Source organism: Anastrepha ludens, chromosome 6 (genome assembly GCF_028408465.1).
Source record: "Anastrepha ludens isolate Willacy chromosome 6, idAnaLude1.1, whole genome shotgun sequence".
NCBI lineage: Eukaryota > Metazoa > Arthropoda > Insecta > Diptera > Tephritidae > Anastrepha > Anastrepha ludens.
In genome coordinates this window covers 101,031,524-101,175,702 of record NC_071502.1, presented here as the reverse complement: position 1 = coordinate 101,175,702, position 144,179 = coordinate 101,031,524, and the positions used below count along the sequence as shown (strand labels likewise).

Below are 144,179 nucleotides of genomic sequence, written 5' to 3'. Positions count from 1 at the left end.
TTAGCAAAGGTAACTTTATTTTGTTTTAATTGGACGAAAATATATATTTCTTTATTTAAAGATAGCTGCTTGAACTCCGCCGCAACTTAAAGAAAAATGGGAATTGTTTTACAGAATATTACAAAATTTTAAAGAGTTATGACGACCTATTTGACCAGGCTCTTGTATAAATGGTACACGTTTTCTAATTTTTTTTCGCATTTTTTCAAAATAATAACATTAATAATATACAATTTATAAAACTACAAGGGATATGCTTTCGAATGATAAAAACTAATGCAAAATATTCGAAAAATTAAGGAAACTACAAAAATTTGAGGGATGGTCATTTGGGTGACGATAGAATTTAGTTGTTTGGCGTTTCGTGAAAAAATTTTTGATCATATTTTTAGGATATTTCCACGCTGAAAAATTAGAGGTCTTCATCTAAATGCTTAATGTAAATCCGTGAAACTCGTGAGCTTTAAGCTTGTAAAAAACAGTAAAAATTTATGTGAGAAGGGCTTAACACAAATTGCGTAGTTTAAGCGACGATTTCAGTGCATGAATTTAAGCGAAGGCCGCAAGTTCCGAACGAAAAGTTCAGAATCAGCCCGTGAGGCAATGCGTGATGTGGGACTGTAAGTATCAAACTGATGTATTTATTTAAGGCTTTTAGCTATTTTATGTTGACTTTAACCTCGCATTTGCTGAAAGTACTAACGTACAGGGAGACCACGAGTTAGAACATTTGCAGTTGGGGTTGCAAGTGCGTACAATTTGTTATGGAACTTTCAGTACAATGCCGATAATGTCAGACAAAAAGTGCTAACGTATAAAATCATAAGACTCATTTTGTACGAAATTCAACTGTAAGCTTTACCTGAAAAGCGTAGGGTGTTTTGATGGTAGCCAACTCATAGTAGGTATCCTTAAAATCTGCTGGCGTTGATATTTCCACGTTCAAAGTTTCCACAAGGTGTTGATAATTACCACCTTGATCAATGTTATTTACAACAGCACCATTTTGCGAGCCAGACGATTCCAAATCACCATTTTCCGATATTATATTTAGGTTGGGATTGCCGGCAAAAGGGTCCACAGATTTGGTGGTATTGCCCTCCGCATTCTTGCGTATTGACACTCTCGGTTTTGGTGTTGTTGTGTACTGCCAACGACCAGGCGTACGGTTCAACTTGAACATATATACACTCGTCGAAGCTTGAGCTTCCACATTTGAGGGTCTCACTTTGGAGCGGAAGGTTTTGCGTGTCGGTTCGGCAGATGATGCCAAAATTACCGCACTGCTTTTATGCGCAGCTGATGATCTGTTGTTCTTGCTCTTCCTGTAAATATAAATGCATAATTTGAATGCGCTAAATAATTTAAATTTGACCTACCGTTTCGGTTTACTACGTGGCGAACTCTTTTTATGACCATGATTAACTTGTGACGATTCAACCACTGATTCAGTTATAGACACGTGTTCTTTTTCGTTTCCATTGCTACGATTGCCTTTGCCATTCTGTCTATTCGAACCAGATAGACGATTACTCTTTTGTTCCTGTGGACTATTACCAGGTTTGGGCAAAGTAGGCGTTGTAGTCTTTAGGATACGCAGTGGTGCGGTTGATCTTATTTTCGGTTTCTTGCCTTTGGGACCAGTAGGCGAGTGTGGCTTGATATCTGGCGCCTGACTGGTCTTCAATCTGCTCGTTGTTGTTTCATGTGTTACACTAGCTGCGGAGGAAATGTCGTAAGTTCGCCGCTGATTGAGTCTATTTCGTGGTTTGTCTGAAGCCTTGTTGTTAATAACGCGATACGTTTCTTCCGCATATTCGGCTGGTTGGCGTGAGAGCAAATCATATTCATAGACATTGTTTTCGATTTGTAGAGTTGGCGGCTCATCGACAGGCTCAGCTGGAGCCTGTGCAGCGACAACTACCGAGTTACTTATTGTTACTTTGCTATTACTATTATTGTTGTTTTCTTTTGTGTTCTTTTGAGCCTCAACAATATTAGATTTTAAGTTCTTTTTCTCCAAAGGTTTGCTAGTCGGTAACTTAACGGAGTTCGTTGATTTGGTAGGCTTAATACTTTCGTCTTCCGATGGCTTTTCAACGAATGGCTTCGTTTCAATTATATTCGTGGGTATATCAATTTTCTCTGTAAGAGAATGTTTATGTTGTTAGTATGAATTAGATTCATTTGATAGCAAGGGCATTCAAATATCTTCTTACAAAATTTCAGGTGGAATACAAAAAAATCATAAAACTACCTTTCAATATGTAGCTGGTGATTCTAAGAGATGGGTTTAAACTTTATTATTTTGGTATTTTTGTTGCGACATTAGCTTAAGATTGTTTTTTTGGTTCAGGGGAAATTCAAAAATTAAAACTATGTGATATATCTTCTTATAACATTTCAAGCTGAAGACTTTAAAGTGTAAAGAGTTGTAGGTTAGTGATTTTTCGAAGAATTTCACCAAAGTTTCAAAGCTTTACATTTTCAGAGATATTTTCGTACCAGAACAACTTGAATTACAAATTTACATACTACTAATTTTCCAATAAAAAAAATTTATTATCATAATATACAAGACTGAGCTAAAATATAAACTATAAGAGCTTTGTTCTGATTTTCGAGTTTATTTATTCAAAATAGTCTCCTCTGGCCTCGATACACTGTTTTGCGCGATTGAAAAGCTTTTTGAAAAACTGTTTCAGGTCATTGACCGGAATATTCTTCAGGATGTCGGTACAAGCCTTTTGGATGCCTCTACGGACGCAAAACGTTTTCCTTTCACGGCTAAATGCAATTTTCCGAATAGGTAGAAGTCTTAGGGAGCCATCAGGCAAATACGGTGAGTGATTGATGGTTAAAATGCGATTTCTAGTCAAAAAATCAGTCACAAGAGTGGATCGATGAGATAGTGCATTATCATGCAATAAGTGCCAGCTTCCTCCTTCGCGGTATTCCGGGCGACGCATGCGATGCAACAAACGCTTCAAAACGCCAAGATAAAAAATTTCATTGACAGTTTGGCCTGTTGGCAAGAACTCCTTGTCGACAATTCTATTGGAATCGTAAAAACAAATGAGCATCGACTTGATTTTTGACTTCTCCAAGCGCGAATTTTTGGGTGGTGGCTCGTCTGGGGCCTTCCATTCGGCACTTTGCCGCTTAGTTTCAGGTTCATGTTGGAAACACCCCGTTTCATCACCTGTTACAATGTTGTAAAGAAAGTTCTCGTCTTTTCTCGCCTCTTTAATAAGGTCTTTCGAATGTTGAATTCTGAGCAATTTTTGGTCCTCAATTAACTTGTGCGGAATGAAACGTGCACAGACCTTTCGTAAGCCCAAATGATCGGTTAAAATGTGATAAATGAATTTCAACTATGATTTCGGTTCATTTTTGATAAATTTACGAAAAATTTCGATGGAGTTTTCGGTGATTACTGATTTTGGGCAGCCCGTATGTTCATGTCATTTATAGATTTTAAAACAAAATTTGATATTAGCTCTTTGTTCGAAACTCATTTTTGTACCGATGACACAAACATATTGACACTTTAGACGCAAAAACTTCGCTTTCACTGAACCGAATGTCACCAATCTTTAACTGGAAGTCATCTAGGGATGTAACTTCCAACGCACTAACTCATTAAAAAGATGGCGCCATCAAAAACATTTTTATGACGCCAGTCTTGTTTATTTTGGACTCCATCTTGTATTCGGTTTCATTATTCATAATATTCATTCATGACAATGCTGTAAAATAAGTTGGGAACTTTCACCCACTTCTGTTTTCGTTTTGTACTTTATTTATGGGAATGATTTCACGGAATTCACGATAAAGCCGATCGTCTTAAGCGATTAATGTTCCCGAAATTCATATTTTTTGTATTAATATCCTGTTTGTATTAATATCGTGGCCAGCGCTGAAGCATAAGCGGCACAAACAACTGGGTAAATATGTTTTACCAGAGGAGGAAATGTACGAGGGGTGCCTTTTATTTGGCAGGATATGGCAACCCTGGTGTTGCAATCTGGCAACTGGCAGCTGTATCGCAAAGTTTGACATTTTTTGGCTTTTACGTACTCAGAACGTTTTGAAATACCAACGCTATTTGTGTTGTTTACAGTAACTTAAAAGATTCATCTCGGTTCAAAAATGGAATTAAATCGTGAACATTTTCTTGCGATTATTTTTTACAACTTTCGATGTGGATTAACTCAGCAACATTGCATGGATGAACTTAATTCATTTTTTGGCGATGAAGCTCCATCAAGGACCAGTGTTTATCGATGGTATGGTGAATTCAATCGTGGTCGTAGTTCACTCCAAGACGAATTTCGTGATGGTCGTCCAAAATCAGTTGTTGTTCCGAAAACCATTGATGCTGTGCGCGAACTAATATTGCAAGATCGTCATGTGACCTATCGTGAGATTGAGACAATCTTAGGCATTAGTGGGACCAGCATACATTCAATATTGCATAAACATTTGACTGTCAAAAAAATTTGTTCGCGTTGGATCCCACACAATTTGTCAATCGCTCAAAAAAAGGCTCGTGTCGATTGGTCGAAGGAAATGTTCTAAAAATACGACCGCGGGGCTTCGAAACACGTCTATGACATCGTGACAGGGGATGAATCATGGATTTACGCGTATGAGCCCGAAAGTAAACAGCAGTCGACTGTATGGGTGTTTCAAGATGAGCCAAAGTTGTTCACGCACGAAGCACTTCCAAGCAAATGGTCGCCTGTTTTTTCGGAAAACCTGGACATGTCGCAACCGTACCACTAGAACAAGGCAGAACAGTAAATTCTGAGTGGTACACAACCATTTATTTGCCAGTTGTCTTCCAAGAAATTAGGAAAACCAATCGCCAAAGACGGATCACTCTTCACCAGGACAATGCGAGCTCTCACACATCGGCTCAAACAACTGCATTTTTGAGCACCCAAAACATTGAATTAATGGGTCATCCGCCGTATAGTCCTGACTTGGCACCGAATGACTTCTTTTTATTCCCGTACGTAAAAAACAAACTGAGAGGTCAACGTTTTTCGACACCTGAAGAAGCGGTTGCGGCATTCAGAATGCATGTTTTGGAGGTACCTCATTCAGAGTGGCAAAAGTGCTTCGACAATTGGTTCAAACGTATGCAAAAGTGTATAGATCTTCATGGAGAATATTTTGAAAAACAATAAAGTGATTATCGATGATTAAAACTTGTTTCTGTTCTCTAATCCCGAAATATAAAAGGCACCCCTCGTATCTCAATAAAATAGGCCAAATACAAAAATTTATTGAAGAAGTTAAGCTCTAAGAAATATTCTGAATTCATGAAAGAGCTTTTCTTATTATTTCTCTTATAATAAGATTAATAATAATAATCCTGTTCGACCTTATTTTCGTATACATTTGATGCCCTCAAATCATTTATGCCATACATACCAATTGATGGAGCACTTTGTGGTGAAAACACCATAACTGTGTTGCCTATTGTTGTTGTGAAATCCAAAAATCCATATACAGTCTGCGTAACAAAAGTGCCATCACCATTATCCGATAGAATAGGATTGACTGTAACGACAAAATTGTTTATATTAAAAGAAATCGTAAAAAATTATCCGACTATAAGTAAAATGAAAATTAATTTTTTTTATAAATTTTTAATCTAGTAATTGTTGCTCTTCAAAATTTCATCTAAAAATATATACATATATCAAGGAATAAAAAAATTAAAAAAAAAAATATTGTTCTTGTTATAGGCTCATTATGGGTACCTGGCAATTGGGACATTGAGGGTAATTGTAGGGCCGATGGACTAGCAAGATATATATAATTGGCGCTTACACCCTTTCTAGGTGTTTGGCCTAGCTCTTCCACCCATTTGTGGCGTGCGTCTTGATGTTGTTCCACAAATGGAGAGACCTACAGTTTTAAGCCGACTCCGAACGGCAGATGATATTTTTTATGAGAAGCTTTTTCATGCCAGAAATACACTCTGAGGTTTGCCATTGCCTGCCGATGGGTGCCTGCCATTAGAACACACTTTTTCTTCATTTTTGGCCTTTCACAGACATATACGCTACTTATCTTTGAGGATATTGTAAGAGCAGCCAATGACAGATGGCATAATGAAACCAAGTGCAGAGTCGTCCTTAAATCGTGGCCGACGCTCAATACTACCATAAACGCACATAATCTCTGCTAAGCCAAAATACTGTGTGGCACTAATTTCAGTTATAACAGGACATTGTCTAATGGGCAGACACGCCCAGAGACACGACGTGCAAACACATGACTTCTACAGAAGTTGTCTAGACGGGGAAAAGGTCCTGCTCTACCCAGACGTAGATTTACCATTTTTGGTAGGCAATTCTCTAATGAACTGAAAGATGCGAGTACTGTGGGAATCAAGGATCTTTTAAAATGTTTGTCAAATACACACTGGTTTTAGGAGAGATAAGGACAATCTCCCCACGTGGTATCACAATGGGCTATGGGCCTGAATGTGTCCCACAGCGGACAACCGCTTCAACCTAACCTGTGAGCTCACATACAAATGAGATTGGTTTTTTATAGACTTAAAGGCAAATTTCAGTACTGCAAACTTCTTTGGAGCTTCAGGTAAGTAATTAATTTTATTAATATAAAAAAAGTTGAAAATCAACATACAATTTTCAAAATATTTTTTTTATATTTGTAGTGTTTTATATATATATTTATTAGGGCTGGTCGATTTAAAAATCGCTCATTGCTCTGTGAAAATAAGATCAAAATAAGAAACTTTGCCGAAGGAACCATACCTCTAAAACGAATTCAGCTAAATGGCTATGTTTTTTCTTTATTTTTATTTATTTATAATATTATTTATTATTTATTTATAATAATATCTATTTTTTCTCTTAAGAAATTTATTTAGTCAGAACATATTTAAATGAAAAAATTAATTTAAGTGAGTTATAGAAAAGAAACTAAAAAGTTCGACCCAAATTGGGGGACATCAGAATTCGTTTTAGAGGTATGGTTCCTTCGGCAAAGTTTCTTATTTTGATCCCTAGAATATGATTTTCATAGAGCAATGGGCGATTTTTTTGCCTCCCCACAAAAGACACTAAAAGTTCGACCCAAATTGGGGGACATCAGAATTCGTTTTAGAGGTATGGTTCCTTTGGCAAAGTTTCTTATTTCGATCCCTAGAATATGATTTTCACAGAGCAATGGGCGGTTTTTTTGGCCCCCCACAAATCGACCGGCCTATACGTGAAAAATTTAATTTATTTTTCTTCTATTTATTTATCTGTAGTAACAAGCAATAGCCAACTAAATCGACTTAAGAAATGAGTGTGAAATGAGAATACAAGGTGGCGCAAAACTAATCACCCTACCGCAAGATTTATAATTTTTGCAAATGTCGTCATAAATCAATCATATTTGGCACTTGTGAATTAAACAGCTGCAGGATGCAAACAGACAAGCAATGGTTAAAATAAAGATTTCCCTCATTCAGAAAAATTGTTTGTGTTTAGGAAGAAATTGAAATTATTGAAAAAGAAAATTGGAAGATTAATTTGGCGCCACCTTGTATTTATGTGAAGTCCCTATATTCCAAGTAGTGTTTTTAAAGAGTCATTGATAAAAGCATATTAGCTTCTGTATAACCCTGAGCAACAGTCCATCTTACACACTCAAAAATCAGTATAGTCGCGCAACTGGGTTGGTTGCTTGGTTTATCAAGAAAAGTATTAAATTTTTTGTATCTTAATTTAATAAAGTTACAAAGTAAAGAAGGACGAAGTTTGGTGAAGTGGTGATGTATAAATTAGTGCTTAGCATGTATTTACATTTGTTTTTGCATTTTCTTAAAGTATAATATCCTAAAAATATTGTGTGAAAATTTAAAGTGAATCCGACAAATACTTTTAGAGTTATTCAACAATTAACAAATGGAGCTCCAGGGCTCCGGGGCTCGATAGCAAAACTTTAAATGCGTTTTTCTCATTTTTTTTTTAACTGTAACTCAAAAACTGCTTGGTAGATTTCAATAAAATTTATACTGCTTTTGAAAAACATAAAAAACTCGTGCCTGATCGAAGGATTTTTTTTTTTAATTTATAAATATTTTTAAACAATTAATTGTCGGTTTTTTTTAGAAAATCTGAAAAATATTTCCTGGGGCTGCCATATTGTTAATTTTGAGAAAAAAATCTTCGATCAAGCACAAGATTCTCTATTAATAAAACTAATTTCTCTTGTACGATTGATTTTAGATGAATCTCCAAGGACTTATGATGATCACCGCAAGGGACTTCGCTCCACACAAACAGCGATAACTTTTACAACTATTAATTTTTTTTTTTTTTTTTGAAATTTTGCCAAAGTCAAGTCGAAACATGATGTATTAATGCTATGTTTATATTTTTGTAAAATAAAGCAATTGACTAGCAAAAAAAATTATTGAAAGTCATAATTTTTTCGAACCTCTGACTACCCCTAACCCCTTAAAAAATCACAATTGGAAAATTTCAAAAATTACCATTTCAAATTTTTATATGACCACTTCACGGCGGCCGCCGTAGCCGAATGGGTTGGTGCGTGACTACCATTCGGAATTCATAGAGAGAACGTAGGTTCGAATCTCGGAGAAACACCAAAATTAAGAAAAACATTTTTCTAAAGTGGTCGCCCCTCGGCAGGTAATGGCAAACCTCCGAGTGTATTTCTGCCATGAAAAAGCTCCTCATAAAAATATTGCCGTTCAGAGTCGGTTTGAAACTGCAGGTCCCTCGGAGGAGCTCGGCCAAACATCCAAAAACGGTGTACGCGCCAATTATATATATATATACATATATACTTCACTGCCATTCGTCCTTGCGTACCAGAAAATTTAATTCTTTTTCAATTTCAAAGAATTTTGTTTCTCATTTTATGTCCACATTATTATTCCAAATTGCATTAAATATTAAAAATAATTATTAAATCATTAAAAATAATTAAACACATCTTTGAAATTTCAAAATATAAAAAAAATCTGACGTCAGAGAGAAAATCTGAAAACTAAAAACGTTTTTGAGTTTTGTCGCACGGTGTAATATAGCCTGAAAAGCAATCTTTCTCAAAAACATGATTTTCTACTTAAATTTCAAAATATTAAAAAAAATTCTGACGCCAGAGAAAAAAAAATAGAAGCGCAGTTTTACTATATTGGCTCCTAGTTTCCTCATTATATTCGTTTTTTTCGCAAGTTTATAATTTTTTTGAGTTTTGTCGGTCTATATTATACCTCAAAAGCTTACTTTAGGCCACTGAACAAATTTCAAAAAACTCTTTGTTTTTTTATATAAAAGATGTCCTAATACTTAAAAATTGATATACACAAAGGAGAAGAATTGAAAATATTTCTAATACTTTCTATTCGTAGTTTCGGCGAGGCCCTCCTCAGTTCAATGTGAAAACTTTAAATGCGTTTTTCCTGAAAGTTGACCAGGCTCATAATTTGAAAAGGCTTCGATCAAATGATTTGAAATTTTAACCGCACAATTCACAATTAAGGAAGAATAAAAAAATACATAATAGAATAATTGGCGCGTACACTTCTGTTAGGTGTTTGGCCGAGCTCCACTTGCTATTTGTGGCGTGCGTCTTGATGTTGTTCCATAATACCTATATGATAATTAAGGAAGAATATTACACCTAATTCTGGCTTTAAGCACTGAAGGCTCTAGTAGCCAGTGTGCTAATTAAGTTAGGGTTATATTGCATATATCCCCTATAAATAATAATAATAATAATTAAGGCTTTGCGCGGTTAACTGAGACCAAAAATAAAATAATGAAAAAATAATTTTCATTTGAAATTGCCTAAAAATTGCAAAAAAGAATGCGCGCAGAAAAAACCAGATTTTCATAGAAGGGTTCTAACACGTGTCGACTCAATACACTCATACGAAAATATATCTATTTTAAATAAACTATGATGAGCAAATACGAGTATGTATGTGCATACTCGCAAACTTACACATTTATTGATGCCATGATTAAACAAAACAATATTTTCTCCAATTTGCGGAAACGGAACAATTTATAAGTAAATAAATGATAATATATCAAAGTTCTATAATTACAGATTTCAATTAATTCTGGAAAAATAAGTTATTAAGCTTCGAGACATTTTGATCAAAATCATGGTCACATAATCACAGTCTTCATAAAAATTTCGATAGCATTTCCTGGTTTTTTTTTTAATTCTCCTGCAAATATATCCAGGTACTTAACATTCGGATCGTGATTCTAATTCTTGTTTAATAACGGATAATGGGAAAAGATTAAAAATAGCCCCGTAAAAATGGCGCACAAAAATACCGCGTAAAAAGAGAATCAGGTGTACATAGTTTTTAACACATAATTTTTGAAGGATTCGTTTTTCTTCAAAATGTTCAATATATAAAGGGTCTTTGAAAAGACTAGATGTTGCTTCAGAATAAAACACAAAAATTAGATGCTCTCAGGTTCACTATTTTTATTCAAAATACGGCTCTTAACAATTATATGTGAAAAATAATATAATTTAAATGTCCACCATGAGAACGTCGACAAGTAAACTCCACCAAGTAGACGATTCCTGAGTGCCTAAATGTTGCGAGCATTGAACAACGAGAAGTCAGTGTTGATAGTTGTTCAGCAACACTTTGCACTACAGCAGCAATATTCTCAACAGAACGTCTAGTTTTTGGTCTGCCAGACTTTTTTGTTTCCTCCCCAGAAGCAGTTTCTTGAAATTTCTTACCAAACTTTGACTTGCCGCCTCAATCGGACGATTATTTCTACCAAAAAAAAAAATCAAAAATTTTGGGATATACCGTTCGTAAAGATCGACAATTTTCATAACAGTATTCAATAATTTTAGCGCGTTGTTCTATAGAGTAAAATTCTATATCAGTCTACTTAACAAATGTAAAAGATGACATACAAAAATGTTCCGTTCCTAAACGGAACTATTCGCAACTGACGTCAACTAGGCTTCATTTTTTAAAGACCCTTTTTCGAAAATCGAGATATTAATAAACCCTATTCAAAAGTATATAATTATTTAAGAAAATGACATGTAGAATAAAGCATATTTTGTATGATTTTTTTTTTTTTTATTGCGTTGATGAAAAAAATCCCCAAAATATTTGTCCGCCTTAAACTGAGTAAACCCCTCAAGCGACTATTGCTTGTAATCACAAAATGTAATTAAATATATAATTTACAGTCTGTGTCAGAAGAAAAGAACCGGTTTTTTTTCTTGTAACTTCAAGATATATTTCGTTCTGCTTTTTGTTCAAGGACTACGACGCCAGTGCTAACTCAGGTTAGTGTCGTTCGTAAGTTTTCCGTAAACAAAACCAAACAAATATGAGTGAGAAGTACACGAAGCGTTTTGAGGTGGTATTTTTATGCACGCATTCGAAAGGGCGAAATTATCTGACGCCGCGGCTGCAAAAGTGATTAAAAAACCAAAAAAGTTTGTTGTGATGTGTGGTATAAAGTGTACAAAAATGTTGATGACTTTTCCGAGCGCGGCTTGAAGGGAGTGATGGAAAAAAGCAGGAAAAAAGCAATTCTTGCTAAAAACAGAATAGATGTGAGAATCAACACCATCGAACGTCGACTGAAGGAGGCGAACATATACTACCGTACCACATCATCAAAACCACTGCTCTCACAAAAACACATTGATAAACCACAGAACAAGAAAATGGCCAGGCTATACTCGACAACGATGAAGACTACACGGGTTATTGAGTAATTGCGACCCGTAGTTTTGTACATACTTTCATGTAAAAAAAATTTAAATATAAATATTTTATACTTCCTGAATAATCGCGGTTCCTTTTTTCTGACACAGACTTTATATATTCGCATAATATTTATTAAGTATCAAAGTATTATAAAATAGGCAAAGTTATTGCGTAAAAACTTACCATTCAAAATAAAAGCAATCAAAAAATATCGATAATCCATATTTGCACCTTTTTTAGAAACGCCGTTTTAATAGTAAATAAAGAGAAGAGCTAGCTGGAATAATAAAAAAATATTTCATTTAAAATTTTTTTTAATACATATTTATTTATATGCTGCCTAGAAATCTTTAACATAAATAAATTATGAAAATGCAATTAAATCTGTTATAACAGAAAGGCTTTCGCTCAATCACAAATATTCCCCGAAAATTGCTTTCTTGTTGTTTTATATAATTATTTTTCCGAGAAAAAGCATTCAATTGTAAACTGTTAGGGAGAAGATTTTTTTCAAAAATATTCGGAGTAGGAAAGTCGAACTTCGAAACAGTTAAGGCGCATTTATTGAAGGTGGTGACACTAGAGTAACAACAATGTTTTGTACGTTTGATTGTCACGGCAAGGTATTGGCGAAGTAGGAAACAAACAATTAATTCGCCTTGTTATATTCTGTGCTGACAGCTAATATATATGGTCACAGCGAATGGAAAAAGAAACAAATCAGCTGATTTACCAACACAACCTTTAATAGATTCGGCTTGGAAGCAGCTCGTAATACTAAATGATAAAATTAGTAAAACTCTCATAAAAAAATAATAATGAATACTAGGCACATTTGTGGTTGTTTGACCTCCTGCTGAGCTCCGCATTACTGCCTACATAAATTCCTCTCGCGAAATAATTTTAATCAAAAAAATAATAAAATTCAATTAATATCATTACTTTTTATTATTATAGTTTTTTAATACTAGATCATAAAATTAGTAAAACTCTTTCACAATTAATTTTAATAAACATTTAACAAAAAGTTATTCAATTAAAATAATTATTTTTTATTATTGTACTTTCACAAAAAAATACATATAACAAATATTAGGCACATTTTTGGTTGTTTGTCCTCCTGCTGAGCTCCTCATTGCTGGTTTTATAAATTTCTCTCGAGAAATAATTAAAACATAATAATCAAAAATTAACTTTTTATTATCGTACCTTTTGTTTTAATACATAATGATAACATTAATAAAACTATTTTACAAAAACAAAACAATAATAACATCTTGCTAATCACATCACAGCTAACTTCATAAAATCCTCTTGCGAATCCAGGATTTAAAACTCTAATTTACTCTTGTTGGTAGTTTTAGGCCTACAGAGAAATTTTTAACATTATTTTTATTCAAAAGTTAAAATTTTTAAAATTTTGTGTGCTGCTCTCTCACACGTTCTGGCGGAAAATTCAGTTGGAAATGACATCTCATTCTCCCTTTTATCCCTCGTGATACCTACTTTTTCCCCCAAGACACAACTTCTCCTTTTTAAAGTTCGTTTGTGATAAGAGAAAAGAGGAAAAGAGAAAAAAGAGAGCTGGGGAGATTAATTTCTATACTTTTTAAGTTAGTTTCTTTATTTTTACTTCTAAGGGAATTTTTAATTTATGATAGGAGGAGAGGGAGATGCTACTCATCCAACTTATCGCATACGATCATTGTAAATATGAACGCCTGGTTGTTGTTGTTGTTGTTGTTGTAACATATGTACATAAAACATTCTCCATGTTTCTTATGGAGCGAAGTGACAGTCTTCGGCCGGATATAAATCCAGCTCCTTCCGATAACGTATTATAGAATCGAGGGTAGTGATAACGTATACGCCAGGGTAATCTCAATACAGGGTAACGTTGTGTACACCCATGAATGTAGCCACATACACATAAGTTCATGAAATTGTTCAAAGGTGTGATTAAACTGCACTCATAAACAGTGTTTATCCATTTTTATGCAATTTTACACATTTTACAAACAAGGTGTAGTAACGCACATCGTAAGTTCAAAATGCAGACGTGATGGCTCCAAATATATCTTAACATTGCCATATAATTTTTATTGTACATATCTGCATACACATACATATAGGTATACATACATAAAGTAATAAAAGTATGACGGATTTCGACCCACTTGCTTAAGTAAGTTGTGTTCCATATTTATAGCTCACCCTCTTGTTGGAGAGAAAAAATGTTAGTGAAGCATAATATTTTTGGAAAAATTACAATCTCTCGCAAGTTTAAATACCTGTTATTGCGCGGTTAAAAAATACAATTTATAATAATTTTTGATGAAGTGAACTTTTTTTCAACCACCAACTATGGAACAGGTATCAATAATTTCTCCTTCTAGGTTCCACCTCTTTTATAATAATTCTTTACAATAATACAATTATTAAAATTTGATTACTTAAAGAAAATTGGCAAACCCACCGAGGGTCAATATTTTCTTTATCAAATTGAAGTCAGCACACCTTTTGGCGTTTAATTTGAATTTGATTTAATTTTTGTGCTGCAAATTACCAAGTTTCACTTAAGAAACCATCAAAAACCAATTATTCTCTAATTATAAGTTATTTGTTCTCACGACATGTTACGACATGTCTACGTTACCGGAATGACCTGGATTCATACCCCCCTAAGGTCTATCACTCCAGCAGCATTCCCCGTAAATGTATGGGGAATGTTTATGCTGCTACAACAAGAACAACAACAAGTTATTTGTCTTAAGATTAAATGTTTCTTTCTCTCTGTCAACTCTCTCTCGCTCTCTGTCTGAACGTTTTGTTTTGATGCAGTTATTTTTAAAGCCGTTTTGTAAGAATCCAAGTTTCTTAGACAATTTTGCCTATTATAGTCCCATAAGGTTTAAAAAATAAATTTTCTCCTTTTCAAACTCATAATAGTTTTACTTCGAGGTATTTTTTGATAATAAAAAAACATGTGCTCACCTATTAAATTGTTTATTACCCCCAAATTTTTTCAAATCCCATTCGCGCACTTCAAAACACTTGCAATTAAGGGGAAATTGAGAGAGCAAAGTGGAGTTTCATTTTGGGGAGTAATTGAAAATTTTAGCATAATGCCTTTTTACGTGTAGGTCTTTGCAAAGCAAAAACAAAATTTTACTATATACATCTGATTGTAATTTTTGTGAATCAGAAATTTGTAGTTAATAGATTTTTAAAGCAAAAATTAAAAATGGGGCTAATAAAGCTAGTAAATAAATATTGTTTTTGCCAAGTTTCATCAATAAATAGGGCCAGAAAAGCAGACAATATCGATATTCAAAAAGTTGTATTTCTAGTATTTTATTTCCAACGATAAAAACTTGAACTAAGCGATATATGTAGAAATAAATTGGGATGCCTTATTATTACAAAACGACTTTTGTAGGCTATACGAAATGGAATTTTTAAGTTCATTCAGCTGAAAAATAACGGTGTATAGTGAAGTTAATTCGATGAAAAAGGCACGTTTTTCAAAATTTGTTTGGAAATGTTGGTGGTGTTTTTTTATTCAGTCAAACTCTATATAATAAAACAATATTTGAATAATATTTTCTAGAATTTTAATTCTAACATATTGAGAATTTGGCGAATGACCATGAATCTCCTGAGGTGCTTGGAAAAAAATTAATTTTGCGGTGTGCATCATAACTCGCAACTGAGATATCTGAAACAAAAAAATAAAAATACAATTGTTAGAGGGGTATTCCATGAGGTATTTCTGGGAGGAATTTTTTCGCTTCTTCAAGTTTTCGCAGCATTTGGAAGCCAAAAAACCGATTTTGGGTGGGCTATTAATATGAAACACACCTTATGCAGGTATATCTATGTACATGAATGTAATAAATAAACAAAAATAGTACCCTCTTTTCTTTACTATGCACACACCCGTATAATACAAACACATTTCTGTATCTTACATATATGCAACATTGATTAAATACAAAATAGTTTTAGTTGCTTTCAAATGTGTCATATACATTTTTTATGTGAGGCAAGTGCCAGTTTAATTGATTGCGGTTATTGAACTCTTCATATCCTTCACGTACAGTGCAGTTAGTCACAGAAAATTGGACGAAAACATTTGTACAAAAATCGAAATTGAAACATAAACATCAATACAAAAGCCCGCAGTGTTGCATTTAAAACCATACACGGCATTTACATAAATACGTAGTTAAAAAAACACTTTTCAACCGAAAAATAGTTTTTGTATTGAACAAAAAAAAAAAAGATAAAAACGAGAAAAGCGTAATTTCGCACAGAATTTTGCCGCTTAAAATGTTCATTTGTTGACCAACGCTATAGGTTTTAAACAGGCACACATAAAAACATACATGCACATATTTCAATGGCTATTTGTACATACATATATATATACATATGTATGTTTGGTGATTTATTTCAGCCGTGATAACTCGACTTCACTTCACTTCTCGCATTTGGTACAAAACCAGTCAGACATCGACTGCCTGCCCGACTCCATTCCTTTGGACAAGAGTCATTGAGTAAAACTCTCACGCATGCCCATAATAAAAATGCTGTAATTATTGCTGAGCAAAAGTTTATTACCGTAGGTAACGAGATCGAGTACTTGTGCTCGTTCGGACGTCGGTACATATACATACATACATGTCTGTGCATATACCTGTATGTAAGTATATTTCTAAACGATTACGTATGTTTGAATGTTTGAATGTACCCTGAAAAGATTTGGTAATATTTTGACAAAAGAAATTACCAATCGCATCGCTAATCGAGCTACCGAGTGTTCGCAACCCAAATAGAACTGTGTCGCTGCGATTGATCAGATGGGTGGAATGACTGAATTAAATCTGCATACAAATATGTATGTATGTAAATGCGCTCATGCATATGTATTTATGGATATTTGCGTTTGGCTTATAGTTTGGTAAAATTGAGCTACAAAAAAGATAGAAAAAACAAAAAACCAAACAATACGTAACAAAGATTTATAAAACTTAACAAAAAAAAAGCAACAGCGTTAAGAAAGTAAAAGCGATCATGGTTAACAACATTCAAGCAAACAAACTTACATATATTTGTGTACCTACGTACAGGCATATATATGCACATACATATTTATAACTATGCATATGTAAATATGTATAAAAAGATTTGTTGCAGGCATTTAAGAAGTTGAAAAAAAACAAGGAAAAAACAAAAACATGCATAACAGCGACAGGCCAAGCTAATGTTGCTGTATTAATGGTTTAGTTTAGGCTCTGCAGGCGCTTGTGTGTATGCGAGTGCATACACAGCTCTGTGCTTGTTATGCAGGAATATGAATTTAACAGAGGCTTCGATTAACATTCACTTTTGTAACATATATACATACATACAGTTTAGATAAGCGGCAGTGGCAACAGCCATGCAGCCATCAAATTCGATCAAGACAACTATTGTAGCACAAAGTAAATGAGTATTATTATTTCTATGCTGGTTTGCACAATATGGGGAAAAACAAAGATGCGAAAAATCACAGGCGTTCGCGCATGCGCGATAGGATGTCCAACTCAAAGTGAATAGCGCACTTAATCACCCCACTGTTGTTAGCTTGAGCTTACAATTTGCTAGCGCGATGCAATTGTTGTGCCACTTTTTCGACTTTTTCAATTTGGTCAACATTTTCATCTTTTTCGACATTTTCAGTATTCAGCGCACAATAATTAAATACATACTGTGATTTATCAGTCAACATTTTACAGGTTTTAACATTTGAAAATGTATATATATAAACACATATATTTATGTGTACGAGTATATATACAAACGAGTAAGTTAGTACGTGTGGATTTTTTAAAATAACATCAGAAAATGTGTTGCACACAAAAACTAGATTATATAGATATTACAAGGTTAAATAAATTTAATACGCGTTTGAAATTGAAATGCATTGACGTCGACATTTGTTTAGTTAGTTACACATTTACACATTTATCAAGTACCAATTACTCGAATTCACATTTGACAAATGAAAGGTGATAGAGTCGACATGCCCACATAGACACGGCATTACACGGCACCTTTTAGCATTAGCACGGACATCGTTTTACTGTTAATAAAACTCCTTTCACGCATTTTTTAATTTCATTGAGTTGTTTGTTTTTTGTTTTTTTATTGTAAAAGTTTTCGCTTACCCAACACACAGAATTTTACTAAAGCAAAATAGAATTGGAAATAAGAGAACAAAAAACTGTTTTGTCAACTAATTAAATGTACAATAGATAGATACTAGGTACTCGCGCTCAAGGTGAGCAATTGCAGAAACCATTTCAAGCACAAGAAGTCAAATACGAACTGAAAGCTCAAATACGAATATGCAGCAGTTATTACGAAAAAACAACAATAGCCGCTACACTGACTCAAATCAAGCATATATACATAATAAACGCATACATGGACACATCGACTTACATACGCCAATTCCCTGCCTAACATAACATAACTTTTCTACGTAGAGATATATATGTATGCATGTATGTACATCCATGTACACACACAAACATATATAGTGTGTGCAAAAGCCACCTAGCTGACGATACTTTACACAACCAGCAAGTAAGAGAGCGCCAATAAGTCAACAGCAGCAAAACAAAAACAAAACCGGGCTCAAAGCAGCTGAGTTAAAATTTTGTTGTATAATTTTACGAACGAACCTAAAGAATGGGACGCGACATAATACGGATCGGTGGAGTTGTAGCAGAGTTTCGAAAGCGCAAGCAACTGGTGTGGAATTGTTTATAGGAAGTTTTATTTTATTTTTTTCAAATTTCAAAGTATTTGGAGATACAAAGAATTTGTATGTCAGGAGAGAAAATATATTTATAAAAAAAAAATTAAATAAAAATAATTTATTATATGAAAAAAATATGTACATATAAATGCAAATTAAAAAACAGCAAAATAAAATCGAATAAAAATTAATTAAATGAAGGCGAAGAAAATTTCAAAAAAATATACATATATAAAATTTACAAAAATAATTATAAACGTATAAAAGATAAAAATACGTATGAAGAAGAATTAAAACGGAAATAAAATGAAAGCAAAATAAAGTTTATTAAATGCTGCATAATTAAAAAAAACGAAGGGAAAGAAAACCCAAATTCAATAAAAATGAAATAAATGAATTTTAAGAATTTAAAAAAATTAAGAAATATGAAAAAATATAAATATATAAAAGTTAAATAGGCATACATACGTACACAGATATGAAAGAAACCGAATGGAAATAAAACTTAGAATAATAATAGAGGCAATAGAAAATAAAATGAACAAAAGGTTAAAAAATAGATAACATAAAATGAAAAAAAAAAAAATTAATAAATAAAATGAAATAAAGTAAAATAAAAAAAGGAAAATAAAATAAAATATAAAAATAGAATGAAATTAAACAAATATGAACTTAATTCAAAGCCGCTTAGTTTTCCCCAAATAAAAAAAGTTCACTAATAAAAAATAATAATATTTGAAGTAAAATAAAATAAATAAATAAAAGATTAAAATAAACTAAAAATTGAAGGCAAATAGTGATCCATAAATTAGATAAGCCCGCCAATAAAACTAAATAATATTTGGAGTAACAAAATAAAAAATAAAAAGAAAAAATAAAAATAAAAAAACTTAAACTAAATAAAATAAAATAAAGCAAATAACAACTTAATTCAAAGCCGTTTAGTGCCCCACAAATCAGAAAAGTTTGCCAATAAAATTAATTCATATTTGAACTAAAAAGAAATATAAAAAATGAATTAAAAGAAAAATAAATAAATAAAGCAAAAGAAAGTAAATAAAGCAAATAGCAACTTAATTCAAATAATATTAATTAATTCAAACAATATTATTAATATGAAATGAAATCATATTTGAAGTAAAAATATAAAGAAATAAATTAATTAAAACAAAAAAAAAAATATTAAACTTTATTTTCTTTAGCCGCTAATTCAATAAAAAATAATAGTATTTGAAGTAAAGACACAAAAATGAATTAAAAGTAAAATAAATTAATAGAGTTAAAGAAAATAAAGTAAAACAAATAAATATTTAATTCAAATCCGCTTAGTGTTCCACAAATTCGAAAAGTTCACCAATAAAAATAGTAATATTTGAAGTAAAATAAAATAAATAAAAAATACCAAAATTTAACTAAAGAAAATAAAATAAAACAAATAAAAATTTAATTCAAATCCTCTTAGTGCTCCAAAAATCAGAAAAGTTCACTAATAAATAAAATTTCAAGTAAAATGAGATAAATAAGCAAACAAAACTGAAATAAAAAAAAATTAGCCTAATTAAATTAAAAAAAAACGAATGAAAAATTAATTCAAAGCCGCTTAGTGGTCAACAAATCGAATAAGTTAATTATATAAAATAAGATAATATGTAAAAACGTATATAAATTAAACTAAGCTTTAAATAAGTAGCCAAGGAAAAGCTGGCCGATAAGTTAAGTTAAGATAAGAAATGAAAAATTAAATCAAGTAAATATAAATTAAATTAATTTAAACCCCGCACAGTGATCCAGAAAAGTTCAGAAATAAAATATAACTTGAAAATCAAATAATTTAAATTAAACACCGCCCAAGCGTTCCAGAAAAGGCTTCCAAATATAATTTAAATACTTTATATAAATATAAATATTTTAGTTTTACTTAATTTAAAATTAATATAATTTAAATTAATTTTAATTTATTAATTTATATTTATTAAATTATATTAATTTTAATTATATTAATTTTAATTTAATAAATTAAATAACAAAATCAAATAATCAAATTCAAGAAAATGAAATCTAAAAACTAATTTATTTGCATTTTATTTTTTAAATATTTCGTATAATATATAAATATATAAATAATATAAATAATATAAAATAAACGAGATATAGAAAATATAGAAAAGTAAAAACTAATAAAATTATAGAAATATTCGTTTAAGTATTTCTCACTGTGTAATACTGTTGAGATAAGATGCTTACAACAAATAAGAGAAATTCGGTATAAACCACTGTTAAGGATATAAGCCTCAAACTAGTATTTTTATGTAATTATATATATTTTTTTATTAAAATAAATGCAATGTAATCACACGAAGTGGAGTATATTTAAACATTTTACGTTAAATTACTTCTAACTTTTCGAAGTTCTCAAAATGCAGACATTCATATATGTATTATAGATGTGAAAAGTCTTATTTTATAGACATATTTTACATATATTTCCTACAAATGAAAGTTACTGCGAACATAAGTATATTGGTTGCATCTTTCGTTGATGGTTTATAAATGTAGGCCCCTAAGTGATGCTGAGGTCGAGATTTTTATAAAAATCGCATTTCTGCTGTTTAGTTAATTTAAAGTTGTCTGTAGAACTTATTTCTCAAGTACTTTCACTTTCTTACCTCGCTTACTACACAAAACAGATTTACTTTAGTGGCACTGCAAAGCAGATGGGATTTTTGTAATTTTGAAGAAAAAAACTTAAGAAATATATTTCCATGTATGACCATATCTACATACGAGGGTCGTTTGAAAAGTCCGTGCAAAAATAAAAACTACTTAATTGGTTGAGGTAAACTTTTTTATTTTTTGACATAGTCTCCTTTTAGGCTTATATACCTCGTGCAACGCTGTACTAATTTGTTGTCCCCTTCCGAATACTAGGATTTGTCCAAGTCTGAAAAATAGCCATTTGCTTCTACAAACACCTTCTCATTTGAATAAATTCTTTTTCACACCAGCCATTTCTTCAAATTGAGGAACAAATAGTAGTCCGAGGGAGCCAAGTTCTGGGCGTTGTCGTGAAGGAAAAGGAAATTCACTTGACTTCCTCGATTCAAACGAATGCCAAGCACAAAGAAATATACCGATTTGGCTGACACTTGGTGTTTGTTCTTCCAAGAGATGTTATTAACTAAACATAACCTCGATACGGGGCAATATTGCCATCTCTCTGACTTTGCGCGCTCTTTTCAAACGACCCTCGTGCATAATAATCAATACAAACTCACACCTGCCGAGCACTGGGGGCATTGATCTCATGAAAATTTGACAGTGAATAGTCAATCATTAATTTATAAATTAATATCTTACAAGTAAAATTATAAAAAAAATATATATATATACTTTTCTATGTAGTTTCTCACATAAGCTTAAAAAATTATGTACGAGATTTGAAAGCAAAATCAAAGACCTAAAAATATCATTCATTAACTATTAAAATTTAAATTTTATAAAAAAATAAATGATTTAAAATTAATTGCTTTGATGCTTCTGTGACATATCGCCCCTATGCTGACCTTCGCATCATTTTCGTTCGTCTCCTCTTAAAACGCCCACACCAGCGTGGTTTGCTTAACTCTTTCCGGGGCGCTGGTATAAAATTTATACCACTTATTTATATGTTTTTCCTGCATTTTATGCACATTGGTATAATTCTTTTACCATTTATACAGGCAAATTTAAGCTTATATTTTCTAAAAAAAAAAATATAACAAGTGTTTGAAAGAGATAAATATATATGTTTTTTACGCGCAAAATGAGTAGAATATTGAAGTATTAAAGTGTTACTCAGAATTTACCATATTTTGTAAATAAAAGCACGAACAGCATTGGTTTCCTACAATATAAATAAAATAAAGTGTTAATGAATTAATTACTCATAGGACTATGAATAAGTTCGTGCGGTTTTACAACAGATGGCGTAACTTGATTATTATTCCATCGATCCACATTTCCAAACATTCATTGGAGAGCTACTGTCGTAAGGCACAAACGTCAGTATAAGTTTTTTATTTGAAGCGTAAACAACAATATTTTTACCACACTTGAAAATGTCGAATTTCGTGCCAAATAATGTGTTTTTGCGGGGAATTCTTCTTCATTATTTTAATATGAAGAAAAAAGCAGCCGAAAGTCATCGTATCTTGGTGGAAGTTTATGGTGAGCATGCTCTATCTGAGCGAACGTGCCAGAAGTGGTTTGCACGCTTTAAAAGTGGTGATTTTGGCTTGGAAGACGAAGAACGCGAGGGTGCGCCGCCAAAGTTCATGGATACCGAATTGGAGGAATTGCTCGTTCAAGATCCGGCTCAAACGCAAGAAGAGGTTGCAAAAACTTTGGGAGTTGATCAATCAACCATTTCCAAACGTTTAAAAGCCATGGGAATGATCCGAAAGGTAGGCCATTGGGTGCCGTATGAATTGAAGCCAAGAGACGTTGAACGCCGTTTTATGGCATGCGAACAACTGCTTCAACGGCACAAAAGAAAGGGTTTTTTGCATCGAATTGTGACTGGCGATGAAAAGTGGGTCCATTACGACAATCCAAAACGTCGGGCAACGTATGGATACCCTGGCCATGCTTCAACATCGACGTCGGCGCAGAATATTCATGGCCTGAAGGTTATGCTGTGTATCTGGTGGGACCAGCTGGGTGTTGTGTATTATGAGCTACTGAAACCGAATGAAACGATTACGGGGGATGTCTACCGACGACAATTGATGCGTTTGAGCCGAGCACTGCGAGAAAAACGGCCGCAATACGCCGATAGACACGACAAAGTTATTTTGCAACATGACAATGCTCGGCCACATGTTGCACAAGTGGTCAAAACATACTTAGAAACGCTCAAATGGGATGTCCTACCCCACCCGCCGTATAGTCCAGACCTTGCGCCATCCGATTACTATCTCTTCCGATCGATGCAACATGGCCTGGCTGACCAGCACTTCCGTAATTACGATGAAGTCAAAAAATGGATCGATTCGTGGATTGCGGCAAAACCGACCGAATTTTTCACAAAGGGAATCCGTGAATTGCCAGAAAGATGGGAAAAAGTAGTAGTAAGCGATGGACAATATTTTGAATATTAAATTTGTAACCATTTTACGTCAATAAAGTTTCAAATTTCGAAAAAAACCGCACGAACTTATTCATAGTCCTATATATACGGGTAAAAAAGGAGATCTAGTCGAAAAAAAACGGGTCGTTCTCGGCTTAACTACTGATTTTGGGGGGAAACACCATAAAGTGTTTTTCGATAACTTTTTCACTTCGTTCAACTTGATTCTTGAACTGAAAAAGCAGTTGATAAATGGATGCGGAACAGTGCGAACCAATCGAAAATTTCTTCCTACCGATATTAGACCTGGTAAGCAATTAAAACGGGGCGACTATGATAAGCAAATTAGTGATTCTGAGTAAATTCATGATCCGAGTAAATTTGTAAAGGTACAACAACGCCAAAGCGATGGTTCTGTCAAAGAAATCGAAAAGCCTGATATAATACACGACTATAATATGCACATGAATAACGTTGACAAGTTAGATCAGCTAAAGAAGTACTACGAGCTGAACAGAAAAAGCCGCAAGTGGTGACACCGAATATTTTTTTTCACTTTCTTGATATTGCAGTCGTGAATTCTTTTATTACCTATTTCTAAAAGCATAGGGTACCACTTATCCCTTAAGGACTTCAAACTTGATTTGATTTCAATACTATGCAGTTCAGCCTCACCACTTACTCTTGGAACCAAAAATAAAAAGCAAGCTAGAGTCCGCATAAAGAAAAATAAACCGTATGTAGATCCAAGCCTACGATCCTCGTCATCTCACCAACCAGTCAGAACAACCTTACGTAGATGTGCGTACTGCAGCACGACAAGCCACCAAAGAAGGACTCAGTGGATGTGCTCAAGTTGTAATGTGCCATTTTGCCTCAGCAAACCAAAAACTTGTTTCAATGAGTTTCATAAATAATCCTCGCACTCCATGCGCGATGGTATAAAAATCGTACCACATCCTTGTACAAAATCCTGCAAGGATAAACATTTTTTTTTACATTTTCTTCATTAAATGTCTCGAATAAATGAAATAAAAAAATCTTTGTGTTTAATTTTTAGCGATTTTTTTCAGTGCGCGGGAAAGAGTTAAAATTTATTGAATGCTAGATGAGGAACATTTAAATGTCACCTAATAAGCGTGTAAATGAGATTTCTTAAACGATTTTGCCGATTTTTTTTATGTGGATACATATGTACAAGGTGGCGCAAAATTAATCACCGTATCGGAAGATTTCAAATTTATGCAAATGGCGTCGTACTTCAATCATATTTGACACTTGTGAACTACACAGCTGCGGGGTACAAACATATAAGCGATGTAAAGGTCGAAATGAAGATTCTTCATTCATAATATTTTTTTTATTTAATAAAAAGTTACTCAAAAACCAAATTGGATGATTAATTTTGCGCCACCTTATACACAGAAAGAGCTGTGTATTGAGTTATCTAGATTTTTACTCCGATCGTCGCCCCCATCAACACAGACGGATGAGCTGTCATTATTCAATATATGTACATATATACCATATATGCATATTTATATACCCGTATCTATCTTGATTCCGTAGGGCTATCAGCAATAGACCTTCTGAGCACAAAATTATACGATGTATCTTCAGCGAACAAGTGGCCAATTGTGCAGCTCCTTAACTTTTCTGCTTAGCGTACTTTTTGAGTGTTTCTTATTGATTGTGGCGGCTTAAGAACCGGTTTCGTGGCTTTAACTATGTGCATGTAAACGACAAACAAGCAAACGTATAAATGCCACCAAACGGAAATGTTGCTATCTTTTGTAACAGAGCTTCGGAGAGTCGCTACGCATTGTGGAGACTCACAATGCGGATTTGCGGTGAAACAATGTTAAGTAGATACATGCAATCGTACATAGATAAATATGTATGTATGTATGCACAATATACTTGTATAAAATCTAAAAGGTGCAAGCGTTTGAATTTCTCAAATTTTACGCGAATTTAAGAAAAATGTATGCGGACGAGTAAGTAGAAAAGCACTGAAGTCAAGCTGCGCGCTCAAACTCAGCCACCATTTATGTGTACATTTGTATACAACAGGCATATATGCACTTATGTATATGTGTATGTATTGTAAGTTATGTATCACGGTCAAATATGTTATTAAATAATAAATAATTTTTGGCAATTAAGCACGCTAGCAAAAGCAACAGCAGCAGCAACTGTAAGATCCACAGCAACAGCAACAGCAACAAATTAAGGGAGCACAGCTCAAGCTAACGAATTGGTGAGGGAAGCAATTTTGCTTTTCAACGCTCGTAAAGTTGGTAACAAATTTTCTTTGCAAAAAAAAAAACTGATTTAATTAATTATCTCTGCGGTTATTGTGTATTTTTTCCCATGTTCGCATGTGGTCAAAATACTTAAAAACGACTTAACTTCTTTTCGTTCAAATTTATTTGGCCAAATTCATACTTACATACTATAAATGCAAGCGCTATGTTTGTTTGTAGGTTTGTGTATCTTAACAGTTAAGTACATGCATCTAGATTCTTGAGACAATGGCTTCTATGAGTAGACGTATCTTTGTTTAAATTTAGTATGTATATATGTCTGTATATTTTTTTGCCGTTAACATTAATAAATGTCTCTAGCTACCAAAGATCGCCGAAAAAAGAACATTAATCTACATCGTTACAAACGAAAACCCAAATACTGATTTATTAGTTAAATAGAATTTACGTTTTTTGTATTTTTGTACCACGCAAATAATTCCTCAGAAGCTTCTTTGTACTTATTAAGAGATTTTATATAAAAAATATTTTTTTTCAAACACTTTTAATGCATAAATATAATGTAGTAACGCGCGTTTGTTGGAAGAATGTCATAACTCAAAAAATGATAAAAATCGAGAAAATGGTGCTAATTTCAGTTCATACCAGCCGCGCCAATTAATAAAGGCCACTTTCTGTGTTTATATAAAATTAAAAATAAAAAATTAATAATAAAAATTAAATATAAAAGTTAATAATAAAAATTAATAATAAAAAACCATTAAGTTATATAAAGTACGAATGCACTTTCTTATGTACAGGGTCTGGCACTCGAAGTGTAGCCAATTAAAAAGGCCATAAATTTAGTTTGGAAATTTACTTTTATTCAATTCAAACTAAAAAATGTGTGAAAATAATACAAAATTAAGAATCAATTTACTTTTACTCGATATGACCACCTTTTGCTTTGACTATAGCCTTGAGAAGGTCCAGAAACGAATCGCAAGTTGCTCGAATGAGACTTGCAGGTATTTCGGCCCACTCGCGGACCTTGGCTTTTTTCAGCACCTCGAGATTGGTGAATCTTTTAGTTCTGACCTTACTCTCCAAAATGGCCCAAAGAAAATAATCCATCGGATTCGCGTCTGCTGAATTTGAGAGTCATTGTGTGGACGTTATGAAGTTCGGAACGTTGTTTTTTAGCCATTCTTGGTTCGATCGAGCTTTGTGGGACGATGCCGAGTCCTGTTGAAACGTTCCTGGTCTGCCACCGAAATGTTTGTCTGCCCACGGCTTCAAAGCAACCTCCAGAATATTCCCCGATAATATTTCGCGTTTACCTTGACGCCAGGCTCGATGAAAGCGATTGAAGAGCGCCCATCTGCAGTTACAGCGGCCGAAACAATGACCTGTGGTGGGTGCTGACTCCTGGTGACCAATCGATGACTCAAATTCTGGTATGAATGGTCGGTCAAATAAACCCTGTCGTTTCGGGAGTTCACGAATCGCTCAATTTGAAAGATTTTCTCGTCAGAAAACTCAATGTTCGGAAATTGACCGCTTTCGGCCAAGCGCAGCAATTCCTTCGCTCTCTCAAGTCTGACTCGTTGCTGCTTTGGTGTGAGATCATGCACCTTTTGGATCTTGTAAGGCTTGACTTTGAGATAATTTTTCAGTATGCGGCGGATGCTACGATTGGCACTTCGTCGGGGATTTCGCTCAAGTCGCTTCCTCACTTTTGAACCATTTCACGTGACGTTGCAGTCCTTTGATAACCACCTCCATGACGTTTCGCGATGCTACCAGTATCATTGAAACGAGTAATGTTGCAATAAACCAAAACTTTATTTAATATTCAAATATAATGCAATAACACTATTACGTTTGAAATCCATTACTAATTTTCTTTCTTCGCGTTTACTCTCGGCAAAATGCTGCCGCGCGCTTGTAAACAATACTCTGAACTGTCATTTAGTTATCTAACAGACAGCTGATGCCGTGCTGCGCGAGCGGTCTGAAGTTGGTTACACTTCGAGTGCCGAACCCTGTACATTGCGCCACTTTTCAAACAAGTATATATTCCATGCGACCACCGTATCCGAATGGGTTGGTGCATGACTACCATAAAGTTCACAGGTTCGAGTCTTCGGGCATGAAACACCAGAAAGCACAAAAAATGTTTTCTAATAGCAGTCGCCTCTCGGCAGGCAATGATAAACTTCTGAATGTATTTCTGCCATGAAAAAGCTTCTTATAAAAAACCACCTGCCATTCGGAGGCGGCTTAAAATTGTAGGTACCTCCATTTGTTGGAAATATCAAGTTGCGCACCACAAATAGGAGGAGGAGCTGGATTAAACAAACAGGGTGTAAGCGTTAAAAGATTGATGAGTTTGAAATATGAATTTGAGAAGAAATCGTATAGGTACGAAATAATATTGTAGTAGCTACGGCAAGTAAAATAAAGTTGCCTCATATCTTGCAAACTCTTCAAATCTGTACATATAATATGTTAAAAAAAAAACAAATGTGCATTATTATAGGAGGAAATAAGTAACACCAACAGGCGAAAAAATGATCAAAAATCCACGAGAATTTGTATCCACTTCAAACTTGCACTTTATTGTACTAAAATTGAATGGGCTATAAGTCTACTTTCCCATTTTTTTTTAATTCTGATAAAAATTTGACGACTTTTTATAATACTTGTACGAAACTTGACAATTCATCGCATTGAAGGTAATATGAATGCGACACTTGATATTTTAGAAACTTCAACCTTAGCCGAAGAGAATTTACCGGTGATTTGGAAATTTCAGAAACACAATGATACGAAGCACACGTTCTGCGTGGCAAACAAGTTTTTCGAAGACAATTTGATCACTGTTCTGGATTGGGCATCATCGAGTGCCGAATTAACCCCTTGCCGTGCTTTAACGGGTCTGACTCGTGATGAAAATTTGGTCTAAACATGAATATGACGACCCAGGCTCGTGAATAGATCATCGGGCCAAACGTAAATATCACGAGCCAAGGTCGATAGTCGGATCAAACATAAACATTTCGAGCCTGGGTCGTGATTGAATGTTAGTTTCTATCTGTACGGCATCAGAGTTAGTCTCCATCATAACAAAGTAGTTTATATTATTCTGATCTGTTTATCACGCGTTGACGCGTAACACTTGGGCCCGAGTTTCGTCGAACTAAATGGCACGGTAAGGGGTTAAATCCAATATAACATTTTTGGAACGACGTAAACAATGCACTCAGTACGCAGAATACCACTAACTTGGATCAGTTATTTGAAAAGGCGGCCGTCCTGTGATGAGGAGCTCGGCTAAACACCTAACAGAAGTGTACACGCCAATTATTTATTTTATTTTATTTGAAAGGACAAGGCAGCATGGAAATCCATTCCTGTTGAACGTGGTAGAGGTTTATAATGTCAATGCAAAGGCGCTGTGAGACAGTGCCTAAGCATTTTTTATGGCTTGAACATTATTTTGCTCCTTTCTTCAATATTTTTCCCAAAGGAAGTTTATATTTATTTTTATATTAACTTTTGTACATGATGTAAGCAAACGCGTGCTTTTCTTAGATAAAAAGGCTGATACAGATTGAAAACATTTTAAATTTATAAAATAAGAGCTAATATGTAAAATATTTAAGTGATTTTATTGAAAAAAGTCTCAAATGAAGATAACTTTTTTATTGTTCGTAAGTATCTTTTAACGGCTGCATACATCATCACATATGTATTTGTAATATATACAAGGTGAAGGCCAAAATTAACAAGACTGAGCTAAAATAGAAACGACATCAAAATAGTCGCCTCTGGCCCCGATACGCTGTTTTGCGCGATCTAAAAGCGAATTTTTGGGAGGTGGCTCGTCTGGGGCCTTCCATTCGGCACTTTGACGCTTAGTTTCAGGTTCATGTTGGAAACACCACATTTCATCACCTGTTACAATGTTGTAGAAGAAGTTCTCGTATTTTCTCGCCTCTTTAATGAGGTCTTTCGAATGTCGAATTCTGAGCAATTTTTGATCCTCAATTAACTTGTGCGGAATGAAACGTGTACAGACCTTTCGTAAGCCCAAATGATCGGTTAAAATGCGATAAGTCGATGTTTTGGAGATATTCAACTCCGATTCCATGAATTTCAACTATGATTTCGGTTCATTTTTGATAAATTTACGAAAAATTTCGATGGAGTTTTCGGTGATTACTGATTTTGAGCGGTCCCATGTATGGTATGTTCATTGTCATTTATGTCTTCACAACTATCTCTGAAACGTGTAAACCACCCATGAACTCTGGCACGAGATAGACTTCATCGCTATAAACTTTTTTCATCAATTCAAATATTTCGGTAAACGTTTTATCGATTTTAAAACAAAATGTGGTATTAGCTTTTTGTTCGAAACTCATTTTTGTACCGATGACACAAACATACAGACACTTTAGACGCAAAAACTTCGCTTTCACTGAACCGAATGTTACCAATCTTTCACTGGAAGTCAGCTAGGGATGTAACTTGCAACGCACTAACTCATTAAAAGATGGTGCCATCAAAAACATTTTTATGACGCCAATCTTGTTTATTTTGGACTTCCCCTTGAATATATATATAGATATATATTATCAAAACGGCGCTACAGTGCTACTTGAGAAGTACCAGACTGGCGTTTCAACCATTTCACCTATATATTTATATATTTACATATATGTATGTACTTGTATATGTGAATAAATACTCTTATACAGTCTTATTTCTACTATAAATGAGCCAACATCGTGTATTTTGACATAGTCTAATTGGAAGTTAGTTTAAATAGAAATTCTATCGTTCTAGATCGACTCAGTAAAATTTGGTTCAAGTACACCCATAAAGCCCATATAGTATTCTTTACTTATCGTTAAACTTTTTTTGTTTTGAAAATTAATAATCTCTTTAAATAATCAATTTACGAAATGTTTTTCCCGTGTGTATGAAAAATGCATATATTAATATACATTTATATTTAAGTGATGATTTAAGATTTTTGAAAGTCTTTCCTTTCACATAAAAAAACATAACAGCAATAATTATGCAATATATCTACACAACACTTGAAGCAATGACAGTGATCTACACACCCAAGTGCTGTGCTATTAACATACCTTATGTAGTTTTGAACAATTAAAGAATAATATCATAATTTAAGTACAATTAAGCGGTGAAGCTGTAGGCGATTAGCTCAAAAACACTTCCTGCTATGTTTTGTTTTGTTTTTGATTTGATTGATTGATACAACAATTTTTGTATGCACGAGTATGTAGCTCCACCTCTGTGTGTTAGCGGTACTCAGAAATCATACATCTATGGCGTGTCCCATGAGGACTGCCCATTTTGAAATTTAAAATAATAAAAGGCGATGTTTGTATGAAAAATTCTGGTACTCTTAACGCACATACCGATGCAATAAAGAGTGTAGACGCGAAGGTTAAGTGAGGAAAACAATATCCGATAAATGGTCTTATTCACTTTTTGTTTTTTGTTTTTTTAATTTCAGTTCATTGGCATTTCGACATCGAGCCCGCTCAACTTTTGTACGCATGTACCTCTTCTTTGAAAAAACCTGAAATTTTCGAACTATCTTCACCAAACACTCATCATTTTAGCATATACAAGTACATACATACTTATACATACAAAGATAGATATATGGATAGAGGTTATCACTTCGACCTTAAGATCTTGTGTACTCGCTGCACTTCACAATATCTCATCCAGACACACTTATTTCTATAGACCCAATGTGGTACTGACTTGCGCTGAGCGTGTGTGCCCTCCCTTCCGGCCATATCGACCGCGTGTTTAGTTATTTTTCTCGATATGGCACTGCATTCCAGGAGCAAGTGTGACGGTGTTTTTGGGAACAGAACGCAAAATCAACAGGAATCGTTAGACTGTGAAGATGAATGGACAGTCTGCAATGACCAGCGAGTGCAATGCTTGTGAGTATTCTCAATTTGTGTTTAGGGTCCAAATTTTCGTACTAAGACAGATTTTAGAAAAGTCTCGCGAATACGTCATGACGACGTAACATCTTTTCATAGCAGCATCTTTCAAAGCAGCTTACGACAGCATAATTAAGAGCCAACTCTTCTTAGCGATGGCAGAATTCGGTATTCCCGATAAGTTAACACGTTTAACACGCTCGACCATGCCAAATGTAAGGAACGTAGTAAGAGTTCAGAACAATCCGTCGGGAGAGTTCGCCACCTTGAACGGTCTTCGGCCAGGGGATAGGCTCTCATATCTCCTCTTTAATATTGCCCTTGAAATTTTTATCAGGGGCTCTGCCGTAAACATAAACTCGCTGCCGAGTTTGAAAGTAGCCTTCGCAAGTAAAGAGAGAGCATCAAAATGTATGGGTTTAGAAATAAAAAAAGTCAAAACTAAAGCGCTAGTTTCAACTACATCGGGCTCTGTCAGACACAATGTGGGTCAAATACTAATAATCGGTGACTATGGTTTTGAAGTAGTGAAGAGATTTAAATATGTTGGAGTAATCATTAATCATGACAACAAAATTTCTGCAGAAATCGGCCACAGAATCCTTATGGCCAACCGCTGCTATTTCTCGCTGTGTCACCACCTAAAGAGTCGCCTCTTATCGCTCAATTATAATTTCCATCTTGCTATACGGTACTGAAGCGTGGACACTTAGAAATTCAGATAAGCTTAAGCTGTTGATTTTCGAGAGCAGAGTTCTGCGAAAAATTTTTGGCGCGATATGCGATAAAGGCGAGTGGCGGAAATGCTACAATCATAAACTCGAAAAACTATATGTGCACCCATCTGTGATAACCACTATCATGATCAACAGATTGAGATGGTTAGGTCACACATTGCGAGCTAACACGGATTACCCACCTCAACAAATACTCTTCGGTAAACGCCACAGGAAGAAGGGGCCGCCCGCCGCTTAGATGGATTGACCATGTAAAGGAAGACGCAGGCTTATTGGGATTTCGGGAATGGAGGACACAGGCACGAAATCGAGACAATTGGATACATATGATACAGAAATCGAAGACCCGGCCAGGGTTGTCCAGCCAACAATGATGATGATGATGATGAGATGTTTAAATCTTTTCTGATTATACCCCCTCTGTACGCAATTTGCTCGGCGTAACCTCACGATTTGGTGTTTGAGTCCCGTAGCCTTAGCTTTCACCTCTGAACTCTTCCTTGATTGTGTCCAATTGCCAGGAAATACTCAGGTCTTGTTGGATTTTGGATCGCAGCCCTTCTCTTCAATGCATCAGCTACCTCGTTCTCGGATATGTCCTTGTTCTCCGGCCGTCATATAAGCTGAACGCGATTGCACGCCCTTCATAAATTTGATTTCTCTGTACACTCCAGAACTATTAAGGGCTTGACTTAAAAGGATAACAACAAAGCTTGGAGTGCAGTCTGGCTGTTGCTCAAACTGACTATCTGCACGTTGCGAGAGTTTTTTTTTTCAGACATATCTCTGGTCATAGAGTGTTTGTATACACTTTCGGTGGGAAGATGTTTAGAAAACTGGCCAGCGGCACCTATAGATTCTGTTTGGACACCAAATATCACAGTGGGAAATTTTCAATATCTTCTATGCGTTGTGCGTCCGCGCAAATCCCCATACTTCGCTTATGCAAACATAGCATTACATGGCATGAGAAAGTTGCTCAGTGAAATTAAGATTTAATTGTACTTCACATTGCGCATAGCGCCTTTTTAAATCATAATTCATAATTACAAATCTAATCTTAATAAAGTCGTACACAACGGCGGCATTACTGATTGAGGAGAACATTCACTCATGCGCGTCAGGTGAAAATTCAATTGACTTCTATTTCATGTCATATTCAGTTATGTACCGTTTAATCAGCTAAACGCGAAGCTTATTATGCAGATTCGTTATGTAACAGAACTAATGTCGTGCTATACTATGCTAAATATGCATAGCTTAAGTCTTTAAGTTTCAATATTTATACAAAGCAGATGTCAAACAAAAAGGTTCGTTGGTCTACAACATTTTTTTTGCTAAATTTAAAATAGTCACCTTTAATGGGTCACCTCTTACTTGTGCCTGTAGAGTTTACTGGTCAGCTTAATTCTTTATTTTCCTGTATTGTATTTGCCTTTAATATACCTTGATCAAGTATTTATTGAAAACAATTTGAGTTCATAATTTTTAATATACTGGAACCACTCTACTCTGCTAGGAATTACATCATATAACTTATTAAAAATTCCACTCGTTTAGTTTTCATGGAGAAACATAAGAATCATAAATCATTTTGTTCATAATCCCCCACTTTACCCAACCCAACGCACGGCAATTACTTGAGTTATTTAATCTTGAAAAAAAGAAACATATTTCTTTGCATGAGTTGAGTTGTTGCATACTTTTAAAATACAATAAAATACAAAAATGGGAAGCTTTCGGAAGCGTCTACAAAACACAGGAAACTTCGTTTGACAGTGAGACATCACAATGGGAAAAACCTCTTTTTCGCTTATTTCAGTTGATTTTGCACACATTTACATACAGATATTTTTTATGTACAGTTTTTAAATGAAATTAAGTCATACTTTTTGCTTGCTAATTTTATTTGGCACAGTCAACTCAGTAAAAAAATGTAAATCAGATTATCAACTTAATCTTTTTTTTAAGCTACAAAATACGAGTATCACTTTTCTGTTCATTTAATCTTAGCCTTCGCGAAGCTGGCACGAAACTAAATGGCCAGCAAAACTTTTAGCTATTGTTTCCCTATTTTTACTTTGCATTTCGACCTCTAAATCGTATTTCTTTTGTGAATGGGTGGCGCTCTTCAGCGGAACCTAACATTAAACCCAATTTAATTTAATTTTGATTTTATTGTTGGTAATTTAAATGAAGCAGATGGCATAAGCAAACCAAGAATGATTTTCCTATGGTTATGGTTAACTTCTCTCACAGGAAGTGAGCATACTGGATACTTATTAAGATTTTGCTTTACTTGGTTCATATGTATGCGCACCTGTAAGAGCAATAGCGGCTTAAGTTATTATGTAGAAATACATAAACAGTTAACGCATTTAAACATCAAAATAACGCAAATATAACCGTTTGGAGTGCGCTGAATACGCAGATCGCATAGCAGAATATGTAGAAAACTATTTTGTGTAGATGTGTGCACACATACGTTTGAAGTGGCGGAGTAACTGCCTAAAGTTATGCTTCACATTTTTGGTTAGTTGCGACGTAAAATTTTAAATTTGAATTCAATGAAGTACATATTTATTTTATGTAGCATCTTTGCGTCGGAATTTCGCCGGATTTCGAATCACAGTATTTCGTAAATTTGCCGTTAGTCATGTTTGATGGTTTTTGGTCGTAAATACGGCAAATGCGGCTATGATAGGCGTGTGAACTTGCGCGTGATTACCAATGTAGTTGATTTCGTGTGTGGTACGATACTGTGGCTTTGAAATACAAGGTGACGAATCATCCCTATCGGATGATTTATAATTTTTGCAAAAGGCAAAACTTTTCCTATCATTTCATCGTTCATGCTCGGAGATTCGAACTAATACCAACAATACCAAGATACTCATCACAATTAGGAGGAAAAGCGCGCACAAACACTTGATAAAAGCCGTAACTAAGCACCAGTTGTACATGTAGATACATCCATGCAAATGTATAAGTGATGATTAGAGATCGGATTTTTATGCAAATTGAATATTTTGTTATGATGAATTTCTACCTAGGTGCGAACTTCATGTGATGTTAAACAAAATATGCACTTGCATAAGAATCCGATCTCTAGTGAAGATATTTAAGTGAAATTGTGGTTTTTTCAGTGCAATTAGTTTTAAGAAATTAGAAATACGAGAGGCCGTCTTCAATTTAAAACGAAAGTTAAAAGTTTTTAAGTTAAAAAAAACAATTGATTTTGAAAATTAAATTCTAAAACCGTAGCAATCACAGGACCAAAATAAATTCTTTCCGGTGAGGCAAACAGCGTATTGCTTTCGATGTTAAATTATTTCCGTAGACTAAAATAGCAAAGGCAGAACAAATTAATGCAGAATACCAAGCAACTGCAGATTTTTCGGAGATTAAAAATGGAGAACTCAGTCCTAACTTATTTCTGATATGAACTGAAAATTTAGTTAGATCAGCACCTTTATTCGCTATATTTGGGTATGCTTATTGGGTGCCGTTTGATTTGCATATATGAGTATGTACTTACATATATGTAATCAAAAGTGCAATTCGGCTCGAAAATTTAATTTTTTCGATTTTTTTATACAATTTTGAAATCTTAAATATAATCACCGGAATATAATGCAAGAATAAAATTCCAGCTGGGGAGGATTGCGAGTTGATTTGGACCCTCTAGGGGCGTTGGAGTCGCACTAATCCGAAACATCGGTTTTTGTATCGATTTGGGTCATACTTTAAATATTTGTTTATTGTTTATTAAGTACATACCTTAAAAGAAATTCGTTTGAAAAAAAAAATGAATTCGAGGTGCTGAACGCAAGAAATATAGAAATCATATTAATAGTCCGATTTGTTAAAGTTCATTGTTTTGTTTTGCATATTCCATATCGACATCCAGAAAAGTGCAACACTTTGCGATTCCATGCGCTATTGGACATGGATGTGCTCAGTTCAGCACAAATGAAAGTGCAATTAATTTTCTTAAAAGTGTATATGTATTTATAAAAAGAAAATTGCGGAGATATTTTTATTAAAATTTTGCAATTTGTGGTTCATAATAAATGGATTTTAATGAGTGTGAGTGTAGCAGAAACAGTAGAAATCTAAATGCATACTCAGAGATTTGCCAAGATCAAAGGCTTACATAGAATCAAATAAAAAGGATTGAATGCACGTTGTTATGGGATATAACGCAAATTTTAGTTAAACGAAAAATGTATTGCGGTATGCTAAATAAAAAACACTTTGGGAGCGGAGCAGCGGGTAACATTTAGTATTTTATATATGTATGCACAAATGGACATTAGGATGGCTCAAACGAAAAAAAAATGTTATCCCGTTTCTTTTGGAGATAATCTGTTTTCTCTACATTTGTTCAAGGCCAAACAATTTTTTTTATAATTACCTGTGTCTTAAGAGGTAATTAGAGGAGCAGTTAGAATTTTCAAAAAATCTATTTGTTTTTTATTTGATTTCCTTAATGTACATATGTATATTTAAGAATACACACAGAAAATTAAATATCGTTCCGGTGATATTTTCGAATTACACGAAAATTTGAAAAGGCGTTTTATATTTTCAAACTTTATAAGCGTTTTTCTCAAAATGGTGTTTTTTAAAGTCGGTGACCAACATGACTCGAAAGAGGCTAAACCGATTAGTCTCAAATTTTAAAACGAGCTTTTTAAATATATGCTTTAGAAATTAATCGAAATTTTTTCTCACCGATAAATATTTTTTTATAAACAATATAAGGCCGGAATTTTGGTCAAAAATCGATTTTTTTAGAAATCGCCATTTTGCCAAAAAAGTTGATTTTGCTTATTGCTTCGATTAATTACTAGATTTAACATTACTTTAACGAAATCTGTTTGGTTTTTTAATTTCAGAGGATACAGTTCAGAGATATAGTGGTCACCGCAAAACGTCTTTTTTGAGAGGAGCTCCCGGAGATCAGCTGTAGCTCCTTTCCAAGTAAATATTTTTACTAATACTAAGTATTAGTACTAAAAATGTAAATAATGAAAATAATAAAAATATAAATAAAATGAAATTATGAAAAATATAAATAATAATATAGAAATATGAAAAATGTAAATAATAAAAATATGAAAAACATAATTTATAGAAATATGAAAAATGTACATAAATAATAGAAATAATGAGAAATGCGAATTATATGAAATTGAGAAATATGAATAATATTATTGCTATATTAAAAATCTAATAATAAAAATATAAAAAATATAAATAATGTGAATTATCGATATTATTTAATTTTCTCTTTTAATTTCTCTTCACGAATGTCAAAACGTGATACCTTATACTTTATTTAAGAAATAAATCATTTCAACTATTTTTTATAAAGATCCTGCAAACCTCTTAAAATTAAAAAAAACTGTTAAAAATTAAAACAAAAAACAGAAATATTTTTATAGTTATATATATATGTATATTATATAAATTTACTCCCTTAAAAAAATGCAAAAAAAAAAAAAATTGGTGTCATCCTAATGTAAATTGGTACTGCATGTTAGTGCAAGTACGAGTATTGTACATGTGCATGAAGTCGGAGCATAATCATCGAGTAATCGCTAGTTGCAGTTCATTCAACTAAACTTAGAGATCATTTCCCCGCCAACTGTCACTTATTGAAATGAAAACAAATTACCCTTTGCTGACAACGGCGGCAAGTGTTAGTCCCACCTGCTCGTCAATTAAAAGAGAGCAAAGAGATGTAGAGAGTGGGGGTGAGTTGCATACATTCCTAGTGCCACCTAAGCTCTTTGGTCAAATTTTTGTAATGCCAACAAATAAAGCACGTGCCTACATTTTAGAGGGGCGGAATCAAAGAGCATTTAATTGCGATCGTGTTGTCCAATTGGGAAATTAAACATATGGATATAATACAAACATTAGGGATGTCTCTGTTTATTATTAGAACTTTTAGAGTGCGTATGTGCACCACATTGGAAGTACGTGGGCTTAGCTTTTAGAATTAAGATAATTTGTAAAGTCAGTTGTAATAGCCGAATTGTTTCACTTATATACCTACATTTCTTACGCAACATAAAGAAGAAGTGGCAGAAATTTTTGCGTACTTATTCCCTTTTTTATGACAATATTCCAGCAAACAAGCGATATGTGTTTTCATCGAAGCATTTATGATGAAATTTCGGAATATTTTCTCAACTTAAGTTCCAGGAAAGGAAGCACTAGATGCTGTTAATGGCTATTCTGACTTTTTCTTAAAATTTGTCAATATAGTAAATTTGAGGAAACTTGAATATTTGAAGCTATTAGGGTCGGATCTGTACTTTCCACGTGCAAATCTCTGCTTTCAAGTCCTCTTTATTTAAACCTGTGAGAACAGCAGGTTTTAAATTAAAAAATAAAAATTTAAAATGTTGAAATACCTTCCTTCCCCGCAACTGTTCACTAACGAAGACGAGCTTGAAACTGTGTAGAGGCCACATGCTGCTTAACGTGGTGGGGGATATGCACTTATCTGTAGGTACATATGTATGCATGTAGGTATGTATAAGTATATTTCGACCTGAAACACGCACAATGCGAGTTGGTGGCTGAAAATGCTACCTAAAGTTACTATATCCATTTTGCATCTTGTCAATGGCTAGAATGATACGAGTACTGGTTTGCCCATTGTGCGACTTTTTCAACCTCCTCTCTTCAGCTCAAATTTCTCAAATTCTTGTTTCTAAATAAAATAACAAATAAATAAAAAATAAAATTTTCCAAAAACAATATACAGTGAAATTCCTTATAACCGGACACTCACCGTCGCAGTGTTTTTGTCCGGCTATGGGAGATGTCCGCTTATAAGGGATGAAGTCACAAAATATATACCACACATATAAATTGTATTGTACATAGTTTATTTAAGAAATTTTTGGAAGTAAAGAATATTTGCATACTTTAGTATTACATATAAATACATATACGAGTATGTACATATATCGATTAAGTACATTGTACAAGTTTTTACATTTCAATACTAGTTTGATTGAAAAAATTCGGTAATGCTTGATTGCTTAAACATTGATTGCTTTAATTTAAAATGTTCATTTTCAAAGTGACTCTCGATATTTTTAATGTGCTGAAAAGCTAGTCATTTTTTGCAAATTGTTTCAAGCCCGCAACAAGTTTTAAAGCCTCATCATATGATGTTATAGGCTCACTTATTTCTTCTGAAAATTCATCTTCTGAATCACTTATGTCTTATCACTTGAATTTCTATATTGTTGTCCTCAGTGAAAACATTCTGATCCATTTAAAGAAAACCTTTCAAATCATTTGCCAAGTCTAGTCCTTCCTGAAGCCTAGTATAGATTGCCAGTGGAATATCATCTTCAGAATCAAAATCTGGAAGATCCTCATAAGTTTCCAAAAATCCTGCTTTACGGAAGCAATTTCGGACGGTTGTGGCTTCCACTTTATCCCAAGATGCTTTGATGAAATACACAGCTTCTAGTACATTAATCGATTTTGAAAGCTCTGAGGCTGAACTTGTATTGTCAATTGTAGATAGCAAGTGTTTTAAAACTAAGCTTCTATACAAAGTTTTAAAATTTTGGATTATACCTTGATCAAGGGGTTGGCTAACTGCCGTTGTATTTGGCGGCAAGAAAATAATTTTTATGTTGGTTAAGTTTAATTCCTTTGGGTGAGAAGCCGCGTTATCTAAAAACAAGATAATTTTTCGATTCTGGGTTTTCATTCTTCGATTGAACTGCTGCAGCCATTCACTCATTACTTCTCGAGTCATCCATGCTTTTTTATTAGACTTCCAATCCACTGGCAGTTTTGCGATTGGAACATGTTTAAAAGATCGAGGACGGGCTGCTTTACCTATAACCAAAAGCAGCTCCTTATCTCCAGACATGTTAGCACAGAACAAAATTGTGAGTCTTTCCTTTGATAGTGCACCGCCCACGCATTTTTCGGATTTAAGAGCGAGGGTTTGGTCAGGTAAGGCACGAAAAAAAGCCCCCTTTCGTCTGCGTTGTAAAAAGCCAATATTGAACCTTTCAAAGCAAAAGAATGGTGTACTTACCATTAAATTTTTGTGCTCACTATACTTTACCTTTTTGCAATTCCACGTACTGATAATTTATCTTTTTCGAAAACATTAATAATTTCCATTTGTTCTTTAATAGAAAGTATCTTCTTTTTCGGAGCCATATTATTACGAAGTTTGAACGCAACCATTCGCATGCAACTGACTTAACAAACTGAATGGAAAACTACTCTTAATTTAAAACACAGGGCTTGAATGTGTGCATACATGTTAAAAGGGGAATCACCTATTTCATTTTTATAATGAACCACAAAGCTTGCTTGTGATATTTTTGAATTTTGTCCGCTTATGAGAAATTTTTTTATGAAAATGGTTTGAAATACTTTGTCCGCGTCCGGTTATTAGAGTGTCCGTTTATTAGGATGATATTTGTATGAAAAAATGAATGAAAAACCTGTGTGCCCAAAATTTGTCCGGTTATTGGAGCTGTCCGGTTATAAGGACTGTCCGTAATGGGAAATTTCACTGTACATACATACAAGCATACATACACACATATGTACATACTTACACCAATCTATGAATCATACGCAGAATTGTGTTCCCATTTGCGTGAGGTGGTTTTTATTTTTTACTTTCGCATTTATTTTCATCTCTTGATTATAAGACACAAGAAACAAGTGTTTTCAGCAAACTTTTTATACATATGTGATCTTCTATACGGCTGCAAAAGAACATACTCACGTACGTACACATTTATACGTATTTGGTTACACATTCGTACATACGCATTTAAGCCCGTTAGCAAATAAAATAGAATGCATGAATGCATGAAGAAGATACAATAATTCACAAATGTTGAAATATACATACATGCATACATATTTATGTAGATTCATACAGTAAAAGAGCCAACCGCACTCGTCTTAACGTTTGTTTGTACTTAGACTTTGTTCTGCAATGGCATGCGTCCGTTTTTACATGTATGAGTGTATGTATGTGTCACAATGTACTAAATGTATCGCACATTTGGTAAAACATTGCGAGTCTCGGTGTAAACGGAACCGCTAACGACCCGATATTCGTATATAAAATACATTTTGAATTATCCTCTCCACCATTGGGATGGCGCGGCGCACGCTCATGTCGAAGTGGGGTGTGGCATATGCCTTCAGGTTGGCATACACTACGAGCACTTTTCTACAATATGTGTAACTCATACTATATATTCAACAGTTGAGCAGCCAAACGGAACGGACGAACCGTCCAACCGACTGACTCTCTCTTTGTTTATAAAAACTTTTTTTTTGTTTTTTTATTTTTCAATTTTTTATTTTACTTGGCTATAACCATTAGACTATCTAGACTATATTGCATACAAGACTTTCCATGTGCGCATAATTTTCATTTCAGTATATCTAGTTGCTCAGTTTAATTTTGCCTTACTTGCGGGAAATACGTAAAAATTACGTATGGTGGTGGGTTCTCCGTTCTCATTTTTTTATTTAATTTTATTTTCAATATCGACAAGGAACCTTTCCGCTGCTTCGTTGAGGGGTGATCACGTTTAACGCTTATTGTTTATTGTTATAAATATTTAAAGTTACAACAACCAAAAAAAAAAAAAACACCAAGAAAATATGAATTGGTTACTCTATAGTGCGTCGATTTTGTCGGTTTTAACGGTTGTGTTGTACAAAGGTAAGGAAAGTGATCGTAACGAACAAATTTGTATGAAAAGTTATTTCAATCAGAGATTTGTGTGTTATATGACAAATAGAGTTATACTAAATGTAGCGAAATACATATGAACATTGTATATACACATATGTATATACTAAAATAAGTGTGTGATGCTAGAAAACTATTTTTAAAAATTGTTGCTCAAGGTCAGAATAAAAATTCCATGTCGCTTGAATAAATGGGTAAATTTTATGAAAGTGACCTAAAGTTTAGAAAAGTAGTCTCAACTATAAAAAAGTGTTTAACAGAATGCACACATATGTATATATATTCCATTTTTCAAAAGTATGTCTGTTTGCATGTGGGTGCATCGGCACCTGCACTGGTATCACACTTTTTCTGGCAACTCAAAAACAAATAATAAATGAGGAAATCTTTTATGTATTCTAATTTATATATACTATATATATGTATGTATATATTTATAGTTGTTCGAAATTTGATTCCATAAAAAAATCGTAAAAAAACAATAAAATAACAATAACTAGTTTTAAGTATTGACTTTTGAAAAATGTGTTTTTCCTTAATACATAATAAATCATTACATGTATATACATACGTTTGTATTTATATTTTGATATTTTCGAAATTTCAATTCCATCATATTTAAATATACATTTCCACGCGCTCAATCGGTTCTTGAATTTATTGTTATCAGAGAAAGAGAGAGCTGCTTTCGTCCACCATTCGTCCACTGCCAAATGGCGATCATAATGAGAGAAATAACAATGACACAAGCAAAGAAATTTACATGCATATGCGTGTATGTGTGTGTGCATGTGCATAAATGGAACTATAAACAAACTTATCTACATACATATTATTCTTAAGTGAACTATACTATGTAACTTTTTATGTTAAAACTGTTTCAATAATAGTAATAACAATAACAATAAAAATGGTGATAATAATAATAAAATAAGAGGAAAGCAAGAAAAAAGTATTTGGCTTTGTATGTAAATCAGTCAATCACAATAATTACTTAGCAAAAATGCCAGAAAAAATTGAGGAATTAATAATAATAAATCATAATCATAAAAATAATAATAATATTCAAAATAAGAGGAAAATTTAAAGAAATAATAAGAGATCATTTTAAAATAAAATATTTAGAAAGAATATTTGTCTTTGAATGTAAAATAATCAAAAGAAATATTTAGCGAAAATACCAAAAGAAATTTTCAGGATTAATAGTAATAACACAAATAATGATAAAAATAAGGATAATAAATTTTAAAGTACGAGGAGTTTCACAAGATTATTTTGTTGAATAAAATAAAGAAAGGAAAAATTTACAAAATATTACTCATAAAAAAAAAATAAAACGAGAACTATAACAAAAATCTAAAATAGAAAAAATTTTAAATAAATAAATAAAAATAAATTTAAATAAAATAAAAAAATTAAATTTAGATAAATGTTATTTTCGTTCAAAAAACAAAGTTAACATAAAGCAAGCGTAAAGTATAAGCATTTAAGGGGTTATATACATACGTCCAGCAGCGCCAAAATGCGCCAAAAGAAAAGCTGTGTTTAAAAGCGATAACAATAGAAATAAATATACAAAAATGTATACATAGTTTATTAGTACTTAAACTTTATAAAAAAATTAATTTCAATTTTTCTTTACAAAAATCAATATATAGAAAATCAAGTGACCCAAAGTACAATGAAAAAAAGTTACTTCACGGTCTGCATCATTTCTCCTTGAAATGTTGATGGGTCTGTAAAAAGTAAAAAAATTCTTGTAAAATAAAGTTGTAGTTGTAGTCTGTCGAGACGAATTTTTTAATTTCGAAAAATTTTGCAATTTACGGCATTTTAAAAAAAAGTATGCGTTTTACGTCATAAATGGCACACTTTAATTTTATTTATAAAATTGTTTCATAAAAATATAAAAATCAAATCTATTGAGAAAACACTTTCGAAAGTTTTAAAAAATACCGCATCAAAAAATATTTAAAACTGTGCGAGTTATCATACTGACCGTGCCGGAAAAAGTAGTTTCGGGAAAAACGAGTTTAAAGTTTGGGGTACATCGGCGCGTTAATGGGCTGTAGAAGCTATAATATTGTGAATTTCCGCATGAAGATTTGACAGTATATTCTTAAGATACTATACTTTTGAAATATTGAAAAAAAATCGATTTTCTACAAATTGTGGACGTATGCAACTCCTTAAGTATTAATTATTATTAAGTATTAACTATACAAAAATTTTATGTAATTTTTGACGGAATATAAAATTAAGCATTCCATGAACTAAAAACCGTCGCTCAACCTGGAACTGCTTTTGCTATTTAATAATAATAACAACGATGATAATAATAATAATAACAGTAATACTAATAAAAACAACAACAGTAAAATTTGGTGTTGATTTTATTTGATATTAAAAGTAAAATAAGCCGCATAAACATTTATGGCAAACAAATATAATCACAATAATATTAAGCGTTCAGCAATCGGCTGAGGAATTGAAGAAACCAAGCTTTTCTGAAAGTTGCCGATTCACAGGTTGGCAATTTTAAGTATTGCTCTTTTCAATTTGAAGCTGCTGGTCACGAAAAAGTATTTTAAAAAAACTATAATTGATTAAAGTGAAAATATTTTTATTATTAAAAGATCTGGAGGTTTTCGGAAACTGTTATTTCTTTTTTCTTTTTTTGTTTCGTTGTTGCACCAACTCGCAGTAATTATATTTAAAATAAGAAGAATACAAAAACAAAAAAACTATTTTTAATAAAAAACCGAACCTGCAACGACTGTCTTTGCATAAACCTTTTCGATGTAATGCCGCCTTCCACATAACATAACTCATTTCCTGCTTTACTCAGCTGTTGTCTCCTATCTATGGCCAACGTATACACTCGGCTAAGAAAGTAAGGTTGGCTTCAATGACCAATCATAAAAAGTTTGCTCGAGCAGAGTGAAGGTCATTTATTGATTCTAAAAAAAAAGGTTAACGTCTTTACTATTCCTCCTAGTACTCCTTCCTATTGAAAATTTACTTTTTTTTGTCAGTTGTGTGGTGTTTACATGATTTGTGGGTCGAAGTGATTTCCTGGACAAGGCTTTAGTTGATAACTTTTATTTTTGCGCTATATGTGGCATATTGGAACTTGGGGAGTTAACACGAAAGATTTGAGTACGATTCTCCTTCCTTAACATACTTGGAAGAAGATTATAAGGCATTCAGTGTTTGAAGGTCATTATCTGCATATACTCTGCCAATGATGGAACTGACATGGAGAATACCCCTCAATCAGATTTAATTATCCATACGCTGAGCATTTATGTGTGACATACTGAACATCAGTTGTCGTTGCATACTTAAAAAAAGATTTTTTTTCTTAAAGCGGGGTTACGCCTATGCAAGGCAACAACAAACCTTCGAGCATATGTATATCTGTCATGAAAAATCGTCTCATGAAAACCATCGGCTATTCATGAATTTTCATTTATGTATTTGTAGAATTTAAATTAAACGCTTTTAAGGATGTATGCGCCAGCCTTTTATTATTAGAATATTTAATCTTGACGTTTCTGATTGCTTTTGTCGAATTTACAAATATTTTGGATTTTTTTACAGAAGGCAACTGCTTACTGATAACTGAAATTGAAGGACCATCGTTGGTAGTTATAGAAGATGAAAGTGTGGATCCAATACCATTGAATTGTCACTTCAAAGTGGAACAGGAAAGCAACTCCCTTGTCGTAAAATGGACTAAGGAGAATAATGTGATTTTCCAATATATAAAAGGACATGGAACATCCGTAATAGTAAGATATCAATTAATAAAGAATCATTTGATATTTTTATTTATATTGCATTCATTTTATTTTTGCCATTTAAAAAATTAAGCCCGAATTCAAAGGAGAAGTGGACTCTTTGTCCTCCGATCCAGTTGATGATCAAACTGGCATACTGCTGTTAAACCCTTCGATCAAGTCGACCGCCATATACAGGTGCAATGTTCAAACGGATAAAAAAACAGCATCAATGGATAAAAAATTGGATATTATTGATATACAAAACTACACACATACTCTTAACCACAAACGAATTCGAAACGAAACTCATTTGGAATGTAGCATTGAAAATGTATATCCACGGCCTACAGTTGTTATTCAGTGAGTAGAACTGAAGTGCCCTTTTTTATAGTAAAACGATTTAAGGGGTAGGGGCATTCAGAGGCCCGCAAAAATTATGATTTTCAAGAATTTTTTTTTGCTAGTCATTGCTTTATTTTACAAATATAAAAATATAGCATTAATACATCATGCTTCGACTTGACTTAAGCAAAATTAAAAAAAAATACTCAGGAAATATTTTTCAGATTTTGGAGAAAAAACCGACAATTGTTTAAAAAAATCGAAATTTTTGAAAAAAAAAATCCTTCGATCAGGCACGAATTTTGTATGTATTTCAAAAACAGTATAAACTTTATTGAAATTTACCAAGCGGTTTTTAAGTTGCAGTGATCACCAGTTCAAAAAACATAGTTTTGAGAAAAACGCATTTAAAGTTTTGCTATCGAACCGGAGCGCCCGAGCGCCCTTTGTTAATTGTTGAATAACTCGAAAAGTATCTGTTGGATTCACCTCAAATTTTCACACAATATTTTTAAGATATTATACTTTAAGAAAATGCTAAAAAAAATCCAATTTTTTGAAAATTCTGACTACCCGTAACCCCTTAAAGCGTTTGAGTAGGTTTTTTCTTATACATAGTTTTATTAACATATTAATTTAATTTCCTACCCGCAGGACCTTCGATGGTGAACCAATTCAAATTGTAGACTCCAATTCAACAGAACTGAATAATGGAAAATTTAGCGCAAGTGTAACTGCTGTTTTAATAACAGATGACGAAGGCGCAGACGAATATCAATGTATTATGACATTTGACGGTCTATCATTTAACTTAACAACGAATGTGCAATCAGGTAGTATGTCCTTTAGGAAACCTGAATGGAGCCACCTTCTTTTGACTGCATTACTAGCACTTGTTACTTATGAAAAATTTAGGTATTAGATTTTAATGTTTTTACGCTTACTAACTAATTTATATTTGTTGGATTTGTAAATATTTTTATAAGTTTGTAGCTAAAATATTTATATATGTAAATATAAAACTAATTGCGTACATGTGTAAATGGCTCGTTTTCTGTTTTTGGTTTTAAGACGCAATTGACGCATATTTTCTCTGCTAGGTGTTTGGCCTAGCTTTTCCTCCAATTTCTGCTGTACATCTCCATGCTGTCCTACAAATAGATGGTTGTACAATTTTTTGATGCCTTCGATGGAGTTTTATGAGAAGTTTTTTCATGGCAGAAATGTACTCGATGGTTTGCCATTACATGCCGAGAGGCTAGTAATGATTGGAAAAAACCTTTTCTTTAATTTAATGTGACATGTTGCGCGTAGAAGTCGGCAAAGACTGTGCAAATGAGTTGATTGGGTTGTAGTGCTCTTGGTTAGATTTTCGAGTTTGTATGCATTCGTTGAATTTATTGAAGAGTTTAAAATGAAGCGTAAGCTATGAATGTCCAAAATACTTGCTTTAATGATTGTTCTTTATAAAAACTTCAACATTTTATTAGCAGCATTATTCTTGAACCGAGGTCACTATTGATTATCATCCAAATTTTGAAATCCACTACAACATTTTTTTTATTGTCCTTAAGTCTCATGGAGTTCATGTGAAATTTTTTATTAACTTATTTTCGAAAAACAGTTTTTCAGCTTACTGTTTTGGAACTTCGTCGTACCTGTGAAATATTTATCAACCAATTAATGTAAGTCATTTATCCCTCGCGTGCACTTAGACCAATTTTTTCTTTGAATTTATCCTTGAAAGCTTTATTGTTTTGTATATGTTCCGAACGATGATTGTTTTGTGAAAAGCATGTCGTATGCAGAAAATATATACACATATACAGATATTTCGCATAAATTAGAAAATTTCGTTGTCTACAGAACGAAAAAAACCATGCCTGAGAAATTTATATGCATACCTTTGAAAGCTCAAACTGTAATTTGTCGGTGCAGTGAATTTGCTTCTTCAGTTGTAATGGTTTTTGAAAATTCGACCAATTATTTGCTTTTCCGTACGTCTAAGTTCTCTGGCAAAAATATTCGGCTTGAAAATGTTTTACCTTGTTCACCTTGTCGTTTTGTTTTTTCTCCAAACGTTTTTATTTTCAGTTCCTTCGCATCACTCTATTAAAATTTCTCAACTTGTTCCTATGAATATTTAAAAATTGTGCTACCATTTTAAGAACAAGCTTATCATTTATTTTTTATGGCAGTTTAAAATAGAGCAAAGTAAAATATGATTGTCACAAAGTAGCGCTAAAAGATGTTAAAAGAAGTTTACTTATATTAAGCTTCTGATGACAACAAATTGTTCCTGAAAAAAATCAATTCTAACCAACGCAGAAAGTCGCATATATTTCCGGTTTTTCGTTCATCAACATAACACAAATTTATTTAAATGACTTGTTATCGTCCGCGAGGAACCCTAGCGCGAGCCATCTTTCAAAAATTTCACAATGATCGTTCTTTGGAAGAACTTGATACTAGACTTGTAAGTACAATAAATAATTTCCTTTACTTGGTCAAGTAAACAAATCCACGTACACATGTGTAAGTTCGGCATTTACTAATTAAATTTATGAAAAAATAAATATTTGTGTAAGGAAAAAATTAGATAAGATTTAGGAATTATTTAAGCTTCTTTCTTTGCCCCAATGCTCAATTGTGCACAGAATTTTTTGCTTTTATATATTTTATCATTAAGCATAAACTGAGTGCAATATATTGAAAAATGATACAGGAAATTTTCATTGAAGTTCTAGGAAAATTATCTACTTCGACTATTGTATCAAATATAACAAGACTTTAAATAAAGCAAACTGATAACGAGGAAAAATAGCTTTTGGCTTTGTTTTTCCAAAATAATTAAACCAAAATAAAAAAATTGCACGTATGTACATACATACATTTTAAAATATTGTTTCCTCTTATTTATATATATTCTTTGCAATCGCTATTATATTTTCAGTGGTATACAACTAATCATGAACTACCTCCGAAATTCCAAACCAAATTCGTACCATTGCTTCAGCCAGATGAATCGACAATGCGTTGGCTAGAACGTGCCAAAGAACTTTCCACAAATATTTGGCTTCACATCTGGCATGCTGTAGCTCGAGTAGTTTTACAATTTTTTATGACACAGACTGATATAAATGGTTATCTCAATCGTGGTTCAATGTTTATACTATCAGAACAGCAATTTGGCAGACTACTTAAATTCGGTGATTTTGATGTGAAATCTTGTGACATTGTAAGTATTCTACTATTGCACTTGTATTATTTCCTTACATAATTTTATTCAATATTTTAAAATAAATAACTTTACAGATCCATTGTTTGGACATTGGTGCAGGAGACGGTGAAATTACCGTACGTTTGCTTAAATCCGTACAGGATTTGTATCCCAATTGCAAAATTCATACATTTGCTACAGAAACTAGTTGGACAATGCGTGAAAGATTAAAAAATAGAAATTTCAATATTCTTGATCGTATAAGTGAAGTACAAAATGTTCAATTGATATCATGCTTAAATGTACTCGATCGTTGCATTGATCCAATAGATCTCTTGGAAGAAATCTACAAAGCGTTAGCGCCAAATGGACGTGTTGTTTTAGCACTGGTTTTACCTTATGTACATTATGTAGAAATGAATTCGTCCCATATGCCGCTGCGTCCTTTACTAAAGCACTGGCCCGAACGTTCTCAGCAATTAAGTTTCGAAGCGGAAGCTGTAGAGTTTTTTGAATTACTAGAGCATATGGGTTTCCTTATTGAAGCTTGGACTAAAGCACCTTACCTATGTGAAGGCGATTTAAGGCAATCATTTTACTGGCTAGTAGATATTGTAGTAGTATTGTCAAAAAAACCTTAGATAATAAAGTTTAAATAATTATATATAAATTTAGTTTGTATGTATGTTATCTAAATGCATGCGACATAAACCCTTAGCTCTCAAATGACGTAATGGAGAAAGAATTTCTGCAATCAGTAATTTTTTTTTGTATATAACTTTTATTTATATCCAATTGCATTTTGAAACATTTTGGCCTTTATATGTGGTATTTGTGAAGTATTGTATTTGGTAGTGTGTAACTGTAGTTCATTTGGCTTAGTACAATTGTATTTCAATTTAAAAATCAACATCGAGAGTAAAAAATATTTGAAAATATATATTGGATTTTAATTGATGAATTGGTAAAGTTCTCGTCATAAATTTGTCATCTTCGTTATGAAAAGTTCAGCTGCTTAAGGACAAGAGTGATGTCACATAGGACATTCAATATAAAGTAGTAAGTATATAATTTAAGTATTTGAGATTTATAAGGAACGGACAATAAGAATTTGCCAAAAACTGTGTTATAATCAATAAAGCTGTAAATACCCGAGACCCACCCCAATTTATTTTCCATGAGTTGAATTCTTATTCTGACGGTTTGGATTTAATGCAAAAATCAACAAATTCTTTAGAAAATTACTAATTTTCCTATATAGATACAGTTGCACTTATACGGATACACATTTATTTTTGTGTCCATGTTGAACCAATATTTTTTTAACCTCTTTCATACGTTGTTTTTAAAAATGTGCGTACCGAATTTATTACTGTCGTAACTGGTTTTCTGGTGTAAATTATTTAAATTAAAAGTTAAATGTTACGGAATAAAAATTTTAAATATCGATTAACAATTTCCTATGGGGCTTTTTTCCTCATAATTGAATATCTGTAAAACTATTGGCGCGTCACTTTTACTACAAAGAACCTAAAAAGACGATAATATGGAGTTCCGCTAATACAACTCGAATAGAAAGTTTCACCCAAAGAAAAATTATTGCTTCCAAATTTGTTATTATTATTTAGTTATTTAAGAAATAAGGCTGTAGCTGTAAACGTTTAGTATTTTATAATAGATCAACTTATTGGAAATTACACAATTGCAAATCAATTTTTGTTTTCGTAATGTAAACTCTAAACTGGATTCTAATTAATTTGCGGTAGAATTTCCTAACCACGTTTTGTTGGAGAAAAATTCCGGGGCTGCATTGCTCATTGTTCTATGTTAAATATTTTATATCCAATTCGGGACTTACTGCCATCTGGCAGCACCTTTATTCATTTGGAGTAACTACTTGAATTAGTGATAGCTTTTCGATAATCAAGTATCGCACATCACTAAAATAGTGCAAAGTGAGTTCTTAAAAGTGATAAAATTATACTGATAAAAATCAGTTTTAAGTATATTTTAGCTATATAGCTATAAAAAAGTGAAAACTATATTTTGTAATGTAACGCATAGTAAACGTACAGAGCGTTTATTTGCTGCAAATACACATAATTGTATGTATGAATGCTAGTGTACTACATATTCGCGTATATTTTTTCTTATACGATACATAAAAATGGACAATGTCAGTAATAACTCCTATATAAATGGAAAAAGTGTTTTGCAATGTCCATATTACATGCGCGAAAGTGAAAATATAAACCGTATGTTGATTTTTTCGTTGGGATATACTCGAAACTTGCTCGAGGGTGAATTTTTGCATACCACGCCTAGATTTTCCGCATTTGTGCAAAAAAACCTATTCTCGGGAGTCGTACTCTAATTTTATAAATATATATAATTTTTTTTAAGTGCGTGATCATATATAGTTCGGTATCGAATTGATTTAATGAATGTGGCATCTTTTTCTAAAACTACATATTTTAGGTATCCAAAGAAAGTACAATATGAGCAGATCACTTTTTTATATACATACTTATATGCATGCATACATATATTAATGTGAGACACTGTTCCTCGCTATAAATTCATTAGCTCCATCCTAGTTGCCTTATATTATACTTTTATTCATGTGAAAAAGGGTGAAAAAAACTTGTTGAGTCAAAAATGCTTAATTTCGAGTGTAAAAATATATTTTTCGCAAAGTATATTATTCATTTTCGCCACTTTTCAGAGGTTCTAAAAACATATATGGAAAACAAAAGTATACATATGTATGTATGTATATTCCAAAAGTATGCTGCGCCGCAGACATAGATTTTTTTATATACAGTGGTGAGCAGAAAAACACATTTAGAAGAGGAGGGACGAGCAGGAGGTAGAGATTAAGAAGTGGGAAGTTTTTTGGTCTGATGTACATTATAAGGAGAAGTAAATTAAGTAGTATAGTGAATGACAGTCACAGCTGATGCCAAGATTACAAAGACAGTTTAATAATATAATCAAATTATATATACGGAATATATGAAAACCAAACATACAAATACATGCATACAAACATGCGTACATAGTAAATATGTAATAAAAATACTGAAGTGTATTAATTAAAATTTAAAATGATTGGAAAAGATATTTTTTAATACAATACGAGCTAATAGATAAGCTTCTTAATAAATAAGATTCACTTGTGCCAACACTTTTTCCCAAAATAATAACTTCAAATAAAAATGATTTCCCGCTTTTTCGCAATTCTAAACAAATCTTATATATAACTGCATCACAAAAAATTAACTTATGGAATTTTGAAAATACATTTAGCATATATACATACAATTGTATGTTTAGGAGTGCAGGTGTACGCAAACTGAATTAAAAAAAATCTTATTCCCCTTGATCTATTGAGTAACAAGTGACAGTTCGCCTCTACCTTTGTTTACATACACATTTTTGTCGTACTAAAACTATATACCGACCTATTTATGTATAATTCCAATTCAGTGTAGCTCAAACAGTATATGTTTCATATGCGCCTACACATAATTATGCATGCATATACTATACTGTACTTTTTATGAATTTCTTTCACTTTAATCCTTTCCAGAAACGCAATAGGTTGGGAACTGCACGCACATCATTGTACACAAAACCAAAAGAAGAAACAAGAGTTCAAAAACAACAAAAAAAAAAAAATACAAAAAACAAAAAACACTCACGCACACAACAAAAAGAGCACAAATATTTTGGAAACTTACATTAAAAAACAAAAAATAGCGACGCACATATCTTAAAGACGATTCTTGATTTTTGAGCTAATTAGACTGGCTCAAAACGGAGGAAATAGGGAGGCGGAGTCTCCCGACGGGGCGCAAGAGAACAGAGCAGCGTGTTGGTGGACACCTTGGACGGCTATGGGTTGCTTCGGGTCACCCAGCTCCAAACAAACGGATGTGAATTCAGAAGACTCCAAAAGTCAAAAGCGTCGCAGCGATGCAATATCAAAGCAGCTCCAAAAGGATAAGCAACTATACAGAGCTACCCATCGACTACTCTTGCTAGGGGCTGGTGAGTCAGGAAAATCGACTATTGTGAAGCAAATGCGAATTTTGCATGTTGATGGATTTTCCGAGCTAGAAAAGAAGCAAAAAGTCGATGATATTAAGAAAAATATACGCGATGCTATCCTGGTAAGAAAATGCGATTACTCACTTATATATGTACATAATATACATTTGTCCATATATACAATTCGATAAATTGTTGTTGTTTTGTATTTTAGACAATTACTGGTGCCATGAGCACACTAAATCCACCTGTATCTTTGGAAAAGAAGGAGAATGAGGCAAGGGTTGAATACATTCAGGATTACGCTTCCAGTAAGAAAATCGATTATTCTCTGATACTAATTTTTTAAGATTTCACAGAACGGCTTCATATTTCACAATATTTTCACCATTTTATACGTGTATTTTATTTCAGTATTTTATTTTCGAAATTCCTTAATCGAGAACTGATAAATACAGTGTAGAAAGAGAAAGTTACATTTCGGAAAATATCATAAATTCTAAATAGATGTTCATTACAAAAAGTGACACTTTCAAATTTGGTTTCTGAAAATACAATCGGACAAGTTCTGTAATTCACCGCCGAGTGTGTTTCAATGAAATTGCAGAAAATATCAATGAAATTCACTTGAAAGTGAATTGTAAACCCTATCCGATTGCAACTATTAAAGCCTCTGAAGTAAATTTACTATGTATAATACTATAGAAATTATATTCCATAATTTAGAAAAAAGCTTTTTTTAAGTATATTTATGACTTGTAAATAATTAAATTTTGTTTTCTACGGCTAAAATGTTTATTTTCTGAAATTTAATTTGAAAGAGATATTATCTTCTTAAAAAAATCAAAAAATTAGTTCACCGTAAATAAATTATGCTAAAAATGTCTTTCTATTTTTAAAAATACGTTTCAATGACCTGTTTGACCTTCAAATGCTCCAATTGAATCATTATTTGAACAACAAAAAATATCTCGGATTTGAATGCATAATTTAATATGTACCCCCACACATACATACATTGTTTATTCACATGTGATATTTTCAATTAACATCCTTTGAATTTCTCTTCTAGGTCCCGATTTTAACTATCCTCCGGAATTTTATGAGCATACAGAGGAACTATGGAAAGATCGAGGAGTATTGCAAACATTTGAAAGATCAAATGAATATCAACTGATTGACTGCGCAAAATAGTGAGTTGGCTTTCTTAGCTATCCACCCTCTTTCATACGTATAAAAGTGATTCAATCATATAAAAATAAGAATAGATGTTGGGTCTCCAATTGCAAGTCATTGATCTTTATATTATTATTAGCGTTTCTATATCTCTCCGTTAACGAAAATGTTTTCAATCACAAAATAAATGTAATTTTTCGTCTAGCAGGGTAATTTAATTCTTTTTTTTTTTTTAATTTCTTGTACTTTCAAGTTTTTTGGATCGAGTAAGCATAATAAAGAAACCAGATTACACACCAAGCGAGCAAGATATTTTAAGATGCCGTGTCTTGACTTCTGGCATTTTCGAAACACGATTTCAAGTGGATAAAGTTAATTTTCAGTAAGTATCGGCATTCATGTACACAAACTAACATAATTAAGAAAATTATACGCCCTTCTTACAGCATGTTCGATGTAGGAGGCCAACGTGATGAGCGGCGTAAATGGATTCAATGCTTCAATGACGTTACAGCTATAATCTTTGTAACTGCATGTTCAAGCTACAACATGGTATTGCGTGAAGATCCAACGCAAAATCGTCTCCGTGAATCATTGGATTTGTTCAAAAGCATTTGGAACAACAGGTAATTTCAAAAATCGTACTTATAAGACTTTAAGATAATTTCATGGGTATACGAGTATATACATAATTAGCACAAGTAATAACGGATTTAACATGCAAATTCCTTAAAAACAGAAATGTTTGCACATCGAGATATTTTCTGTGTGTATGCAGAAAAATGTCAGGGGACATCATATTTCTTATATACCATACATACATACATATGTACATCTATATTTATACATATTGCCTAATGCAATGCAAATTATTCAACTCAATTAATTTTTAATTATTTGTTTGCAGATGGTTACGCACAATTTCTGTAATTTTATTTTTAAATAAGCAAGATTTGTTAGCTGAAAAAATTAAAGCTGGAAAGAGTAAACTTTCGGATTACTTTTCCGAATTTAACAAGTATCAAACACCAAGTAAGTATAAGGAAAATCAGCATTTTTCAGTCTTTGATGTATTTGAGCGGCAGATATGCTTCAGTTAAAAAGCTAACAGTCTACCAGATGGTCCATATAGTGGTTTATAGTTAGAAATTCAAAAGGAAATTCAATTTAAAAATAAACTTTTTTGGGTTTATTCGAAAGAGCGAACATTTTCCATATTTTTGGAACTCTAATTCATTCATGTGGCTGCCTCGGCTTACTTTGCAGTACTATATTTTGTTAACTCAGCTTTCCAAGACCTTCCTGCAGCTATCCCCTGAATGGCTTCATCGATATTCACATAACATCGGTCCTTCACGGCACCCTACAAAAGTCTAAAAGCGTCCAATCGCAGCTCCGAGGTGGCGAATTGACTTTGCTGAGGCGGCTGTTAACTCGATTACCGTAATTGGCGCGCAAAAGATCGATTGTGGCATGGGGCGCCATCCAGCTGAAACCAAATATCGTCCAGGTGTGTCTTCAATTAAATAAAAAAATAAATAATTGGCCCGTACACTTCTGTTAGGTGTTTGGCCGAGCTCCTCCTTTGGTGGCGTGCGTCTTGATATTGTTCTACAAATGGAGGAACCTTCAGTTTTGGGCCGACTCCGAACGGCAAATGGGTTTTTATGAGTAGCTTTTTCATGGTAGAAATACATTCGGAGGTTTGCCACTGCCAAGGGGCAGGCCACAAAAAATAGTTTATCATTTATATGTAGCGCTCACCGTTGACCGAAATGGCGTTTCTAATAGCATCTTAAAACAAAAAAAATGATTTTGCGGTGATCACGTGCGGGCTTACCGATCCACAGAGACGGCATTTCGACTTCTTCAATGTGTCGCTTGCAACTGGCTTTGCTATACAAAATTGACTTTGAAAATAAGTATGCAATATTTTTCAACGTTGTTGAATATATGACCTGACTTTTTTCAACATTTCCGGCAGGGAAAAAGCTGTCACTGTTAATATGACATAAAATTGAAAAAAAAAACCACTGTATGTGTACCTTTACGAGATGCGTAATCGTTAGCTTTAATTAAAGTATTATTTAAGGATACAAATATTAAAAATAAACAAATTTTAATTATAATCAACTACTAGGTTTTTAATAATTTATCTTTTTTTATACGCAAGTTGATTGGAACATCAATTTTCCAAACCGAAAATATGGACTTGTTATATCACATTTAAATTTTTTTAAATGTTTTTTATTTGGCTGATCAAGTTAACCATGATACCACCATATGTGATGGAATATTTAGTTCCAAGAATTCGGTACAAATATTTGAAAAAATCGAACTTATAAGCTCACTTAAATACTACAATTATATCTCTGTTTTGCATTGCCGAAGTCATTTCTTTATTATGGATTTAAACTTGTTTTCTTTTTCTAAACAAAACAGTGGACGATAGTGTAAACATCCCATAAAATATATAAAAAGGTTTAAAACCTTTTACGCAGCACATTTTTAAAATAATGAAAGCTCTTAAGTTATAATTAATATTAAATTTATTTTGTAATTAATTTTATATTATTTTTATTTAAAAACTACAAGAAAATTAATATTTTATGTCTGTTTTTTTTTTTCAAATTAATAGGTGATGCTATAACGGAATCTGGTGATGACCCAGAAGTGATCAGAGCAAAATATTTCATTCGAGATGAATTTTTGGTAAGAACTCTTTTGCATAACCTAAAATGCATACACTGTTGAGAAAAGTAATAGAAACGAGTCACTCCAATTTATTGTGTCAATTATAGAAGTACTGTTCTCGTATGCTCTTTTTGAAACCAAGCACGCTAACGAGCATGGTGAGGACACTGTGATACACAAATTTAACGAAGCAAAGAGTGATTATAATGGAGCTACTGGACATCATCTATTAGCGAAGGAAAATTGAAATGTGTTTTATAGTGCGCCAGAATCAGAAACTGGTCGCACACAAACTCAATTTAATGCTGAATATAGAGCAAGTAGGACCATGAGCTAGCGATTAATAGAAGCAATACTTTTAGACCAATTTTTTCTTAAAGCCATATGTCAACTTACCTACGAACGTAGCCTTTGATCAAAAATATTCTGCCTTTTAATTGAATTCCGTATTCTTGGTGCTTACCGGACTAAAGAATAAGTAAACAACAAATCTGCTCGTTTCTATTATTTTTCCAATACAAAATGTGCATACAATTATACACACACATAATTGTATAGTATCACCGCATTGAAAAATTCATCATATCACATGAAATTTACTATATGTACATACACACTGAATAGATAAAAAGATATTCAAAAATACAGAAACACATCATCATCATTTCCTCTATAATTCTACTACATTTTATGTCGCCTTGTGGCATTAAATAAAATCCCTAGACTCCCCACGTTATAGCTCTTAATAAAACACATGTCCCCTTATGGGTAATAAGGCTAGTATTATTATCGTTGTACAGGTCTTGAACTTCAGAAAATGTTCAACACGCTGTTTATATAAAATAAGCTTATATTAATAAAATAAAACGTTCCCATGTCGCGATATTAACACTGTGATAGACGATTTCAGCGAAAGAGTGGATTGAAAGACGCCAAAACTCAACCGCCAATATTAAGGATAGTGCAAGAAATCTGGTAATTTATGCAAGATTCACCAGAAAAATTATGGATCGATCGCTACCTTATAACACTGGTTAAATTAAGTAAAAGGAGACCCTGGAGCAGCATCGGAAGCACTTCAGAAACCTGGAACAGCAAGAATGTAAGCAAAATGCTCCCGAAGTTAGTTAAAAAGGAACAAAGAAAATTCACGAATTGGAACGCACGCATTATGAATGCTACAACCGCAACATTTCTGGATATTGTTGAGTAGCAATTAAGTGAAGCATAATCTTCAATATGCCGCGGCTAACCGTAGCCGAATGATTGGTACGTGACTACCGGTGCGTACTACCATTCGGTAGGGCCTGGATTCCAAACCTGCTGTGAGCACAAAACAGCAAAATGGTAAAAGATGTTTTTTTCTAATATTTGCCACCGGTTGTCAGGCAATGGCAAACCTCAGAGTGCATTTCTGCCAAGAAAAAGCTCATAAAAAACCATTTGCCGTTCGGAGACGGCGTAAAACTGGTCCCTCTATTTGTGGAACAATATCAAGACGCACACTAAAAATAGGAAGAGAAGCTCGGAAGAAGAAAATAAGTAGCTTAACAACTAAAGACTACAATACTACACGCAACGCGGAAGTTTTAAGATATTGCACTAATTGATGGATAAGTTGATTTCAGAAGTAAATTACAAAAGCACCGACTTACCTACATGCACACATATCTGATAAGAGCCAACATTTTTAAGAACATTCTTAGTAAGAGGTGTAAAAAGATCAAACCATTATTCGGATCCTCAGGGACTGACTAAAAACTGAAAACAAAAGATCGAAAAGAAAAAAAAAAGTTTTAGGAGGATTATGATTTATGCTATTACATCAACAACAAGAGCAATAGTGCAGTAAGAAACGTGGAACGGAATTTCAACAGTGGAATGATTCGGCATTATAACCGGTGAAACACTGTCACTCAAGCAGCGTTCGCCAAAAGATTTTATAAAAAAAGGCTATCACAGCAGGCTAAAAAATACCTTATAAATTAAAAGACTAATAAAATTATAACAGCTGCGCTTGGAAGGCCGCTAGTTTTGAATAGTTTTTACTGAAAATATGTATTTACATATGCATGTGAACATTTTTCCTAAACTTTCTTTCTATTTTAAAGAAATATTAGCCGATTCTTCATTTGGCGCCACATTTTTTCTCCTAAAATCCTTCAAACAAATTTCCAACAAAACAAATCGTCTCAAAGTATTAGTGGTTGTGGCAAACAAATCTATTTTCTTACATTTAATACTCGTATCTTCCCAAATGCATTTTCCGGTTAAAATATATGGCAGCGCCACAAAGCTTTAGCACTGCTGCCGCAGGTGTAGAATTGATACTTACACTTTGAGTTAGCAAAATGCCGCAAAACTACGTGTAAACAATTGTTTTGTTTGTAAATAATAAACTGTCAGCGAAAAACTACTATGTTCACTTGAAAGAGATTTTAAATTAATTCACTTAATAAAATACCATTGAAATTTCGCAAAATTATGATGTTAACCTTAAATGTTCTCATGCTATTTAACGAAGTGTATGAAGTACGCTGCCAAAAATTGAAAAATCAGACGAGAGGAAAAGTCACTTCCATCAAATGGTTCCCGAAATTTCTTTATTTTTTCTTTGTATTTGGAGAGATTTTTATTACCAAACTTTAGAAGAAATCAAATTAAAAAGGCGTACAGTTAATAAAACGAACGTAGCGAGAATTGAAAACCCCAATTTCTAATGAATTCTACTCTAGGATCGGCGAAACAAATTTCTAAAAAATCTCGACTTGTACTGCAACTACTAATGATTGGGCTTACCGATATACTTATACTCATATACATATAAAAGCTATCAAAAACCTTCCTTGCCATATACAGTGCCTACAAAAAGAAACATGTACATATGTATGTACGTAAACGAAAAAAGTAGAACTGCGACACTAACAGCCATTTAGAAAATTTCCTCCTTCCTCTCCGACATATACACATATATACATATTACCTACTTTTTTCTTGTTTTTTACCTTTCCTCGTATCAAAATATACTTCGTATTCATGAACACAAATCAAATCATCATCAAAAATCATTCATACATACAACTGCATCTCATTATAAAAAAGAAATTAAGAAAAAAATCGAAAATTCGTTTTTCTGCCTCATTACAGCGTATTTCAACTGCTAGTGGCGATGGCAAACACTACTGTTATCCGCACTTTACATGTGCAGTTGATACGGAAAATATCAAAAGAGTGTTTAATGATTGTCGAGATATAATTCAAAGAATGCATCTTCGCCAATATGAGTTGTTATAGGTTTATTTTTAGTGTCAGTGGAAATAAAAATATGCAAATAAAAAACAAAATTCTTTAAGAACAATTAAATAAAAATACCATGTTTGATCAAAGACAGATATTCATATTTTTATTCATAAAATACAGAGGCATGCACATAGATCTATGAATGCATGTGTGTGTGTGAAAATTGAAATGCTTTACTTTGGGTAAGTATTAGCCCAAAATTTCTTCTATCAAATACGACTATGACGCAAAAAAATTGTGTTAATCGATGTGTTAAAGAAAAAATCGTGCTTTTTTTTTCAAGTACCTTTTTACTACATAAAAACAAATTATTTGGAGTGATTAAAATCTTTATTTTGACTTTTACGACTGCATTTGCAAAAATTATCCGAAAAATCTGCCGATAAGGTGATTAATTTTGCATCAAACACACAAACAGTAAATTGGCCACAAAAACAAAATTGTTTATGTACAACCCTTAAATGTGTTCTATAGCCTCAAAAAATCGAGCCACCTATTTAATTTGTTTAACGCCAACGCTTTGAAAATTACCATTGAGTTTCCTTGTGAAAAACCGTTTCCTTAAATTTGGTATAAAGTGTCAAAATAGTTCCATTCGGCATTCGCTACCGAGCTGTCAAACCGTACGGTCGCATTTAATTCGTTTGTGCCCTATACTTGCTTCTTTCTGTTCTGCGCTACTTAACCTAAGTTTGCTTTTTAAAATTTTTTCCACGTGCTTTTTCTGTATTTCTGTTAAAGCTTTAAACTTACAAATTATTTTGAAAAAAACCGTAATATTCCATCAAAATGCCCCCCGGGGCCAACAAGCTGGGGGATAATAGGTTTGCACCTTTATCCTCATCTCCCAAAAGCAAAAGGAAAAAACCAATAACCTCAACTCTGGATGTGTTCCCGGAATTACCTATAACCAAGAAGGATGATTCTAAGTATCTCGTTTTAAAGTCTCAGGACGACACTAAACCGATCTCATCCACATCTTGTTTTGCTGTCTACAAAGGTATTCAAACAATTAGTAAAGACGTTAACAAAATCACAGCTCATCGAGATGGTAGCCTACTAATACTTGTAAAAAGCCAAAAAATTGCCGAAAAATTTTTGTCACCTACATATCTTCCTGACGCTGGTGCTGTTGTATTTTCACTCCATGACTCTCTTAACTCAGTAAAGGGGACGATATATGCTCCATTCATTTGCCAACTTGCTGATGAGGAAATAATTGATGGTCTTAAAGATCAAGGCGTTACTGCAGTTCACAAATTCACCAAATTAAACAATGGCTCGTGGGCACCTACTGCCGCTTTATTACTGACATTCGATAAATACACTTTGCCTAGTCGTATTGAAGTGGCCTGGCGAACACTAGATATCCGTCCTTATTATCCTAATCCCATGCGCTGCAGAAATTGCCAGTTGTTAGGTCACACGACCAAACGCTGCAACAACAACCCATCTTGCGTGATCTGCAATCTTCCCTCTAAGCATTCCTCCCCCTCTGATTGTACTAGAGTTAAATGTGCTAATTGCGGTGGTGAACATCCTTCTTCTTCTAATGGCTGTCCAAAATTTGTCCAATCTAAAGAATTACTCAAAATTAAAACTATTCACAAATGCTCCATGAGAGAAGCCATCAGTCTATATAAGTCTCAAACTCCAACTACTCCTTCACCATTTTCTTACGCAAATGTAACTGCTACCAGCAACATCGATTCTTTAAATACAAATTTTACCAAAAATCAAAACAAGCTAACCTCAAATGACTCCAACCTCAATATTATAGTTAAAACTTCAAGCCATAACACCTTATCTAATACCAACATCCATACAATCTCTACAGACTGCTCTTATACTCCATCTCCCTCAGTATCTTCCTTAAATAACTCTCCTTCCCCTCCCTTCTCTCCTCTCTCCCTATCTTCATCTCCTGACATTAATTTGCCTCCCGCTTCTACGCCTTCTCCATCTACCGTTCCCTCCTCAAAGATCCCCTCGCTCATGGAAACATAAATCCTTACACTATTTTTCTTTTCCTTTTCTCTTCATGATGTTAACTGTCCTTCAATGGAACACTAACGGTTACATAAATAACTACTTTGAACTTGAAATATTAATTAAAGAACACAACCCCTCTGTTATATAACTAAATGAAACACATATAGCAAACAATTTAACAGCTTATACTCCAAAACCGTACATTGGTCACTTCTATAACCTTCCGTATCGCAATCTTGATTAGAAGAAACATCCCTCATAACATTCTCCCTACACCTCATTCTAAAATCTCGTGCATTTTCCTTGAAATTTCCTCCCCTTTTAAAATGATTCTAATTTGTGCCTATTCCCCGCCTCAGCAGACATTTACTTCAGCCGATTTCCTGAACCTTCTCCCCCCTTCCTTCCCTCCTTTCTTACTTGCTGGTGATTTCAATGCCTGGTGTCCTCTTTGGGGTTCTCCCTCAATTAATACCAAAGGCCGCGCAATTGAAGACGCTCTACTTAGCTCCGACTGTTTTGTACTTAACGATGGTTCCTCTACCCATTTTTCCACTCATTCCACTTTTACTCATATTGACCTTGCATTCTGTTCTACTTCACTCTCCCCCAAAGTTGATTGGCATCGTATTGATGATCTTCATGGAACCGATCATTTTCCTATCAAAGCTAACATTTCCCACCATAATTCAACTTTTACTAAACCTAGAATATTCTTCAAAACCTCTTCGGCTGACTGGCCTAAGTTTGAAGAATTTTGTTTGAAATACTCAGATAAACTACCTCCTTCTAATAATATTAATCAAGAAACTTCCAGGATTCAAAAAATTATAAGATCTGCAGCCAACCAATCCATTCCACAAACCTCTCCTAAGCCCCGCAATAAAAAGCCTCCTTGGTGGGATAACGAACTTTCCTCGCTTAGACTTCACAAACAACAAACTTGGCATCATTTCAAATATAATCGCTCGCCATCAAATCTTGTAGCATATAAAAAAGCGAATGCAATTTTTAGAAGAAAAGCTAAGTTGGCAAAAATTAAATCTTTTCAGACTCTCACCTCCAGCATTAACTCCTCTTCTGATCCCAAAATGATTTGGAGAAACATAAAAAGACTATCTGGTAACCTGACTTCCTCTCCTATCCCCTCCCTCAACTCCTCTCAAGGCACTCTACTATATCCTCAGGATATAGCCTTAGAGTTCGCCACTTATTTTTCTAACATCTCCTCTGACTCTAATTTCTCACCTGTATACTCTTCTAACAAGAAATCTATTCTCTCCCATAGGTACTTACCTCCTCCCTTATAACATTCAGCCAAATATCTCGACTCTGATTTGTCTTCAATTGAACTCCATCTTGCCCTGTCTTCTGTGAAAGGTAAAACTCTTGGCTTAGATAAAATTTCCTATCCCATCATCAAACACCTACCCCCTCTTCTCCTCAATAGACTCCTTAAACATTACAACAATATTTTTCAAACCTCCATCATCCCTCACGTCTGGAAAACCAGCGCCATCATTCCAATTTTAAAACCGGGCAAATCTCCCTGCGAAGTTACCAGCTATCGTCCTATTTCTCTTCTTCCTTGCCTAGGTAAACTCTTAGAAAAAATTGTTGCTACAAGGCTTTCCCGGTTCCTCCAATTTAACAAGCTTATTCACTCTAATCAGGTTGCTTTTAAAAAAGGCCAAAGCACAATCGATGCTCTTTTGTACCTTGACCACTTCATTTGTGATGCTCTATCTAACAAAAACCACGTTTCCCTTCTCTCGCTTGATTTTGAAAAGGTTTTTCACAGTGTTGGCATACACGTAGTTCTAAGACAATTATTTAATGGAAGGTAGGACCCCGTGTTTTTAATTTCGTAAAATCTTTCCTTTATAAACGTAAAATCAAAGTTCTTATTTCTGATACATCTTCTTCCACACTTCCCTTAGATAACGGAACTCCTCAGGGATCTCCGTTATCAGTTATTTTGTTCACCATAGCATTCGACGAAATTAGTTCTATTCTATCAAATTTTCCTAATATATGTCACCAGCTATATGCTGATGACCTTCTCCTATTTTCAAAATCTTCCGACCTGAATTCCATATCATCTTCCTTTGTAGACTCCCTTTCCCAGCTATCATCTTGGTCCCTTTCGTCAGGCGCTTCAATATCGTACTCTAAATCTAAATCATTCCACATTTGTAGAAAACAAAATTGTAATTTTCCAACCATTTCATTTAATAATGTTAATATTACATGTTCTCCTACACTTAAGTTTCTTGGATTAGTTCTAGATAGTAAGTATGTATTTAAAGATCACTGTCAGTATATAAGAAATAGAATTATTAAAAACTCAAATATTGTTAAGTACCTATCATGTAAGCGCTCGCTCATTGGCCCAGCTCTATTAAGGGGTTAGGGGTAGTCAGAATTTTCAAAAAATCGAGTTTTTTTTTTGCATTTTCTTAAAGTATAATGTTTTAAAAATATTGTGTAAAAATTTGAAGTGAATCCGACAAATACTTTTCAAGTTATTCAACAATTAACAAAGGGCGCTCGGCCGCTCCGGAGCCGATAGCAAAACTTTAAGTGCGTTTTTCTCAAAACTATGTTTTTCAAACTGGTGAACACTGTAACTTAAAAACCGCTACATAGATTTCAATAAAATTTATACAGCTTTTGAAAAACATAAAAAACTTGTGCCTGATCGAAGGATTGTTTTTTTTTTTTTCAAAAATTTCGATTTTTTTTAACAATTAACTGTTGGTTTTTTCCCGAAAATCTGAAAAATATTTCCTGAGGCCGCCATTTTGTTCATTTTGAAAAAAAAAAAAAGCTTCGATCCGGCTCGAGATTATCTATCAATAAAAATAATTTTTCTCATCCGATTGGTTTTAGATGAATCTGCAAGGACTTGTGATGTTCACCGCAAGGGACTTCTGGAGAAACGGGCTTCACACAAACAGCGATAACTTTTGCAATAATTAATTTTTTTTTTTTGAAATTTTGGTGAAGTCAAGTTAAAACATGATGTTTTTATGCTATGTTTTTATTTTTGTTAAATAAATTAATTAAGTAGCAAAAAAAAATTCGTGAAAATCATCATTTTTTCGGGCCTCTGACTACCCCTAACCCCTTAATTCAAGTCGTCAACGCTTTAATACTCTCCGTAATAAACTACGCTATTGAAATTTATGGACATCACTCAAATAACCATCTCAAAATGCTTGCTGCACCATATCATTCAGCTATAAGAAGATCGCTTCGTGCATTTCCAACATCGCCTATAAAAAATTTATTAGCTGAATCTGGTCTTCCCTCACTAAGGGATAACATGGAAGACAGTACTATGAAACTCTACCCTAGGATTATTCTTGGTTCCAACAACATGCTACGAAAAGTTTTGTTTTCATCGTCATCACGGATCCGATTGCCAAAAATTGAATCAGCTATATACATTTGCGCGATATTCGCTAAAACGAATAACTTGCCATTAAAACCACCTAAATTACGTAAACTTTGTCATCCACCATGGTTGATTCCTAAAGAATCTTTTATAGACAATCTAGTCCGCCAACCTAAGAACATCACTCCTAATGCGATTTATATCGCTGAATTTCGAGTAGTCGCGAGCGAATTGAAACATAATAGTTGGAGATTTCTTTACACGGACGGCTCTAAAAACTCAAGTACGTCTTTTGCTGTCGTTAGCGAGAAAGGTAAGCCGATATCCTATGGGCTGCTTTTCCCTTTCTGTTGTATATTTATTGCTGAGGCCACCGCAATTTTCCACGCTGTTCTACATGCTTCTAAACACTCTGGAAAATATGTAATATGTACCGACAGCTTATCATGTTTTCAAGCTATAAAAAATTGCTATAACCAAACTACTCATTAATTCAATTAGAGAATATCTTATTTTATATCAAAAGAAAATTAAGCTAATGTGGGTTCCTAGCCATACTGGTATAACAGGAAATTTTTACGCAGACGAATTAGCAAAAGATGCATCTAACGCGCCCACAATAACACTCAACTTCTTTACAAAATTATATATCGTCTCATCAATGAAAAGAGGCACTCGAAACTCTTCATCGATTGGATTTCTTATAATCATCATTATACAATAGTCAACTCAGCAAGGATCAAACCAGTATATCCTTCAACAATTCCAGCTAACTTTCTCGCTCCATACATACGTCTCCGGATAGGACACACAATAGCTACGCATGCTCACCTCCTTGGTAGCATAAGAACCAATAACTGTCCATTTTGCAACGACACAGCAACTGTCCTCCACCTATTAGAATTTTGCCCAATACTTCGAGATAAAAGAGAATGTTACTCTAATACGGATCCTATTTCCCTCCTTTCCAGCCCAACTGAGGAAAACATAAAAATCCATATATCTTTTTCTAAAAGATTGATAGCCTCTGATGCTAGCGCTGCATGTTTTTTAGGTTGTACATATGTAAATTTACATTGTATAAGCTTATATAAATAAATAAAATAAAGTTCCATTCGGACTCTATGCATCGCTTTACACATATGTAGGTCAAGAAACACACCAAACGACTTATTGCACTCATTTTTGGAGGGCGGTCGTCGACCTTAGAGTATTTTCAATGTCTGCATAATGCTTTTCTTTCATGGCTAAATGTAATTTTCAAAACAAAGTCTCACGGATGTTGTGTTAAATTAGACGAATATGGGGGTGGTTAAAAACAAGTATTTATTAAATTGAACGACCAAACGGCGCATTATCGTACAGCAAGCGCCAACTTCCATTTTCACGATATTCTGGTCGAATACGATGAGTTTGTGACCGTAAACACTTTATATCCCCGAGATAATAGAACACAACATTGACTTTTGGTCCATTTCCAAATAACGCCATGCAGATTTCGGTTTTTTTCGTTATGAATTCACAACTTCCTGATCTTTAAATCGTCTCTAAACCACTCCAAAGTAGAGCTACGAGACAAACACTCAACTACATAAGTTTTTTTTTTTTGATGCCTCTCGGATTGAGTTAAAAAAAAATTAAAATTGGCTCTTTTCAAAATTAATTTCTCGACCGACGGTTCAAAAGTACTGTTACTTTAGACGCAATAACTCAGTTTGTATTAAACCAAATGTCTTGGGAACATTTTTTAAGACCTACGTGAGCTGGCCCGATTAAAAAGTACCATGAAAGTGATTTTTTATAAAGAAAATTAGTTTTTTTTTTTTAATTTTTTTTTCTGAAAAAAAATCACAGATTATAGAGTAGTTTAAGCTTAACAGATCAATGTTTAACAATTTTATCAAAAGAGGCAAACTAATGGTATATGCGAAACAACAAATTTAGTGGCAAAAGTATCCTCTCCAGTAATCATTCCCTGGCTGTAGGGATAAATGGAAGCTGCTACAAAGTTGTGGAGTCTAAACAAAGTGTAAGTGCATCTATATACCTATCCGTCGGCAGCACATTGCCTTACTCAATGAACGAGAAAATAGGAGAGCCGGCCTCGAATCAAGTTGATGCTTCTAAAGCTGCCAAAGATATGCAAATGCTAGATGGCTGTTCTCGTACGAATATTCTATACTATACGTATCCTCTACAACTTTCCGGGGAATTACTTTGAAATCACTACCCTTTAGTAGGTATCGTTTTATTGCAACGAGTGGAAGGTTTTGCCGAAGAAACAGAATCGTTTATTTATTTATTTTTTTGTAAAGTCTTAGAACGATAGCTCTTACAGACTGCTTGTAAAAATGAGATTACAAATTATTACTAATATTAAGAAATAATTCAAAATATTGACAAAAATATTTCTTTGTAATGAAAAATCAAACTCGATAGAATTTCAAATGAGGTTAACTTGTTTTAAAGCACAAGCAACAGGTGCGTTATGTGCATACTTAGTGATATTATCATTTACGTTTAGATACAAATAGAGATAGGAACTTTTTCTTGTCTGTGCATTAAAATGCGGGAGTGTTATAATGTTTGCTAGTCATATTTGACACTTGCGAACTTGTGAGCTGCAAGTAAAGATAGAAATAGAGATTTCCATCGCTCAAAATCATTATTCTATTTTATTTAGTAAAAGAGTTATTCAACACCAAAATTGGATGATTAATTTTGCGCCACCTTGTATAATTGGCGTGTAACGCTTTTGTTAGGTGCTTGGTCGAGTTTATATAATTTAGTGTGCGCTTCGACATTGTCCTAAAAAAATAGAAAATGCTGCAATTTTACGCCGCCTCCGAATGGCTTATGAGAAACTTTTTCGTGGGGGTTTGTTTGGAGAAGCGATTGCTAATAACACCTTGTTTTATCATTTAATACTTCGTTTCCACGGTGATCTTTGAACCAGGGTACTTTGCGAATGGTACTAGCACACAAATTCACTCGGCTATGACGCATTTTGTGTCTGAACTATAGAAATATCGAGTTTTTGACAATTTTGAAAATCACTGTTGTATGGAAGGTGGGCGTGATACGATTTGTGCATTTTCTATGCCGGTCTGCCTTCAGCCAAGGGCTTGATATACGATTTATCGTGCCCCCGCCGGAGGGTTAACTCAAATCATTTCCTCATTCTGAATCTTACCATAAAGAAAATTAAGTCGATGCTCGAGCACTTCTACTAAAGAATTGGATGGTGTCACCCGCTGCACATTTTCGCTGTAAACCAATGTTATTTATTTTTATACCTGTAATTGGTGTTAGATCTAGAAACTCTCCTGTGATGAGTTCAAAATTCGTAACAAAAAACGGCACCCAAAATGTCTTGTTTTATGTGTTAAATAAACCAACCTAAAATTACTCTGTTACGAGCGCAAGTGTACAAGTTTTTTTTTTTTGTACTCGAAAAGGGGCTGTTTTTGTTTTTTGAGGTTTTAGGTAATAAAATGATTTTTTTAATACTTTTTTAAGTTATTAAAAAAATAATAAAACAGTATTTTAGTTTCTTTTAGTTGCAACTAAAAATTTAGGTATTAGCCCTTTGCACTCCGCAGCGGAGCTATTATGGAATGCAAATAATTTTCAGCTCATAATATAAGAACAAAAACTGATTGTAATAACTTCATTTATTCTGTGTACAAATTACAAATGCAATTTTTTTTAAATATTTGTGCCCATAATCATGATGTATGTATGTATGTATTTAAGGTAATTTTCACGATATTGTCAAAAATGAACCTTTAGATAGTGGATGTAATTTCCGCGTTATACAGAATTCATTTAGTGTTAATTATGAAAGTGGTCTAAGTCAAAAATTCGTAAGCCTATTACAAGCGAAATATGTACGTTTATAAGTTGTTCCATAATTTCTATAATAACAATGTCAAGTTGTATGTATGGGATGAAACTACAGCATCAAGAGGTGCACAAGAAGTAGAATCATGCATTTTAGCGCATATGGAGCATATTACAACTACTCAAAAACTCGTAATAGCTTACATTGATGCATGTTCAGGACAAAACCGTAATATTAAAGTAGCATTAACTTGGTTTCGATTTGAAAGAAATGAAAATAAAAAAGCAACTTATTTATACAACCCTGAGCATTATTATGAATTAATAGAAAAGTGTAGAAGGAAAAGCCACTTTCGGTAAAACGAATATCGCCGGATTTTATTGCGACGAAGTCACTAGAAGAATCAATAACAGAAAGAGTAAAAAATACCGCGGACGAATCTGTCCCTTGGCTGAAAATACAATGGATGCGTTTCTTGAAAAATGAATTTTATAAAATGTTCCACAAAACTTCTTTAGATGATTCTAAATTCCACGTTTTGGATCTTGCACCTCAAAAAGAGGAAGACCAAAAATATACAAAAATATTAAATTACTCGTACTTCCATTTTGGGCCACCCCTAGTAACGGAAGAAAAACATAAAGATATTACGTGTTTACTACCATACATCCCGCTAGTCTATCATGAACATTTTAAGAGTAAAAATTAAAAAAAAAAATATTTAATAAATATTCATGAATTATTAAATTAAAGTTATTGTTTCAAATAAAACTCATAATTCTTTATTATATTATGAAGTCATTTACAGGAGTCAATTAGAGCTGTAAACACAATATTTTCGTATGTATTTCGTATTTCGTTTTCATACAAAATTTCATACTGATAATAAATTTCCACAAATTATAAATTAAAATGTCGCGCAATATAAAAACATTTTTTAACTCGTTCAAACACATACCATTCAATATCTCAAAACAAGAAATATATGACTTAGACCACTTTCATTATAATGGGCTCATTTGTGTTTATATAACGGTAAATGAAACTGAAAAAAGCCTTTGGTGGACCAATTTTTATTTTACTTTTTTGTCAATGTAGGTGTGTAGGTATGTATTTAGTTCTCGAAAGAAGCAAACATTCGCATTATTTTAATTATACAGATGTTTTCACCATTCTTTGCCCAAGCTTATTGCCTGTGCGTGCATAAATTTGTTTTGGAGAAAAAGTTTCTCAACTTGAAATGATAGACCATTCAATCGACATCGTTTATTACCGTAATTCCACAACAACAATTAAGAGGTAAAATGTTAGCAACAATAACTAAACCAAAAACTGTTTAAAGTGCATAACTCGGCATTTAAAAATGACCTCGAAATATTTTTATTTACATATGTTAATATTTTTAACGCTTCTGCAATTGCTCATTGCCAATGATGATGATGGAATTCGACGAGATTTAGAGGATGTAAGAAGTGAACGCTCTTGCCGCCGCTGCCTTGGAAGGCTGCAGCCTTCGGGTTTGATTAAACAGTTGAAGACCTTGAGGCTTAATAGACGTTGGGAAAATGAACGGGAGTTTCGCAAGGGTATACGTTTTAAATACTATAGGTACGTATTTGTATTGTATAAATGGGTTAGGCGCAATTGTTGTACGTAAATTATTATAGGACTATGAATAAGTTCGTGCGGTTTTTTTCGAAATTTGAAACTTTATTGACGTAAAATGGTTACAAATTTAATATTCAAAATATTGTCCATCGCTTACTACTACTTTTTCCCATCTTTCTGGCAATTCACGGATTCCCTTTGTGAAAAATTCGGTCGGTTTTGCCGCAATCCACGAATCGATCCATTTTTTGACTTCATCGTAATTACGGAAGTGCTGGTCAGCCAGGCCATGTTGCATCGATCGGAAGAGATAGTAATCGGATGGCGCAAGGTCTGGACTATACGGCGGGTGGGGTAGGACATCCCATTTGAGCGTTTCTAAGTATGTTTTGACCACTTGTGCAACATGTGGCCGAGCATTGTCATGTTGCAAAATAACTTTGTCGTGTCTATCGGCGTATTGCGGCCGTTTTTCTCGCAGTGCTCGGCTCAAACGCATCAATTGTCGTCGGTAGACATCCCCCGTAATCGTTTCATTCGGTTTCAGTAGCTCATAATACACAACACCCAGCTGGTCCCACCAGATACACAGCATAACCTTCAGGCCATGAATATTCTGCGCCGACGTCGATGTTGAAGCATGGCCAGGGTATCCATACGTTGCCCGACGTTTTGGATTGTCGTAATGGACCCACTTTTCATCGCCAGTCACAATTCGATGCAAAAAACCCTTTCTTTTGTGCCGTTGAAGCAGTTGTTCGCATGCCATAAAACGGCGTTCAACGTCTCTTGGCTTCAATTCATACGGCACCCAATGGCCTACCTTTCGGATCATTCCCATGGCTTTTAAACGTTTGGAAATGGTTGATTGATCAACTCCCAAAGTTTTTGCAACCTCTTCTTGCGTTTGAGCCGGATCTTGATCGAGCAATTCCTCCAATTCGGTATCCATGAACTTTGGCGGCGCACCCTCGCGTTCTTCGTCTTCCAAGCCAAAATCACCACTTTTAAAGCGTGCAAACCACTTCTGGCACGTTCGCTCAGATAGAGCATGCTCACCATAAACTTCCACCAAGATACGATGACTTTCGGCTGCTTTTTTCTTCATATTAAAATAATGAAGAAGAATTCCCCGCAAAAACACATTATTTGGCACGAAATTCGACATTTTCAAGTGTGGTAAAAATATTGTTGTTTACGCTTCAAATAAAAAACTTATACTGACGTTTGTGCCTTACGACAGTAGCTCTCCAATGAATGTTTGGAAATGTGGATCGATGGAATAATAATCAAGTTACGCCATCTGTTGTAAAACCGCACGAACTTATTCATAGCCCATTATAAACATAATATTTGTACGAAGACCCAAAAATTAAAATTAAAAAAAAAAAACAATGAAATTAGGAATGGTGAGAAAGTTTACGAGAGCGCAAGCGATGAAACCAAAGCCTTGTCGAAGTCTGGCTGTTCGATGGATGATAAATTTGCATTCATATTGCATGGCTGGCATCAAAGTTGTGAAACCGAATGGGTGCTCACACTCATTGAACGTAAGTAAAATTGTTGCTGATACTATTGAGGAGAGCACTTGAACTGAATGCTGTGCGTTGTTTTCTTCTAGGGCTCACATACCATCGCGGTGGTTGCATAGTATGCATAGACTACGAATTTTTCGCCCAAGACTCTTACATGTGGTTATATAGAAGTTTTCGGAGGATATCCAATATTATTACAAAGAGAATACTACTTTTGATCAACGAAGGCTTCAATCCGGACAATGGCTACATGTTTGGTTTTAGCTTCGGCGGGCAGCTAGCATCAGCTATCGGACGGAGTTTGAGCAAACGCTATCTCTTTCGCAGCATCGATAGTAAATAGTTAATTGATACTTTTTTTTTTAGTAATTAATTTTAAACTCGATTTTGTTTTTATTGTTGTATGTATGTAGCTTGTGATATGGCTGGTCCCGGCTTTGATGTCTTCACCAACACCGATCATCGTGAGGCTGCCCGCCATGTACAGTGTTTGCACTCTAGTCGCGACAAGGGCACACGCATCTATACTTGCCATCAGAATGTCCGTTTGGGCAGTTGCGGGCATTTTCAACCAGCTGAAACTAGTCAACCCTACTATAGCAGCCATGGCTTATGCGTTCAAATTTATATAAATGCATTCGATTATCCTTTCTATGCGATGCAATATGAGCCAACTTGGTGTGCGTCCAAACAGGCTGCCACAAATATACCGTACAAATACACTATTGGCTACAATGAGACACCTGATCCGTAAGTATTAGTAAATATAATAAATAATTATGGAAAGTATTCCTTCGATTGCCACAACAGGTTTAAAAGATCATAGAGGTATGCTTTTTTTTTTGTGGAACTGGTTTCGATTAATCCTCGTGCACTGAACACGATTCTGAATTTAAAATTTTCCCACTACGTCATGATTTTGGTGAAATCGAGGGCGACAACTCATAAGAATGTGTTTTTGAGTTTTTTTACCTTTCAAATGTTCAAATTAAATTTTTAATTTTACTCTTTAGAAACCATATCTTAATTTTCATTCTTTAACCACTTTATCTCCCGCTGATCAACTACAATAGAAATCATGGTGAAAAGAATTCAGAAGGTGTGGCCAAGATCAGCTCTCAGCGAATTTGAAAGAATCAATTGATTGGCTGACCTTACCGTTCTCCCGACAGTCGGTTCTATGTTACCGGAACGACCCGGATTTACTATATATCCGGCCAAGGACTGTCACTCCAGCAGCTTTCCCCGTACATGTATGGGAAATGTTTTTGCTGCTACAACAGCAACAACCTTACCGGGGTCATGGTAGTGGTGTGTTGGTGATATACAAAAAAATCAACACAGTTTCGCTCATTTTACTTGATTGCCGTCGGAACAACGAGAGCCGAAGTTGCTCTCACAATTTGGTTTTGCACCACAGCAGATTTGTAATCTAAGTATTGTAGAATCTTAAACCAGAAGTCTGGTTTTATTTTGAGATTTAATATTTTAAATCTACTATTTGGTTATTGTAAATTTCGCGGCTACCGTAACCGAATGACTAGCATTCAGAAGTGCACAGGTTCAAACCCCGCGCACGAAACACCAATGACAAGGAAAGTTTTTTTTTTGAAAAAATTTTGAAAATTTTTTGTGAATCCCATCTGCAGAAGCTGTCAAGTGGAAGGGGCGGAGGAAAGTCTTTTCCACTACTTATGTGAATGTCCGGGGCTAGCTAGGGCACGACTTCGCTCCATCAGTAAGCTTTTCTTACAGCAAATTAAGGAGACCTCAGACATCGAGATAAAGAATTTGAAAAAAAAGACAGTATCACACGAGATAGTGGTAGTAAAACGGTACTGGTCACTAATTAGGATTATTGCAGCAACAACAATAGACCTCTGTAATTATTTTAATATTGCGAAGTTTCTATATATAAATTAAGAATAATTATTACTTCTGATTTTATTCAAGCCTAGTTTTTTTTTCTTAGTTTTGACCATTAATCATTATTTTTTTGTTGTTTTTGCTTAGATATAAACTCGTGGGAACTGCTCCTTTATGTACATCTGTGTCTTTTTTTACACAAATTGAATCGAATTAACACTTTTTAACTGTCAAGCACTCGTTGACGAGCAGCTGTTTCTGCTCTCATATTAATATTTCAAGTTGGGTCGCAAAAAAAGGCCTCCTTCAATATTTTTCATCAAGCATTAAATATTTTCATAAAAACGAAAAGCAATTGGCTAGCAAAAAAAATGATTGAAAAGCATCACTTTTTCGGGCCCCTAACCCCTTAATATCTAAAAGTACAAAATTTGAGCTTCAAATGAAAAAATTAACATATATAATTATCTTTGATTTTTATTTCTCATAATGGTTCTCATAGCTTAGGTAGGTAGGTAAAAGTGGCAGTCGGTCTTTAAACCAACTCACTTAGACCGTTCCCAATCCATTGTGATACCACAGTTATCATAGCTTAGTCATGTTTACTTTTGTAAAATTTTGCATTTCATAAAATCTATTTATTTAACTTCTTTGTTTCTTCTCTTCAACCTTTAGCAATATACGTGGCGAAATTTTCGTACCAACTAGTCTACATTTTCCTTATAATTTTTCTGAAAAAGAAATGCTAATGTTGGGATTCTTCGATGAAAATGCGGAAATCTAAATTAACAAACTCATTCAGTACAGGGCCACACAAAAAATATCTAACTGATAAATTAAACACAATAAGGCACAGCTTTTGACGGAGTAAAATTTCAATCACCAAAGTCAAGTATATTAACCTTACAAAAATTAAAAACAAATAAAACATCAATTTTAGCTCACGAAAAAACTGACAACACCGAAAATAAAGTAATCATCAATAACAAAAAATAATTGCATTCCCTTTTATTTACTGCGCCACTCACTTTTGCATGGAAGAATGAGCTACTTGCATTTCCCATTAATATTTTAGTCGAAGTATCGCGATGTGATTCCACCAGGGTAAGATTAATCCAAGCAGTATTGAATTTTATTGTGTGCATTGCCTGATAGATACATTGTGAGAATCACAGTTTGGACAAAAATTCGAAACTGTAAATTTCGACTGTGATACACCATTTTTTTATATACATTTTAATATCTCTCTATCGTGGTCTTGGCATACCAACTGTGACTCAAGGCGAACGAAGCAATTTCCGATAGCTCACAAACAGCGACTAAAAAATAATGGCCATCAATGACGCAGCATCCAGCTTTCTTCTCGATGAAGTTGAAAACGCACAATGGAAAGCGAATAACTATTAGTTGTGAGTGCTTCTCAAAAACAAGTTAAATTATCAAGTGAAAGTTGCTTATTAGTATCCTATTATACACATTAGAAGCAATTGTACAACGCTTCTAAACAACAGCGACTAAAAAATAATGGCCATTGACGACGCAGCATCCAGCTTTCTTCTCGAAGAAGTTTAAAACGCACAATGGAAAGCGAATAACTATTAATTGTGAGTGCTTCTCAAAAACAGGTTAAATTATCAAGTGAAAGTTGCTTATTAGTATCCTATTATACACATTAGAAGCAATTGTACAACGCTTCTAAACAATGTCTAAATAAAAGAACAAAACACAAAAAAATATATCTTCTTTTTAATAATACGGCGTTCGAAAGTCTTTTGCAGCTTTCAGCATAAAAATTTGTATAAAGTCTGCTAAGAGGGTATTTTTTATTACATTTTTATAAAAAATCTTGCTTATAAATTCAATTTTATGCCATTATGCCAGTTTTCTTTACACAACAGAAACAAAATAAAAAGCAAAAAGACGAATTTTGATTTTCTTTAAATTGGTCAACTTGTGTCTGGTACATCATAGCCGCTACTGCTACAAAGTAATCTTATGAGGAAATTCAGTATCTGCAGCTATACATACATAAGTACTGTTGGATACCCTATCCAAAAACTAAGCATGTGGCAACACTCAACATAACTTGGATGATTTTGACAGCGATTCGTAATAACGGGTGCGAGAAGGAGAACAGGAGCCGAGGCAGACGATCTTGATATACGCATTTTCTATAAATATTAATTCTTGTGTAATGTATTTTTATTGATTAATGAAATAAGCTAATTTGTATTATAATAAGAAAAAACGCGTGACACGGTCACAACACGTACATATAAAAAAGATGTAAAAATCGAATTTATAAAATCTGGCTGAGCCTAATACTTAACTTTAAGGGTTGTTGTTGATAAACATTCCCCATACATGCACGGGAAATGCTGTTGGATTTCGACAAAAAAACTGAACGTTTTAAAAAGCATAATCTTAAAAAACTAACCGTGGTGAAGATATCAATACTAATTTTCTTTAAAAAAAAAAAAATAAATAATGTTAACCACTATGAAATAAAAATCCATTGCGACAAATACTAAAACTTATTGAGGAAGTTGGGCTCAGAGAAATACTCTAAATCTATGAAAAAACACAACAACGGATATTTCAGATGGCAATGCTAAAACCTCTCATAATAATAATGATACTCGAGAGAGAATACTAAGGTTAACTTCTGCCAGTAGTAAAGGGTTCAAAATAGACCCAATGAACATTTTAATCATAAATATTTTTCCAAGCATAAGCCACTAACCAGGGTGGTAAGATTGATAAACTTTAGAAGTCTATTGCATGAAGTTAGCGAATCACTTCGAAAATCGCTTAAGGCCAAAAGTAAAAACTCTTTGTGAATGAATTCTTACGTGTATACCTATTTAAACTTAGCAATGCGGGTTCCACACTATTGAACCATATTCCAGTATCCGTCTTGCTAGAGTGGCAAAGAGCGCTTTAGGAACATATGAAACATTGCACTCTTAATGTTGGTACCTGTAGGCAATATGCCGAAAAAAACACTGCGACACACTCAGTTCATTATGCAGGCCTATCGTAAAAACACGACTTAATTCTAACTACAGAAAAGTGGAAAAACATTTTTTCAAGCTTCGCATAACAAAATAATGTAATGTTTTTACAGATATTATCATTGTACCCTTTACTAATCCAATTCAGTTTGCTTCTTTAGCCAAAAGTAGACGTTCTCATGGTGAAAAGAGTTCAGAAGGTGTGCTAAAGATCCGACCGTTAACCGGCTCTCAGCGCATTTAAAAGAATCGGCTGATTGGCTGGCATCACCGGGGTCATGACAGCGGTTTGTTTGCGAAAAAACTGAGATTGTGTTGGTGATATTCGATAAAACTTAACTCAACTTTCACTCATGTGTGTGAATACATGTGAAATGAGCGGGCAGAATTCTCCTGCCGGGTCCACAATATTTTTTTTCACCATAGCAAATTGACCAAATCCACGATGGAGAGAAAATTAAGTTGGCGCCGATCATAGCACCGCGACTTTGCTCTCAGCGTATTTGACATAATCGTTGTGTGTGACGTCGCGTTGTGCATTTTTTCGTTTGTTTTTTGTGTAATATTTTCTTTATATGATTACTAATGCTGCTAGGGTGCAGCCGCTGTAGCCAATGCGTTTGAGCGCGACGACTATTCGGTAGGGCCCCGTTGCGAAGCCCGACGTGAAACATCGAATGGAAGAAAAGCGATCGATGCTCGACAGGCAATGCTAAACCTGCTAATAGTAACTATTTTCATTTCTTTAAAAAATCAATAAATAAAATAAAAAAATCAATAAATAAATATAAAAAATCAATAAATAAATATAAAAAATCTATAAATAAAAAAAAATAAAATCTATAAATAAAAAAAAATAAAATCAATAAATAAATACAATAAAAAAAATCAATAAATAAATAAAAAAAATCAATAAATAAAACAAAAAAAAAATCAATAAATAAATAAAATAAAAAATCGATAATAGAAATACATATTTTTTGTTTTTTACTTTTAATTTCGCATTGTGTAGTCATTGTTTTGAGTTAAATGCGAATATGTTAAATTTTACTCAGGTATTTTTCAAGTTTCCAGCGTTTGAAGGACAAGCACTTGTAAAAATACAAAAACTATATTATAAACAATTTGATTTGTAAAATATGTAAAAAATTTTACTATCGAATCGTTATTTCTGAACTCTTTATTACTTAACTAACAACTAAAAAAATGAAACCAGTCAAGAACAATAAAAAAGGCCAATTTCCATTTTGATTATTCCTAGCACGTGATTATACTTACTGGTAGCTTTATCAGAACTCCAATATTTTTTATAGATAGCAATACATCTATTTGTAATCTAAATGAGCTTCAAAATACATATGTACGTCTGAATTTTACTAACCATACTAAATTTTACTGTCATACTTGTTAAATCATCAATAAGTTTTTATTTACACGATACAAAACATCAAATCGTGCAAATAAAAAACAACTTTCTTAATAATAGATAATTTTAATTTATATAAGATTAATAGAAATCATCATCAAACTCAGCTGGGTTCGATTTTTGATTTTTGACTTGATCTTGATTGCGATACATGTAGGCAACTTGTTGTGCACACGTTGCATCCTCCGCGGACTTATCGTCCCGTATGCGTATAAAACGTGGAAATCGCAATGATATGCCCTTCTCTGGATCAATAATTCCAATTCCAGCCTTATGAACGGGACTCAGCGAAAGATCAGCACATTTTACCTCCCACACTTGTACCGCCTCGAACCAAATATCTGGCGCCAGAGTTGGATCAAATCGATAATACGATTTTGGTGCAGATATTGTTTGTTCTTTGAAAAATTTGGCATGCGCATTTAAATCTTCATCGCTCAATCCTTTGAGAAGTGAATTTTGATTTAATTATGTTTAAAGAAAAGTGTTTACAAAATATTATATTACCTGTGCCTATCTTGCAAATACTTTGATACTCCTCATTTTCATCATCGTAACAAGCCAGCAAAAAACCGCCATATACACCAGTTCGCTTGCCCTTACCTATATAACCACCGATTACGACAAGATCTAGTGAGTCTCCTACGCCTGTCAAATAATCCTTTTTCAATTTCAACCACTTGTGTGAGCGTTTCGCAATTTCATAAGAAGCGTCGTCATCCAGTGACTTAATCATCAGACCCTCACAATTTCCTAAAATTTAAACATTTATTAACATTTCACTATAATAATTTTATGCCAACCTTTAATAGAGTTTTCCAGAAAGCCTTGTATATCGTCAGGATCATTAGTGTCACACGAAGTGGGAAATTGAAATTCTCCTTCGACTTCGTTAAAGTTGTCTCTCAGCAATTGTCGTCTTTCACAAAAGTCCTTAGAAGTTAATGCCTCGCCATTCAGATACAACAAATCGAATGCATAAACACAGACTTGTACTTTAATCTCTTCTAAATCTACATTCTTTCTTTTTCTTGTGCTCAGCACTTGGAAGGGTAGAATTTGTTTATGTTCAATATCCCAAGCAACAATCTCGCTATCAACTATATACGATTTAACACTATCCTTTTTGAATTGATCGATGCGCCCTATTACGTCGGGATATTTCGTTGTATTGTTTTCTTGGTTGCGTGAATATATATTAACATTGCCATCGTTGTCGCGGTGAATTTGTGCACGTTCACCATCATACTTCCATTCGCATGTAATATTGCCTTTCAAGCGATCCATCACTTCAGAGATACCCCTTGTTGGATGCGCTAACATTGGCTTCAATGGCACACCTGGTTCCATTGAGCAGTACGTAAGCAAATCGTCAATGCCATGAGTGAGGAGAGTTGAGATAATTTTGTCGAAATTTGGGCATTGACTACAATTAAGAATTATGAAATATTTTATGAGTACGCATAATTATATGTATAGTTAAACATTAGTTAAACTGCCGGCCGCCGTAGCCGAATGGGTTGGTGCGCGACTACCATTCGGAAATCACAGAGAGAACGTCGGTTGGAATCTCGATGAAAACACCAAAATTAAGAAAAACATTTTTCTAATAGCGGTCGCCCCTTGGCAGGCAATGGCAAACCTCCGAGTGTATTTCTGCCGTTCGGAGTCGACTTGAAACTGTAGGTCCCTCCATTTGTGGAACAACATCAAGGCGCACACCACAAATAGGAGGAGGAGGTCGGCCAAACACCCATATAGTTAAACATTTTATACTTACCAATAAGCAGTTTTCAGCACAAAAGTAATATCGTCGATATCTTTCTTCATATCAGCTTCAGACTGTTTTGCCTTTTTCGCAGATTTACCATCATGGGCTCTACTATGGACCAAAGCTGTGGCTAAAGCCTGGAATAAACTTTTCTCAGCTATTCCTATGCGCATTTTTCCAATTAAGGATCTAATAATAAAACGCGCTTCTGAATATCGTGATGCCACGAAGAGATCATGTATTATGGGAGATTTCGCTTTACCGGAACTTTTTGCAATTGTTCTGAATTTATGATATACAGTTTGTACCGTGAGCGGTTTTGGTGTAAACATCATTCGCTGTGAAGCTCTGGAACGCTCAGCAACAATACCCAAATCTCCAGTTTCTTGGGTTTGAGTCTTAATAAACTTCAGCTCACGTCCAGTGGATACAGCAATAACTTTCATCAACGTAGTTTCTGCAACTCCAAGTTCAACGCCTACAAAAGTGATAAGCATTATCATATTGAATTGCGCAAACTTCCTTAGCACTCCCCAGCATTTCATACAATTATATATTTTTTAGCTTCATTTCTTACATACCTTCATATGCCGGCGCCAATTGGTTTATACTCAAATAAATGCAGTAAAGTAAATCGTCCGGATTTAACAATAACACCGAACATAAGAAATTTGCAAGTATCTCTACCATTTTGTAACGACCCCTGGTGTCTTCGATCATTTCAAAAGTTCTGGCTAGAGCTAAATATGGTGTGCTATTTTGAAAAGTTGTACAAGTTAAAAAATTAAATCAAAATAAATGTCGCCTGGCTCACTTTTTGTCGCCATTCCAATAAGCATTTTTGATGGGATGATATTTCGTAGCTGCAGGATTATACTCTGAACCACATTGATTTGACTCCACCGAAAGCTTTTTAACACTCAATGCATCATTTTTGTTGGAACCTTGGTCATTATCTGAGGCTGCGCTTACGGGTTTTATATCCAATTTAACAGCATAGTTTTTTATTGCCTCTTTGATATCAGTAGTTTTATTTTTTATCGGACTGGGCTTTATAATGCTTTTGGGGGATTCTTTAGTCGACTTTGGCGATTTATTTTTCGATCGACTATCTTTACCATTCATCTGTATACTTTTCTTTGTTTCTGTTTTGGGGGACTCTTCGGATTTTTTTAGGACTTTCTGCTCCGGTTCACCATTTTCCTTACTAGAATTAGGACTTTCCTGCCTTAAATCAGAACAATATTGCTTAAGTCAAATTTAGCGCGCTTTTATTGCTTACATTACCTGCACCGTTTTGCTTTTGCAACTTCTTCAACGTTTGCACTCGCAGCTGGCTTAAAGAATGATCTAAAAACAAATGCATTTGGGTTATTAGCTTTTACTAAGTATTCTTTTAAGATTTTGGTAACTAACGTTATAGATCTCTGTGCCATTTTTATTGTTTTATTTTAAATGTGTTGTTTTTTAACCAAAGACGAAAATAGTTGCACGTCTGACACCAAAATTGTTGAAGTTAATAAAACCAGAGAGCATTCAAAACCAATGCAGGGTGTTCAATATAATTCAATAACATATAACTACCAGAACGCGGATTGAATACTTCTCAGCGTAATTCAATCAATATTTGAATTTTAATTTTTTAGTTACACTTTAATATCATCTGTAAGTTACACATTCATTCATTATTCAGTAGAATCACATATTAATTAAACAATACGCATTTTTTTTATATTTTCCAAACATTTGGTTTATTCTAGAGTAAAATTTTTTGTATAATCAGGTAAATTAAATGTTTATTGTCGATATGGCAACACTGTAGAAAAAGCGTGTTGGATATAAACATGTGTGATGGCAAATTGTTAAACATCTTTGAGTTCAGTGACAAATTTGGAAGTTCAATTTCTCTAGTGTTTTAATTTTATTACTTTGTTTAATTCGTTAGAAACGTTTAGCCCATTACTTGGTGACACAAAATGCGTCCTAAAAAGAAACCAATACGAAAGGAGCGCAATACGAATTTGAACAAGGTGAGCAAAAACCTTAAATTCAAACGAAAAGCGAAAGAGATGATGGAACAGCACCGGAAACAGGCCCTATTGGAGAAGTCCTATAGAGAAAATGAAGAAACTAAAATTGATAACGTTGAAGGTAAAATTTTGGAATTCATTAAGGATGAGTTCAAAAATGAAAATGAGCAAGAAAATACATTTGATGAGCTTATGGATACTCTGTCTACGAATGGTGAGTTATCATACTTTTCAACTATAAGCTAGTTAATTAAAACCTTTTTGATCAGAGAAAAAAAATATGCCGGCAAATGATTTGTATGATGAGGAATCAGATGACGACGAATCGGTCAACGCTGCTGAAGCAGACCCTGTAGAAGAAGACACCATTGAAGAAAATGCAGCAGAAGTTGAAGAATTGGAACCGGTACAGGCGGATGATATATTTGCAATGCATTTTGATTTTGACCTACCGCTTGAATGTATTGATAACCTGTGGTCCGCACAGGCTAATGTTGAGAAAAAAATATTTACATGGCCTAACTTGGGCATTATTAAAATTCAAATACCTCATCTTGAATGTCAGGAGCAGCCAGCAAATACTCTAGAATGGAGCAGTACCTGTAAACAACTGAATACGGAAAGTTTGAAGACGATAGGCATTAGAGCAACAATACTAGATAATTTTTCAAGAGAGGTCACACCACTACAATTAGAAGTTTTTCAAATTCTTAATCATTACAAAGATTTCTGTTACCCCAACGTACCAAAGGACCAAATAGATAACTTGCGATTCTGCTACAGCGCACATGTGCTGAATCACATGCTAAAAACACGTAATCGCATATTGAAACACAGCATGAAATTAGCGTCTACACCAAATCTAGTAACCATACCAGATAGCTATCGAGATCAAGGATTAGCACGGCCTAAAGTACTCATCATAATACCGTTCCGGAAATGCGCTTATCAAATAGTGACAAATATGGGTCTTCTTATGTATGGTAAAAACATGGGTAAGTATATAAATAAAATATGTTTTTGTGAATCATAGTGAATAGTCGAATGTTATTTATTTTAATTTTTTGTTTTTTTTTTTAGATGGCAAAATAATGAATTACGCTCGTTTCACTGATGAATATACTGGGGATAGCTTACGTTTTCCGAAAAACAAACCGAAACCGGAGGACTATATGGAAACTTTCAAAGGCAATATAGATGATAATTTTAAAATTGGTATTTCTCTAACCAAGAAGAACTTAAAACTCTACACCGATTTCAATGCGTCAGACATAATAATAGCATCGCCGCTGGGCTTACGATTAGGTATGGCCTCCAACAATAATGAAGCGGGTGCTTTTGATTTCCTCAATTCCGTGGAAATTCTAGTATTGGATAAGACAGAAATGTTCCTAGCACAGAATTGGGAAAACCTACTTCATGTAGTAGATCACTTACACTTGCAGCCACAATCTTTAAGCAATGTAAATTTACAACGCGTTCGTCCTTGGTGTTTGAATGGCTTATGCCGTTTTTATCGGCAAACCATCGTACTTTCATCACACGAGCTGCCTGAAATACGTTCACTTTTCTCTAATAAGTGCGTTAACTACAGCGGAAGGGTGTCTATATCGAATCCGGTGCTACAAGGCGACATCAACAATGTCTTCGTCACAATACCACAAATATTTCACTTAATCGACACCACGAGTTTAGACTCCGTCTTTGATTCACGTTTCCGATATTTTGTCAAAGAAATACTACCACGTTATAGGAATCCTTCGTTTGCTCATTGTATGATATATGTGCCTAGTTACTTTGACTATGTACGCTTGCGCAACTACATGAAAGCCGAATCAATAAGTTTTGCACAAATATGTGAATATACGAAAAAGGAAAAAGTAGCGCGGGCGCGTGATATGTTCTTCCATAGTGGTGTACACTTCTTGCTTTATTCGGAGCGCTATCATTTTTATCAGCGAACACGAATAAAGGGAATCCGACATTTGATAATGTATCAACCGCCAATGTGGCCGCAATTATATTCAGAGATGGTTAATATGATGAATGATAGCAATCAGAATTCAGCCGATGCATTAGACGATTCGATGAGTATAACTGTGCTGTATTCGAAATATGATATAATACAATTGAATGCGATACTCGGAACAGAGTCAGCGGCCGAACTACAGAATTCAAATAAAACCACACATAGTTTCACAATTAAATAACAAGGGAGTTTGTAAAATTTAAATTTAGACTTGCTGTGTTAGAGTTTTTGTAAATACAAATAGTAAAAATAGTGCAAAAAATAGTAAATATCATACAGATCCAAACAAATTCAATAATTTTTTTTTTTTTTTTTTTTTTTTTTTTTTTTTTTTTTTTTTTGTAAGAGTACCAAATTGCGACGTTCATTTCAATTTCAAATTATGAGCTGCGTTACTAATTTTACATACAAAAATGAGAAGAAATTATAGGAGGTGTGCTGTGTGTGGCAAGAGCCAGGACATTACATGTAATATTATTTTAAGCCTCCTTATTGTAGAGTCAAGCGACAACGTTAGGCCATAACTGCGGTGCTTCATTAGGATAGTGTTTGGGCGTGTTTATTATTCGAAAATTATTCATTATACGAAAAAAATCTCCACCTCCTATACACGAATAGACCAAATTTCAATTGGTGGTCTGGTAAAACCCAAACCAGAATTCTTTGTGAATATAGCAAATTTGAATAATTTTTAATAAATTTAAGGGGTTACATACATATGTACGTCAAATTAGTATATAAAGAAACACGTGACCCAAAGTACAATGAAAAAAAGTTGCTTCACGGTCTGCATCATTTCTCCTTGAAATGTTGATGAATCTGTATAAAGTAAAAATGTCTTTTAAAATAAAGTTGTAATTATGGTTTGTCAAGCCGCATTTTTAAATTTCGAAAAATTTTGAAATTTATGGCATTTTAAAAAAACTGTGCGTTTTACGTCATAAATGGCACATTTTAATTTTGTTTATAAAATTTTTTAATAAAAATATCAAAAATCGAATCTATAGTGAAAACACTTTCGAATATTTAAAAAAAACAAAACCGCATCAAAAAATATTAAAAACTGTATGAGTTACAATGCAGAACGTTTCGAGAAAAACGAGTTTAAATTTTGAAGAACAGAAGCTCTCCACCTAGTTAATATACTGTAGAAGCTATAATATTGTGAATTTCCGCATGATACTATACTTTCGAAATATCGAAGAAAACTATTTTTTTTTTTAATTCTGGACGTACCTATGTAATCCCTTAATGGAAAAGAAATGTTTCACTGCAAAAATTTAGTAGCTAAATTGTTGAAGCTAAGTTCTGAGGCAAATTTAGCAGAATCAAAGATTATTTTATAAATGTCGAATACACTTGATAATTAGGTATAGGGTGGGCCATGTAAAATTTGCTTTTTGAATCGGCTATAAAAAAAAAACTAATCGATATTTTTTCAAATTTTTTTTTTTATATTGAAGATTGAACATTGTCATTTATGAATGAAAAATAATATCGTTCAAATGACTGCCACGACTGGCTTTACAGTAGGCCATTCGATCAACCCAATTTTTAAGCACATTTTCGATTGTTTGGGCTCCAATTTCATGAATGGCAACTTCGATTTCGTGTTTTAAAGCATCAATCGTCTCTGGATGGTTCGCATAGCATTTGTCCTTAACGGCTCCCCACAAAAAATAGTCCAACGGGCTTAAATCACAGCTCCGAGACGGCCAATTGATTTCGGAATTTCGGCTGATTATTCAGTTTTCAAAAACGGTAGCCAAAAGTTCGAGTGTAACTTTGGCAGTGTGACAAGTTGCACCATCCTGTTGAAACCAAATGTCTTCCATGTCATCCTCTTCAATTTTTGGAAACAAAAACTCGTTGAGCATGGCACGGTAACGCTCGCCATTTACTGTAACCGCGGAAGAAGAAGGCTCACAACTTTGGAAATAGGTTTTCAATATTTCCCAATTTTGTTCAAGCGTATAGCGTCCCATTTCGTAAATGTCAAACCTTTAAGTAAATTATGAACACATTTGCCATGTCATTTGTGTTACCATTCTCAAAAAAATAGGTGCTTCAAAAAGCAACTGTTCTCTATTGAGTCTGCCTGCTCAATATGCCTAACATATCCCACACCTGCACCTTCTGCCAAGCTACAGCCAGTGCGCATCACCTACTAGTATCCTGTCCAGAACTTGCTTCTCAAAAGCATCATCACTTCGAGAACAAGGATCCTCTCCTACTTTTAAAAGACGTCACTGAAGATAATATTAAGAAAATTTATAAATTTCTAAAGGACACCGACCTACTCCATCGTATCCGACCCATCACACGTTACCAGCCGAAAGCCTCTGCTGCTAGCGCTGCGTTAGCTTCAGTTTACCTAATAATTTTATTATCATGTAAGCTTTTTAAAATAAATAAATAATAACGTTTCTTTTCCCCAATGCTCAAAGCAATTGCGATTTTGTAGTAACTTAAAAAATTGAATAAAATATATAAGTTTGACAAGAAAAATTCGCTATACATTAACAAAAAGTTGTTCGATAAGATAAAAGAGGTTCGAAATTTAATGCAACTTCGAGTTGAGTTTTAAAATGATCTTTCTTGATTTTCGTAATTAGTATATTTTGCATAGAATAATTTCAAGATTTTTTATTAGTTTTGTCGGTAAAATATTTCTCTTATCCAATTTTGTAATTTCACCAATGTCTTCGTCAAGGGTGACGAGTTTCAAATGCATCGTTTAAATTTCAATTTCGTGCTTATGCTCGGTAGTTCATGAATGAGGAGCTGAAATTAATAGATTTTTCATTATCATCTTACAATAGAATTATATTTTCTTGACTCACCCTCCGAACATGGGTTTCGGCGCGTTAGCTGGAGTTTTCGTGGTTTGTGCCAAATTGCCAAAAGATAATCCTGTGTCTGTGGAGCCTAAGGCTTCAAAAATATTACTACTCTGCGTCGTGGGTGCGCCAAAAGAGGTGGTTGTGGGTGTAGCAAATGTCCCAAATCCTTTGGGGCTTCCGAAAGACGGTGCAGCGCCAAAGGTAGATTGGGCGCCAAACACAGGAGGACTACCGAAAGTTGGCGCGCCACCGAACACAGGACGTGAAAAGGCTCCCGTTTGTGGTTGTTGCGTGGGCGATCCGAAACTAGGGCTTGCCACTGCTGTACCTCCTTGTGAAAATGAACTAAATGGTGAAGTGGCTGTCGCTCCAAAACCCCCTGTTGGTGATCCAAAAATGTTTGATTGTTGCTGCTGCTGTGAGTCGGGCGAAGCAGCAGCGCCACCAAAAAGGGAACCTCCTGATGCAGAATTATTCTTAGTCGCGTTGCCAAAAGCTGAGCCAACAAAGCTAAAACCTGATGCGGTAGATGTTGAATCCGGTTTGTTGGCGGCCGAAGCAAAGATGCTGCCAGTCGATTGTCCCAAAGCACTTTGACCGAAAATCGAACCACTGCTTACAGCCGTACCAGCTGATGTTGGCGAACCAAAAACGTTGACGTTCTCCGGACTCTTAGCAGCACCACCTCCAAATATGGATCCACTGGTATTTTCGGCGCTTTTAGCGGCTGCATTTCCAAATATCGATCCTGTAGTATTTTCAGTTGGTTTGGTGGCATTATTACCACCGAAAATAGATGTGGATGTAGTATCACCACTTTTGGCGGCACTGTTACCAAATATGGAACCAGTAGATGTATTGCCGCTGGTAATGCCTTGCGGGCTGATTGGTATGGTTGCAGTAGCTGCACCACCAAATATGCCACCGCCGGTAGCACCAAATCCACTGCTAGCGTTGCCAAATATACTGCCACCACTTTCCGAGGGTTGACTACCCAAAGACATGCCTCCAAATAGCGATAAATTAGTTGCTGCTGGTTGAGTGGTATTCTCGGTTTTAGCAACCAAGTTAACGGGACTTGCCACTTGAGTTTGTTGCTCTAATTTACTGAACAAAGAATCGCCAGGTGCTTTAGCCGCGACAAAAGCTGAAAAGAATGGGCTTGTTGAGGCGCTTGCAGGGACTGTAGAGCCATCTGTGGACTGGGCAATCGTGGTTGATTTTGCTGCTGTTGCAACAGTAGCTGTTGGTGTTGTAGCAACAGCTATTGATGATGGTGTTGTAGCAACAATTGTTGTTATTGGTGTTGTAGCAGCAGCTGTTGGTGTTAGTGTTGTAGAGGCAGCAACTGTCACGGGAGTTGTTGTCTGAGTTACGGTTAAGGCAGTAGCTACAGGAGTTGTGTTAACTGCTGCTGACGTACTTACTGGGGGCGTGGGTGTACCTACGGATAAGGTGGCCGAAGTAGTCGAAGTTATTGAAGATGTTTGATTTTGAAAAGTGGGCAACTGTTTGAATGCTGCCGAGTTGCTAAATGAAAACGCAGATGCGCCAGTACTACCAACAGTGCTGGTCGCTGGCGTAGATACAGTAGGGGTTGTGTTGGACGTAAAACCGCTACTAGTAACACTACCAAATGTGGATATATTTGTGCCGATGCCGCTAAAGGGTGAAAACGACGATTCTGCTATTGCTCCACTTCTGCCAAAAATCGATGGTGTTGACGACGCGGTCGTTGCTGTTGTTGTGGTATTCACTTTGACAAGTGGCGATGATGTTGAAGTGTCGAACATGGGTTGAAAAGCGCTTTGTGGCATATTCTCAGTATTTGAGTTAAAAGCAAATATGTTGCCCTCTTTTGGCTTCACAGCTTCTGCGAGAGAGAAGTAAACATTTTGAATACAAAAATCAATAATAATCTCTAATAATGCGCATACCTTTTGCAGTGGGCTTACAGATATTTAACGATTTTAACAACATATCATCTGCATTACTTTGGATTTGTGTTGCGTCACTGCTGGCTGCAGCAATCTGGTCTGATGTAGCCACATTCTTCGTTAGAGCAACGGCTTCACCACTTTTCGTTTGTGTAGCATCAGGGGAACTTTTTTCCAAACTGGGTGGACTAAAAGCACAAAATCAATTATCTGAATATATTGAACCTTTTACAATTGGCGTCTTATACATACTTTGCACTTGAGAGTTGCGGAGCAGCAATAGTTTGATTCTCATTTTGCCTATTAAAAATTGTAGGCTGCGTCATTACACCGCCAAATAATGTTGTTGTTGTGGTGGTTGGTAATTTTGGTGGGTTTTGCGTTGCGCTAGTTTTTGAACCACTATTTGTATCGGTGAGAGTACTAAAAGTGCCACCAAAACTGAACGATTTCGGAGCGTTGTTCGGTTGATTGGTAGTACTTGAATCAGCTGGGTTACTTGCTTTGTTGAATAGAGTACCTGGGTTTGCACTCGCCAGCGGTTGCTGCCCGAACCCTGTAAATCCCTTAGAGGCAATGTTAAAAGGCTTGGTGGCATCTGCCGCTTCACCCTTTGGTGTAAAGGAAAAGTTGGATGTTGAATCTGACTTTGAGAACAGATTTTTGTTAGGTGCTACAACAGCATTTGGTTTGTTCTCAGTAACGCCGATTTTGAAAGTATTAGTATTTGCTGCAAATGTTGATAATTCCGGCGAGTTTTCAATATTGACTGGTTCATTTTTGGCAAACAAATTGCTACCTGTAAAATTGAGAGCTGAAAACGGAGCACCTGTTTGTTGTATTGGCTGTGCTAAATTAGAATCTTTTGGTAGCGCAAAGGTTGGTGCGGAACTTTGTGGATTGACAAAGTGTCCGACTGACGAAGGAGTCTTTGTAAGCTGTAACTTTGACTCAAAAGCTTGCTTAGATTGCGGTTGCATTGGTTTGAATGAAGTACCAGACTTTTCCTCTTTCATTTTTTCATTCACCTTTTCAGTTGCTTTGATCGCTTTGATTTGCTTGTCTTTCGACTCTTTTATTTTGATTAGCTGCTTCGATTCCAAAATAACCTCTGAAGTCAGTTCAACACGATTTGGGCGCCGAGGTTTAATTATTGTTATCTTTCCTTTTTGATTTGTGAAATTACGTAGAGCATTTAATTTGCTTTCGGATAATTTGTTACTCTTTGCGTCTGTAATATTGTGTATGCTCATCGAAAGTATAGAATCTGCTAAGGAAACAATGCCACTAAAACGAGTTGCGAAACGAAAAGAAATTGAAAAATCAAATTAAAAGTTAGATTCTGGAAAATTCTAAGAACATTGAAATAAATTCCAAATTGTAAAATTTTAATATTTACGTATGTAAGTAAAGACATGATGGCATAATACATACTTATAGAAGGTGGCGAAAATTAGTCTTTTGGTTTTAGAATAACTTTTTACTAAATAAAAAACATGATTTCTTGATCCCGTTTTATTCATAATGAAATCAGAAAAATTACGAATAAAACCTCTCCATCCCAATCAACAAGCATACAAGGCAGGAAGGTCTGAATATAAACTCATCCAAAACAGCCATCATTCCTTCACCATAAGAATACCCTTACCAGGAATAAGATAATTCTCTATTAACAGAGTCGCTAATGAAATGGTCAGCGAAGAACTGGAAGAACTATCTGATGCGACCATGTCCAAAGCACCTAAGGTTCTCATGGTGTGCAAAAGCTGAGCAGAAAATCATCAGATGGAAGTACACGACGATAATTAGGCCTGCGATAACATATAGAGCGGTTGCGTGTGCATCGAGGGTCTCCTATCGACAGTACAGGCACGTTCGACTATGTGTCCGAACATGGCATGTGTATGCATTACGGGGGCTATGCACACCTGCCCAACAGCTACCGCTTGCTCAACCCCGTAGAGATGATATCACAAAAAATATAGTTCTTGTGAATATATTCAAAAATTACCGCACATTGAAGTACTCCGCCTTCTATGGAAGGAAACACTAAGAGTCTACCCTACACTGCTATATAGGTGGCTTGAAGACATCGGAAGGTATATGCACTGGTATCTATGGTTACAAAAGAAAACTGGTGGTGCCGTTAGACAAGTTTCTCAGGATTTCTCAAGCGGAACTTTATGCCATCTTTAGCAGGAAACTCCGGCAAATTGGCACTTTGAGCGTCAGACAGGCTGCAATCAAGGTTTCATCTTCCTTCGAGGTTAAATCCTCACTAGTACAGTGCATAGATAAATTCCATTCATTAGGTTTGTATAATCACTTCAGACTAATCCCAGAACATATGGAAATAATTGGAAATGCGGCGGCCGAGCCATTGACTGCGTTGTCGCTATTAATGGGGATCGTTTCCATGGGACAACAAACCATTTAGGAAGCGACGTTCCCACGACAGTCGGGTCCACGTTACCGGAACAACCCGGATTTATATCCGGCCAAGTACTGTGGCTTCAGCAGCATTCCCAGGCTAAGTTCTTATTGGGAGGGTACAATCAAAAGAGATTCAGGTATCTCATAAATCTCCCTAAGGACGAACTGCGAGTGCTTACTGGCATTCCCACAGGTTGTTGTTGTTGTTTTAACAGTAATGGTAGCTCTGTCAATGTAGGGCATATCACCGGTCGTCTTCGTCTAGCTCATCTAGGGGTAGGCCCAGGAAACATGCTGTGTCGACAGGTTGGGTCCAGAGGGAGAGGGGTGTTAGATTAATCGGTTTTAGGGGGCATGTGAAGAGGTGGTTACTGTCGTGCGGGGTACCTTCACATGCCGGACATGTGTTGGGAATGTCGGGGTCAATTCTGGATATGTAGGAGTTTAACCTGCTACAGTATCCAGAACGTAGTTATGCCAGTGTTACACGAGTTTCACGGGGAAGCTGGAGCTCTTCGTCTGCAATAGGTGGTGGTTGGACTCCGATTACGGCATTCACAGGACGGGAATTCATGAAGGTGGTGACGGCCTCCCGGTGGATGTCGTTTATTGACTGTCTAAATACTGTCCGGTCATTATACATTCCCGGTCCGGTCATTATATATCCGGTCAAATACATTCCCACAGGTCACTGCATCTGCATAGCCTCTTCTCAAATGTTTTCATATGAATAGAAATTTTGGTCTGGTAGAAAGGCACACACTAAGCCCAAACTAGCTCCATCTTAGGCTTCCTTAGGGAACTGCGTTTGGATGAGGTATTATGATGAGTAGAGGGCACAAAAGACCTTTATATCGAAGTGTAAACCTCCAATTATTCCATTCTATTTCTAAAGTATTCATGTTTCAACTTACATATCTGATTTCATCCCTTGTGCAGCTTCTTTACGCAATTCATTACTTAATCTGCTACTACCCGCCAAGTCTTTTTGTTTGATAATGGATTTAATATAATGCAATTTTGTCTGTTGCTGTGTTATCAAATTTTTCAATTTGGTCATTTGTTGGTAGATGCCATCTAAGCACGGTACACGCATTTGAGATTTCGAATTGCGCCGTACCAAGTCCTGATAATAACTCCAATGTATATCCATTTGTTCTTCAAGACGTTTCATTATACTTTGATTAATGGCAAGATAGCCTTGGAGGTTCTTCAGTTGACGTTGACTAACGCAGTCATATAAAGACAAATACTTAACACCGGGTTCGCTGCAATTTAAAACAAACGTATCAAAGTTTAAGTTGATAGATAGGGAAACTGACAGAGAGAAATCTTACTCGGGATTTTTATACATTTCTAGTTTAGTTCGGCACTCGTTTAGCATTTCATATGATTCCGTAAGTGAATGTCGAAGGTCTTGAACATCCATTATAAAGTCACGTTCATTTGCTTGTTCTATGATTTCTTGTAGATTTATCAAACGTTTACTATAACCCTTCATGACACTCGGATCATCATTCTAAGAAAGTTATAGGATATGGAATTAAAAAAATTCAAAGATACCATGTGACTACTCCAAATAAACGGTACTCACTAGAGCGAGTTTTGATTTTTGGCCAAGTTGCCTGATTTCTTTTTCAAATGCCGTAATTTGCATTACGATCATTTGTTGTATTACACTGTTGGTTTCGTTTAGATTAAGCTGTTGTGTTTTTGATTTTGCTGCACTGTCAAATTGTGTTGGACCTTTAGTTGCCTGATGTGATTGCTGTTGCCGTTGAATAGATGGTGGTGAGAATTCTGGCGACACGGTATACAAAGGCTTAAAAACTTCGTTATTTTGTGTGGTTTTTAATGTGTTTTGTAAAGTAGTCGTGGGAGCAGTTTGCACCAAAGGTTTGCCTAAAATTTTGCAACCAAAAATGTTAAATTAATTTCAATACATTTAATTTGTGTAAGGACTTACTTAATAAATTGGATTGCGTCTCATTATTAGAAGGGGGAACTCCAAACTTCGCAATTGGCGGCTTTTGCTCAAAGCCACCCCCAAATACATTCTGATTCCCTGGTGCCCCAAAAGTTGGTGTATTCTGATTGGTAGCGTTAATCTGTGGTTGTGTGCTAAAATTAAGTAATGGAGCAGGTGGCGGTGGCTCAATTGATGGTAACTTTAAGTTTTGACTCCCCTCCTATGAAGAAAATTAAAAATTAGTTTTATTTCAGCAATTTTTCACTTAAACTTACCACTACGTTTTGAGGAGTATTCGCCTTCGTTAAGCTTCCTTCATTCAAAATACCAAATGTACCGTATGGGTAATCAATTGCCGATGGTGGTGAACAAATATTCACGGCATTTGCAGTCAGATTTAAAAAATTAAAGCAGAGCAAATGACCATGTGTTGAAAGCACATGAATGACAGGCATAGTTTGTAATTTTCTTTCTCCCACCGTTAACTCATGGTTTGCGGATGTATCTAATACTAGTCCAATGGGGTAAGTCTCATCGCTAGCTTCAGTAAGTGGCATTTCAATACGTGCTTCATCTAATAACATATAATGGACCCATTGTGGCTGATCAACGTTATCTTTAGCGCCTAATAGACCTATTTCAACACCATTTGCGGATCTGACTAATAACAAATTCCATGGTACAATATGGAGGAATGTTATTTGTTGTTTTCTCCCTTCAGATCCACTGTAGCAGACGTCATTGTAATTTATATAGGCAGGAGTTCCACCTTTTGGCGCGTTTACGATATACATATTCGGCATTACTTCCTCCCCACGTGTCAAGAAACTTACTACAAATTGAAAAGTGGATAACCAGTGCAACGCTATGGTATCGAATGGTCCGGGATGCAAATCAGGTGGACAAACGATGCTTTTTACGGGAGTGAGATCAGGTTTAAATTGCTGCAACTTTCCATTGGGATGACCAAAAACGATTTGCTTCCCCTTCGGCGACCAGCAACCGCATTGTATTTGCTGGTTTTTAATTGAACGCATTTCCACTGAGCCTCCATCTTTAAGTGTGTATAGCTCGAAATTGCCATTACTAAGAACTACACCAATTACCGATTCAAGTACTGGGTTCCATAAAAGATGCAAAGCGTACACGTTTGGATCGGGAAAACGTATACTGTACAATAACTGAACCTCCTGTAATGTATGCAATTAGTTTCAATTCAAATAACATATGTATATAACAGTGATTACAGCAGTGACAAATGATGGCACATAGAAAATATCCAAAACCCCATAGCCTTGTAGAGTATAATTCACCGCCAACATTGATCCATCTGCATTGCAAGCAATTATGTTTGGTATATTAAGTAACTCTGTGGTCCGCACATGAACAGGCTCTCCTTTTTGTTTAGCATATATAACATCCGACAGAATAAAGGCTTTGCAGGATAAAATTTTTTTTATAAAACTTTCCACTTATCACTTCAAATTCGATCCTTACCTTGCAATTCAGGAGCATTCGGATTTCCAACAAATAGGAGACCATGATTGCTAGAGCAGGCCAGTAGGTTAACGTTATCGCGTAGTTTAGGATTTTCACTGAAAACTTTATGCTTGCTTTGTAGTTTAAATTGGATGTCCTAATTTTTAAAGGCGAAGGAAAATTGCAATCAATTATGTGAAGCGTAATATATGGTACGTTTTAATTTTATTATACTTACAGTCACATCTATAGAGGCCGGGCATTGTTGTGCCATATTTGTAAATAACACTTCCAACCAATAATAAATATATAAAAAGGCGAGAATAAAATTGCAAAACTCGCAAAATTTTGTAAAAATCGAATAATTATAACTGCTCAACACAGATTTTCCCAGATTTCCCGCATTTAACAAATTGACAATTTGACAACCTTTTACCAAATTCCCAGTGTCGCATTTTTCAAATGTATTAAAAAACATCTGTTTTAATTTGATTGTCAAGCATGATAAACGTGTCGGAATAAGTGCTGCCACTTTACCATAATTGTGAGAGATCACACTTGTACCCCAGCTAATAAATATTTAAGGGGTTAGGGGTCGTCAGAATTTTCAAAAAATTTACATTTTCTTACAGAATAATATCTTAAAACTATTGTGTGAAAATTTGAACTAAATCCGACAAATAGTTTTCGAGTTATTCAACAATTATTAAAGGGCGCTCGGGCGCTCCGGTTCGATAGCAACACTTTATATGCGCTTTTTTCAAAACTATTTTTTTTTGAACTGGTGATCACTGTAATTTAAGAACCGCTCGGTAGATTTCAATAAAATGTATACTGCCTTTGAAAAACATAAAAAACTCGTAGCTGATCGAAGGACCTTTTTTTTCAAAAATTTCGATTATTTTTAAACAATTAATAGCCCATTGCCCTCGAAAATCTGAAAAAATATTTCCTGAGGCCACTATATGGTTAATTTTTGGAAAAAAGAAAAGCTTCCATCAGGCACAAGATTATCTATTAATAAAACTAATTTCTCTTGTCCGATTGATTTAGAGGAATCTCCAAGGACTTGTAATGATCACCGTAAGGGACTTCTGTAGAAACGGGCTCCACACAAACAGCGATAACTTTTACAATTATAAATATTTTTATGTGAAATTTTGCTAAGGTCAAGTCGAAACATGATGTTTTAATGCTATGTTTTTATTTTTGTAAAATAAAGTAATTGACTAGCAAAAAAAAATTATTGAAAACGATTATTTTTTCGGGCCTCTGACTACCCTTAACCCCTTAAGGGAGAACGCCACTGTGAAAATTCAAAAAAATCGATTTATTTCTTGCATAAATTGTTAGTATAACTACTCAAGAAAATGTGATAAAAATATTAACGCGAAATTCGCTTTATTCCCAGTTCTATGTGCACTTAAGTGAGCGCCCGTCGGTTCGGCCCCGTAGAGCTTACAATACGATGCTTAATTTCAAACGCGTTTTTCTCGAAACGACTTTTTTTGATATGGTGGCAACGATTTTTCGAAGACTTTTAATTTTATTTTTTTCAAAATTTTTGTTATCGCATTGGCTATCGTTGTACGTAGCCGATATTCAAAATTTTGAAAATAACTATTTTTCGGCCTGTTGAAAATCAACAAAATGGTGAAAAACAAACATCGAAATTCAAATCACCACCATTTTGTCAAAAAAAAAAAACGAAAAGGGCTACGTACAACGATAGCCACTATTGTGTAGATTAATAAATTTTTTTTGTTTTGATTTCAAATGATTATTCATTGCTGTATCGCTGCCACCAGATGACGTCATTTTTTTTTAACTCGTTACTTTTATTTACATAAATTTGTCAATTTTCAATATTTTTTAATAAAAATGTACATCAACATAATTTAATATATATTGTATAATAAATTGCCTTTTGCCCGATCCTTGAATAATCATTCCTACTTAAAAAAAAAATTCCCAAAAATCGATTATTTTTTGACCACACACAGAGGCGTTCCCCCTTAAGAAAACTTCCACAATTTTACTGGAACATAATCATTAACCTAATTAGCCACAATGTTCAACCTCAATATGATTTTAAACGTCATGAAAATTTATTATTAAACATTTTAAGAAGCAACTGCGATTGCATATTCATAGTGTTAAATGTAAATTTTTAATGTATTATAAAGAGTCTTTCAAAAGACGGACTTAGATGTTGTTTTAAAATAAAATATGTAAAAATTTAAATTCTTTCAGGTTTCACTGTTTTTATTCAAAATACTATTTTTATTCATTTATATACTGGTAAAATCCGGCAAATCGTCAATAAATGAATGCCTAGATGTTGAGAATATTGAACGTCGAGATATCGATGTTGAAGGTTGTTCAGTAGGAACATTCCTTACAGAACATACAGTTTTTGGCTTCAGTTCTGCCGGTCCTTTTTCTATCCGCGACAGAACCAGTTTCTTGAAGTTTTTCACCAACTTTTGAAATTTCTATTCATTCAGACGATTATTTCTACAAAAAAAAAAAAAAAAAAAAATCAGGAATCTTACAATATGATATTCGTAATGATGGACCATTTTCACAATAACTTTCAATAATTCTAACGCATTGCTCTACCGTGTAAAATTGTATATCAGTCTACTTGAAAAATGTCAAAGGCGACATAAGAAAAGATACCGTTTAGGAATTATTTACTAATGCTATCTAAGCGTCTCTTTTGAAAGGCCCTTTATAAAACATATAATGAAATATGTACACGTGTTAATTTTGCTGACAACAACTTATGACTGTTAAGGTATTTTTACCCACAATTTATACAAAAATGTGATATGCAAACTATTTTACCGCTACTAAAGCAATATTCTTTTGGGGGTTTGAAAGAGTCGTTGAATAGCGAGTCAAGAAATTTGCTCGGCATCATGTTTAGCAAAATTTTAAAACAAAAATAAAAATAATAATTGTAAAAGTTATCGCTGTTTGTGTGGAGCCCGAGAAAAAAACCGACAATTTATTGTTTAAAAAAACTCGAATAAAAATCCTTCGATCAGCATGAGGTTTTTATGTTTTTCAAAATCAGTATACAATACATTTTATTGAAATCTACCAAGCGGTTTTTAAGTTACAGTGATCACCAGTTCAAAAAACATTGTTTTGAGAAAAACGCACTTAAGGTTTTGCTATCCCCGAGTTATTGCCCGAAAGCCCTTTGTTAATTGTTGAATAAACTCAAAAACTATTTGCCACCTCAAATTTTCACACATACATATTTTTAAGATATTATACTTTAAGAAAATGTAAATTTTTTGAAAATTCTGACTACCCCTAACCCCTTATGGCAAAACCAATGTTAAAAATTGGTTTCCAGATAACTCGGTTAAAGGTTAGACTGCGCTAAAGAGTGAAAAAAATCGGCGATGAATGTATTTACATATTTCGCTTCATTTATTTATTTAACATTTTTTTAACACAATATTATCATGAACTGAACTTTTATGGTTCAGCAAAAATAGAACGTACATACTTAGAATAAAAATAACAAGATGTACATGTATATCCAAACAAGTTAAAAGAATAACAAGACAATATGATTGCATATTAGAAGGATATACATTCATATCGCTCATTTACTCCTTTACTCCAATCCAAACTCATAATCCTTACTCATATCCAAAAAAATTTTGCTTAGATAAGCATGTAGAAATGACCACAAGCTCTCTTTTATACTGAGTGAAAAGTTCATGGCGATATCTATTAACAATATCTTATTCGTTACTTTATTTCGTTAGTTTTACTTAAGGAAACATATTTCTTTGAAAACTTCCAAGTTCGAAGTAAATGAGTAATGTGCATGTAGAAAGTCTTACTAATGGTGCAATATATTGTATGAGTTAACGAAAGTATGAATACTTAAGTTACTTCGAATTGAAACTGGAATAAAGAGCCAGGTATGAAGCATTTTGTAGAGGTCAGATAATAGCATTGTGGTACAATCCGGTCATTCAGGCAAGACGATTTTGTGAAAGATAATTTCTCATAAAGATATTTAGGCGTCATATTCAACATATATCGGAATATAATGGGGCTATATAAAAGCACGAGGAACGTTCTGACACCGCGCGATCTGCAGAATTTATTCAACAAGTACAAGCGATCATTGACGAGGGCCCTTCAAAATCAATAGGGGCCCTTGCAAGGGAGCTTAATGTTTCTGAGGATCTAGTCCATCGAATTGTTTATGAAGATCTCCGGTATAAATCCTACATTATGCGCACAAGACAGTTTATGTAGGAGCAAACACGAAAACAGCGAGTTATCCGATCAAAACACCTTCTAAACAAAATTAAACACCCTGAAACGCCTGATATGTTACGATTTTTTCTGACTCTGACGAAAAGAAGTTTGATCCAGACCAAAAGACCAACCGCAAAAATGACAGATGGCTATGTTCCAATCCTACAGAGGTTCCTGTTGTCAAGCACACGAAGTTTCCGGCCACTTTTTTACTCAAGGATTTCGAGTGAAATCTGCTACATATATCGAAGTTCTAGAGACAGTTGTTGAACTCTGGATTAATAATGTACGTGGTGACAACCCATACATCTTTCAGCAAGACACTGTTCCTTTACACAAAGCGATGGCAACATAAGATTGGATGGCGGATTGGCTATTAGCCAAACCTTACTCAACAGAATTGTCAACACAGTTTTCCATTCTCAGCTGTCAAACCATAGTTGTCGATATTGATAGTTCTCATGCAGCTAAAAACACATCCGATATATGTATATATGAGTAGTATATCAAGGCATATTTTTTGTTTTCATTCAAAATTTTCCGTACTTTTTCCTACAGTGTACTTTGGTCCATGACATGCTAACACACCACCCTCATAAAAATAATTTTATTAAACCTATACCATCAGATTATGCATATTTTTCACACAATTATTTTATTCTACACATGATTGGTGTAGTTGTGTCTGAATGCACATACTTACGTACATATGTATATATATTGATGTCCGTCGATCGAATATGGATGCATCAGGTTACAATTTGTGGTATGCAGTTTTGAGTGTAAAGTTATTTATACAAAATTAATGAAGAACTTTCGCCAAAACTTCAGGTCATATCTATGTATGTATTTGGTTTTATTTTAGTTTTTGGTTCTTGTAAATTGCATAACAAGACCGTGATTATCCTTTTTTCGTTAATTAACAGCAAACACAGACTTCCCCCGATAATGTACACACAAACACTTGTATGTAAACAAAGTTTAATGAAGCATATTTCTCATGGGCTTGTTGTTGAATGTGACTTTTTGTGGTAGTGTGAAAAAAGGTAGGATTTAATTTGTGATGGTAATAAATGTAGATATAACGATACGGCGACAATGAGTTTTTATGTATGTACATTGTGCATGTTTGAATTGTATGCGTACAAAAACAAGTAGCGCCTCCCATAAAATATAGATACAATTGAGACATAATCGGCATACAAGAACATGCTTGCATGCTACATTTGGTTTTACTTTTCTATGCATATGTATATACATATACTGCCATATTAACCTATACACATATAAGTATGTTTGAAGGGTATACAAAAATTGATAATAATTTAAGTCTGAAGTTTTGAATGAAAGTTGGAAAATTAAAACATCGGGTATGGAGTGTTTGAAACAAACTCGTAAAGACGAAATTAACACAATACATAGAGGTTAGGTGTTAGTGAATCTCGTCCGAGGGGCATTTTTCCGAAACTATTCTACATTATGTCGGACAGCCAGAAATTTTAACGACCTCTACAGGCCCCTATAATTACGCAGCCACAGTACTGCGTTCATAAATACCCTGAGAACCCAGAACAACTTTTGTGCTAAGCGACTTTGACGCCATGAAGAAAATGAGTAGGCGGCCCATCTGGAGACTTACTAAATTAGTCACAAGAATGAAACATTTATCTGTCGAACTTTACATTTATAAACTTTCACTGGGTATTAAAAGCGGCAGCACTTTTTCCATTATTTTTGAGAAACATAAGCAAGTTGAATGTTAAATGAAATATATGGTTTTCTTTGTAAATATGCTTTCGTTGGAAGAAATCAGGCCCATTCAGAAGAAACGATTACGTTCTGGATATTGTAGTAGTTTGAACTCTTACATATCCAGAAAGAAAGAATCAGCTGATTGGCTGACGTAACCTGGGTCATGAAAGCGGTTTGTTTACGAAAAAACTGAGAGTGTGTTGGTGACATACGAAAAAAATCAACATAGTTTTTGCTCATGTCGCGGCGAAATTCTGCTGCCGAGTACCCGGTGACGTGGTAGCCGAAGTTACTCGCTTCAATTTCTCATAGCTGAAGACTAAACCTGGTAATCTATTATCCTTGAAGACGACCTACTTGTTGTTGCGGCTCTTATTTAACCCAAAAAATGCGCGAAGAAGTGCTTAAATTTATCAAAAGCAGCCGCAAGGTAAAATTAAAATATGTAAGAAAAAAATTTCAATGCGTCTGAATTGCTTGCCTTCAGTAAGAATCATAGGGAGCATACATTGTGTAAAATAAGTACCCGGAATTAAAAAAAAAAACACATTTTTTCATATTATTCATCATTATTTGTTGGATCGCCTTCAAAATAGGCTCCTTTTGAGCCGATACAAATATTCCAACGAACAACCCAGTCATCCATGACCCGCTGGTAGGCCGGCGCCGGGATGGCCTTCAGCTCCTTTAGCGAATTTTTTTTAATGTCTTCAATCGACTCAAAACGCCTTCTCCGAAGACGATTGCTGACTGGTTTGCATATCGTACTCGTAGACCCATGTCTCATCACCAGTTATTATGCGTTTCATGAACGTAGGGTCCGTATTAGCTCGGGAAATCATGTCTTCAGAGACCTCCTTCCGATGCTCTTTTTGCAAAAAATTGAGCTCTTTCGGAACAAGCCGAGCGGCGACGCGGCGCATGCCCAACACACCAGTCAAAATGTTCTGAGCGGTCATGTGAGAGATGTTAAGCTCACGATCGATCTCTCTGGTACTCAAACGACGATTTTCAAATATAATTTTCTTAATTTCTTCGACGTTTTCGTCGGTCGTAACGATCGATGGTCGTCCGGAGCGAGGCAAATCTTCTACCACTTCACGGCCCTCTTTGAACGTCTTGTACCACTCGTAGGTTTGTGTTTTGGATAAACACAAGTCACCATAGGCTTCCCGCAACATATTTAATGTATTGGCACACGTAATTTTGTTCGCAACGCAAAATTTAATGCAAACCCTCTGCTCCACAAGTTTATCCATAGTAAAATTCGCCAAGTAAACAAAAGATCAACTCACTTTGACTGCAGAATAAAACACACTAAGTAATAGATCCCGTTCTAATAAGGCTTGTGCATTCAAGGGCATGTGTACCAACATGAAAAACCCAAATTTGAAGTGTCAGGTATTCCCGGGAGAGTTTAAATTATAAATTCCGGGTACTTATTTTACACAATGTATATGACTCGAACTGCTAGTTGTCAAAAAGTATATCAAAAAATCACTAATATTTGCATTTCAGTATCTAGCAATCTAATTGTGCCCTATGAAAAATGTATGTCATTAAAACAAGTTTGATTTCGCAATAAGAAATATTCAAAAAAAAAAAACGCACCATTGTTTTCGCCGACCTATGCACATTTCTATGTAGCACATTTTTTGTAATCCTTAAAATTTCCAACGTTCACAAGATGATGGGTCGAAGCTGTATGGTCCATTAGTTATCAACCAAACTCACTTTGTCACTTTTACACTTAATTCGACCTGCTGTAGAGTGCAAGGAAAACTTTCAACTTTCACCCTTATTTTCAATGCTAAATTGGTTAACACCCACAAATGTGTTTTGTTTGAATGTGTGTGTGTAGCGTTATCACAGAAACGCTCTTATTATACATCACAGTAATTGTTTTACTACTTCCACGAATACAAGTTTGCTAATATTTTGTATAAACTTAGGCAAAAGTACTTCATCATATTTTTTAAATGATCTTACGCTAGAGTTTTTATTAAGAAAAAAAATGATAATAACAATAAATAATCATAAACATTAATACTTATACATAATAAATGTACTATCAATTAATCAATGAATTGTATATTTTTGAAAATTGTGCGAAAAGTCTTAATGTTTTTAAAATATAATAGTGTTTTGGAAAATAAAATGAACCCTCAGACGAATTTCTTTTTAAATACAGAAAATTATTTGCGATCTTTTGATAGAATCTCTATTGAAAATAACAAATTTACAGACGGTCCTACAACTTTGTGCCATCCGAAAAGTGAAAAATATCGCACAGAATCGCTCAAACATGATACGACCGTGAGCTCGAAATCAGAAATAAGTGGTTCGTTAATATATTTCGGATATAATTCTGATGATTACGAACGTGGTTTAGGTGAGTGGAATACATATTTAACAAAATGAAGAAATATTATTTTAACACAAAAAAGTGAAATGGTATTGAAGCGTCGGAAAAAGTTATTTAGTTTTTATTTTAAAATTTCAATACATCATTTTCAATAGACATACTTGCCCAGTAATAGTCTTCTGCAGTGAAATTTTTCTTAAAAACAATTTAAATTGGTTTGTTCACATATTTTTTAGCTTAGTGGAAATTCAAATTTTAGCAAAGAAATTTGATGATTCATTTTTTGTGTATGAAAGTGTGGTTGTTGAGTTTCGACTCTATGAAGATACGAACAATTATCCATTGAGTCATCTATGCATTTAACTTAATACGTTGCAACGCTGTATCGGTAGTACCCGGGTTCGAAATCCCGGGCATGAAACACCAAATGATAAAAAAAAAAATTTTTCCAATAGCCGTCGACTCTGGGCAGGCAATGGCAGGCCTACGAGTGTATTTCTGCAAAGAAAAAGCTCCTCATAAAAAAGCATCTGTCGTTCGGAGACGGCGAAAGCTGAGGTTCCTCCATTTGTGAAAAAAAAATCAAGAAGCACACCACAAAATGAAGGAGAAGCTCGGCCTAACAACCAACAAAGAATGTACATATATATAAAGTCTTACCAAGTTGTAGACATTTTAAGAATGCACTGAACATTAAAGGCGATTTAAATGAAAACTTCTAAAATTATCAGAGCTCAGATTATATAGTGATTATATTAGGGAGAGTGGAAGTTTACTATTCTTTCAGTTTACCATTTTATAAACCATTTGAGAGTTGCAGCGAATTTGATCGGCGAATGAAATGATAAACAAAAGTCGAAAAGGAACGAAATTTAACGCAAATCGCAGTTTTAATGAATGAATTTTGTGCTATTGCGACAACGATTCCAATTCACAGAATAACTAAAATAAAAGAATATATAATATCTCTCTGCCTGCTTAACATCGATCGATCATTGACAAGGTTTAGGCTTTACTGCATCAATTTATGTTGCGTGCCCTCATTGTTCCTCAAGGGAGTTAATGTGAAGCTCTAGAAGAAATCAGATTTCTATTCATTGAGCGCTAACTCTCTGTAACATACATACATATAAATGTATTTAAGTGCAGTGACTTGGGATTCTGGTTAGAGAAGAAATAAAGAAGAATGAATTACATAAACAACACATGAATAAATTGCGCAATGCGACGTCAAATACAGCGATTCTGTGAAATTAGCTGAGAGCAAAGTAGCGGAACCACGATCGGCGCTACCTTATTACTCTCTCCATCGTGGCATGGAACGGCAGTGCGAAATTCAGCACTAGTTTTCTCAAAAGAAGTAGAAATCAGAGCAAATTTAAAGAGGCCCGTATCAAGGTGAGGATAGCTTTATGGAGAAATTCCAGCCAGTTAGAGCAGTTGTGTGAATTATGCAAGTCTGCGAAATTAACTATTTTCGTAATTATATTTTTAGGCGCTGAACACGTTCCTGGGATCGAAAAGGCACATCACGTCTTGGTTTAGAGAAAAGTGAAAACTCATAAAAACGTGCATTTAGGTGTTTCACCATTCTTTTTCTCAAAAACTTGACATGTTAGAGACTTCAATATTATACCCAAATTCATTTCGAAGTTTCGAAGAAAAATAAAAAAAAATTTTATTAAAATGGAGTTAGCCTTTTAAGATCCAACGATTAATTGATTTAGAAACGAAAAAATAGACGAGTTTGAAAACTGAGCTTATCCGTTTATAATTTATTCAAAATATTATTTGAGTTGTGAGTTTTAATAGTAAAATATGTAATAAATTTTGCGTACTTTTCCAATCATGTTTCCGAAGCTATGAGGGGCTATTAATAATTCAAGACAGGGGTAGCTTTTCCCAATGAACTTAATAGGTGAGAGCCGTTAATATTAAATGCCTTTCAAATACACTAGGAGCATTGCCATTGCCTGCGGAGGGGTAAACACTATTGGCAAACCTCTTTTTCTCTCATTTATTGTTTCATGTCCAACTTGGACGCACACATCCAATTGGCTACTGCAGTACCACCGAACGAAAAAATCTCCTTTTCTAACATTTGCTTTGCTTTTGCTACAGTTCATAATTCGAATCATCTAATCATGTTTGTGTTCGAAATTTCTCCGGAATTTATTTGCCCTATTTCAGATTGGTCTTCGAGCAGCTATAACCCCATCCCGTTTTACAAAGATAAACAAAAGCAACGACGGGTTAGAACGACATTTACGTCCAAGCAACTCAAGGAGCTGGAAAAGATTTTCCAAGAGACACATTATCCTGATATTTATACGCGCGAAGAGATCGCAATGAAAATAGAGCTTACTGAAGCGCGCGTACAGGTAGGTCAGAAAACAAAACTTTTGTAAAATTACACTCTTTTTATCCTCATAAAGAATGCTTAATTGATTAGAAAATTGTTTTATTGCCGCACACAATTTCTTTAATCTCATTTAAACCTACGAATTTCACTTCATATATAAAATATTCATTTACTTACATGCTTTGTTATTGTTTGCATATTTTCAAATGTCTGAGTTGAAATCCCAGCGGAATTTCGTTTTGCTTTTTTTTTTTAATTATGAGATGGAATCATTTTTCACTTTTCCAAGCTCACAAATCATCTCTCATTTTCGTTTACGTAGCTGTCTGTCTAGAAAATTTTGTGTGTAAGTATGTAAATACATACGTATGTACACATCTTCGTAGGTGTATGTACATATGTGCATACATATATTTATTGAGAGTCACGTGCCGAGATCTAAAAACAAGTCACAGCCAATTAAATAGGGGAGTATTGCAGATGAACTAATCCGACAATAGGAAATATTTACTGTAAATAAAATTATTGTTTAAGGGTGAAAAAATGAGAGGTGGTGTAAGCCAATGTTTTGTTTTCAATTAAGTTAAGTGCTTGGACATGCTCCTCAACTTATGTATGTATGTATGTGCTCGTAATTATGTCCCAAAAATAGTTAATCTACAAGCTATGTGAACAGTTTTTGAAGACCCGACTCCGGTGTAATTTCTTAGTATATACAAAAAATTAATGTTCTGAAGAAGTTCGTATGGAGCTGTATGCGAATAATTTTTAAATGTACATTAGGGTGCCCCACCAAAATAAAGTTACATATTTTCCAGCGGGATTGTAGAATTTATTGTATTTTAAGCATTCCACCGAAATATATTATTTTAAAAAAATTTTGCAATTTATGGGAGCAGAAACTATTTGAAAATAACTCCAAAAATCGAACTTTTATAATTAAAATTGGTTTTAAAAAATATGTTTCCAAAACATCACTTTAGATGATTGAAAAGTGTATGCTTTACATATTTACATGGTTTACATAAAAATGTGCAAACATTTTATCAATGGAATCAAAATAACCGTACTACTTAACTATGACCTTCATCGTGATCTTGGCATATCCTTATATTGTAAAATGCTTCATGAAACAAGTTACCAAATGAAAATTGCTTATTAGTATCCTTTTATATATGAGGCTTGTTAAAAAAATATCGCGAATTTTGTGTTTTTTCTAAACTTATTTACTATATTTATTCATTAATATAATATCTATTTTGTCCCCTTCAAAGAAATCCCCATGAGATATTATGCGCTTGTGCCAACGTTTTTTCCAATCTTTGAAGCACTTGAAAAAATCATTTTTATTTTATCTTGCTCAGCTCCTCCTTCGATGCCGTCTTTATTTCGTCAATCGTAGCGTAGCGTCGTCCTTTCATGGGCCTCTTCAGTTTCGAGAACAAGAAAAAGTCACAGGGGCCAGATCTGGGGAATACGGTTGCTGTGGCATCATAAGTGTGTTGTATTTGGCCAAAAGTCGCGCACAAGCCACGATGTGTGAGCAGTGGCGTTATCGTGATGCAAGAGTCGTTCTGGCGGATTTCTTCGCGCAAATTGCGCATAACTTGCAGGTAATATTCCTTATTGACCGTTTTACCCTGTGGCAAGAACTCATGATGCACAAGGCACCTGCAATCGAAGAAAACGGTAAGCAAAACTTTTACATTCGACCGAACTTGGCACGTTTTTTCCGGTCTTGGTTCGTTCGGCAGCTTCCATTGAGATAATTGAGCTTTGATTTCCACGTCATAACCATAAACCCACGATTCGTCACTAGTTATAACCCTCTGGAACAAATTTAGGTCATCGCGGACAGAGTCCAACATTTCATTAGCAATGTTCATGCGATGCTTCTTTTGGTCGAAATTGAGCAGTTTTGGTACGAATTTTGCGCCGACCCATCTCACGCTCAAATCATTGAAAAAAATCGAATGGAACGAGCAAATCGATATGTCTAGGTCCTCAGCGACTTCTTTAACGGTGATTCGACGATTGGCCAATACCATTTTCTTCACTCCATCAATTTTTTCGTCTGTTGTTGAAGTGCTCGGGCGTCCGGCACGGTTTTTTGTCATTCACATCTTCTCGGCCTTCCGAGAACATTTTGTACCACCGATAAACGTTGCTTTGGTCCAAAGTAGCTTCTCCGTATGACACAGTCAACATTCGGAATGCACCCGCGCACTTAATTTCTTTGGTTCTTTGATCCATCTTTTTGAAAAGGTAAAGATCGAAGATGAGCCGAAACACTTGCAAGCAAAGCAGCTGTCAACAATTAACTGAACATTCAAAATGGCCGAACTCGTCGGCATGAGTGAGAGAGATGAGTACCAACATATCGCCACAAAAAAATCGAAAATCGAATATACGTAACCTGCGAAAATTCAAAACTCCCGATATTTTTTAACAAACCTCGCAATTGTATTGTACAATGGTTCTAAAAAATGAACACGAATCGTTAATAAAAAAAAGAGGTTGTCTGTAATGCCGGTTTACTGACGATAGTTTAACGTGACAACGTCATAAAAAAATACTGATGGAATGGTTGCATTTTAAAAAAGAAAATTTTAATTTTATAATTGTTACATTTACAATTGATCAAGTTACATTTACACAAACGTGAACAATTACGAAACATTAATCAAATTCATAAAAGATATGTTCAATTTCGATTGTGCATAAGACGTTAATAAGTCAACAACACTAAGAGGCAACATCATCGATTTGCCTTTTTCAAGACACATAACACTCGAAACACCCCCTTTCATTTCTTACTTTTCCTATCATCGTCCTATTCTCAACAGAGAAATGGTTCATTACCATGCCAGGACCAAGAAGAAGGCATATGCAAATCCAAATATGTGAATTTATATACAAATGCGCATATACATACATATTCATACATATATATGCTCACTCAAGTAGGAGAGAGCCAGATGTCGAACGTTGCCGAATGCGGGGGCCGATTGTGCTCTTTGTCGTTCATTCCGCGCTTTCGCTTGCAGTTCAAGCAAGGTAACGGCGATTGAGCAAGATAGCGACGAACGAGCAAGATAACGACGATTGAATAAGATAACGACACATTTTTTCGTGCGTGCAGCCGGCTAAATCGAATTATAAGACGTTATCACGTCAATAAAAATAAAGTGAAATTGGTCTAGCTCCGTAATTCTCAAAATATTTGGGCGGAGGTTTTAAAATAAATAAATTAATATAATAATTCAAACAGTACCGATTTTTTCTAAAAAGAGGGGTTCACCATAATGTGAATAATAACCTCTTGAAATGGAGACTTGTTAATATTTCATTTGTAATAGTTAAGCTCCACAGCTATATAAAAACTTGAAAAGGAAATAAAAAAGAAAATATTAAAACTAAACCAAATATCTTCGTAAGGTAAAGAATTTTTCGTATGCCGTTTCATCTCTTTCGAAAATGGTTTTGGTACAACCAAATTTTCTCAGCAAAATTTTGCAAAAAAAACCAAAACTTCGTCTTTTCTAAATCTTGCATCGTGTTTTTATATCATTTTTAAAAAAGGAAACCAGCCGATGGCCCACCCCTATGTGCACGCATCCATTTATGGGATTTAAGCCAACCTTCTCCCCAAATTTTTGGCGGTTGTGAGCAACTCTTTTTTTGGTATAGTCTGCATAGTAAGAGGTTTGGCATAGCTAATGCGACACTTACATAAGTTGAAGGTTAGGTTGAAGCGGTAGCCCACTATGGGGCACACTCAGGCTCATAGCACTTTATGATGCCGTACTTATATACACAATTAGGAATTGAACTTAAACACACTCGTGTTATCATAAAATCTATGGAAGAATACAATAATAACATCTGTTATCAACATCTTTGATAAGTTAATCATTTTAATGAAAATGTCAAAATTTCTGTCTGTGAGACTGCGCAGGAATTCTTTCAATATAGGTATTGTATGCAGGCATGTATTTGAAATAATTTCTAAAAACTAAAGAACAAAAAAAGCAAAGCTTTCGATATACTAGCTAAAGTAATAATTTGCTGGAATCTTCAGTTGCTTCAATTTTTGTGATACTCGCGAAAAAAATGCAAAGTCGGCGGAAAAAAAATTGATCCAATTAATTTTTTTTCTTTCAATCAAAATATATTTGAAATAACATTAATAGTTAAGGCACAAAGTTTACTTAAAACACAATATTTTTTTGATAAATGTTAGCAAAAAATTTAGTCAAGGATTAATCAAAAAGAACTCAATCAAAATAAATTTGCGACAAAATTTTAATTGTTTTGTTATAAAATTTCGGTTTTTTGGGATTTCTTCATTTTGGATAGAAATTAAATTGATTTTAATGGAAAATTTTCGTTATTAATTAATTATTGTATAACAAATTTAGATTTAATTTAATTTAGTTTTTAATTTAGAGTTTAATTTAAACAAATGTTTTTTGATTAGCAAAGAATTAGAATTAGCAAATTAGTCAAAGACTAATTAATGTTTTCCAATCGAAATAAATTTGTGAGGAAATTTCAATTGTTTTAGTATGCAACTTAAGTTTTTTTGAGATTTAGTCGAGTGCTAAGAAATTTAGTCAAGGACTAATAATTTTTTTTCAATCAAAATAAATTTGTGAGAAAATTTTAATAGGTTTGGTATAAAATTTGAATTTTTTTGGACCTTTTTTATTTTTAAGTGTTAGCTAAAAATTAAATTGAGTTTGACAGAAAGAAATCATAAATAATCTTTTTTTAGAGAAATAAAAATTTAATTTTTTTAAAGAACTTTTATTTTATTTTTTTTTTTTTTTTTTTTGGAAAACATTAGCAAAAAATTAAGTTGAGCGGACCCGGTGCTCTAAAAATTTCAAAAAAAAATTTTATTTTTTTTCGATATTTCGAAAGTATAGTATTTTAAGAATATTCTGTGAAATTTTCAGGCAAAGATTCCCAATATTATAGCTTCTACAGCCCATTAACTGGGTAGAGAGCGGTCCACCTGTACCTAAAACTTTAAATTCATTTATCTCGAAATGACTTTTTTCAGCCTGGTGTTGTCAAAAAAGAAAACTATTCAACCGAATCATCTGAAATTTTAATATGTCGTACACAATATCATCAATGGCATCGCCCTTACTAGAATCATATTATTATTCCAATTATTTCGTATTTTTTTGATTAAAAAATTAAAAAAACCCGATTTTTAGAGTGTCAAATTTAAAACCGCGCCATTTTGTCAAATTTGTTCAATTTGATTTGTAATTTGATTAATAATTTTTCTGGTTTTTGTGTTTCAGATAAATAGAAGGGCCAAAATGGACAACACAATCCAGGTCTAATTTTTTAGGATGGGCAACTTCAGCGCCATTTTTAATATTATTAAAACTAAAACAAATTTTTTTTTTCATTTTTGTATGTAAAAGATGTTAAAAAAATTAAATATCATCTAATATGTTTTTCATATAACTTTTTTGATAAAAAAAAAATATTTTGAGTAATGGGAATTATTTTGACGTTTACGCACTCCATTGCTTGCCTCTATGTATACTGCTACGACGCCAGTGCTAACTGAGGTTAGTGTCGTTCGAAATTTTGCCGTAAATGCAGCCAAACAAAAATGAGTGAGAAGTGCGTGAAGCGTTTATTTTTGTGGAAACAAGAAAATGGCGTCATAGTAATGGATTGGCTTCCCAGTCCCCAGACGCCAACCCCATTGAAAATGTGTAGGGAATTATGAAAACCCATCTTATCGGAAAGCGAGTTCACGATTTAAAGCAACTCGTGCGTCAAGTTCGCAAAATCTAGTCCCCTTTGTCGATGAGCTACGCTGAAAAGCTGGTTCAAAGCATGCCGAGAAGATGCCAGGCTATACTCGACAACGATGCTACACGGATTATTGAGTAATTGCGACTCGTAGTGTTGTGCATACTTTCATGTAAAACAATTTTAAATATATATTTTTTATACTTCATGAATAATCGCGGTACCTTTTTTCTGACACAGGCTGTATATTTAATATTCCTAGATAATACTCTTACAGAAAATTTCGATAAAATCGTTACAAAACCACATAATTCACATTTTTTTTATTTCAGGTTTGGTTCCAAAACAGACGGGCGAAATTTCGAAAACAAGAACGACAAGCTAATATTGTAAGCACGAAAACACCTGAAATTTCACAAAAACAAATGCAAAACCATTTTGGATCGAGTTCAAAATGTCTTTCGCCATTTATGATGTCGACGCTTCTCTCAACGGAAACGAGTTCGAAATCTTTACAATTAATTAAATAATTAAAACTGTTGATGTGGTAATACTGATCTAAATATATAAATATTGACTTTTGTAATCGTGCGAGAAATATAATTTTCTATGTGCTATATGTACATAGTATGTAACTTTACATATCAATTTAATTATAAATACCTTTTATGCATCAAAGAAAACTCAAAAGTGGTACTTTCAAGCATTTTTTAGTCGAAAAAAAGTAGCAGCAAAAATATTGGGATTCATACGTAGCAGTTAAGCTGAAGCTCCTACTCACAATTTCAAACTCAAACTCAATTCGAGGTCCCTAAAATCATTTGAGCTCAAACTTATATTGTTTCAAAACTTCAAAAAACCATCCGCATCAAAAAAGCAAATCAGCTTTTCCAAAAAGTTCAAAGCATTCGATGCGAATATTCAATGGTTGTTTTACATACGTGTTTACTGGTATAGTAAGAATTTCAAAGCGGTTCTTTATTTTTCTTTTTCCGTTAACAAACTGGTTAGTATTCTATATATTTTCCTTCAAAAGATTTGAAAAATATAATAAAATATGTTTTAAAAATCGATTGAATTTTCGAAGCAAACCACCAAGTAGCGTATACCACATGTACCACCCGAGATGAAGCTTTTGCCGGCGCTTTAGTGCAGCTGCAATTCTCATACGAGTGTAACACATTCGGTAACCAGTACATAATATAAGTTTTGTTCATGCAAAAAGACCGTAAGAAATTGCAAGCAAACCAGAGAATACTTGAACTGTCTCAAAAAGAGGTGCCTGCAAGTTTTTATGCGAACGCAAAATTTGCCGAAGCTTTCAAGTGTCAATAGCAGCTGATTGCCGCGGTTGCATATTGAACAGAACAAAACATTTATAAACGGGATCCAATAACTAAAACAACAATAGAAGAAATAAAAGACATGCTTAAGCATTTTGTTAATTTATATGAGTAGATGAGGTGTATAGACAGAAAGTTCTACAAAATGCTGCTGGAAATGATTTATACAAGAAATTTTATTTTCCAAACATATTCAATGATAGTCATATTTAATGGTAGTCTACAACCGAAAAATCGCTGAAGATTGCTATATAATTCTACTAAGCAACAGTTTTTGGCTAAACTTTTCGAAAAGACTTCTTGAGATAAGAAATTAACGTCAGAGCTTTTTTCCGTATAAGCCAGAACTGTTTGCTCCACATATGGTTTAATTGAATTTCTAGGAATATTTTCACACAAAGTCAAAGCGTACTCAGTTAGAATTTTTTTTTTAAGTTCGAACAACATTCCATTTTCTTCATCATCGTCCCTGTCGAATGAATGAAAAGTTAATTATTGCCATGATAGCTCTAGCAACAACCTTGTTTCTGAATTTTATGCTTTCCATTTTTAAAATTGTTTTGTTGATACAGTTGCGATGATACGGCACAATCAACTGTTTTTCCTGCTTGCCGTTCTTGCTACTAAATGTCAAATTGCGCTCTCTTCTTGAAAGTATTTCGCATAAACGAACGCAATTAGACCAAATTTCATACTTATTTGTACAAACTTGTTATTACTTATATTATCAGCCGCGCGAACACTTCTATAATCCCATAAGTATGTTTTTTTTAGTTTTCTGCATTTCTATGTGATATAAGTATTCTATCGGTTTAGTCCTCCGAAGCAACAGTTTGAGATTAACTTCGGGACTCGGCAGTAGAATTCAAACTTATAAAAATTGTTTCAAAACTTCAAAAAACCATCCGCATCAAAAAAACAAATCAGCTTTTCCAAAAAGTTCAAGGCATTTGATGCGAATATTCAATGGTTGTTTTACATACGTGTTTATTGGTATAGTAAGAATTTCAAAGCGGTTTTTTTTATTTTTCTTTTTCCGTTAACAACTGGTTAGTATTCTATATATTTTCCTTCAAAAGATTTGAAAAATATAATAAAATATTTTTTAAAAATCGATTGAATTTTCGAAGCAAACCACCAAGTAGCGTATACCACATGTACTACCCGAGGTGAAGCTTGACACGCATTCACACACTCGGCCAATCAGTAATTTTTCAGACACCAAGAAAGCAGCATGAACAGTGGTTGTGTTAATTTTGTTTTCATATATAATCAAGACAATCTCAGATTTCTCGTAAACAAATCACCGTTACAATCCCAATGATGTAAGTAAATGAGCTGATGCCTTTAAAAAAGCTGGGAGCCGATCAACGGTCAAATTTTGGCCACACCTCTGCATTCTGTACATCGTGAGGGGAACGATAACTATGGCTTGGATCTTCGAAAATAATGCCTTCAGAAACTTCAGCTTCATGTACATAAATTTTAACCTCTGTCACCCTGTGTTTCTTTCTGGACCAGAAGGATTGTATTCGTAAATTTACAGCAGTCATAAAATGCGCAGATAAAGAACTCAGTGATAATTTCAGGCTATTTACTCTACATTTCAAAAAAAATTCCTAATGAGATTATTGAAAAAGAATTTTCGACTCGATTTATAAAATCATATAAATCTTAAAAACAATATACAAAAAATTATAAAATATATGCATATATTAAAATAGGCACTTCACAAAAATATATATAATTGTTTTAAATATGTATATAATTTTATAAATAAATTTTCCAAAACCAGAAAGTATTTAATTTGAAGTAAAATTCGTTCTCATTTAAAAAAAAACAAAATTATCATTTCAGATTTGAGATTTAGCATTTGTTTTCAAAACAAATACTATGAAAGATGCTCTTACGAGGAATCCCTGGGCGAGATTCAAATATTTTTAAGTATACAAATTTGCATACCAAAATTTTTGTATTTTTTTCGATAATAAAAATACGAGAAACTTTTTCCTGACAACAATATACTCGAAGGTTTGCCATTGCCTACCGAGGGGTGATCGAAATTAGAAGAACCTTTTTCTACAAGTATAATTGAGTATTTCATACTCCTAGCGCACTCCAACCAAGGCCCTTCAAATAAATTCTACAGATTCTACATTCTGCATTCTAGAAATAGAAATATTATACAATCTCTATATAGGTTTGTTCGTTAACTTTTCTCCATTCGCGTTTGAAGAGCTTCTTGTCCCTATTGCCTATTGGTGAAAAGCTTGACCGGCTTACCTTCACGAGACACCCTTGAGCTCAGTTATATATATGTATATAATTTTGAAAATGCTTGAAACGATAAAAATTGCCAAGCCCACGAAGCTTCTGGCACGTCTTAATAGAAACACCCTTCCTATTGCCAATTCTGATTGCATCTGGTCAATAATCTGCTTTAACCTGGTGGTGAAATACAAAATAAACTCTTTTTGGCCGTCAATCCAGACTTGGCGATCGTTTGGGTCAGCCCACTGCAATTTCATTATAATATTTTTCAGCTTTTCTCGTATGTGACCAATTTTTCTAAATTTTTCGTCATCAGTTACCATCCGCGTCAAAATGGATCGATTTCTTTAAGTTGCAGCAAAAACAATTCGCAGCCGTCGATTCGAACCAAAATGTTATTTTGCTGCAATTAATGTAGTAATCAAACATTGAGCTTTTACTTAAGATCAACTTTTAACTGTTTCTTGCTTTACTGTTTATAACAACTTTTAGTTCTTGGGCACACATGTCTGTGTGGCTAATGATTTCGTCGGCGTTCACGCCGATTATTCTATTAGAACTCCGTCTTAAATCACTACGGTTTTTGTTTTCATAATAACAACATAAAGCATTTCCCCTAAAATTTTTTGAGGAGTATTGCTAAAGAGACAGTTCTTGTTGACTGTCGTGGGAGCCTACAATCGCTACTCTTTTGCTTCTCTAATGCCTACTTTTCCCAAGCAATGAAACTACATATATACAAGACGTTTTCACATCAAAATTTATTTTATTATTTATAAAGTTGAATGAAAATTTACAAATACTCATTGTGATGAAAAAAACGTATATAAAAGAGAATTGGAATTATTATACATATGTCCCAAGGGTATAAAAATATTGCAGGTTCTGACAATGAGAAATATTCTGCAAACAAAGTAAAAATTCAGGTCACTTTCCGTCTTCAAAGTACAATTATACTTTTGTAAGTATGCGTGTGTGTATGTATATGTGTTTTGTGTGTGTGTGTATGTATGTATGTAATAAGTATGTAGGTATGTATGCATGTAAATTTATTAAAAATAATTTAAGCTTTGCTTGCATTCTGTATTTTATTATTCGCGTAAATTTTTTGTTAGCAGCAAATTATTGTGGTGTCCCGATAAATGCCTCACTAACTCTTGTACTGATTCGAAATACATTGAACAAAAACAGCAACTGAATCGATTTTCGGTTTCAGCACCATTTGTCGTCGTTATAACATTTCGATGAACCGAACACAAATGTTTCAATAGATGGGCCTTTTGTTTAAACATAGCAACACACAAGCGGCAAGCAAATGGTTTCTCACCCGTATGTACTCTTAAATGCGTTTTCAAATTCCATGACATGCCAAATTGTTTGCCACAGTATTCGCAACGATATTCACGAGCTGTATTGTGAGTGCCACATATATTCGCATTATTTGAAGGGGGATCTCGAACACTTCCTGGTGTATCACGACTACTTGTTTCAACCGTACCGCCGCCACCTCCACCGCCTACTCCTATCTGTGGTATGCTACTGAGACCAGACTGCAGATTTGAGAAGGTGGATATGGCAGGATTTTGTGTCGATTGCCATTGGTAAGCAAATTGTGGTGAGATATGTAGTGCGGCGTCAGGACTTTGCGGTCTGGGTCTTTGATTTTCAATAGGTTTACGATTTTTCGCCAGTACTTCGGTGTTGCCTAATAGGCCTTCTTCAAGTGGAGATAGCAGTTTTCGGTCGGACATGTACGATGATATGGGTGAAGATGCTGTTTTCGCGGATCGTAATTCATCAATTAATGTATGTTGATATGACGAAGCGAACGGTTGATTATGACTGGAGGAATGATGAAAGCCCGGTCTTCGTTTTCGATGTGGCGTTACAACATAGTTTTCCGGTGAATTATTCAAGTCGGGATCTTGTAGTGATTTTGGAACCTCTTTATCGGAATCGAAGAAAAATCCTTTACGTTTTATACTTTCGGTGCCATTAAACGATGAACTATCCGTATTGAAAATGTTTTTGTCTGTATATAATAATTTTCTTGTACTAAATTCAGGTTTACTTCGTAAACCAAGCGATAAATTAACAGGATTTAGAGAAGGTATATTCTTATTGGTTGTATTGAGCTGCGCATCTGAATATGCTTCTTGCTCACTGGTCGACGGACTACTCTCCTTTAAATCTTTTTGTATATTATCTTCTAATGAACACTTAGGGCTGCCCGGATCTTCCTTAACGGTATCTGAATCCTTGGAACCATCCGAGCATTTTTTTAAATCATCACTACCTTCTAAATCAGGGCTATAGGAATGCTCTAGTTTTGTTGAACAATACATATGTTGTCTACCATTTCCATTTGAATCGCTATTCAATCGATCACGCAAATTACTACATTTACTACTTAGAATTGCTGAGTCCGTGGTCTTCCAATTGTCGGATTTTATTTGCAACAACAACAGAAGATCATGCAAATAGTTAACATCTCGGGATGTTATGCAAGTTTGTCCGGAATATAGAAAATCCAAAAGGAATTTGAAGTATGTAGCATTTACATCTGGGAAATAAACTGTGGTCGCGCAGTCGGAAAGTTGCGTGTCCTCCAAGAGAGTTCTAAAAAATAAACCAAATGTAATTAAATGAAATGCAAAGAAAAACATCAATAAATAATAAAAAAATGAAAACAAATTATAGTACAATAAAATTTAGACAAAGTAAAATTAAATTAAATAAAAATGTATAAGAAATACAATAAAAAATGTTAATAAATAAAATAAAGTAATAAAAAATAAAAACATAATATATTAAATATAAAGCGAAATAAATTTGAATAAAAAAATATATAAAAAATAAATTTAAAAAAAAATTAAAAAATATATAAAAAATAAAATTGAATACAACACAAAAAAAAATTATATTGAATATAAAAAAACCAAAAAAATTAAATAAGGTAAAATAAAATCAAAATCAAAAAAAAAAACAAAAAATAACAATAAAGTATAATCAAATAAAAATAAAGTGAAAAGTATAAAGAATAAAATAACAACATTAAAAATATTAATAAATAAAAAATAAAGTAATATAAAATAAAAATAAAACCAAATTGAAAAATATACAAAAAAATTAAATAAAAATTAAATTAAATTAAGTAATATAGATAAGAAAAAATAAAGAAAATAATACACTAAGCCAAATAAAATAAAACAAAAATAAAAAATTTAATAAATCAAAAAAGGAAGTAAAATATAATAAAAATAAAAACTATATACAAATTAATTACATAAAAATATATATAAAACAAAAAAACCATAAAACAAAAGTACAAAATTAGATGACATAAAAAAAGTTAATATAAGGGATTATAAAATAAGAATAAAATTAAATGAAAAATCAGACAACAAAATTAAATAAAATAAAATTAAAGCGACCGCCTTAGCCGAATGGCTTGGTACGCCACTACCATTCGGAATTCAGAGAGAACGTAGGTTCGAATCTCCGTGAAACAACAAAATGAAGAAAAAGTTTTTTCTAATAGCGGTCGCCTCTCGGCAGGCAATGGCAAACCTCCGAGTGTATTTCTACCATGAAAGAGCTTCTCAAAAAATATCCGCCGTTCGGAGTCGGTTTGAAACTGTAGGTCCCTCCATTTGTGGAGCAGCGTCAAGACGTACGCCACAAATAGGAGGAGAAGCTCGGCCAAACACCCAAAAAGGGTGCACGGGCAAATTATATATATATGTATATATAAAATTAAATCAAAATAAATCAAAAACTAAAAATACTACAATAAAGTGAAATATAATCAAAATAAAGCGAAATGAAATAGAAAATATATATGTATAAATAAATAGCATTATATTTTTATAAAAAATAAAATAAAAAACATTAAATAAAACAAAAAATAAATAAAATATAATAATGTAAAATAAAAATTAAATTAAATTAAAACACATGCAAACAAATTAAATAAAGTGAAAAAAGTAAAAAAAAAATAATTAAACAAAATATAAACAAAGCATTTAATAAAACAAAGATAAATATAATCTAGTAAAATAAAACAGTTTTAATAAAATTTAAACAACTATTAAAATAAAATAAAAATATTAAATAAAAATAATAATAGTGTACATATAATATAAAATTGCACAAATTAAATAACAACATAAAATGAAATAAAACGAAAAAAAAACAAAGATAAATACAATCAAGTAAAATAAAACACTTTAAATAAAATAAAATATTAAAATAAAGTAAAAATAAAAATATTAAATAAAAATAAATAAATAATTTAAATATAAAATCGCACAAATTAAATAACAACATAAACCTTAATTAGTTTCATATGCTTTTATGTACAACGTTGCTATATTTTTTTCTATCTTTAACTCTACTTTTCCCAATTTTGTAAATATGCCATTAAAAGCACTTATAATTACCAAATGATTTTTAATTTTAACCCGTAATTGAGCGAATTTTTTAAACATTTATGCCAAATAATCCCCATATAAAACAAAATTCGGATTTAATTTTTGTATTCTATTAAATACTCAGCCTTTTATTTGATTTTTATTTCATTTTAATGAATTCAAGTAAATTAAAAAACTAAATATGAAGGTTCACGCAACCGATTGGACACAATTATTTTATTTTTATGAGTAAAAATAATTCTCAAATTTAGCATTTTCATATAATTTAAAATTTGTACAGCAGGATTGCCATCAGTACATTGAAAATGCGAATACTCATATTCAATCGGTATTTCTTTACGCATTGTTCTGCATTATTTTGAGTGAAATTTTTCGTGAGCTGAGTTAACGCAGTAAGGTCGTAAATTTTCTAATTTTGTAGTATACATAAACGATTTTATGTATATACATATATACATATGTGTACATGCAAATGCGAAACAAAAATATATGCTAGGTAAATAGTAATTATTTTTAACGGGAAACGATTTATTACGACTTTAACTCAATATCAAACTCCCTTTGGGAATCGAAATACGAGTATTCATGTAGTATGAATGCAGAAAGGAATCTGTATGTATGTAGCAGACATTTCAGGCCGTATGCATCGACTAAACCTTCGCAAAAGGTTTCACAACTTTTTAGTAAATTTTTATGAGGGTTAAAAAAAATCTTTCGCCTTAATTTTTAAAAATCTCTGATATGCCTAACTTTTAATTTCTGTATTTTAATACTTTTAGTATTTATTTTGTTTTTTAAGTATTTTATTGTTGTGCAAAAAAAGATTCCATACTAGTGAGCTAATCAATCTAAAAATATTCAAAAATGACTAAGTGATTAATGTCATTCTCTTCAACACAAGTCAAAGACCTAAGGAATAATGAAAATGCTTAGGCCATAGTTCAGGAAAAAGTTAATAACGTACACACATGTGTATAAAATGTGGTCAAAGGCGCAAACGAGCCTTATTTTCAGAATTTTAAAAAATATATACCTTTTTAATATTATATTACATAATAATTTACTATAATGAAAAAAATTCTGCACTTTTTAAGAGTTAGAAGCCGATTTGTTTTTTTTTTTTTTGTTTTTACTTAAAAATACTGTAATACATTAAAAAAGTCTTCGTCAATGGTTTAAAGTGGACAAAATGTAGTAGATATTTATATTTTCAATTTCGCAAACTGTTATTTAGCATATATCGGCAACCTTAAAGGCTTTTTGCATTTTTAAGTCCGCATAACTCATAACTCGAACAAATCTTGACCGATTGACAATCACATTTTACTTTGGTGGATTTTTTGATACATTAAATACGAATTTTTTGAAAATTTCTGTAAATGTCGATATATCCTAAAGATCCTAGGTTTCCTTGAAGAAAATATGTGCATGGAAATATGGATGAATTTTTTTTCGATTTATCACGTCTGTGTTGAAGATTTCTACCTTTGTTTTTATTAAACGTGCCGTTTTTTTACAATCTCTATATATCCAAAAAAAAAACCCTGACGCATTTATCTCACGAAATAAAATGGTCAAATGGTCGACGAGCTCTTGCTATTTGACATCCATGGACTTCTTTCTCTCCGCGGCTACTTGAAAATTATGGTCTATGCCAATAAGCCCAAGACGATTCCGCAGCTGGAGAACGAAATCATGCGCGTTATAAATGATAAACTGCCTGAGCTACACATCACATGCCAAAAAGTCATCGAAAATTTTGCAATGCGCATCTCCTATTGCCAGAGCAATCGTGGTGTATATGTTTTGCCGTTAGACGAGAAATTATTATATTATGAAATAAAAAAAAATCATTCGACGCATTTCTTTGAGAAATGATTTATTTTGCAGGTGCTATTGGTTTGGGCGCGCACACTTAAAAAGCCTTTGTTGTAGAAAAGATGTGCGGCCGCCATCTTCTTTTCTGCTACTTGGGTCGGGTTGGGCTGTAGCGGTTGTTCACGATGAGAAACACACAGGGTCATTGTGCATTGTGATACTCTTTACACTACTTATTTCGAAAAAAAAAAATACTTGCACAGAATAACAGTTTAAGACAGTTTAATAAAGACATTTTTTCAGACTTTTTATTATTTCGGTATTCGCTTAAAAGAAATAAGCAAGTCCCAAAATACGTTTTTTCTTTCCGCCGCTACAACGCATACTCGTATTATTTTAAATGATTGAATTTTCCTTTTTTCAGAATTTATTTGTTATTGTTATATTTAAATTTTGTTTAAATTAATTTATGTCTTAGTGCACAAACTTTTTTAAATTTATTTGTTCACCAATTTATATATTTGTATATGTATGTAAGTATTTTTTTCACTTTGCCTAACATGCATGGCACTTTTACCTTATGAGTGGGCTTGCAGCAGCTAATACAAGTTTATGTGCATGAAGTTTGACTCTATTTTCACAAACTATCGTCAGATCGGCTGGGTGTTCTCCACGGAATGCGGCTCCAATTTCTTTGAGTATACACTCTCCATGCTTGCTGTACTGCAACATCAGCATTCTAGGAAACTTTGGAAGACACGAAAAATACAGAAAATTTAAATATATATCAATGAATTATACACGTTGTAAGATATGGAAAAAAATAGAAATGTTTATATTTTATGCATTTTCTATGAGGACACATTCACGAGTAATTTTTAACTAACTTTAACTTAAGTAAGATTTTCAGGTCGCAAGAAAACAATTATAAATATTTAAATGATGACAAATTATTTGCACTAAGCATCCGCTTTTCCAGTCTGCACGCATGCGCATACAACGCGCAATTCATAAACTATTTACTTGTACATTCGTCTGAGTACATTCAATCACTTTTGTATTAAAATGGTATTATTGATATGCAAATGTAGCTTGTTTCTTGTGAACTAAAACTAATTTATTTACTTTATTTGCACAATCAAAACCAGTATTCGTACATTCACTAAGATTTTTTCACTTTTTTACGTTATTTCCTAGCCTTTCTACTTTTAACTCTCTACCACTTGAACCCTTCACTTGATGCTGACATTTCAAAACTGAATGTATGGAAATTTCTTGCATACATATCTCTCTCTCTGACACTATATAAGTGCGCACGTGTATTTGTATACGTGTGTACTTGTGTTTGTAGCTCTCTCCGTGATTTAGCAATCATCATCATTAACATTGATGAAAAGAAGTGATCCAACAATTGCGACCTTGAACACACCAACATTCTACATTAATGAAGTGTGATTTTTTTCCAACGTTTATGGCACTTTCCAACTAAGGCAAATTGCCATTGGCTGTTATACTTTCTACCTAGTAGGTAATACGTATTGGCTTTACTGACTTGCTGGCTTGCTGGCTCAACAGCACCAACAATAAGCGTACATACAGCGACGGAGGCATACGACGATCGAGATTCCACGATCGAGCTGTGTGGAGAACGGCGGGCATACATTTAGTATGAAAAAGTTGCGCTATTACTTTTGCTGTTGTTTTTGTTATTGTTGTGGTTAAAGTAGTGAAGGCTTTTTAACTTTATTATATACATATGCATCTACATACATTCATACATTCGTCTATAGGAAAGTATATGTTTTTTGTATGCATGTGTATGTGTACATTGTAAGCGTAAATTTGTATGTATGTTGTATGTTTGTAGTAAGTAGATATAACAATATTGAACAATGCAGCATGAAAGTTTTATATAATTTGGAAATTTCAGATTTGCTCGCAAATGCATACACATACCAATGTACACTGATGAATATGAACTCATACTTGTACAAAATCACATGCACATATACTATGCATGTTTGTATGTTGTATATATAATACATAGACTGGTTAGTAAAAATGTGCGTTGGCTGTCTGAATTTTTTCCTGCACACAGCCTTTTGATTGTCTGTTCGCTAGAAAAACTTTTGACGCTCCAAAAAAGCGTTAAAAACTGTTAAAGTGTAAGTTCGGTTTGGTGTGAGCTTAAGATTTTTTCAGCAAGTTTATTTAGTTGAAAAACTGCATGCACATAACAGCAATTTCATGCATACATAGCTATGTATGTGCAATTACATACTCTTATTCCATGCATATATTTACATACATACATGTACAACATATACTTACATAAAAAAGATATTCATATCTGCTCTATGGACAGACTTATGCCTCTTTTGAGCTGTTGTTTCTAACAGTTTTTGTTGCTATTACACAACATTAAATTTGTGCGAATTCTAATATGAATTAGCTTTTTATTAATGAGAAAGGAGCATATATTTTTATGCACATATGTATGTATGTGCGTATCTGTAGATACATACATGTGTACGAACATTCTACATAAAGTGATGGCAACTGTCGGCAATGGGGGGAAAACTGATTGCGGAACTTGCTTTTCATATAATGTTATATAAATGTGGAATAAAGCAAAATAGCATAGCAGAAAATAAAATAAATGGAATAAAATAAATAAAACAAAATTAAATTAAATTTAGGTTAAATAATACATAATATGGAGTACTCAAAAAACATAAAATTAAATATAATTAATTAAATATACTAAAATAAAATAGTAAAATAAAACAAAATAAGATAAAATAAAATAAAGTTATCTGATATATCATATATAGTAAGTATGCATAAATAAATGAAATTAGATTAAATAAAATCGAACCATATAAAATAGCATAAGAAAACCAATTATAAAAATTAAACAAAAAATACATTAACATAAAACTAAATTAAATTAAGTCAAATTTAAATTAATTAAATTAAATTATGTAGATTAAATAATACTGAGCCATAATATAATTTTAATTAAATAAACAGCTATAAATATGAAATAGTTTAATAAAAAGCTTAAAGTTAAATATAGTTCATTGAAATCAAATTAAAATAAAATAAGATTAAATAAAATTAAATTAAATTAAATTAGATTATAAAATAGCAAAATATATGTAAGGAAATAAAATAAGATTAAATTAAATTAAATTTGCTTATGTACATACAAATAAATGAAATTAGATTAAATAAAATTAGACCAATTAAAATAACGTAAGGCAACTATATTAATTGTAAAACTAAAATAACAAATAAAGCAAAATAAAACTAAAGTAAATTCAATTATAGACTAAATAATATTGAACCAAATAAATAATATAATATAAATTAAAATAGAAGAAATAGCCATAAATATGAAATAACATAGTAAAAAAATAAAATTAAATAGAGCTAATGTGAATAAAATAAACTAAAATAAAATAATAAAAAATAATGAAATAAAATTAGATTCAATAAAATGAAGTCAAATAAAATCACATAAAAGTTATCACAAAAATAAATCAACAAACAAGCATTATAAAAATAAATTTAATTAAATTAAAATACCATATATTAAGCTAAATTACAATTACTTAAATTAAATTAAAAAAAACATAAAAGCGCACATAATAGAAATAAAACGAAAATAATATAAAAATAGTAAAAAGTAAATAGACTTTAAAAATAAAAAAATAAAAATTATCTATAAATATAAATAAATAAATATAAAAAGAAAGTAAAATAAATAAATATAAAAATAATATACAATAATATAAAATAAAAAAAATTAATTAAAATTATTTTATATATTTTGTTAAACAATTTATTATCTTTTTTTTACCAATCACCAATGTAAATAGTTGTATAAGTAATATTTTAGTATGCAAAATGAGCATTTCCGAAGCAAGTCATATATGAAGTATTTTTCACTACAATCTAAAAGAATTTGAGAAAATCTATTCTTCCTCTGACTTGAATTTAAAAGTAAATTCCCTAGTTACTTCACATGCAATATAATTATAAAAGCAAACAAAATCTATGTATATATACACATACATATGTCTCTTTTTGGTCAGAATAGCTCAAAATATTTTATGAAAATCGAAAGTGTAAGCGCGTAAAGCGAATCGATGACACAAATGCCTAAACCGTTCGGTTCTTTTTTGCTTATGGTGTATTGTACACTCGAATGTGCATATGTATGTACGTAAATTTGCATATTAGGGTCGGTATTATTTTCAATCAATAGTCTAGCAATTTCAAATTAGAATTGACATCAAAACATAAATCTTTTGGCAAGTAATGAGTTCATTCTTTCATTTCAGACATACAACGTACCACTTGTCATAATAACGGTCCTACCTCGATTGCAAATTCTCTTGAATACCGTCTACTCTTAACTAATTAATTGTTAACTACACTTAATAATCATATTTTACCAAATTTCTAATTTTTCATCATATTATACTAATTTTTCTATATACTTTTTTTATATTTATATTTTTTTATACTTAAATGTTTTGGTAGTTTTACTAATTTTTTGTTCTTAACAAATCTGAGTGGGTGAATATAAATACATTTAAAGTTATTTTAAGATGTATGAATTAAGTGTCTTTTAAATAAAAATATTCCATATTAGAGCTAGAGGTTGATAATTTTTCACATAACGGTTGTTATATACTTACTCGTATATACACAAATTAAATATGTCTGTATATGTAAAAAAAGTCGAGAAAAATGGATTCAAAGTTTTCAATTGGCAATGCCTTCCTAAGTAAAATTACAGACTAACTCTCATCTAATGAGATACTGTTAGTAGATAACATAAGGGCGCTAAAATAAAGAAATATATCATTTCTGACTTACTGCTGATTCTGAAGATATTCAGATGCCAAATGAAATTAATAATTCAAATTCCTATCACATGTTTTTTTATTTCAAAACTGTGGGAAGTGAAAAATAAACAATGAAATGAAAAGAATTGATTCGATTTTACGCGGATGTTGAAAACAAGAGCACTCTAAAGGAGGAAGAGAGGTTTCCTTTTCATTTAAAAACGTAACTGGAATGCATAACAGACCTACATAAGTGTGAAAATTGCATTTATATACTACTTTATAGAAAAAAAAAGTAAAATCCACTAGACCTGAGTCTATTGGGGACTATACCATAGTCTATTGGGGCCTTTTGCCAAGAATGTATAAATATTTTAAAATTGATTTCGTTATGGGATTCTATGCGATTTCTCTCATGTACAAATCGACCCGCACTAATTTACAGACATAAATATGTACATACATACGTACGGACAAATGTACGTAACTACATTCACCTATATACAGTACAAGTAGTAAGTAGGTATGACGTTATAAAGAAATATCCCTTTCACAAAAATTCGTTCGCTTACTGCTATAAAAACACAAAAGCATGGAGTTAAAGTTGCATGGACTGGTGTGGAGAGTGATGTGGATGTGTTATGCGCCAACATGCAGAATTCACCTTTTCCGTGCCATTTCAAGCACAGATACAAACACACGCACACATTTATCTATAAAATATGTGCATACATATGTACCTACATATGAGAGTATGTACATAAGTTTGTCTGCTGCTAGCATGATCAAGTATAACGAAATATTACTATGTTTCTTTTATTCTTGTTTTAAGAAAAAGCTAAACGAAATAAAAGTTAACTGAATAAACATACATATGCATGTAAATATGTATGCATATATGTTTGCTTATATATGAGAGCATAACGTAGCTATAATACATTTGTTTTATAATGTATGTATATAAATATCCATAGATACATACATACATACATGTACACAAACGAAGGCTAAAAAACGTGTCTTGGAGTTTTAATAAACAAAAGGGGAAATGAAAATCGTAGTAATTTTTCAATATATTTCTCCTTGTACAATATATGCATACACACATACACACACTACATACACTCCCTTTCACAAAAAGCTCCAGCGCCAGTTGATCGCTCGTTTGCTACCGCCGCTTGTCGACTTGTCTACCAGTTTGCCTGTTTATGAAACTTTTTAAAGCTTCTTACTGACCTAAAAAATATATGTGTGCGTGAGAGATAATGGCAATGTGTTGGAGTGAAAACGCTGCAAAGCCAACTAGCAAGCAAGCAAGCAGTCACAGTAGTGGCAGTTGTTTTTGTTTCTCAACTCGTCCGTCAACCAACCGACCAACCGACCGACCGACCGACCACTTCAATGACTTTTTCCGCCCGAAACTCAACATTTTCCACACAAACGCGATCACTTTCGAGTTTCGAGTTTTTACCAAAGCAACGGTGTAGAGTAAAAGCAAAATTGCGAGATTGCATTAGTTGCAAAAACAAATATTGTATACATATGTATGTACGTACTATATATTGTAGATACACAAATGTATATAGACACAACTATGAATAATATTCATAGTGTTAAACATTTTCTTTTTGTTATTTCTGTTTTCAAATCTACTTGCAGCGCATTGTTTAATCTCTTCAAAAAAGCAAGAAGCCTTCAAGCTCTTGCATATACGATTGCTCACAAATATGTTTGTATGTATGCAAGTCTGCTACTTTTTTATATTGGTGCTTTTATATGCATGATTGTATATACATATCTACAAATTGTATGTATGTATAGATCTACATATGTAAATGAAATCCATTCACCATAGTTAATAAAACTCCTTCACACAGCACACAGCACACACCACACTGAGCACACAGAGCGCAGTGAAAACAGTTTTGTCTTTTCGTTTTAGTTTTACTATTATTATGTTTTTTTTTGTTGTTTTCATCTTCTTCTCCCATTAACTACACAATTTCTTATGCATAGTTAACTAACAACAGCAATGAGCTGGCATACAAAAGTAGATATACGATCGATGGTTATTGCTGGCTACAGCTACGGCTAGCTTGGTATGGCTTTGGCTAAATCGACGTTCAAAATGTGTAAATTGTTGGAAATATGCTTGGCTTGAAGGTCACAAACAAGCCTTTCTAATACACTAATGGCCATTGTACAGCGTAATTTCTAGGCGTCTTCGACTCGATCATAAAAACACACATACTCATACATACATTCATACACACATATCCATACATATCTGCGGAATAGTCTTTCATGTTTTTACTGCTATGTTGCTGTTTTCAATGATTTCTTCTTTTGCTTTGCATAATGTTGTATTAATGTACATACTATAGTGCATGTGTATTCAAAAATATACCTACATACATACAAGTTTAGTGAGAATTTAAAAATTCAATTAAATATTTTTACCTGTCGCATGAAGTAGCAATTGAAATACTTTAATCCAAAACAGTGGCAAAATGATTAACTTAACAAGAAATAATTATGTATGTGCACATATAAACACATATGTATAGATTTATGTATGCATATATACAATATATATATATATTTATTGTATATATATGTATATTTTTACTTATATTTGTATATCAGTACACATATTACTTTTTAGTGCACACTTAACACAGTTCCATAAATTTTCAATGGGTACACTCTATTTATGCTTGTACTTGTATGTATCTCAAATTCACTGCAAATGCACTTTCTTTAGTTTCAGGAAACTTTATGTTTTTTGTTTTTTCTTTTGTGTGTGTGTGTTTCAATTGGATTTTTAAAAAAGTTTGTTTACTTCATTTGCGCAATGTTCATGTACGTGATTTTTTTCTTTTTTTATATTAATTTTGTGTTGTTGTTGTTGCTTCTTTTATTTGCTATCAATATTGTTGCAATATGTTATTACGAAATAATAAAAATTAAACTTAAATAAATCCGACTGCAGAGTGAATCTCTCAGATGTGTTTTACTAACTATCATTTCACGTACTGAGTACACATTTTCAACATATTACTAAATGTGGTCTATAGACACAACTTATACAAGTTTATAATACACCGTCGTTCCGTTGCAGTCCACCGTCCCTTTCACTTACTTGCAATTTTCATACAGATAGTCTTAATGTATGTATCTCTTTCCTACCATTCTTCAACGATCGCATACAACAATGTTATGTGATCGAGAATTTCAACATATTTGTTGTGCTTTTACATTTTATAAGTAGTAAAAGCTTTTGCGCTTACTAAACCGAACCGAACCGTACTCTGTGAGCTGCTGTACTCTGCTTAGGCGTCTCGCGTGGTGTTTTTGTTGGCGTTGGCCTCAACGACGCGACGCGACGCTATTCGCAGGCAGCCAGTTAGCCATACAACACAGAGCAGAGCTTAATTAGCTTTCCACATTCTCCCCACACTTGAGAGTAGTTGCATTCGTGGGTATTATTTTGGTAGTGAGGGTTGCAGCTTTTTTAAATAAATTAAACTTTCCGCGAACGCTTTGACATTGATGGTATATGCAAGTGTCATTAGGCTGATTGCAGACATCGCATCGACACTCTCGGGGGTGAAGGTATACTAAATTGCATACCGTCTTATAGGATACCTCAATTTCTATTAGCGACCTACCTTTAGATGGGATACACGACGACGAGCGATGACTTCACTGCGCTTTGCAGGGGTATGTGAACTGACATAAAAACAACTGAAAGTGCTATTTCTCGTTTCTACAATGTCCCCAGGTGAAGAATAAGCCACCATAAAGACTATAGAGCGATTCGAGGCTCGAGCTTTATGTAAATATATGAGATTTTCTTCGGTAAGAACCAGCCTTTGATTATTCGATTCTTTTTTCCACGGGTATTTTCCAGGACTTAGCGTATTGTGAATACTTGGCCGACAGTTGATTCACCTACCAGACCCAAAACCACACCCCCAACGTCCAATTATTTCGTTGACACAATACTCTCGACAAGGCCTTATATGAGATGCTCTGAAGACTAATTTCGCGCTAGTTAGCGCAGATTTCAGAAAAGCTCTTCTTATGGATTAGGAAAAGCATGCTTAAATTTCGATCGAAGAGCATTGATTCATTTGATGCATGCACTTTAGCACCTCCTCACCGCCATATTTGAATTGCTCAGGGGACAGTCCGACGGGTTTCGTTTCTTTGCTGTTGCTCACGACAATTCAATCGTCAACGAAGTACCAATCATGGTATTAAATTTCCCTACAACTTTCACAGTTGTCGCCATTCAACAGGTTAGGGAACAGTTCTCTATAATTTAAAAAGCTCTTATCGTCATCATAAGATCGGGTTTTTAATTTATACAGTACATCCGTAATTGCAAAGATTATGGTCCACACCTTTAGTAGATCAAATTAACACCAGAAGTGAAACCTCTTGACCATTTGATATGCTGAAACTACTTATAAATTTGCTAGCGGAGATCAGACCGATGTGAGTGGAAGAGTGGTGGGAAATTATCTCCAAAGAATCGATGCTTAAAACGTGCTCACAAGTTTTATATGAGCGATACCTCGTTCCATACCCATATTTAGCATATTTTCTATCCCTGAAATAAATTTCAGATAAATACCCCACGTAATCTGTGTTTTACGAGTATTTAAAACCCAATATTAGATGTAATGCTCATTTTTCGTTAACTTGAAGCTTGCGCCAAAATGTCGCAGATCTCTTGAGGAGACTTAGTTTGCAGAGCAATTTTGGGTCGGTTTTGAGCAATTTCTGACTAATAAGGCCAAAATATTACTCTTCAAAAAATGATATACATATATAAATACCGAAAATGTACTTTGACTTAAAGAAGGGTATACTTTTTTTGCTATTTTTTACAACCCACAAACGTGAATTACAAACTCAAGCCAAGGTTAATTTCCTCTTCACTTCACTTTTAAACAATACAGACAGCGCAGAGCCCTCGGACATTCACTCGGACCACAAGGCCTGCTAGAACTATCATGCGGCCATACTAAAAATTAAATCTTCCTTAGTCGCTAACTAATAAACCTGCAATATGAAACGCTAAAACGCCATCAAACGTAATAAAGAGTTGATATAATAGTAATACACATAGTTTGATATGATATGCGTGTGATTGCAGGAGGATCAGATTGCATTAGAGTGTTTTGCTCTAATTAGTAAGATCTCATATCCGTACCTGTTGGCTACATAAAAGGAAATCCGGATATGATTGATTTGATCTGTCTGGTTTGATGTGATATGGGAGTGATGTCGCGTGGTCTAATGGTGTGGCATCAATGTGAAACGAAATTGAGCAAGCAACTTCGGCTACCACGTCACCGGGCACTCGATAGCAGAATTCTCCCCGCTCTTTTCATATATATTCACACACTCGTCCAATGAGTTGTTCATACAATGGTGAAAGCATTTTTACAGATGTGGTCAATATCAGACCGTTAACCGGCTCTTAGTGAATTCGAAAGAATCTGCTGATTAGCTGACGTAACCGGGGTTTCTTTACTATTAACTGAGGTTGTGTTGGTGATATGCGAATAAAATCAACGCAGTCTTCGCCATCTGAGAGAATGGACCCAACGAGAACTCAACGATAATTAATTGACGCTAAAACATTTACTACGAAAACAAAAAAGTATGCCAAGATCAAGATGGATCGACGAACTGGGGATGACATGAAGAAACTCCAAGTATACAACTGGAAGGAATCAACCAAGGGTCGGGTCAAATCGAGACATTTTGTTCAGCAGGTTTAAGCACACACAGAACTGTAGCGCCATACGATGATAATAAGAATTATTTCAGCATACCCAGCTATACTAATAAATAAAATTGTTGAATACTTAAGATAAAAGGTTTTGAATATTGATTATTTAGGTCAAAATAACACAAGCAAACAACTCTTAAACCAGATTCATAAATTGAAATATTTGTGAAATCGTATTTAATTCAATTTAGGTATAGGGATATCGGCCAGATGAAAATGCAAATGAAAATAAATATTTAAATTGAATACCACACAAAATATATTATACTTAAAAGCACACAAAAAAGCCTTAGCTGTGTTCGATAACAGAATTAGCCATTCATCCAAATAAAGAGCGTAACCGAAAATTCTCTCAAAAAGAGGAGAAAAGCAAAAAAGTTAACGAACGTAAAATTTGCCATCAATATAATATAATAATATAAATATACTTTGTATTATTACTACTCACGTTAATTTCTTAGTTACGTTTTATTACTCACATTTTTGTTGATAAAATTTCCATTTTGACTATAAATTTCTGACCATAAACTGTAAATTTCAAATCGGCGAAAGGGCAAAAGTGCACAAAATACCAGATTCTACAAAACATTTATTTTCTTTGTTCCTTTACAAAAATTTCAATCTTATGATGGATAATTTTTGCATTGAAATCTTACTTTTCTCTCTAAATTTTTTGAGTGATGGATAAAAAAGAAATCCATTACTTTTGCGCAAATGTTTTAAAACAGTTTTATTGTCGATCTTCACCGATCAACTTCGATACCGGTCAACTTCGATTATTTCTGTAATTTTATGAATTTTATGGACATTATCGACATTTTCTTTAACATCAAAAATGTCTGAACGGAATCGACGAAAACAAAATTACACGTAATTAGCTGCTACAGTATCGGCATCATAAACACCAGTCACAATTTCAACGACTGCCTTGCATTTTCGCCTTTATCAAAGAATTGCTGACTTCCATTGTTAACACCCTGTAGCTCACAACTGAATGGAACAAACAAAAATTTTTTATTGTGAAATGTCGCCTTGACAACGAGCATGAACTTTAAATTGTTTGATCGATAATTTATGAGGTATCGATCACTATAGCCATCGACCAAGAAAATAATGGTCAATGGTAATCGTCATCGTCTAACTCATCTAACGGTACACCCAGAAAACGTGCTGTTTCGACAGGTTGCGTCCAGAAGCAAAGGAGTGTTAAAAGTGTGTTTAAGAGGGCATGTGAATAAGTGGCTAGCATTGTGCGATCTACCTTCACATGCCGGACATATATTGAGTATGTCGGGGTCGATTCTGGATAGATAGGAGTTTAACTTTCTATAATATCCAGACCGTAATTGAGCAAAGGTTACGCCGGTCTCACGAAACAGCTGAATCTATTCGTCTTTGCCCTGAGTGCTGCCGGCTAGCGATTCGAGGATCTTGTTGCTGGTTTGAACCTCAGTGGCAATCGCGGTTGTATGCGCTGAGATGAAGAGCAAACTGAAGGTGGCGCCCAAAATTTTGGGGTTGTTAACGGTCGGTATTGGTTGCTTCATCGACTTTCACCTTTAGTTGCAGTTTAACCTCCTTCGTCCAAGTGGTAAAGAGGGTCACCATGGTTTTAGTGGGGGAAAGCTGAAGATTCCTCGCAGTAAAAAAGCGAAAAAGGCTGGCGAGATAAGATAAACGTTCACTTTGGAACAGAAGCCATTGATGTTATTGCCGGACGCCATTATCGAACAATCTTCAGCATAGGAGGCCAGTGAAACTTCCTCTGTTGGTTGGAGCGCTTCGAGATATAGAAGTTGAAAAGCAAGGGATAAAGGACACCACCCTGCGGCTCACCTTGCTTTATCCTTCCTCTGGACACCTGGCCACATTAGACGCTTTCTTACTGACTGAATAGTTTTGAAACCAAATGGTAAGATGCATGACATGATGACTGTTGTTATTAAAAATATTTTACAGTGAAATAAATTTAAGTTTAATGAGCAATGTAATAGAATTTGATATAATATGGTTGAGGTGAATTACAATTTGTTTTTCGTATACATATTTACATTATTCATATTTACAATGGAAAAATCCCCCAGTCCTAGGCTTCGGTTTGAAATCAGCTACGCACAACTATTTTCATACAAATCTTTTGCACATAAATTAAGTGAAAATGTACCCACTTTTACTTGAAAAACAGATCAATTGTAAACTCCAAGGCCAAAATTAATAATAAACTATATATAGTACTTCTTGAATCGAAACCCATAGTATTGTAGCTAAAGAAACGCAAAAATTAAAAACCTCACTTGAAACATCTCCGGTGCTCTAATAAATTTTGAATTAGATTGCTTGAGCCTCAGTCTATTGCAAGACGACGAACAGTTGTGGAAATGTTACAATAATTCCCCGATCCTATTCGTATCTGATTGCCCTAACCCTTTTTGAGTGGCTTCAATGCAAACCAATGAACAACTTTCCAATTTAGGACTGATATACCAAAAAAAATAACTTAAAATTAAGTCTGACGTGAGAATTTTTTCGAGTTCTCGAGAATTTTTTTCTGGTTTTCAACCAAGCTCGCCTGAGTCGTAAGACTTGAGGATAATCAATAAACTAAAAATCCAACTACATGGCATCGTTTCGTCCATAGAAGAGACTCAGCGTAAATTATAATGAAGTTAATGAACCAAGAGTTTAAGAACTGTTTCAGGAATTGAAAAGAAGAATGTGCATCAGGAGAGAAATGAGCGACAAAGATTTGGAAGACGGTGAAATTTATAAGCAAAGTTAGATTTCAATTTGATCACAGAGTATAATTGGCGCATATTCTAAAGTCTTCGCTGAGATTCATCTCCATTTTTCGGGTACCTATTCATTTTTTTTTATAAGTTAAAAGATCTAAACTTTTCTACCACCTTCAAACGCTGGTTGGTTTTTAATAAAAAGTTTTTTTTTATAATAGAAATGCACACGAAAGGTTACATTACCTGTCGGCAGACGATCTCTATTGGGTAAAAACTTGTTTTATTATGTTTCACTTGATGTTTCAGCGAGCGTGGGAGCGCTACGCTCTTCTAATTGGCTACAGCGGTGCATGCTAGCAATTAATCATCCCCCACTACAGTTGGATTTCCTTTATAGGTATACTGCAATAACCTGGACTTAGGTGCGACCTAGGGTTATTACTTCAAATTGGTGAGAATAACACAGGCCAACAACCAAAAAACTTTTTCGATAATTTTAATTAATTACTTTGTAATTTGGTGTGCTGAAAACGAATATGACCTTGAAAATGCTCCAGCACGTCAGGATTTTTGGCAATTTGAGGTTAAATAGTCAAAAAATGCAGATTTTGGCCATTTTTTTAATTTTTTTTTTAGCAAGGTAAAGTTTTTTTTTAATTTTCCACAACGGCATCGCAAAGTACTAGTCTTCAGCTTTAAAATTCATTTTTTTAAATATTTTTGCGATTAATATAAAAAAGTTATACTATTTTGAACTCGCCCTTTACAGGGGCGTTAGAGAGTTAGAAAGGTTGAATTTGCATATCTAAAAGTCTCCAATTCAAAATAGAATAACTTTTTTATATTAATCGTAAAAATATTTTTAATTCATATTAATTCATAGCAATAGCATCCAAAAATTTTGAGTTTGTGTCGTTCCAATCGTGAAAAAATTTTCGAAGCAAACAAAATCATATAGAAAATGGTGGATGGGCATTAAATTTCAAACATTTTCCTATATGCGTAGTTAAATATTATCTTTAGGTTATTTCTCATAAGTAGGTAGGTAGGTGAAATGGTTGAAATGCCAGTCTGGCACTCCTCAAATAGCAGTAAAGCGCCGTTTTGATACCATTATGAGACCTCCAACCACCCAGTGACCTTAATCGTCTAGCTGCCAAACCCGGACATTTACAGAGAAAGTGCTCAATAGTCTCCTTCTCTGAAAGGTCCCCACAGCTTGTGCAAAGGGGGTTAAATGATAAACCTAGCTTTTCCGCGTCCAGTGACCAGTAAACACAGCTACGAGTTTGGAAATTGAATGGCGTGGAGTCTCCAAGGTTTCTGAGTCTTCCGTATATTGTACTGGGGCCGAAGGGTTTTTGAAATTGTGCATGAATAAATGGAGCTCCATCTTTTCTGCGCTAACTATCAGGGGGATGCCGATGACCGGGTAGGCCAATTCAGTCACCTTCCTGGCAAGCAACCCAGATTAGAGAAATGATACCTGCAAACCCAAGAGATTTAATCTGCTATTTACAGGATTTTACTAGTTTCGTTCTGCACCATGGTGTCGTCAGAGTCTTGATCGCGGCTTGACTATCAGCGAAAATGTTAATATCTCCCTCGCTCCCGCGTTCCCTAAGCATTTTGCATACTTGCAGGATCGCAAAGACTTCTGCCTGAATAATCCTAGCAGTATTCGGAAGTTTAAAGGAGATAGATAAATTGGCTGATTTCGAGAAAACCCATGCACCGACTCCCGATTCCATCTTCCAACCGTCTGTGAAGACAGAGGTGCAGATTTCCCCCTCTATCCAATCTTGCCTATTTGGAAATATTGCCCTAGCACGAACCTCAAACTCTAGTTTGCGGATACACTCAAAAAAAAACTTCTTCGGTTCAAGTTAAAACGACTATTGAAATGAGGAAATATGGGAATGATTTGGCGCCTATGAAAAGGCATCCTCTTTTCAGTATCTGATATTTTCTCAAAATGAAGAAAAAATGTTTACATGCTTTCGAGAAAAATTTAAGGAATTTGTTTTTATATTTGTAATAAATTTTATGTTTGAAATAGATAATATTTTGCTAAAAGAAAATAAAAATATTACTCATTTCAGAGTAAAATTTGCTGGAATTAGGGAAACTGTTATTTTGTTTCTAGTAAAAATTTACTAAAAGAAAAATAGCTTTTTTCTCAATTTTAAAAAATCTACCTGAATTTTCAGATTATGAAATGTTTTAAATATTGAATAAAAATGCAAAAAATTTGGTTTTAGTTTTTTATTTTTGAAACACAAACTGGAAAAATTCATTAAAAAAACTTTTAACAATATACACATGAATTGGTGTATGGACCTACATTCGGGCGGATACTCAAGGTTAAGTACATGGAATGTTTTAAAACACACATCAATACACTTGATTAGGTTATCGAACTTATAAAATATATCGGCGAAATACACATAATATTCCTTGCAATAAAAATAATCCAATCCAATGGAACATATACATGGCTGAATCGTACTTTTATCCATATAATTTGCATCTACCATTAATTTCAATTTTGACTGAAGTTCACTACTTGTCGGTGCCCACAGTAAGAAACTATTTCTTGAATCTGCAATAGTGTACTTGATGAAGTGTTTTTTTTTTGTCTGTTTGCATGTTCTATATGTTCGGCCAGTTGGAATTAAGACAGAGTGTAGAAGATAAAAAATGACTAAGTCTTTTGCATCTGAAATTAGATTGTTAAAAAAATGAGGGCTTAAGACATATTAAATACCAGCATTGATGCTTCCTTCTTTAAACTGCCTCCAAGTAGTTAAGCTGTTTGAATCTTTAATGTAAATTTCTAGCAAAGGTGGAATCGCTTGGCGGAAGCTCTCCCATTTATCAAATAACAAATTTTGCTTTTCGGGGTACAGCTTCTTAAAATCCAGTTCTATCTAAGATAGGAATGAAGAACAATAAATTATTTTTTATGTAAATAAAACTCACGAATTATACCATTAAATGTCCAAAACTCTGCTTATACTGAGGCCATTCTTCTAAAATTGTATTTAAATTGGCATCTTTTTGTAGCATTTGTCGTCGCACAGCAAAAGTCGCTTCCCATTTTAGTTGAACTTCATCGAATGGTTCAACGTTATACTTTAACCATGATTTTTCTTGAATGCAATCTAAATGTAATTTTTTTATTAAATGAAGGTTACATTAAATGCAGATTATAATATTTAATAATCTCTCATTTAAAATTTAAATTAAACCAAAATATACTCATGAGTTAAGAAAGCCATATCGTCGTTGCGATTGCAAAACTGCATAAAACCAAAACGAATTGACCAAAGAAACTGAAGTTTCACGTACACTCTTTTGCAGAATTACTATTTGTATATTGATCTCTGTCATAATATTAATAAATTATAAGTTCAGTGAAAAAATTGAGCTATACTTTTGTAAAAAATCAGTTTTCTCTTCCTTCACCACTTATGTAGTTTTGTATATTGGATATACGCGGTATTGCTTTCGCAACGACGATATATGTACCTATGTACATATATACCTGTTACGCAAGAATTAATCTCCGTTCCTTTTGTTGTTGGTTCTACATCTCTTTTGGAAATAAGACCATCCCGTCTAAGTTTCAATAATACACTGTGGTACTTAGCATACAGAGATCCACCTGGTTTTTTCCTTTCTTATGAATGTAATATATCCAGTGTAAAAGAAATCGAGGTTAGAAAACTTTTTTTTTATAAAAATTTTAGGTTGTGATCAGACTTTAGATTCACTCGTAAATAAATCCACAATTTTATTGGCGAAAGCTTCAAATGTTTTAGGGTTTGGATGTACTTCAGCAGAAATAAAATAATTTGCAACTGTTGCAGCTAGAAGTTTCCTATACTTTGGAGTGAGACACTTTTTTTGCGCATAGTATTTCAGAATTTGTGATTCACCCGCCGACTTACTGAGTATTGCTTCAAAAGATTCCTTATATGAAGTACAGAAATGTATAATAAAATATAAATAAATAAATAACTAAAGTAAAAGTAATAAAAAAAACATTTACCTCGCCACGATATTCATTTGCCAATAAAGCGCATGCCTCAGTGTGAATGGCTTGTGTTTTTATTCCCTAGTGAAGTAAAACGAAGATTATGAATTTTTGCATGCATATCTGTATGTGTGTATATGCACAAAATAACAAAATACCTGTTGCGCTTGCCAATTGAGCAGATTATGCTCAAAAATTACCCTTGGTCCAAACTGCGATGTGTCGATCAATGTATCCAAATGGCTTGGCTTTAGGAGCTTCAATGATTCCTTAGTTAGACCGCTTTCTATAATTGAAATGATTAGCAATAACTAAAATGGGCAAAACAAAATATCCATAAACTTACCAATAAACACGTTCAAAAACGGTTCGCCTTCCAACTCAATTAAAATTTCTATTATTCATCCATTGCACGACAAAATATATAATCACGAAGAAAAAAAACAATCAACTACGTATGTTCGTAAAAGCAATGAGCATTCGATAAGATAATTGTAAGTAAAGTAAAAAATAACAAAGAAGAATGTAACATCAAAATGAGGACTACGGGTTTATGTTTCAAACACATTTATAGTCATTTAAAAGAAAAAATACTCAAAAGCGATAAAATTTAATGAATTTGGAAGAGTTCCAAATAAAGAATGGTTTTCTTTATTTTAGGGAGGGAATTTTTTCTGAGTGTAGAGAGATCTGTTCGAAGTTCAGAGAAATACGGTGTTAACTGCCCGAAAATGCTACCATGTCCCTTGAGAGATTGCCTCCAGAGGCCAACGTCCTCGCACACACAATTGAAACTATTTTTTCTTCATTATTTAGATTGTTTTGCTTTTAAAAAACTACCGTTATATGAAAGATGAGGGTTGTTATTTACCAATTCATATAACAGTCACCAACCAACTCATGATTCGCATAAAAAACAAAATCCATCATGATCCGTTAAATCGTTCACACAAACTGTCATTATGTTAACTAAGCTGTAACATCCTAGTTACTAGTAACGGAACTATAAATACTTTTTTTATAAATATACTAAGATTTTACTCTAATTTGTATTCTACTTTTTACATACGAGTAATTTTTACGATGCAAGATTCATAAATTTTTACTATTTTTTTATAATTACATTTAAATTATATTTCTCCACAGCACGGAAATTTTTCACACACAATTGCATATACATATGTGCATGCATACATAGATACGTGCATATGTAGATGCAAATGAATATCAATTTAGAATTTGAATTTCGCTGGAATTCCCCTTTAACTGTAAATTAATTAGAATAAATTGATTAGAATATGAAACACTTCGGTGAATTCGCTGTAAGTTACATACATATGTGTGTGCATACATATGTATATTTAGGTACAAGTATGTGCGAATAAAATTGACTCAAATCAAATAGAAAGCTGATAAGAAAAAGGCACTGGGAAATTGTTTGCATACTTATTTGTAAATATATATACATATGTATGTACGTACATATATTTCGTACTTGCATATTTTTAAACTACTCGTTCTGATTATGCCACTACATACTAAATTCCAAATTTATAAAATATCGATCCTAATAATATATAACAAATTCCATTTTGGGCGAAATTAAGCTAAAATAAGATTTGAGTGTGCGCTTGGGTTTTATTATACATTTGTAGCCAACTTAAGATAATTTTTATTTTTCGCTATATCACGGCCACTTTTGCAATCTTAAGGTTATCTATAAAAATTGTAGTAGGTCGCATTTTTGTTTGAACATTTGTCCGTTCTTTTCGACAAAGCAACAAAAAATTGCATACTTATTTTCTTTATAACCAGTTTTTACTGGTTTTACCGCCAACGCTTTGACGCTAAATAAAGCAAATAGTAGTTTATTACACTTCCTCCAGATTCCGATTCGCTTTCATTGGCGTTTGTTATGGTACAACCACGTATGAAGCTGATAAGCTCCAATATACGGACTTAATAGCCTAGATAAGGTACTTAATGGGAAATGCCTATTTCACAGGAATTAAATCAGCTAACATTTTTTTCCCATTTTGTAAAGTAGAAAAGAAAATAATAATAATAATGATAATGCAAAATTTGCATATATTATATGTACATATACCATATGTATGTATGTAAATATTTCCAATGCACGTGAACGACGATTAATTGTATTTAATTTTCAATTTTGCCTCGCCTTTAACACAAAACATCGAAGTCAACTGACATTTTTTCACCAAACCGGTTCTTTAAAAGTGTGTGCTCAAACACACCTTCACAAAAAATGTTATTGCAGCAACATCAAAAATGCCTGTTTTAATGCGAAAGCGTTAATGCATAAAATATACTCGTATATTCCTTTATAAAGTTGGTTTTTGCTGTAACTTAAAAGTAACAAAAAAAATCTGTCAATTCAAGCATTTGTAAGTAATTTATTTATTTATAAATAGAATGGATTTGTGTGACTGCTATAGGTTTGACGCTTCGACAGTTTCCACAAAAAACATCTGGCGTTCGTAGGTAGCATAAACAACTGTAGATTCCTCTATTTGTAGGGCAATATAAAAACGCGCACCTCACACAAAAAAGGATGCATGCGCCATATGTTATATACACAAACCAAAAATGATATAATGTATTCTCTTAGCTGTGATTTCTAGATGATGTAACATCGTAGGATTTGTCCAGTCAGAATTCGAGAATGACATTTAATCTCCTGCATTCCTAATAATAAGATGGCTTTGACCTGGCTTTCTATTCTATTCATGAGTTTGGACTACAAAAATATTTTGGACAATGCTACTGAAGTGACAGTTCTTGGACAGATATGAATTCGGATCGTTCTGTTAATATGTATGGAACCGATTGTCGTCTGATTACTTTATTATGAAACTTGTTGAGTGTTCATTATTTGGAATGTAAAGTTTTCAGTGCATGTTATTATTAACATAGATAATATCTAGTTGACTAAAAGATTATCACCCCGATCATTTATTGTTGCCATTGTTGCTGCAGGTGACTTTGGTGATGTAAGTAATGTAGACGTATGTGTAACAATATCTATATATAAATATATCTGCAAAATAAAACCCCAACGGAAATGTATATTTATTTATGAGAAAACCTTTATTTTGTGCCTGAAGTAACAATTTATTAGCAATTCAGTAACCACATACCGTGTAATATGTATGTTATATCCTTTTAAAATTCCACTGCTATTTGTAAATTTTAGTATATTTTTATATTTTATGTATGTATGTAAATAAAATGCATTAAGCCGTCGCAGCAATAACTCTGGGGCAGTTTGGAATTTTGCATTGCAAATCGCCATTTACAGACGGCGGAATTAACATATTCGAGACGTTTCCTAGCTCATTGCTGCAGAACATACATCCCTCAGGACATGAGGGTACAGCCATAGGCAGTTTCAATGATTTCCATGCGCGCTTCATATCAGACACCAGTTGTTGCATCATTTCGACCGTATGGAATGGAGTCGGTGCTAAGCGTAATTTTTCTTCACCACGAGCAACGGTTGGATAATTAATGGCCTGCATATAATGACCGTATTCATGGAGCAGAATGTCCGATATCTGAGTTGTTTTTAAAGGATTTCCAATACGAATAGGTATAATATGACTTTTCGTTTCTTCAACTGGAAAACCTAAAAAAAATATATAAAATGATATCGATTAAGGAACATTAAAATAAGATTCAGGTAATTGCATGTTTTAGTTGCGTGCAGAAATTTGGTAATAAAATTGAAAGACAATCAATTAAATGATATAACTATTTTCTAATTTCTAATGAATTAAGAAATAGCGTGTCGAGGCAAGCGCGTAAGGAAAAGTGCGAAGAAATGTATAGCTATATTTATATATTGTCCAAATAAACATACATATATACACACATATATAGTAGTACTTTAACTACAATCTTTTTGGTGAAGTATAGCGACTATGAAATTTGTCACGTACATATTACTTACGTAGAAATATATTAGTTAAGAAAAAACTTTAGCGCACGAGCATCGCTTGGAATTTATTTTTTACATATCAGGCACAGATATTCGCACTTTGTGTGTATCTCTCAAATTAACGACTTTTTATGCTATGAAAAATTTGCAAA

At 33.7% G+C, this 144,179-nt stretch overlaps 11 protein-coding genes across 27 annotated transcripts in view; 6 read left to right on the top strand and 5 right to left on the bottom strand.

Annotated features, from left to right (window-relative positions):
- Positions 1-18,161, bottom strand: part of LOC128867723 (mucin-2) — a 19,350-nt gene extending 1,189 nt beyond the window's left edge. Inside the window, exons 1-5 of one of the 2 annotated variants that reach the window (XM_054109173.1) lie at positions 17,989-18,161; positions 11,960-12,053; positions 5,443-5,571; positions 1,380-2,145; positions 863-1,325 (exon numbers count right to left, since the gene is read on the bottom strand). In XM_054109173.1, the coding sequence (XP_053965148.1) occupies positions 863-1,325; positions 1,380-2,145; positions 5,443-5,571; positions 11,960-11,999 (1,398 nt within the window). In that variant the 5' untranslated portion in view covers positions 12,000-12,053; positions 17,989-18,161. Of the gene's footprint in view, positions 1-862; positions 1,326-1,379; positions 2,146-5,442; positions 5,572-11,959; positions 12,054-17,529; positions 17,608-17,988 lie in introns of those variants that run through there. The other variant, XM_054109174.1, reaches the window with a different exon arrangement.
- A 23,949-nt stretch (positions 18,162-42,110) lies between these two features.
- On the top strand, positions 42,111-47,625 carry LOC128867425 (uncharacterized). Its single transcript, XM_054108619.1, has 4 exons — positions 42,111-42,427; positions 46,061-46,251; positions 46,334-46,602; positions 47,239-47,625. Exons 1-4 carry the CDS (start codon positions 42,367-42,369, stop codon positions 47,504-47,506), a joined length of 789 nt encoding a protein of 262 aa, XP_053964594.1. The 5' UTR covers positions 42,111-42,366; the 3' UTR covers positions 47,507-47,625.
- A 1,088-nt stretch (positions 47,626-48,713) lies between these two features.
- Positions 48,714-50,742, top strand: LOC128867424 (protein-L-histidine N-pros-methyltransferase). The gene is made up of 3 exons (XM_054108618.1): positions 48,714-49,060; positions 49,538-49,822; positions 49,900-50,742. The coding sequence occupies exons 1-3, from the start codon at positions 48,968-48,970 to the stop codon at positions 50,443-50,445; spliced, it is 924 nt and encodes a 307-aa protein (XP_053964593.1). The 5' UTR covers positions 48,714-48,967; the 3' UTR covers positions 50,446-50,742.
- A 983-nt stretch (positions 50,743-51,725) lies between these two features.
- LOC128865734 (guanine nucleotide-binding protein G(s) subunit alpha) lies at positions 51,726-71,812 on the top strand. Of its 8 annotated transcripts, none has more exons than XR_008454892.1 (10): positions 51,726-51,909; positions 53,397-53,979; positions 54,072-54,168; positions 54,930-55,050; positions 55,287-55,415; positions 55,480-55,659; positions 55,941-56,065; positions 57,672-57,745; positions 71,449-71,562; positions 71,724-71,812. XR_008454892.1 is itself a non-coding variant. In XM_054106039.1 (9 exons), exons 2-9 carry the CDS (start codon positions 53,704-53,706, stop codon positions 71,413-71,415), a joined length of 1,056 nt encoding a protein of 351 aa, XP_053962014.1. In that variant the 5' UTR covers positions 51,726-51,909; positions 53,397-53,703; the 3' UTR covers positions 71,416-71,443. The 8 variants fall into 8 exon arrangements, 6 of the variants coding, with proteins under 6 accessions (XP_053962014.1, XP_053962012.1, XP_053962011.1 ...); XR_008454891.1 differs by having other exon boundaries at positions 71,424-71,562; XM_054106039.1 differs by lacking the exons at positions 71,449-71,562; positions 71,724-71,812 and adding an exon at positions 71,362-71,443.
- LOC128865735 (uncharacterized) lies at positions 71,627-77,012 on the top strand. Its single transcript, XM_054106041.1, has 5 exons — positions 71,627-71,871; positions 73,276-73,421; positions 73,493-73,741; positions 73,820-74,156; positions 75,948-77,012. The coding sequence occupies exons 1-5, from the start codon at positions 71,627-71,629 to the stop codon at positions 76,054-76,056; spliced, it is 1,086 nt and encodes a 361-aa protein (XP_053962016.1). The 3' UTR covers positions 76,057-77,012.
- A 2,331-nt stretch (positions 77,013-79,343) lies between these two features.
- Positions 79,344-83,010, bottom strand: LOC128867574 (DNA ligase 1). Of its 2 annotated transcripts, XM_054108940.1 has the most exons (8): positions 82,900-83,010; positions 82,771-82,833; positions 82,298-82,711; positions 82,065-82,237; positions 81,493-81,961; positions 80,516-81,138; positions 80,220-80,465; positions 79,345-80,155 (listed from the first exon to the last, which is right to left on the bottom strand). In XM_054108940.1, exons 1-8 carry the CDS (start codon positions 82,917-82,919, stop codon positions 79,794-79,796), a joined length of 2,370 nt encoding a protein of 789 aa, XP_053964915.1. In that variant the 5' UTR covers positions 82,920-83,010; the 3' UTR covers positions 79,345-79,793. The 2 variants fall into 2 exon arrangements, with proteins under 2 accessions (XP_053964914.1, XP_053964915.1); XM_054108939.1 differs by having other exon boundaries at positions 79,344-80,155; positions 82,771-83,010.
- Positions 83,011-83,307: 297 nt separating this feature from the next.
- Positions 83,308-85,822, top strand: LOC128868660 (U3 small nucleolar RNA-associated protein 25 homolog). The gene is made up of 3 exons (XM_054110982.1): positions 83,308-83,727; positions 83,783-84,508; positions 84,594-85,822. Exons 1-3 carry the CDS (start codon positions 83,460-83,462, stop codon positions 85,721-85,723), a joined length of 2,124 nt encoding a protein of 707 aa, XP_053966957.1. The 5' UTR covers positions 83,308-83,459; the 3' UTR covers positions 85,724-85,822.
- A 2,296-nt stretch (positions 85,823-88,118) lies between these two features.
- Positions 88,119-96,635, bottom strand: LOC128868659 (nuclear pore complex protein Nup214). The gene is made up of 12 exons (XM_054110981.1): positions 96,442-96,635; positions 96,222-96,360; positions 95,972-96,159; positions 95,000-95,914; positions 94,722-94,944; positions 94,350-94,657; positions 94,093-94,274; positions 93,670-94,023; positions 90,575-91,609; positions 90,323-90,510; positions 88,386-90,258; positions 88,119-88,326 (listed from the first exon to the last, which is right to left on the bottom strand). Exons 1-12 carry the CDS (start codon positions 96,475-96,477, stop codon positions 88,299-88,301), a joined length of 5,469 nt encoding a protein of 1,822 aa, XP_053966956.1. The 5' UTR covers positions 96,478-96,635; the 3' UTR covers positions 88,119-88,298.
- A 7,698-nt stretch (positions 96,636-104,333) lies between these two features.
- LOC128867198 (ALX homeobox protein 1) lies at positions 104,334-113,345 on the top strand. Its single transcript, XM_054108299.1, has 3 exons — positions 104,334-104,643; positions 106,807-106,997; positions 113,095-113,345. Exons 1-3 carry the CDS (start codon positions 104,334-104,336, stop codon positions 113,290-113,292), a joined length of 699 nt encoding a protein of 232 aa, XP_053964274.1. The 3' UTR covers positions 113,293-113,345.
- A 3,808-nt stretch (positions 113,346-117,153) lies between these two features.
- LOC128867334 (transcription factor Ken) lies at positions 117,154-130,824 on the bottom strand. 8 transcript variants are annotated; one of them, XM_054108458.1, is made up of 3 exons: positions 129,337-129,492; positions 123,205-123,374; positions 117,154-118,995 (listed from the first exon to the last, which is right to left on the bottom strand). In XM_054108458.1, exons 1-3 carry the CDS (start codon positions 129,475-129,477, stop codon positions 117,468-117,470), a joined length of 1,839 nt encoding a protein of 612 aa, XP_053964433.1. In that variant the 5' UTR covers positions 129,478-129,492; the 3' UTR covers positions 117,154-117,467. The 8 variants fall into 8 exon arrangements, with proteins under 8 accessions (XP_053964433.1, XP_053964434.1, XP_053964438.1 ...); XM_054108459.1 differs by lacking the exon at positions 129,337-129,492 and adding an exon at positions 124,180-124,350; XM_054108463.1 differs by lacking the exon at positions 129,337-129,492 and adding an exon at positions 130,629-130,824 and having other exon boundaries at positions 117,155-118,995.
- Positions 130,825-143,154: 12,330 nt separating this feature from the next.
- Positions 143,155-144,179, bottom strand: part of LOC128867366 (5-aminolevulinate synthase, erythroid-specific, mitochondrial) — a 2,574-nt gene continuing 1,549 nt past the window's right edge. The window contains exon 2 of the mRNA XM_054108516.1: positions 143,155-143,715. Within this exon, the coding sequence (XP_053964491.1) occupies positions 143,324-143,715 (392 nt within the window). The 3' untranslated portion in view covers positions 143,155-143,323. The remainder of the gene's footprint in view (positions 143,716-144,179) is intronic.

Excerpts from the sequence above, each read along its gene's own strand:
- LOC128867425 (XM_054108619.1), top strand. The coding sequence starts at position 42,367 with ATGAATTGGTTACTCTATAGTGCGTCGATTTTGTCGGTTTTAACGGTT. Across the intron at positions 42,428-46,060 it reads AACGGTTGTGTTGTACAAAG|AAGGCAACTGCTTACTGATA; the intron begins GTAAGGAAAGTG and ends ATTTTTTTACAG. Across the intron at positions 46,603-47,238 it reads CGGCCTACAGTTGTTATTCA|GACCTTCGATGGTGAACCAA; the intron begins GTGAGTAGAACT and ends TCCTACCCGCAG.
- LOC128867424 (XM_054108618.1), top strand. The coding sequence starts at position 48,968 with ATGACTTGTTATCGTCCGCGAGGAACCCTAGCGCGAGCCATCTTTCAA. Across the intron at positions 49,061-49,537 it reads AAGAACTTGATACTAGACTT|TGGTATACAACTAATCATGA; the intron begins GTAAGTACAATA and ends TTATATTTTCAG. Across the intron at positions 49,823-49,899 it reads ATGTGAAATCTTGTGACATT|ATCCATTGTTTGGACATTGG; the intron begins GTAAGTATTCTA and ends ATAACTTTACAG.
- LOC128865734 (XM_054106035.1), top strand. The coding sequence starts at position 53,704 with ATGGGTTGCTTCGGGTCACCCAGCTCCAAACAAACGGATGTGAATTCA. Across the intron at positions 54,169-54,929 it reads CATTCAGGATTACGCTTCCA|GTCCCGATTTTAACTATCCT; the intron begins GTAAGAAAATCG and ends TTTCTCTTCTAG. Across the intron at positions 57,746-60,874 it reads TCATTCGAGATGAATTTTTG|CGTATTTCAACTGCTAGTGG; the intron begins GTAAGAACTCTT and ends GCCTCATTACAG.
- LOC128865735 (XM_054106041.1), top strand. The coding sequence starts at position 71,627 with ATGACCTCGAAATATTTTTATTTACATATGTTAATATTTTTAACGCTT. Across the intron at positions 73,422-73,492 it reads GGTGCTCACACTCATTGAAC|GGCTCACATACCATCGCGGT; the intron begins GTAAGTAAAATT and ends GTTTTCTTCTAG. Across the intron at positions 74,157-75,947 it reads TACAATGAGACACCTGATCC|CAATATACGTGGCGAAATTT; the intron begins GTAAGTATTAGT and ends TTCAACCTTTAG.
- LOC128867574 (XM_054108939.1), bottom strand. The coding sequence starts at position 82,919 with ATGGCACAGAGATCTATAACGTTAGTTACCAAAATCTTAAAAGAATAC. Across the intron at positions 81,962-82,064 it reads ATTGGCGCCGGCATATGAAG|GCGTTGAACTTGGAGTTGCA; the intron begins GTATGTAAGAAA and ends TCACTTTTGTAG. Across the intron at positions 81,139-81,492 it reads GTGCTGAAAACTGCTTATTG|TCAATGCCCAAATTTCGACA; the intron begins GTAAGTATAAAA and ends TCTTAATTGTAG.
- LOC128868660 (XM_054110982.1), top strand. The coding sequence starts at position 83,460 with ATGCGTCCTAAAAAGAAACCAATACGAAAGGAGCGCAATACGAATTTG. Across the intron at positions 83,728-83,782 it reads GGATACTCTGTCTACGAATG|AGAAAAAAAATATGCCGGCA; the intron begins GTGAGTTATCAT and ends CTTTTTGATCAG. Across the intron at positions 84,509-84,593 it reads TATGTATGGTAAAAACATGG|ATGGCAAAATAATGAATTAC; the intron begins GTAAGTATATAA and ends TTTTTTTTTTAG.
- LOC128868659 (XM_054110981.1), bottom strand. The coding sequence starts at position 96,477 with ATGGCACAACAATGCCCGGCCTCTATAGATGTGACT. Across the intron at positions 96,361-96,441 it reads CGGCCTCTATAGATGTGACT|GACATCCAATTTAAACTACA; the intron begins GTAAGTATAATA and ends TTTAAAAATTAG. Across the intron at positions 94,275-94,349 it reads AAAAATCAAAACTCGCTCTA|AATGATGATCCGAGTGTCAT; the intron begins GTGAGTACCGTT and ends TAACTTTCTTAG.
- LOC128867198 (XM_054108299.1), top strand. The coding sequence starts at position 104,334 with ATGAATTGTATATTTTTGAAAATTGTGCGAAAAGTCTTAATGTTTTTA. Across the intron at positions 104,644-106,806 it reads TGATTACGAACGTGGTTTAG|ATTGGTCTTCGAGCAGCTAT; the intron begins GTGAGTGGAATA and ends GCCCTATTTCAG. Across the intron at positions 106,998-113,094 it reads TTACTGAAGCGCGCGTACAG|GTTTGGTTCCAAAACAGACG; the intron begins GTAGGTCAGAAA and ends TTTTTATTTCAG.
- LOC128867334 (XM_054108458.1), bottom strand. The coding sequence starts at position 129,477 with ATGGGAGAAGAAGATGAAAACAACAAAAAAAAACATAATAATAGTAAA. Across the intron at positions 123,375-129,336 it reads AAGGAGTTTTATTAACTATG|TTTCCTAGAATGCTGATGTT; the intron begins GTGAATGGATTT and ends TGTCTTCCAAAG. Across the intron at positions 118,996-123,204 it reads GCTGCAAGCCCACTCATAAG|AACTCTCTTGGAGGACACGC; the intron begins GTAAAAGTGCCA and ends TTTATTTTTTAG.